Consider the following 128,197-nt stretch of genomic DNA (forward strand, 5'->3'; position numbering starts at 1 on the left):
CACACGTTCACGATCAAACGCACGCAAAACGCGTGAAGAGCAACTCGGCGTTTTCTCTCCTTTGCGCAGGTGAGCAGATGGTACTCAGCGCACATTATGCATCAAAAGCAAAGCTTGCGTCCTAGCATAAGGTCCTATAAAATCAAAGCAGATAGAGATTCGTTGCAGTTTATAATAGGTTTCGGGTATGTCTGTTCTTGCTAAACAATTTCTTGTACACAACGGGCACTGCGCTAATATCGGTAAACGATTTCCGCTTCGGTGCAAGATAGCCTCGATAACACTCAATTTTGCAAACATCTCATAGACTTCATGAAGTTGCACGTACTCATATTTTCGTTGTATTATCATCAAATCGAGTCTGGTATATTCAAAGAGAACGATTTTCAAGATGTCACTATACAAGGGTATTTAAGTTCTCTTGGAACTTGAACGCTACTGAAACAATTTTATCTACTACCAATATAATGAGATCCTCGATCACAGATGCTATACCTTCATGGAAAATAGAATCAACTGATATTCCATAGAAGAACACTGACTGTACTATATTATGCCATCCACGTGCATGTGTCTTGCCTCTGTCAAACCTAAACATCGCCACTAGGTGGCCACGTGCACATGTAAAAAGACGTGTTCGTCTTTAATGGGCGGTGTCACCAAGTGGAGAGGCATAATGCGGGATGGGCTTCTGGGCAATTCGTAAAACTTCTCGTTCTACAATAAATAACTAACCCTGTTGCGGTCACACCTAGTCTACCACGTAGAAACGACAGAAGCCTTTAAGCTATTATATCCATATCTTCTGACTGATTATAACAGGTTATTTGATTGAGCTCCGCGTCGATTGTCAATGCTTTATTGTGTACACAGAATGGCCAGCTCGCATATCCTCTGCACCGAGCGATAAAAACAGGTCTTGAAAACAACTGATTTTGCTTTTTTTTTAGCCTCAGTTGCAGCACTTAATCCGTTAGTGCGGCTGACAAATTTATGTTTTCGTTGAGCAAATACGATTGGTAACGAGAATACGTTTCTGAAGTACGGTTTTTTATCAGATACGATCAAAAGCAAAGCTTGGACTCCATCATGAAATCCTGCAAAATGAAAACAGCTAGAAATCTATTGTAGTTTATAATATATACGTATATATACCGCTAGGAACTCATTAGATAAAACTGCCAAATACGGAGTACTGGTTAGTTTTCGACTATATATATATACATATATATATATATATTAATGAAATAATTCGATCCGCAAACATTTTTGCTGTAAAATTTCCACACTGTGGACAAAGCAAGATCAGTGGGGTTGGGGGTTTTGCATAGAAGGTTTGTGGCATCGCATTTATACGCCTGGATGTGTCTGCTATAGCTGAGCGCGTATACTATTAAGAACATGGTTCGCGTTTCCCAAATTTACAGTGAAATTAAACAGCAGGAAAAGAGTGACCGAAACTGCCCCTGCCTATTTATTTACGGATTCTACCCTAATATTAAACATGTTTTATGAGATACTAGCTATTATTCAATAACGATTTTTTTTAGCAGCGCCATTCCGGCATTTTTTGTTGTGATTTTTTGTGTTGATGTGGAATAGACTTTATAGGAATAAATCTACAGATCAACATATCATAGTCAGATGCTCTACCGTATGTGAGTTTACGTTATTTCAAATAATCGAAGCATTGCCTATTATCAGGCCTTCACGTTTTGTAACCGTTCTCTTATTTATCGTGAGATTCATTCCTGACCCGTGATTGGCGCAATTACGCATCAGGTTTCTACTCATATAAATAGAGACGTTAGACCAGTGTCAGTATTGACATACGACTGTTTCGTTTATATATGGTTATCTCACTCTGTTGAACTGTTACAGGGTCCGAGCGCAGGTCAATGTTGATGCCTATCGGATTAAAACTTTGTTATGATTTGAATTCATTCAAAAATAGCCGCGGCTGTTCGATTGTTGTCTGCGTACACACGCTGTGCATGCGCCCCCACTTAAGACGTAATATCTGTTCGCTTATAGCCACTAAAACGATGCTCCCGTCTTTCATGGCCGCGAAGGTTCAAGCTCGCAGTATTTATCGATCGTACGAATGTGTATTCCATTTGATAGCAATTCAAGTGAATTCGCAGCTTTTTTACTGCAGAGAATCGTTTCCGACACACAAAATAAGTCAATCATTGTTCCCAGCCAGTGAGTGCACTTCCGTCGGTGATCTTACCAAAATAAGCAGATTTGTTAATTTGAACTAAACGTAAAAGTAGAATGAAATCGAATTTATAAGTTGAAAAATAGAATAACTAAACGAATGTTTATTAGGCGATTTTATAGCACATACACTGCTCGTCTTTCGACGTATACAACGCGAGGTGAAACAGAAGTTTGATTGGTAAATCTGAAACGTTTTACATACGGAAATAATAGGAGCTGCTACCAATCATGAAACGGTTCCAAATTAGACGTTGATATTAGAATGTTGCATTGACTTTTGCCGCTTTTCGACTGATCTTCTTGCAAACCATACGGCTCGCTATTAAATGAAACTTGAAAGCCTAACCGTCTCTCAATGATATGCAAGTATATACGACGTTGTTTTCTACTATAAGAGTTCTGAAGAAGGTCATCGGAAAAGCAAGTTACTGAGGCGTGTGATTTTACACGACTTGAAGTAAGAATAAGTACCTTTTAATTTATCAATTGCTTTCGAATTTTGGCGGTAAAACTTTGAGCGTGCGTCCGATGAATTGGGAAGCGTTCCGATGGTACATTAAAAGGGACTATCCAGTTAGCAGGATACGTGCGCGTACTACGAACGTCACAAACGAAGAATACTGTGACGGCTACGAGTAGCCGACAGGGGGTCGGTTGTTTGTATGACGGTTTCAGAAACGCGCACAAGGAACTATTTTTCGCTCGTTCTAGCCAATACCTATTATAACACAATAGTATGATTTATAGTAAATTTAGCGATAAGAGAGTTCGGCTAAAAATTAGCCCGCTAATAATATGGTTACGAATACGTTCTAACAACCAATGGATAATAATAACAACAACAACTTTTGCCAAATCGAAAAGTAGTTTATTAATCAAAAAAATTTGACTCTACCACGGCGTTGTTTCCGAGGGCAAATAGTTTTGACCATATATATCCCTATATTTCGTTGTTCAAAAATTACAAATCACTAAAGAAAACCAACGACTATTAATGTAACTCGACTATATCAGTACAGCTTTTCTGTAGACAGATATGTACCAGTGATAATTTTATAGAACAAGTTAGTCTATTTCTACTTATGGTATCTGCAATACAGGTCAGTATCGGGTCCATAATCCGTATGATTACGATGAGATTATTTAGCCTCATTCATTGGAGGTAGTTGATAAAGAAAATACATCGTTTTGTGCATATCCATAGAATTTCTCTTGGTTTTATTTGGGTGTCGTGTCACGTAGCATGACGCAGTTCCAACATAGGCGATCCCGTTACAGGTGCTATTACTGGTTGTACACCTTTGATTTACGTAAACAATATGTTGCTGTCCGACCGGGGTCTCCATTCTGTATCTATTAAATCCATTCGGTTCAACTAAAATTACATTTAACCGTATTCATAATAGCAAATTTCACCATAGAGAAAAGGTGAAATTGGATGGAAAAAAAACTTAAGTAACGTTTTTCGGCTATATTCGTCAAGCATTAGTTACAATCTATTCTCGATTGATTCCAGTATACTGTGGTGATGTAACCGCGCTTGCCTTTAGCCAAAGTGCTTCCTCTTATGAACAAAATATATTGAAAATCAGTACTTTTGCCTACGTATTCCATATACACCATCAAGGTAAGCAAACACGCAAGAACTGCCATTGTTAAGCAAAAGTGAGCATTTTGTCCGTTGTATGGATGATGAAGGTAACATAAAAATGAATTTATGTTCTCCATTACGAATCTTTTTTATATGCTATCGAAAAAATGATGTTGAGACAAATAGCCGAGCTAAACAGTTTGTCAAGATTATTGAAACAGACGTTTTACGTCTTAAAGCTAGCTCTACCTAGCCAATATGTTATTACTGGAGAGCAGTTTTGATCAATAGGTGACCAAAACGCGAACTGGTTCATAGTAATTATTAATTTATAAGTATTTTCCTGGCGAGGATGTTTTGAAGGACAATGCTCCCTCATATTATATTGGTCGATAACTTTAAGAATGTAGAAAGGCAAAAGTCCTAATCCATCTATGGACGACACACACATATATATTAATTTTAAAACTGTTTTGCAGTTTGAATATATCACAGATCAGATGGTTTTATTATTTCTAATGAATAACACCAAATGGCATTTCAGTACTAGCAAATATCCACTTTATAATAGCTGAACGCTTTCCATAACAGACAATATTATTATGTTTCAAACAGTCATTCGGTGTGTCCCAAATACAAAGAGGACAAATGAAAAATGGGTTACGAAGACCATGTCCCACTTTCCTCTATATCTATTCCCCTTTATGAAGAGAAGACCCCTAAACAACTTCCCATGTACAGCTGGAAAGCTAATCAATTTCGCCGCAGTATACTATCATGCTAATAGCGCAGACAGAACTGTTTCGTCCTTAGCAGCATAATTGTCTGGTCGTCTAGCGGTAGGCTTCACCAAACGCACACAGCGTGCACAGTTTTCGAGAGCAATAACATACATATACAGAACAACTGTAGAACGACAGCGAATATCAAGAACTAGAACCGCTGAAGTAAGATTAGATCTACTCGATTTTAATTTTTCAACTAATGAACGAGGCCTTTTTTTTCCATTTGAAAGGTGCCCATGTCCATTTTGTAACTCATTACAAGTCACTGAAGTGTACTAACTTTAGAGATTGGACGTCCACGAATGTTGACAGCGACAGAAATCCTTCACCTCTAATACAGGATATAGCTGGAATGATATTAGAGCACATGTATCAGCTTCTGTACCTATGTAATCATACCAGTCTATTATTATTTTTAATGTTGTTGTATCGTTTTGAATTGCAACAATGGCACCTAGGTGGCGCCAAGTAATTTAGGCCGTGTACGGAGGGTTTTTCTTCCAATGCACGGGGCCGCTGTTATGAGAACAGAAATAAAAAAACATGAGCCATTGTGCGTAGTCGCTGAGTGCAGGCTGAGAGTTTACTAGTTTTACAAAGAATTGTTGTTCAACGCAATTCTATTCAGAAAAAGAGAGATTTTACACAGCCTGGGGTTGGATGAAAGAACTGCGAATCGGGTCGGGCCCAAAGCCCGCCTATTAGACCCAGAAGACGGCACGACAACGCCGGCAGCGCTGGCGAGACGAAACCACTTAGTCTCCACGTAGCTGCATCGGCGTCAACAACGCTATAATATCGGTAACGCAAAGAATGACAAGATGGCTGCGACTAGATGCTTTGGTAGCACACGTTCAGGCGTTATCGTTCTAGACAATCATGCTGAAAGTTCATTAGCCAGGTCCTGCTGCTCCTACTATAACCGACAGCCACGCGCATGTCTTAGCTAAAACAAATCTACGAAAACGCATACTTCATTTGTTTACTTGCTGCCTTCGCCTGCTTCCTTCCTTCTGCAAAAACTTTCCGAATTGCGCAGCAAGGTTTTTGGTTTATGTTTATGCTCGGTGAACTGTAGTGCATGAAAGAGAGCGAAAAATGGCAAGACTATTGTGATTCTCTTAAATTGCGGCTGACTACTACGATTTGAAACAAGCAGCGAAATTGCGTCATGCATATGCACACTTTCGGGCTTTGTGGAACACACAGAAAAGCGCTAAGGAGAGTTTTTGTATACATCTGACCTTTCTAACCTCAATACAACTCCAGTCTACGCCTATATCTGTGGGCCTAGCCTCCCTCTCCAGAGAGTAGGGGCACCTTCGTAGTCTTTGCAGCTGGAATGCTTCTAAAGACCGGTGGAATACTCGATCGAATCCACGGGAAAAGCACGCACGGATGAAACAAACGGAACAAAACCGTCACGTTTACGTTTTGCAGAATACGCATATGAAGAAACGTGTATAATTGATACACGTGATACTTACTATAACTTATTTGAGAATTTTTGCTTCTCAAATACCCACAGAAAAAGCGGAAGTGATAAACACTCTTTTGTAATTATTACCCCAACTATTCTGGCTTATTGAGGTCACAAGAGAGATCAATACTACACGAGGTTATGTTGCAACAGTTTACCCAGGGGTTAGGAAGCTGTACCTATTTCTATAAAGGGAATTTGTGAGCAGGTCTACATAGACAAAAATGCATGATAATTAGTAACACCTGCACAATTAAGGTGTATACCTGTTGGCTACTTTATTGTCAGGATAGAAGGTAGTAAAATGTTCAGCTAATAGAGAATTATCTATCTAGGACGCCTAAAAAGCGTCTGCTTCTGTTTGGGGGTTGCTCCACTCGAAAGGTCAACGTTTGTCGCCCTTTCCCGACCTGGTGTAAGATTCGCAGTGTATGTGTGCTGTTATAGCACGCAGAGAGTGTGCCTGTCGTACGGTATGATCTGTCGTAATCCGGCTGAATGTTGACTGCCCACTGCAGAGACAGGACTCAGGGTCACGCGCAGCTGACCCTGCACTCAGGCTCCTTTACGAGCACGTTCATGCACACACATGCCGACCACCGCCTGAATTGTTGCTAGAGTCAGCTGATACGGTTAGCGTGAGAGGATAAAGGGAGGGAAGTTTAAGCAATGGCTGGCTGTTGTACAGACGAATCAGAATGTTTGCTGATACAGCACGAAAAACTTCCAAAATGCAAGACTGGGATGGCACATGTACGCATGTATCAAATGGGTCGGATAACCTTCAACGATGGCACCACACCTACACTAAATGTTAAAGGCAAGGCCGTAAAATGGCTACAGGTTTCATATTTTTAATGTCTGCTCACACTTGCTTTATAACAATAGTTTAGTCATGTACACATCCTATCGCACAAAAGGTTTCTTTTTTATGGAGGAGCGAGCGGATTTATTACGGCATAGATCAGTATCGAAATAAAGAGATGCAAATGAACGTTAGTTAAAAAAAAATAACTAATTGAATAACTTAAAAATAATTTGAGTGCGAAATACTCCAAATTTACTACATGATCTAAAAAAGGTCTAAATCTAAAAAGGTTACGGTGCTAATAAAAAAATAGCTTCACTCATAAGATGTTACTGCAATGTAATACATATTTGACAAAGCATCCGCATATAGCCTAGTCGATCAGAGAAAAAAAATGCTGTAGCAGCTCTATACACACAACAACGGTACGTTGTTGTGTGTATAAAGAAATATCACAATGTCAATGGGTTTTATTAACGAATGCCCTTACGGAAGTATTTTTTTCTAAATCATAACACGCTTTACTATGGCTGCATTAACGATGGTCCCATCGTTCACGCAATAGAATAATCTGAATGACCGTAAAGATTTTTCGAGTTCATTGAACACCTAAAAGTTTTTATCCTTGCATCAATAATAGACATTTCGTTTTTAACTTGGTCATATGCTATAGAATTATACTGTATTCTAGTGTGCAATGCAATGAATTTCAATAAGTTACGTAAAGTAACTTATTACAATCCGTTGCACAGTACATAAAGGTGTGCACCTATTGATCGAACCACCTGAATGCAACAACTGCCCTTCATTGAGGATAATGTTGTAGATTAATTAGTTACAAATATAGTTTTAAGCGAGCTTTTTCTAACACTTTTATATATACACATGTATAGATACATATATGTAAGGCCGATAAGTATATTATTTGGTCGTTCTGGATGTTTTTTTTTGGGTACCTTGACCTAGGCTCTGTAGGGCATCCATGCAAGATCTGTCGTCAGAATTTTTAAGCTATTAGAGCCATATGGAGCCAAATATTATCATGTGGCAAGACCAATCTGCAGAGTGCTCCTGTAGAACTTTTTATGTTTTCATTGTGTTGAGGTCAGTCTGATGACTTCAATGAGGTTGCAGTCTTCGTGGTCTATCTCTCTCATTTTCAGAGCTGTATTGTAGAGCAGTTTTGATCAGATTGCGCCATGTCCTCCAAGGTGCCAACATGGGGGTTGTTTATCTTGGCTAACGAGTGCCATAAAGCATAACGTTCCCACCAAAATTGTCGATTTCGTACAAAAAGAAGTTTCTTTCTGACGCTCAATTAATGATATACGTAAGTTGACGATATATACGATCACTTCTATTCTTATATAGCCCATTTGCCTGCCTTCGAGATCTTACTTAGTATGTGCATGTAGTTCAGAACGGTATTAAATTGTTATTGTGTAGAAAATGTTTAGAGATAGTGGGCCGAATTACCACGCAGTAAAGCTAACAGTCGATAGCCATATAGCCCATGAGGTCATCCGTATCGTGCTCCTCTGACGCAGACAGTTAGCTTTAGAGCCCCGGAACCAGTTTCGTATCGTGGCATAAAAGTTACTCGATACACAATTAGCCGCTGTTGTTTATGTTTGACGTTAACCAAAGTAACGAAGAGAGCAGCATCACATATACGGTTTTTCGATGTTATAATTCTTTCGCTCAGGACCTAGGATAGGATAGACCTATACGAATGGCGACCAGCTGCAGCGATAACGGAGCAGCTAAAAAGAGACGCCTATTAAATTTCAAAGTAAATGGGTAAATTAAATGTGCAGGTGGTAAAGGTTACCGAACTTCCGTCTTTTTTTTTTCTTGCAGGCCAAATCTTATTTGCCGTTCCTACAATTACTACCGTCATCTCCATCATGAGGACAACATCTCTTGTAGGTTGCCAGCGGCGTTAAAGCGCCTTTTGCTTCTGTGGGGACGCGAGTCACCTTTCTAGTGGCACGCTGGCCAGCCGCCGAGAAAGTCGCACGCTTCTCACCAACACCAAATGCACAACAAGAACAGCAAGTTCAACACTACCGCCATCATTAGATCGTCACGTGACGCTTTCATCATCTTTTGTTTCTGCTGCTGCTGCTGCTGCTGCCACCACCGCCGCCGCTGACAACGCCACCGCCGTGAATGTAGTGACAGCATCAACAAAAGAAACGATAGCAGTGACAACAGCGGTCGTAACTGCCACAGAAAGTATTACAACGATTAAACCGGCATCATCGGACAGAGCAACAATCGAATGGTACAACGATAAGAACAGCAACAACAGTCGTGGTCACAGCTTGTCAACGGTTACTGCGAGCCCCACAACAACAACAACAATCGTATCGGCGACACTAGGAAACACCGTGAACGCAACAAAAACAACGGACCATATCGCAACGCTAGCAGGGGGAGCTACGGAAGGATCAAGTGCGGCAGCGTCAGCGACCGTCACATTCACATCGATTAGATCAAAATACTTTAACGACAACAAACATTCATCCCACAGTTACCAGAGCTCACACACGTCGGTGCTCAAGAACACGAACATCGGTGGCTATCAGTGCCGACAGCATCACTATCAGCCAAGTTATCGACGGCGGCTCTTTTTGTCAACTCCTCTTCTGCCTCGTTCTTTAGCTTTGTCATCACCAAATAATGCACGTGTCGCTACGACAACGATAGCAACGACCTCGAAATTAAACGGAGCTAGTAGTCCAAGCGTAGCAGCAGCAGCAGCAGAGACAACGGTAGTAACGACCGCAGCTTCAGCGTGTTCCTCGCCAGCAGCAAGCACTTCGCTAAGTCGCGTTAGCAGTTCTGCGCCGCCAACGCCCTCGCCGCTCCGACGCACTCGACGCCAGTCAACACTGTACAGCAACCCGTTAAGCGGCACTGGCACTCCGGCGCAATCACCGGCGCGGACGCCTCGCGCCGGCCGCCGTGCTAGTCCGTCGCATCGCGGTCGTGTGTCACCATCGTCCGCTGGCGGCCTACCCTATCGAACTCATCTTCTACTGACAATGGATGGAGCTCGACCCGTCTACAACTATTACCATCCCTCACATGGCTCCTCATCAGCGATGTCCAATGCAACCGCTGGTGCAAGCGGCGTCGGCGGGGGCGCTGCTGCATCTGCGCGTGGTATTGGTGGTAGTAGTGCAGGCTGCGGTAATGGCCATAGAAGGCCTTCAGCGGCCGCTCGTCGCTCGACGATACGTTCACAAGCGTCGGCGCGATCACGGAGACGCGCTTCTTCGGCACGCTCAAGCCGACAGGGTGGCTCGAACCTTATGGATCGACAATGTGCCTTAATTCTTATGTATGGAATTTACTTTTTTTACGTGCTTGCGTGCTTCGGTGCGATCTCGACCTTCGCCGGCCTTATGCTGCGAATATCGAGTAAGCAGCCCGACGCACACGACAAAGGCAAAATCATCTCAGGAGTCGGTAAGTGTCGTAGACGATTAAATTCGACACACATCATGTTGCCATATTATAATAAACGTAACGGCAGAAAGTTGGGCTAATGATGGTAGTACTACATTGCTCTAACGACTTTTTACTTAACGACAGTTTTACGCCGTTTATTTTAATACCGAGAGTGCTTCGGATCGGTGCCCTCCGGCATAAAACGAATTTTGCGTTACAATTTCCGTCTGCGGTATGTCCGCAAGATTCTTGGACAGACACATCTTCATTCAAACGACTACGGAAGTTGTAGCAATGGTCTTATTATTAACAATGTATTTGATCGTTACATGTCATCGGCTTTCAAGACAAACATCATTAGATGAAGTTTTACGTTATACCTTGCGCCGCTGGCCCTAGCTATTACGGCTTTACTAACAACTGGTTTTTATACTACCAGAAACATATATTGACGGCGTGCTTACAAAACAATGCGGGAAAATAATTTACCCTGGCCACGTCAGATCGACGCTTTAGTGAGGGTACGTTTGTCGGACCTTAAACTGTGCTTCATCAAGCATGCGTTATATTAACCTTACCATGAATGATGCTGAGCAAAGCAAGACAAATAGCGATTCCTCTTCATATTTTGCGTTCACGTAGCCATAGTTCAGCCGATAGATATAGTGACCTGTGCGAGATTCGAATCAGGCAGTATTTGCCCTAGAGCACGCGGGCCAACCGAAATATTCATTCGCCACCGGAAAATTAGGCGAAATAAATAAAAACTAAAATATATAAACGATTCTTCGCGTTGAGCAATATTAGTAGCTTTCTGGCATTAAAAACCACAGATTCTTTTGCTGTTGGCAAGAGCCTTTGCACCTCTTAGACCGAATACTTATCTACAGGAGCTATACCTTAAAGGCAGCGGCTTCAATATAACGTTACGCGTAAGTAACTCATAACGAAGAACTGTGCTCTAGTTTATTCGCTGGTTATGAACATTTGAACACTATAAATTTGCTGCTAAATAGGAAATCAGAGTCAAGTTATCATTTGGCAATACCTAGTATAAGTTACCATCAACAAATTCCTAAATCGAAGGTTATCATTTTGCCAGTAGGTTATTCCGTTCCATAGAAGGACGCACGCGCAAACATGAACACGATGGTGTGGAACTGACTACAAAAAAAGCAGCAGTGTTAGTGTTAGTGAAAGTTTTTTTTTTAATTACATAATACATCCCTATTAAAAGTATACAAAGAGGAAAGGCGCATACGATATGAAGAGTTGTAATGAAATAAATATCGCAGTGTATCATTACGCAGCCCATATGCGCCAAAGCCTTCCGGATTACTTCCAGTCGCCTAATCTCTGCTTACAGAGAAAAGGTCGTCAACGATTTTCGCTTACTAGCCAATAAGAACGCTACTGGCACATTTAATCAATTACGACTCTTCATATCAGCAGTGTCCATAAGAGTGATTCAAGCATTACTTATATACCACTAGTGACATAGCTTCCAGCCAGGCCAAGAAGCTGCTGTTAAAGATGCTAGGCATGGACCTAATACTTGATTCAATAATGGTGTTGCAAGAACGCTGCGGCCTGAATTGGTCGGACGTTTGTGATTGGGCTTCGAACGACGTGAAATTCGTGTGATATTGTATTGTATGGTGCATATAATTGAATTTTATAATAAGACAAAGGATGAGGAGTTGCTACGTCCAACTATTCCGATGGAATAACCGTTGTTCATCTGCATGGATAGATGTCCAGAAGCAGAGGAAGGATTACACGTGATCATCAGCGAGTCATAATAATGGATATAGTTTACATTGAGTGGTCGAAGCACTGGTCGAGATTGATACGTCTCCGTAATAAGTCACTAGCAAATAACAATCACTCGTTTTGAGCCCATGCTGATGGTGGTGATCGTGACGGGCATTGTTGACCAACTGGTGTCATTTTGCGTGGCACGATGAAAAGCCTTCTTTTTACTTTGTTGGATCAATCTAAGTGCTTTACGTTCAACAGGACCAGACAACACGGGACCCCAACAGGGCCATTCGATCAGACAGCACGAAACGTGCCCGCTTTTGAACCTAGGCCATCACGTGTGCTTAGTGGGTAAGGTGCAAACACACTAAACTCTTATGGGGACTTACTAAATCGGCCTGGCAACACACGTTTGATTTTATTCAGGATATAGATAGCAATTAATAAAGTACGGTGAAATATAGTTGATGGCAAAGGGCAAACCCAAACAAATTTCTCTATTTTCATAGGAACAGGACAACGGTGCTTCGATCATGGTGCGGCCAAATTGGCTTGTGGATAATGTCATTGATCCATTGTATACTGGGACCAAGAAAAGTACGTTCGAGGCAGGGACGGGCTTTGAGTTTAGGCACGAATAGCGATAGTTGCTGTTCTATCTATTTGCTTTAACAAATGATTATTTTTATGATTTCAAATTCAGGAAATTAACATGCCGCAGGACAGTTCGGCCATTTTTGTCTTTGCGGTGGTCTAATCTGGAAGTTGACGTCCATCGTATACAAACACTAACGACGATGCCGTTTCATTCGACAAGGATTCAATAGGCTAAAAGCTTTATTATTAGTATTATAGTGTGGATGTTGGTGCTGGTTTCAGAGCTTATATCGCCGAGTATGTTCAGCCAGTCAGAAAATGACCTATTCAATAGATAGGTAGAAAGGAGAAAATTCCTATAGGATTGGAAATAGCCTATTAAAGAAACAGGTTAGCGTGCTCGGGTCTTGCTAAAGTCACATTCTACATAGAATTGCTACAGTGAACCCTAAAGAACAGTCTTGCAATAAGTCAGTTAACCATGGCTTTTCGAAACAGGCTTGGCAAGAAATCCGGATAAGCTGGCTAGGTGTTCGAACAGATTAAACCGGTGAAGATTTCGTGATTTACTATTAAAGAAGATTAGTTGAGCTTCGGCTAGCAATGAATTCGACTAATATAATTCCTGGTGTACATACTCCATAGCGTATTACAAAGCGTATCATTCTGAAAGAAAGCGCAATATTTAATTAAAACTCCCTTCAAACTAATGCGAGTGAGAGCTAATGAGATATATCCAAGGTTCGCCAAAAGCAATCAACTCTGTCCTACACAGACCTTTTTACTCATAACACTCCGGATTGAAATCACCTAGTTTAAGGCTTTAAAAGGTGTCATAAAACTGGATCGCAGCATTAGCATCTATTGTATTAACGGTAAACACCTTCAAAATGGTATTGAACTAAAAAAAGGTCCCATCTCCGAGTACGACAACTCTACGACATGCTAAGTAGAAATCATGTTGGAAAACAGATGCGGTGGGCTTTACGATAATAATTGTTCAGTTGGTTTGTGCGCAGGAACCGGGTCGTTTTTTCTTTTTGAACGTTTATTGTTAAGTAAACAACTGCTATACACAACACATGGCCCGTAAGGACATTAGCGGCCCACTTTTTCTTTTTTCGTTTATACAAATCTTCATCGGAACATCTCGAAGCGCATCGCTTTTCTCAGATTTAGTTAGTCTATAATTGGATTAAGCTGATTCACTTGGGTCGGAAACATCGAATAACGCCGATAATAAGAGAACGTTTCAATTTTGAAATAATAGATCACTATGGTTGTAACGAGGCCGAGATATGGTTAATCTTTTAGTTTTCATTTTTAACGAAAAAAGCCACCAATTTTATCTTACGTCCCACATTATAGCGGCTGGGAGTATTCCTAGAAATACTTAGATTGTTTCGGGAAAATCGACCGCTAAGAAAGTTCGTGGAAACGGCTTTCCGCTAGTAGAACTAAAGCAGCATTATGGGCGTGGAACAGCTAGCCGAGCTATGTGTAGCAATACGCCATCGTCCATTTAGTTCCGGTTGTTCATGCTCAGATTAATGCAGCTTAACACTATCTTGTTATGTAAGCTAATTCATTACGGGGCATATTTTCTAAACCTATCAACTCATTGCCATTCCGAAGACGCAGTAAAGGTAATGATAGTCAGCATTAGTTTATTAGTAGGGAACACTAAACCCAAAAAACAGTATAGCAATATACACGTTACTGCGATATCGTATCTCGGCACAATCTATGTTCGGGACCCTGTGACGTGTGTAAAAAATACTCTAGATAAATATAAGCGAAAATGCTGCTGAACGGTGATAACTGTGACGTTCAAAGGAAACGGGACACGACAGCTTCACTAGGTGGCGGTTTACAACGCACCGTGGCTTTGAGCATGCCCAGTTCTTTTCAAATCGCCTAAATACATAGTAATTGTTGATTATTCCACAAGAACGTTGTTCGAGGATCAGAAGCTGCTTGCATGCTTCTCGAATCAGTCCGTGTCTTTCTGCTTTGAAAGGCTGAACGTTACTCTTTGGTGGATACGTATTCTGGTGAAGACGGTCTTTGCAAGTAATTCGTAACTCAAAACCTTGCATCGCCAAAAGGTCCACGATCGTATGCCTTCCGTAGCCATCTGCCGGTCACATGATTAATGGTAATTCTACTAAGCTTAGGAATGAATTTTTCAGTAGCACATAACGGAATTCGCCACCGAAACAGCTATTGTTATTTTCCGCCTTTTCGTACGACAATTTGTGTCGTGGTAATTATCTGAATCACCGAAAAGAAGGTTATAATTAAAAATACTGGAAGTGACTGAAGATGTTTATTATAGCGCATGCTAGATAAAAATGACTAGGGATTTCCGGTGGGATTGTTTCATCTGTACTATGTATGTGCCTGTATTTTCCTTTGATCCACATTTTCTGACGTCCATTGCCCATTGCAGGTCACGGGCGGTCGCATGCTAGAAACCGCTACGATGTGGGCGCACAACGCTAGGATTCCCATATAACAATCAGCATTAACAACAATAGTGAGAGAAAAACATTTTGAATATTCAGATTGGGGAGCGCTTCGTAAGCATGGTCCGTGTGCGACAGTTCAGCTGTTGCGGCGCTAACGTAACTTAAGAAATTGGGCTCGGTGACAGTGCAGCCCACTCTGCCCGTGTCGCGTGAATCTTCCGCCCACTTGCGTAGAAGAGGGAGCTGCTGGTGGCAAGAAAGACATCGAGCGGAGCGGAACGTGGCATACATGAAACCGTAGTAAATTGCGTACGGCTGTTGTTGGGTGTTACTAGTGGGCGGTCAGTCACTCGCACCAGACGGATGGTATGAGGCAAATGTTGTTACCAATCTTTCTCCGAAAAGCCGTTACGACCCTTACGTGTGCCGCTGCTGCCATCGTCCACATTGAGGGCAGGCTACAGTCGCTGTCGCCACATGTCGTAAAACGGGAAGAGGCTTCCGTGGAACAGAAAGCGCTGGGTCGGAAACGCAAGAAAGAGCTAAGGCGCGACGACGATGATGATAACAACGACAGATGGGTCGAACAAGTGCGAGTCAGCATCAGTAGTTGTCATCCCAGTAAATGAACGCCCAGTTCGTTATTGTTAAAGTGTTGTGGTGCGGTGTGGCTATGGTGAAACGCTGGTTCGACGAGGCACATTTCGGCCTTCTAAGGCCATTCCGATTGCGCGTCATACCTTATAACTCCGGAGTTTTATGCGTAGTGGCTGTTCGGCATCGAACGAATTGAAGTCGGTTATTAGTAAGGTCAAATAGGTAGATGTGTTTGTGTAGCATTGGATTAGGTTCTTCGATTTGTGCTATACCGAAGGTACGCACTTAGGTCGAACGGAGACATATAGCGCTTATTGATAAACAAATCTCGTAATAATACTTTGTCTGGCTTGCTTCCGTTGAACTGTTTGGGCATGGGGACTCCAGGCGCTCATTCCGTTTGCCTGCTGCAGTGTTTAAAGGCAGATATTGGACCAACTCGACCTTCGGTCTAGCCCAGATCACTACGCAGCTTGTCGCCCGGCTAAACGACGGCCACCGAACTGCGACCAGATAGAGCACTAGATAACTAAAAAAGTGTTCTGGTTTGTTAGGTAATCAGCTTATGACGTTATCCGAACGTATAACGATAGCAGGGCAATTTCACTTTTTCGTACGAACTGTGCAGCCTCAGCTGCGCTGTACAATAGTCAGCACATCTAAGATTAGAAGTAGGTTGACCATTTAACGCGGTTTTGAATAACAAGAAGTGACTGGTTTGTTCCAACTACTTTTATGTTTCATTATGGTCTGAGAACGACATTATTCACTGCTTAAAAATCCGTATTTCTCCAAATATCTTATCTGAGGCCCATAGGCGCCGGTGTATACTTATTGTTGATCACAAATATAGAAAAAAAAATTAAATGACCCAGTCGACTGAAATCGGCAGCCCGTTGGCCTTAATACAGTCTCAGCTATCAATTAGCAGGAATCGCGTATTTTTACGCGATTACCAGTATTCCATGTTATGCATATCGGCGTCACTGTGTTCGAAATGAGAAGACCCATTTCTTTTCGCCTTTTCTGTCAATAATCAATTCAGTCTCAGCCGAGTTGTATTTATGAGTGAGTAAACTGGCTTCGGCCGAAGTCGTACCATGATGGAGTAAAAGGAATGAGCGAAACGTACAGATGCCAGTACTATTTAGTTAAAGGCGGAGAGCAAAAAATAATAACAGGAGTTGATGCCGGCGATCGTTTGTGTTGGAAGTTGGCTTGTAGAAACGACGCTCGTTATCGTAAGTATTAGACAAGCGTTGAAAAAGTACAATGGCAGGGCGTAAAGTTATAGTGGCGTTGGCATTAAACGCCATATTTGATGTTTAACGAAGCTTTGAGTTGGGGCTATGTCACGCGGGAAATCCACATAAGTCCATTTTATTTCTATGTATGGCTATGAAGTGCGTTTGCTAAGACTTTATTATATGGGCGAAATCTCTCAAATGAAGGCTCATTTGTATCTGCAGGCCAGATCCAAAACCAAAGTAACCCAGTGATCTCTTTGCCCCACCTTACGTTTAGTTTGTAATGAATACAAAAGAAGTATGGAATTGAAGACATGTTAAATATAACATTATAGCCTATCCTACTCAATCTATGGTTGACTACTGCAAAGTGCTCTTATTACCTGGAAGACCGGAACTTTAAGTTACGCGTGCAGATTACACCGTATTGTACTGTACTGCCTTTTATTTATAGCTTGTGCTCGGTGAGAGAAGGATGCAATAGTTGGCTTAACAGAGGGAAAAGGTTGAGAAAGATGTCTTTCTTGGCAACTGACTCATACCGATATGACAGCTGGGTTGATAGCTCTATTACACCCAATATCTAGAGCTGTGTGAGTTTTCGTTTGTGTTTGACGTTCTAGCTAGAGCTCCAGGGCATATTTTTCTTACCTTTAGCCGCGTTAATAGATCAGCTAAGCTAGGTCTGCTGTTTCACTGTAAGGATGTATTAAAGCGTTAAGAGTAGAGATTAGACGAACCTGTCGGTGGACTAGACGAGTCGCGGTCTAGCAGGTGAAACGCTTCAAAGAAAAATTTCCACGGGATGAAATGTCGCTACTGTGCTTTAATCATAATGCATTGTAAAAGACCATCTATTTTTCACAGGTTTGATCTGCGTTTATATTGAGTGCTATGAGAAATACGAGTATATATTCTAAGCACCGCCAGTACTTGGCGTAGAATATTTCGCTTGCAACCAGGAGAAGTAAGCTAGCTGCCCGTCGAGACCGCTATCACTCTCTTCGATAAAATTTCTCTATTTTTCTAGGCACTTCTGGTCCTCTAATGGTTCAACTGTAAGTCAGAATCATTGCAGTCACCGAGTTGTTTACGCGTGACGACAGCATTTGTTGTACATGCATAACGTGTCCAATTGTAATGGTTTCTGTATGCTAGTTTTAGTGAGTTGCAGCTGTTCTGTTTGCTCGCACGTGCTCTACAGCAAACGCACAATTATGCAGTACGATGTCACAACTTCTACAATGTGTACGGTTTCTAGGCCGAACTAAAAACGAGGCTTCAAATGAAGTATTGCAACTTGCTCCTGCCCTTTCATGCTGTTAACCGAAAAATTCCAATAATAGTGGTTCATAACTCTCTAACTATTTATAACTGCCATGTCCATAGAATAGATGAGTATGTCTGCCGGTAGTACGATATACTCATAGTAGAACGTGCCGACGCTCGAATCTTTAAAGAGTTGATTATATACACTGGTTATTGCAGCGGCTTCCTCGCTAGACACCAACGTCACCTTCGTGCTCACGGGCCCGTGGACGTGAACAACCAAAAATGTTAACGAACTTCTCTTGTACCAGCTGGTCCTTTATGCCTCCTCCCGTATCTATGACATCCTGAAGTTTGCGTCACAGGGACCTTGTTCCGCTCGCAAGTAACAACAAAGGGCAGACGACAACCTTCCAGATATACCCCATAGCTGACCGTAGTGTCCTAACAAAAGCAACTATAATCAACAAACACTTTCACAGCGAGGGTAAAAAGCAGTATGGAGGTTTTTACTTTTTACACATTCTGAACTCTATAACAGTACTACTTTGTACTCCCATTTAAATCTTCACACATCCTTGTATCCATGACTAGCGGGTAGCCTTAGCGGACAAATATTGCCCTAAAGTCTGAAGGGCCTATTGGATCTAGATCTGATTTCACGTTTACATAGAATAAGTTCCAAATAATGAGAAACAGGCATTTTTTCCTGATACGGGAGGAAGTGGACAACGTGTCAAATATTTTACAACCGCGTATTTCTTTGCTACTGTAAAATGTACGTAGGCATAACAAAAGCCATGAGTGAAAATAGGCTGGTTCGGGAATAGTTTGGCTCGCTTGCTATTCTACCAGCCTTTTCCTGGGTTGCCTTCCATGCTATCGGTAGTCATTCAATGATAGTAACATGTCCTGAATGCCTAGATATCGTCTCGATGAGGCTGTCCTCGGGACTAAGCATATCGTCCTCGTGGTTAGTCGAGTTAGTTGGGTTACCCTTTTTTTGCTTTCGATTGCCGTCGAGGATCGAGAAGAACATCAATCAAAGCTGCTGAAACGGTATAGGCAGCGAATCGTCAACGAAAGAATCTCTCGATCGATAAACAGTTTGCCCTAACAGTAAATATCAATCGGTAACTAGTTGGTCAGTTAAGGTATGTTGCCTAACAGGCCAAGACAATTCTGGCTAAGCAGCTCTTGCCCAACTTCGCTTTGTCTAGCCTCTCCTCTACACAGATTACTGTATCTCTCTACGCCATTACAGGCAGGGATAACTGAAAAGAACGAAACACAAAAGGTCTTTACGGAAGACGTCTCTGCAAAGGTGGTCATCCGATACAGGCGTTCGATGCTTCGCTGTTATAACCAGTCCCATGCCATCTGTAAATTACGTACACAATGTGTGACTTCGCTTAGCGAAACGGAGGTAGCCTTCAGCGACTTGATATATCTCCAACACATTATGACTAACAGGAAGTGTGATAAAATAAACAAAGGTTATAAGGATACCAGGTTCAAGACTAGCACAACCTTGACACTGACTAATATGCTTTCTATTCCCTGTGTGTGAGACAGGAACATTGTGTGAATCCAAGGCAGCTTACCATCTATGTACGGCCGTACGGAATAACGATTCACGAGGCTATAGGTTTATGAATACAGTTAAACATACAACAAATAAAGGAACAAAGTTGTGTCGATTCAATTAATAGCGTACGTGCGATCACCATAGGATGAAACTGTACAAAAACATGACAATAAGATTATAGTAACTATATATATATATATATAGTCAGGACTTTACATGTTTTTTCGAAAAAGTTAAAAGACCACAGGGTTTATATCATCAAATGGCAATAACACTAACTAAACACTAAAAAGAAAATGTCGGTAATATTGATTCCACGGGGCTTAGTCGCCCCCATACGTTTCCTCATATTGGCAGATTTGACCGCATTAGTCCTGAAGTAAACCCAAGGGAGCATTAAAGTTAATTAAATGTAACTTCGTATAATTCGTCAAACCGCAAATGCAATCAATGATATGGAGGAGAGGGAGTTCCTTGTGAATATTGGGCAACGTTATTACATTATGATGGGCCCACCGGCCGACGTGCCCGTATAATACGGCTTAGTAAAAAGACATACTAACAATATAATATAACGCGCCGAACGTCACATCAGGACGCCAAAGATTTACATAACGATTCCCTCAGTGGCCATATAGACGATTTAATACGGCGCAATTTTGTATCGGTATGTGCTACTTAAAGACAGTCACCAAACTTCGATGACAAATATGCTAATATAGTGCTCACTTTAAACACAAAAAACTAAGAATTTCTATGTACAGTTGAGCCGCCTATTCCGAATTGATCATTAACCTGTTCATAAGAAGAGTATGAGCGAAATATCAATAGAAAATATTTTTCTTCTTTGTTTCGCTTATTTCCTAGGTTTTTAGTTTTTTTTTGATACTGTTTCCTCTTCACATCTGGCTTAGTTTATAACGGACGACTTGATTATACGCCGAAGGAAAGATGTGCAGTGAAATCAACTTACTGTTGTTGATTACTCAGAACTTTGTTTCTATCATGCGTTTCTTATTAGGACAATTCTTATCAGTGCCAGTATAGTCACACATTGTTGTCTCCTAATTTTTGTCAGTGGGTACCTGGGTCCATCCTATTGATATGCAAAACCAGACAAGGCAGAGAAAGCTCTTCGAATACATTATGCATTACATATGATTTACTGCCTGTTTTCTGCATTGTTCATTGCTATGCTTCTAAACTCGTCAGTATAAACGTGTCTAAATTTGCCTATTTGTTATTCATTAAAACGCACCTTTGCCCTTGTCCGTAGTTCAATATGCTCTACACAAATGTCCGTGTGTCTAGGTAAGAAAGAGCCCGAGTGAGGCGATTACATCCTACATGCAAGGAATACTTATACGAATTATAGTCCTTCTCATAGCTCAGGGTATTTTTCTTTCAGCGTACATCACTACGTTTACCTAACGTTTCTGGTTTTACTTGATACGAGTTTTGAAGATCACGGTGCATATGAGATCATTGCGTAGATGTCATTGGTCGCAACCTTTTATGCTCCGCAGCAGCGGTCATCGGCGAGTCGTCGACTACAGGAGGGTAGGGCTCACTTTGGTGGTGCTAGGCACTAGATTGAAGTTTTCGTACGTAGCGGCATGCATTCTACGTGTGAGTCTGATGTAACGGCTGCTGCAGGTCTGCGACGTTAGTCGACCTTAAAATACCGAGGGGTTTTCGAGGTCGCTTTGTTTGCTAGCCGGTGTCTGCTGGTACGTGCAACGTGGAAGAAGAGATGATAACATAGGCGGGTCGAAAAGCGGTGCACCTTTACGCAAAGAATCTCGGGACTGTCGCTTCTCATTAATAAAACCCTAATACAACGTTGTGCGACTACAGCCAGTGAAGAGATTATCAAACACTGAAAGTGGCTGAGGCATCAAGAGCGGCCCGACGAGGATCGTTTGCCCATTGATGGTAATCGTCAAGTCGTAGTCGAGGCAAAACTTCACCCATGAAAGCATTGCAAAGCCGAACTCTATGCTTCTATGCTATAATGGCAGGGCTTATGATCATTTGTAAATCTACAGTAAAACTAGCGACGAGGCGATCCAAAGAGTTTACATTTTGACTAACCCGTCAGTCGTAACCAGGACAATAAGGGCAGCATTAGCAATGCCAGCATCAAAGCTTAACACGCCTTCATTGGGCACAGATTTTATGATTACCAGGAAACGCCCAGAACGGTACCCAATTGATTTCCGTTCTCGCTTTTGACCTTGCTAAAATATTTTTTTTATTTTATATAAACGTATCATGTGAATGATGTGTCTGCCTTCATTTGTATGCACTACGTTCTATATTAGTTGGTTTATTTGTCTTATATTCGTTAACTGTAACATTGCATAAACGATCTCTAAACGTTGTATCGCAAGCAGGTCAATAGCTTAGCTAGATGGTGGTGAGCATGGTTTCTTCGTCCCTCATTGGCCGGCCGTTTTCTTCTCTGGGCCTATTGGGAAACATAGAAATGCGGATAAACAACGCCATGTTGGTCATCAGACGGCGGTAGACGATAATCGAAGGCAACTCGTGAAACAGTTGTAGTGGTTTCTGTCGTTGCCCAGCAAACGGAGAACCAAAAAGGATTGAGAGAACTATTCCCAGCCGACGAAACATAGAGATTTATGGGGGCACCACCACAAATGCCACCTGCGATTCGTTCCTTTCTTGCCGTTGTTAATACCTTGGTCACACAAAGACAGTTCGTTTCCGTATGGCAATCGTTATTCCTATCGAGTAACATCCTCCAACACAGTGCAACAGACTATTGCAATATTTGACAATGTAACAGGGAAATATTTATGGCACGACGCTCCGTGAGACCGCCAGAAACGAGACAAAAAAACTGAGATAAAGGTTTTTCGTGCGGCCTTATGCTTTTTCATTTAGTGACCTTCTCGACGCATGCGTAAAATTCGTTTGCAAAAAGGGTTCACAGAAGGACATTGCAGTAGTTTTCCGTAAGCGATGGTGCTATGACGGACATTTCTTCGCACATCGCTATTTGTTTATCCTTTTGGCTTGATGACCATCGCTTTTGGCATAACTGTACACATACGTGATGCTTTGGATTTAGACATCATGTACAAAGTGGCGCCTAATTTTTTTGGCGCTAAAGCGGTTCTAACATCTATATAGGGTGAGAAAGTTTGCATACATGGGTAGGAACAATGTTTTTATTGAAAGTTTTATCATGCAATTATTTCCGACAAATTTTGCGGTTATTGAATCCTAGAAGCTGTACAGGCTAGTAGTAAGAAAATATTCGATAAATATACCCAGTTCCACAATATAGTAATTATTTAGCAAAGAGATGTTTATTATGATTCGCTAGAGCTACATTGAATCGTACCGTACAAATGCTAGCGATATGGGCCTGAGAGCGGTCATTGTCTACTATGACTTTTGATTAATTGAAAAGAACAAGCTTATTCAAATATGTTCCCGTAAAATATGGCGCAATGGGTAAGTTTATTCGTTTTTCCCTGTGTTGCTTCGCTGGTCCGGCTTCTCATGAAAAGAAGTAGAGAGCAAACGATAAAACCAATATGGAAGTCCCATAGGGGCTTTTTCTCTTCTCAGCCACATTGATGAAAGCTGGCAGCGAGGGACCAAGTTACCGTTGCTGGTTGATCTCCTATGACCTCGTGATTCTACAGTATCGAAGGAGAAACCCTACTAGTCTATACGTTATTGCACTACTCAATTTCATAAAGAAGAAGCTGGAAAATATTCAGTTGACCAAACTGGACGAATAAAGAAGTTTTCCCCTGGAAAAAAAGATAAGCTTAATAAGAGAACTATACGCTTTCCGCTACAGCACAAACGTAGTAAACAGTTGCAGAAAGTTTTCATTCGACTGAGTGGGCGGTCTAGTCGTCTTTTTCGGTCCTGCCTTTCAAGGTCAGATTGCGCCTCGATAAATGCGGGATCAGGCGAATAGGCCTAGCCGCTACAGCTTGCCTTGTGTTTTCTCTAGGTTAGTTGAAACCGGCAAATCAACGAGCCCTGTCCACCTTTTTCTTTTCGTCTTCTGCCTAATCGCATTAAAACATTTTGGACTCTCTTAGCTTGGAATTTGGCCTGTGAGCATATCGAAGGACAGAAGTTCAGTTCAGGTTATAGTAACGGTCAAGCCTTGCATCCTGTCCTTATCAAAGTGTGGGCATGGAATAAAGCCATGCTAGGCATCAATTTAGATATTTAGTAAATGAATAGATATGGTCCACGTAGATTAGATGGAGTAGGCTCTGAACACTTAGAATCTACTCGTAAGCTAGACGAAGTATTTGCGTTACCGCATTTAATAATAAAAAAAACTTTGATGCGCCGTAGCTATGGATGAGACAAGTGAAGATAAAATAATAGGTCGGTGTGAAATTCATACACAAAGTAACCTATAATTTCTTCAGTGTCATTCATAAAACATCAAGCCTCATTTCGTTTTTGGCATTGCTTCAGATAGCAAATATGATCTGTGTTTATCGCATAAGTTGTTGTCAGTCCAATAATATTGTATATTAAGCGGCGTAACGAATTAGGGAAACAGTAAATAATATAGTTAATCAGCTTTTCAGGTGGAGCCTTCGCGTCACGTCTCCAGGCCGAAATGCTGAACTGACCATAAAATGAGTTATGTAATGTTTTATTAATTGTTGCTGATTTAATTGTCAAGGGAGGCTGTGTGAGAAATGTAAATTCCTGTTAAAAGCAGAATGTAGCATTACCAAGCATGGTCTCCTGATTATCTAGACCCTAGATGATGAAAACACTCGACGCTGAAGTATCTCAGAGGTAAACTGATACGATTATGCAGCATTGTCAGCTTACTCGGCTTTTGAGATAAGCTCGATTCTAGCTACCTGCTTTATATATATCTATGTATATAATGTATACTACTTTAATGATCGCTCAACTCTTCGTAGCTCCCTAAAAGCTCCCGAGGTATAAAAAAACGCTTTCTTCGATGCAGCATCGAGATTGCAGTCCATCTGTATTTCCGCCACCAATGCATCGATAGTGGATATCTGCTTTGTGGAAACGAGGCGTCCAGACCTGGCTCTGCCTATCCGTCCTCCCAGCCGCGCGGCGCGTTTTCCTTAAAAAGTGAAGTCAAAGGAACGTGTGTGCGTTTCTCCGCTAAATTTGGTTGGCCAAGGATGGCAGTTCAAGATATAGCAACAGTACAGGATCTGAGCTCATCTTATGACGCTGTGTCCTTGCTGGCACTGCCATCTTGTTCAGCTGCTGCTTGACAAGGCCTGCTTGGAGAGCAGAAGACATACTTATGAGTATCAGACATATATATGGTCGACATCAAACGCGCCACCATTCCTCGCAGTGCTATATGAAAGAGTTTAAGCAACATCTTTGTTTAGACCACCTCGGTACAAATAACAGCATCAGCGAAATGAACTCTAGATCCCTGATGCAAGACGGGGTAGAATCCCTTAGTTTCGCTTATCTACCGAAAGACGTTCCAGACTTTCGGCAACCGTAGCTATAATCAAGCTGTAACGGCACTGGCAACAGCGTCATCTGTCCTCTGTACGTGGAGGCCTACCCCCCAGCGTAGCTCGCTTTCTCATGGTAGCAGTCTCAATCCTCCTCCCCGACGACCCTCATCATTTAGCTGGTCCGTTGCATAATCCATTTTTGGATTCACCAGCACTGCTCTACGTGCCCCTTCGACAGGGCTCTGCCCTCTGCTCAGGCAAAGCCGACTGGCTGGATAGGTACAGGCGGTGCCCAGAGGCAACAGCCAAGAGCCTAGCATAGGGTCAACATCATAGCGCGATTAATATACGATATATAGTTTGAGAAACGAGCAGCTTTCACCCACACGCGGTACCTAGGCTAGTCGTCCTGCCAGATTAGATACGGTTGAAGTGATTAGCCGGAATCTTAAAAAATACCGGACAGAGAGAACAAACTGAAGTATTTCATATGTGAAATGCGTATTTTTACGATAATTTTGTAGGAATTGCGTGGAAGCAGGTGTATGGCAGCCATCGGCTGTATGCGAGAGCTACATTTTTCACGAATTTAAGAAGCATGGAAAAATACCCCGCAATAGTGGAATAGATAGATCAACGCCACATAGATGCTTGTAAGGTTGTATATAGTTTACTATTAAAATCTTACAAAATAAACCTTTCGACGGATAGTCCTTTGCTATGTGTACATATATAATCACTTTAGTTAGGTTAGTCACTACCTATTTCTAGGAATCTAGAATTCTAGGTGACCTTGATTCGTGATCGTTTTCTTGGTACTGTAAAACTGGTTGGGCTTTTTTTTACACTGAAGCCAGTATTCAGGGGCACACTACGCAATTGAGATTGTACCAGAATTTTCAAAATATAGCGTTGGTCGCAAAGATTTATCTAGATAGTTTACTTATTCCCTAAACGGATGTTCAACCTGCTTTAGATACAATGAATTATCATCGTCTCAAGTCATCAGTCCAAAGGCAGCTTTCAACCTCTACACGTTTTCCTATGCTTGAAATATAAATTAATCTATCATCGACATTTCCTGTGTTTCTCGAACCTCGAAACAAATTGACATAAGTACTATCCGTTTTTTTTTTTTTTTTTTTTTTTAATTCTTGTAATCTAAGCAGGGACTATTTATTATAGAACAAGTTAACACCAAACTTTAATATTGTTAAAAATCTGGGTGAACAGAAAACAAACGTAGACATGTTAAAGCCGTTGGATCAGGCCTGTGTCACTGATCTTTTATACTTTGCAGAACTTTCAGCCAGCCATATTAGTTGGCAGTCGTCCAAACAAGTTTGTATATGGGGTACTGTTAAGACGTTTCTCATTTGTTTTGTAATTTTCATTATGTTTACTATTGAATGAGCTTGTCGCCATCCTTTGCCGATTTTAGGACACTCTGTTATGGTCGTCATGTTAGATTGTATAACTTAACTCGACGGAGAATTAGCGTGTATATCGGTTTCAGTATAGAACCAACTATGATAGCACTATGAAGTCTCTTCGAGCTTTGAAGAACATAAACAATTTAGCCCAGTATTTGAACAATATGCCCTAGACATGTAGTTACCTTCACAATGGCATATCTGAATTTGTCACAGAAACTAGTTTCAACTATTTTTAGCATTGAGATGTTTTTATTTCTTGTTATGAAAAGGTAGCATTACGTCTGATATAAACGTCGAAAATATCGCCTGTGTAGGTGTATTTGCAACATGGTAAGCGGCATTTTGACCACTGAAGTATTCTAGATTTGCATTTGTACTATTCAGACTATACAGAATGTTCCATTCGTCTAAGTAAGCACTTGGTAAGCGAGGCGTTTTTCCTAATAGATTTTAACTTACTTCCATAGAATTGTTTGTGTGTGTGTGTGTTAACCTTCAGTCAAGTGAAAACGTAACACTTTGTCCCAGAAGACGCAGCTTCATAACGGCAGGAGCTTCACGAAAGATAATACATTTATGTGGATTATTTGGTAACACAAAACTTCATTTTGAAGGTCTTTACTCCGCTTATTTTCAGACAGAACCGAAGTCCTAGCGAAAAAAAGTTGGCCACACAAAGCCGGAACACGCAGGCTCCTATTACCACTATGGTTAAATCAGAATTGTGTTTTATAAGCGTTCCATGCGTACACTCAATGATTATTTTGAAATGACAAAACGTGTAATCTTTCCGATACAAATATATGCATGCACTGATAGTAGCCGCTACGGTAGTCTTTAGTAGTTGTAGCTACGCTCAGAAAAACTTTTGCTGCCTGTCTCTGTTGACACTGTTAATGACATGGAAGGTTTATCAGGGACTGTCTTGTGCATTGAAGGTTTATCACGCGCTATTCGGACAGCCCCTTAATTGCTTCATTAAAAAGTGTTACACTTTTATGCAAAAAGAAGCCAATAGTCCGTCTGTGCCGGGAGTTGGTTGCGTGCACGGTTCAAGCCTGTGCCTAAAGTAGTAACGTAAAATAAATACAACAAGCCGAACAATAGATACCTGAAGGCCAAATAGGCAAGTATACGGCAGGGCTGAACATTTTTGCAGTTAGCTATTTAATTGTTTTAAGATTTTATTTATATTTCAGAAGACTCTACCCGGACTAAAAGCTCCTACGCAAGGACATGTAGGTATTATTGGCTCTAGACGACTTCCTAACCTGCAAATTTGCTTTTGCTCCATCGCAGGCATTGGGATCTGTTGCACGTGTTTCTTGATTGCGTTCTACTGCCGCTCAGTAAAGCTGGACGATAAAATATTCGAAAGCATTAAAGAGACGGCTCCCATAGTCGAGATTGACGACCTTATTCTGCAGCGCGTCGGATCAGCCTACTACTACAACCCACAGCCCCCGGTGGAGCGAAGACCCACCATCGCCTCCTCCGCTCATAGGGTACGTCCTGTCGAGCACGAATGTTCTGGGCATGAGAACGCCATCGAGGAAAGCAAGCTATAAGGCGCCACATGTACGCGCCTGTATTCATTGCAAATACTGCTCTCTCGAGAACGATATCGTGCCTTGCCAGCTGAGGCGAAGCTCATTTCGTAAAAATCACTTGTTTACACCAACGTTTAGAATGAGTTACAGCAAATAGCTAATGCTCTGAGTAGAAATATAAACAACGTAACAGCTCATAACATTTGGAAACTTCGTAAGCAATTTGTTGGAAGAATCCATAAAGCTACACTTAGCTGTATTTCGAACAAGGGCCCGCTCCTAACTCGTCTTGCGTTCAGTATAAAAATCTTCTTTTAGCACTATCTATTCATCACACGCAGTGTTGTTTTACAGAAAGTAAATTTCTCGAGTAGAAGATATCTCTCGTGTACATTGTTTGTTCTACCTTGAAGTAGCTTGCATCCATCGTGTTTGTCTGTCTCTATATTTAGACGAATAGCTTCGCGTTTCGTTAAATAGCTTTAGTACATTCAGCGCTGACTTGACAACATAGCAAAGGATACACATTTACGAACCCCTTAATAGAGTTGGTCACAGCATCGCCTTAATTGTCACAGGAACACAATTGCCAGTTGTGAGAATATACAGAGTGTAGAACATAGAATATGTCGGAAATTCCTACCCTAATCTTAGGATTTCGCTAGATATACCTAAAATAGCTTGCATGCGATTATGCGTCTGCTAACAAGGCCTAGAAAGTATCCACGTAACATATCGTCGTAGCAAGCCTAGTTCTGGACGCACCGCAGAGATACGGAAGTTCGCTACGTAGTTGGAACCAAAAACGCTTCAACCTACCAGAAAAATTTCTCATTTGAGCCCGTTGACGTGAGAATAGGCAGCTCACAATCCGAGCACACAGGCAAACTTCCCCTAAGTTCGCCTAGCTATAGAGTCCTTTGGCACTGTTCTTTAGTGTAGAGAGGACATCGCAAAAGCAGTAGTGTTTTTATACCTTTGGACAACCAACAGAAAAACGAGCGCATCACCGTTGCCGGTGAGTTTCTCTGACAGAATGCAGTATAAACAATACGCAAATGTTTTAGGTCTTATTACCCTGAAAAAACGCCTCCTGCTAACATGGAGTTACTATGTCAGTCCTTAATAAAAGCGCTAATTTGAGGATTTCTTGATGTACCAAAACTAAGTAAAACACGTGAAAAATATAATCTCGAATCGAATTAACTTCGTAACAAGGAAATACATTGCCCGCAACTGAAGTGCTGCTAGTGCTATCGTGTCTACGGTAGCGTTTATGTTTAGACCATGCACAGAAATCCTGCCAGACCTAGGTAAAATGTTTTGCGAACGCTTTATGCCCCTTTCATAAAATGTCTAAAAAAATCATTTGGGCTTGGAAAATGTCGCACCGTTAAATAGCGTATTTCGCAAATCTAGCCTGAGCTGTGCAGCGACCGTTTTTTTCCTAAAAGACCATCCAAACATCGGCAGAACAACTCAGCCTATACCTATATTTATATATATACTATTATATAGTCATATAATAGCTTATATGTGGATTTATTTTGCACTGAGATTGAAGGTGTTGATGGGCAAGCCGGTTTCCATTGTGTACCTAATGTGATTTCGAAGTTTCCTTTAAGACATTGCATTGTGGGATTGATATCTCTATTCGACTTCCATCACACCAAGAGACAATGCGGTCAATTGTTATTGGGTTTTTCAAGGTATCTATCTCCGTATAGACTAAGTTATATTTATTATTATAATAACTTTATTACTTATAATAATAAGTATATCGTTGATCGTTAACGTCTATTTACTGCAAGTGCTCTGTTAGATTTTACGCTCAAATACGCCTTATATGTGACCTCGGAGGCACTGATGGCTCAGTCAAGAGAAAGTTGTTAATTCGACCATGAAGATCCAGCATATGGGGCTCAATTGGCATCATAGACACTAGAAGGTCGTTACAAAGGATACTAAGAAAATACTAAGTAACGTCAACAATTATCTTTTTCATTATGAGATCAGTGTACGCAGCTCTGAGCAGCATATCTGGCTTTCTAGTAAAGAACGCAAGCCATTCTACCAAAGCTGTTACAACTGGTTCTCAGGAAGTGAAAAAAACTGATCCATTTTTAAGCCAATAGAAAAGGTTACTTTCTTTTTCCAATCAATTTTTGGCCGTCGATCTGCTTGGAGCCCGTCTATGGAATAATGTTGATAAAATAAAAACAACCAAAAATTAGTCTTACTTTTATAAACTTCTCCCAGTATTTAAATCTAAAATGGCAAAAGACAACGATTTGCTGACTTAGCTCTTGTTAGATCCACTCAGTCTAACAGACGCTGCCCTGTCCCATATTACACCTCAAACGAACAGTTCATCAGTTTTTTAGTGATGAAATTGAACTTCTAACGAAATATGGAGTCATACGTAGGACACTGCCTCTGGCCGATATCTCATCGACCGATATCTTCAAGTTTTCATACGCTGTACTATCGCTTAACACTTTCAATGACAATATTATTGAACTATGAAAGGTAATATCCGGTTAGGTTAAGTCTTAAGTATCTAAGTTGAAAGGGATCTAATCCAAGAAAAGAAAATTATGTATCTAGGATGCTTCATTTAATAACAGTATCGACTTTGGAAAAAACGGATCCGCCTTGTGAAAAGGTTAGCGGTAGGGAGATGTTACCTTTCTGCTAAAATCGCTTTCTTAAAGGCAATGCCTTTAAAGGATATCTTAAACCTCTACTTGTCGCTACTGAGGTGTATATCCAACACACAGATGTAAATCCTTTTCGTTAGTGGTCAGCTGCTTACCTTGTGAGGTAGCGGCTCAACAACAATGCGCTATTACCCTGCTCACGATAGCAAAGAGCCCACAATAGAGACATCTTAGACAAACAACCACGGCTTCGCAGTCAAAAAGCAGTTCAAACGATGTCTTGTCCAGACTTTTGTTACTTCGTTCCAGACAGTATTTGCGCTAGCCATCTATGACCCTTGGCTATCAGAGAGCTTAAAACAAAAAATTCTACCAATACGCCAAAAATACTGGACGGATGCACCCCCGTGAGTCATGGTTCCTGTAACAGTGTCGTAAAAATCTTCTACCGCTTCTACCGGTCACATGATGAATGCATGCTGATCTGCCACTAACCGCTGATCACGAACAAAATACTGAAACAGTGGATACCTGGGACAGCGTCAATGACATAGTCAATAAGAAGCGTATTTTGCTTAGTGATCGTATAGAACACCATTGTTTCATCCTTTTTTCGGGAACATCGGCAAAGGCTAACAGGATGGCCGATCGTTCAGTGGTGCCGTTGCGCAACACAGCTTAAATTTTGTTATCTAAAGTCTGCGTTTCCATTGCGTAAATTGTTTGCAATCATGCATAGGACAAAATCGATATCACGTACTAATTAGCTGCGAGATGACCGCATTGCTTTCCCGCCCAGCTTAAGGGAGCCAGCAAAGTCAGGAGAAAATTATTCTATTCGTTATCGGCGGTAATAACTTCACAAATCTTGTAAATTCACAAGTACTTCCTGACATAAGCCGTGTAAGCCCGAAGTTACGACGCTGTACAAAAAAGCACACGCGCCTTCTCGAGATAAGCTTATGAACTCGTCAAGCTGAACGATAATACTTGGGGGTCTTGTATGAGCCGTCATGTACATAGCTGCCTTCGTTATAAAATGTATCCCCCAAAGACTTCACATGGCAATTACAAAAAACGGATTTTCTTGATAAATCGAAATCTCCTTAATAATATGGCTTGCTCGGGATTCAGTTATTGAGCTTGTCGACTATAAGAAACTAGACTTAGACGACTAGAAGTTCGATTATTTCAAAACCGCCAGCGGACATCATGCAGGTATACTGGCTTGGGAGATCTTGAACAAGCAAAACTTATTTATTAGAAGGGGGGATCGCTTTCACGTCCGTCTTAGTGTTGCGAACACCTTCCCGCAGGAAAGTACGAGTGGGACATTGGCGATCACATTTATACAACTAATGTTCAGACGGGCTGAAGGTCTCGAGAACCATATCCAAATATGTCTTTGCTCTCCGCAATTCGCAGGCCCGCAAAACCAGTCATTTCCACCAACTCGCTTCGCCTGCATTCGGGAGTTTGATACCCCGAGATCGTGGTGTACGCGAACAAACCATGCGAGCGTTTGGAAATTGGCAGACCCAACCTGATTTGATAAACCCAAGAGTGAGGTTTATCAAATTGTCGTTACGGCATGTTTCTTAGGAAAATCCGTGAAAAAATTTTTAGCCTTGTACTAGCATAGTGCTCCGTTGGATAGAATGACGCTTTTTGAAAAGGTAAACCTTAAATTCTCACATGGATGAAGCTGCTACGGTTTAATGCGGTCCAGATTGTCTCAAAGGTGACTTTCGTATCTCAATATATAATATTCATATAATTATTAATGTCAACATGATAAATAGTCTGCCTGCTCCAATCTCTGTGTGTAGTATTATTTCATAAAATAGTTCATTTGTTATAGATTTAAGTTGTTGTCTATACGCGGTTTTCGTCTAGTTAACCAATGATTTGCATTGGTTCCTGTCGTGGTATTTGTACTGGCTATTCTAAGGTTTAGCGCTTCTGTTTATTTGATAGCGCAACACAATAGGTCTTCACCATTTATAGGAGACAGGCTAGATAGGCAGACAGACGCTTTTCGTTCCCTAAGCATCCCGTAAAGTCGCACGTAGAATGCGAAGAAACGCAAAATCATTAAGAAATCAGTCGTAATGGCTGCAAACAGATGTCTCGACCTGCACTGTATTTACCGGGAACGATATTTTATCCGATACTAATCTAAACTGCGTTAGAAACACAACCCACATGTGGATTTTTTCGTCGTATTTGGTCTACAACAGATTATCGAGATTACGTCGTAGAAACAAACGGTCAAGGCCCCATTATTACTGTCAGATAGCTACAGTAGTTCGCATAGAGCAATTATAACGACCGCCTGATGGAGACGGCTTCAGATGGGGCAACGATATCCAATCCTGCAGTCTCTAGCAGGACAGGGTTACGCCTCGTTCCGCATTGCTACCATCACTGTAGGCCATCTGGTGGCAAGCAAAGTGACTAAATCGGTTGCGGGTAAAACTGCCAATATTGTTATATACATATGTGTTCAAGCAACTTTCCCGACCTCCTTATAACGTTAATGAAGGATCGTTCCTAGTATGGCACGACTCCCTGAGCCGTAAGGTTTAACGATATGAATGGCTCCATCACATAGTGGCTACCATGACGAAACGCCAGTCGTCATTTACGAGTTAGCTAACTATTTGTTGTCCAGCTTACCGACCATGTACGTATTGATAAATGGTTATTCGTACACTGATTTCTTTAAGATCTAACTTATTCCCAGTTGCTCACATAAAGCGTACTGCATACTGGGTGTACTACAACGACTGTGAATGGTAAGGTACGCATGAAAGTAACCGTATGACTTTTTTTAATTCGCTGCTTTTTCTTTTCCTGTTCCACTCGCCATTTTAGCCGGGAAAAATCGTCTGTCTAAAAAATTAGTTTGTTCACCATAAGGTTCGGCATTGATCAGCGACGTACTCTGCTACTTTTTTTTCTCTAGGCAAGTTGGTGGCAGATGCGTCACGGAGACGCCGACGAAATTTCGATCTACTCCGGAGGAGTGGGTACACGGCCCGGTTCGGCCGCCTCCTCAATAATTGGCCAGGGGTCACACGCATTTCATCCGCACATCATTATCCCAAGGGGCTTCCAGCATGCCGAATACATCCCAGGTACGAACTCCAAGCCGTAATCTACAGGGCCCTTCGCACCACGAAAGCCACGTTCTTGTGTTAACGAACGATGTCGTTTATTTAGATTCTATGATTTAGTTGTCATGAGAAGCAAGCACCCATAATCTCACAGAATAATCGATATATAGGGCAGTATTCTCTAATGGAATCATCGACATTTATTAGACGGATCACAAATTGTTATAGCGTACAATTTACACAAGTGTAGGAAAATTACGCTGTAAAAGTTCATTCCTTTTTATTTTACTTGGATGTAGAATAATTGTTTACATATGGCTAGTTAGTTTCGATGCACGAAACAAAATCTGAATGTTATTCTGTACTATGAAAAATCCAGCTAGCGTGCATGCAACTACTTCATGTCGAGTCGAAAGGTGACGACGTCAGTACCCGGATTAGTTATTTTCCATATTTTTCAAGCTTTTTCGTAGACAAATCATTACAAAATGTCAGTGAAGTAATATTAGCCTCATCCGATTCATCGTCAATATGCTGCATATGGCTTCATGAGCGCTACCGTTACTAACGAGATGATCATTTTTGCCATCGGTTTTAACTTTTAGCTCTGTTATTTGCGCTCTACCGTAAACTGCCATGTTCCTTATTTTGTCGTATCTGTATTGGCTCGTGTGTTGACCTTCTGTTTGACTTCCTTGCTAGACAGCCTTTATTAATAGTTACCCGATAGTAATTGATGCTAAGGTGCATATAGTATCAGAGGATGACCGAACCAACAAGCGGGAAGCGAAAGGCGAGGGAAGATGGTCTCCATTCATACCTCTTCGCACAGAGGTCTGGGGTGCTCTCGAATTCTACATCTATATGTAGCACATGGAATTAACATTGAGTGGTTTGTAACTCCATCCGACAGCGGCGCAGACGAACGCTTGGCTAGGCAACATCGACTTGAAGAAAGGGTGTTTGTAGACTCGTCGCTGGCTTCACTTTTGCTTTTGCAGTAGCAGCGGACGCTACTGGTCCCTGTCCTCGACGCTGCCGATCGCTTGCCCACTACCGAACATTTTCCACGTTTTTCTCACACATTGACGGCATCGGATCATGCCCAGATTTGCCCACGCTGTCTTGATTTGTGCATAATGCATTAGCAGTTTAGCAACATGGGGCCGGAAGCCGTTCCTAGGCGTCAAACCCCCGAGATCGTCCCAAGCTGAGCTCCGAGCGACAATTGCGTTCAATGACGCGGTCGACAGAAGGTAGCGAACTAGTTCTCCATGCACAAGATAGACAAGCCATTGTTGGCACCGATATGATCGAGTGAGTGTGAATCCACTGCGGAAAAACGGAGATGCGCAGTGAGCAGAAGAAAGTTGTACATCCGGATTTACGCCGATAAGAGTTATTCTCTTCGGTGATCCCTAAGGACAATTAGTAGTAGAAAGAAAGAACGACTAAGTGAGCTATTTAAAGAGGCACCGGTTACAAAATTCATATATACAAAAGATAAAGATACTACTTCATTAGAAAAGCTGCTCTAAAGATTACAAGTATAGTGCTCCAACGCCTTCATTTACTTGCTTTTGGCTGGAGCAGACAGCATGTTACAAATCGGCGAAGGTCGACAGAGCAGTTGTTCCAAGAACAGGTTATCAAAGATTGCTGATCGACGGCGAAATCGCGGCGGACATACGTACAATAAAGTTCCAGATGCATCCGGAACCATTTTTCCGATCTAAATTCTTGAGTCTGAGCCGTACCATGCTTATATATATACATATATACTTTCTAAGCTCCCGTCCTCTTATCATCTATCGACGAATATATATGGGAAGAACGTTCGCTGCTTGATATCAAAGCCGTCGCTCTCAAACCTTGCACGGCATCTCACAACTACGATTGGAAAAAGTTTTCACAATAGAACATTGGCTTACCGAAGTCAAATGAAGCGCTATAGAGCTTCTCCCTTGAGTTCCCTCAAGCGTATTTTAGTTGCCGTTATTGCCACCGTAGTCATACGCATACATACTCAGGTAGAAATAGGATGTTTTCGTGTCAATTTAAACATAGATTTTGTATATACTCTCAGACATTACAGTATACATAAATTGAGCTTTATACGTGGGGATTCTATCGACCGATTCAATATAGATACTTAGGGGACGTGAGCGCCACAAGTATTTGCAACAGTAATGTCAACTGACGAATACAAATGGTTGGCTCCTAACGATAATAGGGCAAAACAGGAATTGAACAGGGGTGCACAATCTGTAGAATGCTAATGGTAGTAACCTATTACTGAATGTATTGAAATTGATCTAGGCTAGCACTAACGTCTACGCAGAGTTGTATGAATGATGTTGGAAAGAGATGAGGCTGAAATGCATGGCTTTATTCATAGTGACCCTTTTCTTTTTCCTGCCCTATTGAAAATACACCCGAACCCTCCGAATGATTGACAACCGCTGTCATCACAAATCTAATTTGTTCCTAACACTTTGCCAGTTCTTATTATCTGTGGTTAATCGGCATAAACGTGTGATGATATAATTCGTTCTGCTTGTTTTGTTGTATCGTGCTATCAATTAGACGATATCGTTTCGTAATCAATGGCTATAAACTAACTGTACTAAAGAAGATAGACTCTCCCCATGTGTTACATTGTAATGACTGGTGTTACTTGCTTAATGTGCAGAAGCTAATTTTCGATTTGAAATTAGAAATTCTAAAAAAGAGTGGATTCTGTTACTGCTATTGGTATAGATTGCCCTTCGATAATCTATTTGGCCCCGTTCGCTAAGGGTATCAACCCTATAAGATATGGCTCTAAAATCGAGCGGTGAATTTTACAGCGTCCGAGGTATGTTCGTCGGTTCACTCGAGCCCTCTTCATGGCTCGTCGCCGGGACCTCAGACACCGTTATCGTTTATGTCGATAGACATCCCCGAGGAGGCTGAACCCGATCTCGAGCGGCCCTCCACAAGCCGGGTGTCCATCGGTTAGAAAACCGACTGTGTAATTCCAAAAAGGAATCTGGCACCATCTAGTCATGAGATCTCATCACGTTCGGCTGAGAAGTGTGGCAGGAAAAATGTCCGTCCCACCAGTGACAGCCCAGGTCGAGGGATGAACCCCACTGCTAACTCTGCAACGTCACCTGAAGGCCATATGAGTGAGGGCTCAGACAGACGGTGGTACCGCGTTCCGGCGTTAGTTACTCTCGATAACGAGAAATAGTGGTGTATATTAAATGTAGTAAATATACGAACAGGATAAAAAGAAACAAGGAAAAGAAAATGATAATTATGAGAAACAAGGCATCTGTTGTGTACGTTAGGTTTCGTTGGAGTAAGCAAGGTTGGCTTCGTTTATTGGGTATCGTGAAGTTCAAACAATAAACGGAGCATAGGCAAGGTCCTTTATCCGAAGCGCACTGAACTTCGCGTTTTCTTGTTCCCGATAAACCTACTTCCATACGAACGGTCATTATCATCTTGGACAGTCTTATACGTACGAGGTACAAACGATCTGATTTTTTACTCGTGACATTAAATTGAATTCGTTGTCAGTACACGAAGCCTGTTACTTTTTCCCAAATGTTCGATGTTCGCGCGTACATGTACAATCCAAAAAGACTCAAGTGAAACAGCGATATATATAGAGATGGTTTGTTAATTACATTTATAATAATAAAGTTCTGCCCATCACGATCTGTCGTTTGTTAATCGCTCGGGTAAAAGCCATCTCTGCGTCGCCGCCTGGGAAGGCTTGCCAGGTTGTAGGGTAGTCGATCCGTGTGTACAAAGATCGCTGCAGGTCACTGCCACTCGCCGTCATTCAGTCAATTTATTGTTGAAACGTTGAATTGGTCCATCGACAACCCAACAACAACGGAAGTCCGCAAACAATAAACACAGACAATAAACTGGCTTGCACAAACAACAGACAGTCAAGCTGAGAAATGCTATCAGCGTGCATATACAGAGCAAAATACGTAACAACGACGATAACGTGCGCCCGATACGAATACGACAGACTAACCGAAAGCGATGATTGCCGAGGCGAAATACGAACGTTACCACAGCTGTCTGTTATACGCTGTCGACTGGACGTATTTTGTGCAGGATGAAAACCCCCCGCGACACGCGATAGTTGGAAGCGACGACTGGCGATATACTGAGCCCCATTGTAATAGGTTACCACCCATATGCATGTAGTGACTATATGCTGATGCAGAGTTACGTCACACAATAGAAGCCAATAGTGAGTCTCTTATAAGTCAGAGAAGAATTACTACAGATGCTAGGAAAGGCGACGCCCCGAATTGGCGGGACTGTGTAGGTACGTCATCTGTTTCGTACGAGAGTAAAGGGATCAAATCATACACAAAGCGGCGTCCCTACCTCAAAAAAGCCACCACGCGTACAACTATTGTCAACTATCAAACATAGTAATGCTGCATAATAGTAGAAAAAATAATATAATAGTATTATTGTTTATAGCGTTAGTACAACAAAGTTATGCACATGGTTGCAATGGTAAAGGAAGCAGATATAAAAGCGGGACGTCGAGACGGCGGGAGGCTAGCGAAATACGAGGTTTATACGCAAAGAAATTGGGGGAAGCGAGATAAAGCGGGAAGAAATCTCTGAAAGCGTGCCTATTAATAGTATGATGAACACAGAATGCACGGGCACATTCGTACCCGCATGAAAAGTATCGGATAAACGTAATGCAGATATAGTACAATAACGAATACAACCATTGCAACCGACTCACCTCACTGTTTTTATACGATCCGGACATAGAACGACGCAACAAATACCAATAACGATCTTCGGCGGCAGGCATTTTTATTCGGACGCTGGCGAGCGACCACTAACTTTACTCAGACGATCCATCCGACCATGTGCCATCATCGATTGGTACCACACCAAACACGTATATAGTTATGGACAATTATATACGTATAGGTAAACACAACTGTGTTTTAGTATATATATACATGCGTATTCGAAAATCGCCATTATGAAACGTTGTTATTATTAGTATTATAAATAAGCATTATAACTAGGCTGTGTGTTTGTCCAATGTCTGCATGGGTGCCTACAAGACGTAAGCGGCGGTCGCCGCCTATCCGATAGAAGTTGCCTCGTTTGGGCTGGCTAGTCGACAAGTATATATATATATATATATATATATATATATATATATATATGCAATTCTAACACGCTGAAATATACAACAATAATTTTCTCCTTCCATCAGCTAGGTCAGCTAGTCGTAAGGCCGAATGGAGAACTTAATCAGGTTCTTAAGTTGCGTATACTACGACTGGTATCCTCATACGTATGTAGTTTTGTAAAGTGTACCTAAATGATCCGATCAAGGAAAACCGCTTAGCCTAAATAATATGATATGCTAGAACTGTATAAGAATCAACACAACGCTAGCCCATAATTAGAAGGTCATTTTCAACGTGTTCTATATCAGCTACTAGCACTTTCTCGATACGCATTCAGGAGCTAATTTTATTGGTGATAATAAGTTCAGAAGGTGAAGCTCTCGCTTTAATGCTCGCTTCCCCGTCTAATCGATCTTCAGTGCGACAATATTATGCGATACGATCTGTGTGCACTAGACCAAGCTACCGTTTGTGATCTGGAGAGTTGTGATGTACATAAGCTTCTGGTAACAACAAATAATTATATATAGTAATGATCGTAGTCATAATATGGCGACAAAAATGATAATATTAGAGAGACATTGGAAGTCCATTACAATAGATGGTGATACGTGCACTCACTATTGCCCATTGCCGTCGTCGGGTAGACACCGACCGCAGCATGTAAAACAAAGTATAGTACTACATACACGCACACAACTAGAAGGCTAACATACATTTTTAGCTAATAGTGACAGAGAACAGTATCGTATATCCAGCAAGAACCATAACCGACGTAAAATACCGTGTCGTCAGCTCTAGATGGGTCGCAAGTCGATCAGGATACAAACGCATACTAAAACGTAGATAAAACAAAATAATAAGGCCGAAAAACGTGCGTAAATTAGGTTACGAATCGAGCGCTAAAAAACGTAGATATCACACAAGGCGGACCTTCGATTTGGTTGTCGGATGGTTTTGTTGCAAGGCGTAAGGCGAATGCTGCGCGTATAATAAGTGGCGAGTCCAACTGAACTTGTATTTCTTATTGCAAAACGAGGCCGGGAAATCATATCAGGCTCGACCACTCTAAAAATTCTTCAAAAAGACATGCGTGTAAAACTTGCGTGATAACAGTAATAGGAACAATACGAAAATAGGACACGAACAGGTTGCCCGACATCCGAGCTAGGTATTGTGGAAAGAAGCGTCTAGGCATTATTGAAAATGAAGAAGAGTTGACTGGTCCTGCCATTTGCAAACAACATTATTATTACCTGAGCATTAGCAATTTCCGCGAACCACTAGTCCTACTGGTTGCGTGCACCACGACATTTGCCGCGTGCAGTTTCCTGCGGTTCCTGTCGTTAATAACATGAGCAATTTAAATTGCCTATGTACATGCGGTAGGAACTTGCAACACACACATATATAATCTGCGTTTTGCTAGGAAGAGAGGTTTTTTTTGTAACTTTTATAGTAGATAAAGCTTACTATGGAATTAGTCCTTGTGTAAACAGTCTTCTCAGGAACTGCGGTCTCCGATATTTGAAAAGTTTAAAATTTATTTAGCATTTTTTAAATATTTGGCTTTTTTTTCGTAATTATCATCGAGCCAGAGCACGAAGATATGGGCTATCTATCTTCATTTGAAGCAAAAATAATAAGTGACACTTATATGGATAATTATCCGTTATGACGGCCAACATCTGTTATAAGCAATATAAATTTGTGTACATTTTCCGGCAGCTAAAACATATTGGTAGTAGTTTTACTATTAGTCTTCTTTGATTAATATGGCCAATGGTGCATGCTTTATGAAGAAACGCCATTCGAATATCATCTCGAAGAAGCTATTCAAACATTAAATTCTGTGAAAGCATTTCGGATGAACGATTGGTAAAGTGTTGCACGCTTCAGAGTAGAAGAACTTAAAATAACTCTACTATTACGTATTACTGAAGATAGATAGCTAACCATTAGCTAGATTTTACACTAGAAAACAATAAATATGACTCCACCAATAACAGCGATAAAAATAGCTTATAGGAAATTATAAAACGTCATTCGGAAGATCCGAAGGCAACGAAACTAAAGCTTAGATATACTCCGCTATCTCTAGCGCATATTTATAGATAAACAAGCGTATGTCGCTGCTGGCCATAGCTGGATAACAACGACCAGAAACCGAAGCCATAGATTTGTAATCAAGAAACGTAAATATCCTCGCTCATATTGTTTTGCTGCTTGTCAACTATCATATGAAGTACGCTTAATAAACCATCATACCCTATTTGAGGTGAGGAAGATCGAGAATAGGTAACAATTATATTACTAGGTAACAGAACATTTGTCCAGCTCAAGAGTAAGGCATTGCTATAACATCTGCAGTGGCATTCATAAATCGTGTCTTTGTTTATTATCAGACAACACACACACACGGTGGGCTCGTTTCGAATGTCGGGCTGTTTATATTGGTCGACATAATACGAAGAGAGAGAAGCCCCCCGTTACGAGTCATTGGATTATCGTCGCCAATTATAGTCACGCACCCATAGCCCAACGAAGGAGCTTGTTGATGTTGTTGTAGGTCGTAAACGGCTATTTGTAAGCTACTAGTCACTCTATATTGGGATTCTGCATAAACTGACTTGATGAGGTTTCGTCGCCGACTTTTCGAGGATTTTCTGGACACGGTTGATGTTCGTCAGATTTGCGGGATCGCCGACTGAGTAGCCGTGTCTCGCCCAGTGGCATCTAGTAATGCACCGACCAGCTAAACCGTGTACGGAAGTGGCTCAGTTCATAGGCAATAATAGGGTAGTAATCTGACAGCTGATGGCCTCTACCACCCTTAATAGAGAAGACAGCGGAGTAAAACACAGTCAAAGCGAAGGAGTCAGGCTGCATATTATCTATTCAGAAACACACAAAGAACTAGTATACATAGAACGATAAACGGAAACGTTATGCAGTCCGATATCGCGCAACGCCATCGGCGACCGTCTTAAGTTACTGGCTGGCTCAGTGTGGCATCTAAGTTGCAGCAGTGCGATGCGAAAACGTGAGCTTATAATAAGATGCTATAGGCAACGCCAAGCCGCATTCAGCGAAGCTGTATCTATTCAGTTCAATGTCTCATTTTACTGTTCTATTTGTATCGGCTATTCGCTAGTTTTATTGTCTGGTAAAGTATATGTGAGGTGAAGTTAACTTTACAATACGATCGACTACTATGTTCTCATGTCGCATTCAGTTAGGCGTGCTTATTGGTAAACAGAACCTAGTGTGTCGTTTTGTAACTTTAACAAACTTTCGTTCCTCATGTTCCTCAATTCCGTCGTTCCAAACGATTCCTCAATGTTTGTTGGTTAGAAGACGTTGTGATAAACACATAGTCAGCATTAAAGTAGCTGGATGTGGCGCCATGTTTGTTAGAGCCGACTGAAGCGCCACCTTAATCGCAAAGGTTGCGATACGTTTTGTATGGGTCGATGGGTAAAGTATACGTAATGAGTATAAGTAATGAATTATACATAGCAGTAGCGCGTGTTAGCGAAAGGAAAGAACAGGAATCAACAGATCAACGCAGGACGACAAAATCATTGTAGTTGTAACAGACAGTAGCGCTATATATAATGCGTTGGTGTATATAGAACGATGGAAAATGTAAATAAAGAAGATGATCCCCACCCCGCAAAAAAATACCGCACCATATAGCCTCGTCGAATTATAATAGATGTAGCTAAATTTATTCGATAGGTACCTGCTCTGCGCGAGTATAACTCGCTGACGGTATGGCATTTATTAGCAAGGTCCAGCGACACTTGAAGGAAGCTAGGCGACTTCATATATAGATATACAAATAACGCATCTATCAATGTAGACTACAGTTACCCATTGCTAGGTCGATAATGTTTCTCAATCGAATGTAGATTGGCCGTGAGGAAAATAGAATTTTCAAATATAAGTATATACTGAAAAATAAGAAACACGATGCTTATAGACACGCGTTCCGTTACATAAACATTGTGAATGTACTGGAAAACGGCAGCTTTTCAATGCATTCACTATATATTTCAATCTATGTCCCTCTAGCTATTCTTAGAAAAGGCGAACGTTGAAGAACGTCAGGTGCCAGTTACTTTCTATTATGGACAATCACTAAATTCAATTGGACAACTTAATTATTACTATTATGATGATTTCTATTATATGGCTGGGAAGGGCTAAGTTTCGTTTGATGTTAACTACAACACGAGGACACGTGACTTAGCGCGTGTACCAAGTAGTTATTTAGAATACGAAGTTCAGCAGCAGTTTTCGAAGTTATGAAGATTGTCATCATTATGGCTACGTTCTAACACTGTATTCGTTTCCAGTCGTCATTGTTCGAGATCAGTTTGCCCGAGACTCGAGATTAATTTATATTCAAACGCCAGCGTTCGGTCATACCAAGTAAGCATGGATCGATATATAGCGTTAACGGTTTTATATGCATCATTATTAAGCGAGGCGAGCTAAGATTAATTTGAAGTTTTTCCTACGAAAAGTCTAGCCATTTTAAAGCACACAAACTATTATAGTGTTTTGTGTTAGGATATCATTCGACTGTTGCACTGACAAATTCAAGCGGTTCGTAAATACCTGAATAAAGGAGAGGTGCAAAGCTGTGCTTACGGCAGGAAATTTGTTTCTAGGGATCGGAGTTTGTAGAGTCAATTTAAAGCAAGCCAACTTCTTCTACGAAGCGGGTTCGAAGAAGCCCAGTTCCTCGAAGTTTAGCTCAGGATAAATCAATCCTCGTCAACGTATCCAGCGCTATCGATCACATTGTGCGGAGTCATTTTCTACTAAACGGTCTGTTAAAAAAATCCTTTTGACTTGAGAATGGGGTCGCGTTACCAAGCTTTCGTCCGTTATATTACATATAAAATAAGCAATCTATCAATGAATACTTCGATTTTAGCTTGGGCAATTTAGAAGCCGAAGTTGAATCGATAGTATCTGACTCGCAAGCGCCCCGTTTATGCAATGTCCTCGTGGAAACTACAAGTTTACCTGCAGGTATACTAGTGAATATCCGTTACCCGCTACTATAATACAATGAAGCTGTTGTAAATGCAACATCGAATTCTCTTACTTTATACAAGGTAGGATTCGAGTGTCACCTCAGATAAAAGTGAAGAACCTCAGCAAACGAGCAGAGATTCGGTCTTCTCTTAGATATCCTACAGCTACATCGGATCACCTGATAGATATCAGATAGCCTGAGCGAATTTCATACCAATATTCAACATTACACTGTGTATGTGTATGTAATAGTAGGCGACAATTTTTTTTAGCCAATAAAAATACTTCGTTTGATATGGGTTTCATTGATTTTTGTTTTGACGTAGTCTCATGCGTGGCTTATATTAAATTATATTACATTTACTTCGTAAGCTATAAATAATACACCTACATATTACATTCACATGTTAATATCAAGTATTCATTGATCAAATCGTTAAGTATCAACGGTTGAATTGTAGCGCGTTTACCTATAGCATTTTGATAGCAGCGTTCCATTGACGAAATTATAAATTATTCCGTTCCCTCGTATTGCTGTATTAAGTATACGATGGAATAATAACTAAACATTGACTTTCCACTCATAATACTAGCGCGCGCTTTTTCTATTCACAGTGTGTCTTTCATCCACGACACAGAACATCGTAATGATCTACGTCCGTACGTATACTTTTTCGCTAGCGTATTTATAAGCGCATTTGCATAGTTTAGATTTATTGCACTGGTTTATTATCTGATGGCTACCGTAACCGTTGGCTAGAAAAACTCGATATCGTTTCGCGATACTAATTGAATACCTTTGATTTAGCATAAGCTCACGGTCGTGACGTAGTAAAAATGTACGTACACATTTAAGAAAATACCCCTTTGTCTTCTTGTAGTAGTAATCAACCTGGCGTCAAATATTCACTCGACTCTTTTTGTTCTCGTTATTTGCCCCCGACACCGTGAAGGTAGATAGTATTAGTTTAATGAAACACACATACCGCTTAGCCTGAACTTGCAACATCCTAACATTATAGCCTATATGCTAACAATTAGAATAGATACGATGGTAATTGGTGCCGCCGTGGATTGGATGGTGCCGCTTGTGAAAAATTGCCTGTACGGCAATTTTGCTGTAGCTACCGAACTTGCAACGGGCTTCACGTAGATTCGGACCGTCTGTAGTATAAATGGCAACATAACAGATTGCAAAATCTGTCTTTATTCTGTAACATGCATTGCATGTTATTGTGACAGAAAGGGCAATAGTCAATCAAGTTATTAAGGGATTAAAGTTAAAAACAGTTTAGTTAGGTATGGGCAGAGATTCAGAACAAATCTGTCGCCAGCATTGCCTCCTTTTATCCCATTTCATATTATATTCAACTGGCAACCCAACAAAGTATTCGGAGCCGTCTCCTTATCGATACTGTTTTAGTTACAGTACAAAATTGACGCGGAACGCGTACACGTATATCTATGTTTGTCTAACTAACTTCCAATGATTAGCAGCCACTATCTAAGGCAGGCAAAAACAAACGTGTAGGACATCGTGTTAGATGCCGCGCAGTTTTGTCCCTTCATAGATTCATTTGCTTCATATTTAAAGATTAAGCTTTCCAGTTAGCAGGCCGTTCGTAGAAAGTTTGTAGCCGTAGCAAACAGGTAGCTCATTATCTAATAGTGTATTTTTTATTAAATATTCGTCTTTTCCAGTCGTCCGAGTCAGATTTGGGCCATCCATGTTCGATGTTGTCTATTACACTTGGTGTCCTGCTGAATATTTATATTCGGTATTACTAGCTGCCCCTCTATGCCCACCTGTCTGAATGCAACGGCAGCTGAATGGTTGCGTAACTGACTGAATCTCTCTTTCTAAGCAGACGCCACACAAACAGGCATCTTTATCGAGATGAATGTAGAGGAAGATAATGGGCGAGAGTCAGTGAAAAGTCCGCATGTTATTACAACTATGATTTGTGGAGATGTCGTATTCTGGCGTGGCGTCAAGGCTTTAGTTTGGACGGCTACGTAATTCAATGTTGTTTTACGTTATTCCATGTATCAGTACAGTTCAAGCCATTAGACTAGTTTTTCCTGCTCGACTGATTGCCTAGTGATTGATTTATTTTGAGGGAGAAGCTCCGTGAGCGATGTGTTGCGTTGTGGGCGTCTTCGGGAGTTCGGCAATCGGCGTTAAACAGGGCGATTCTTTCTTGGGGCTCGCAAATTGAACTCCTCCAGTTGGGTCGGCAGCAGAAGCCTGATTGCTGCCGCTGGGCGCAGTGCTGTCACGCCTTTGACTTCCCTGTAAGGTTAAAGATTAACAAAAAAAAAAAAAGTTAGAAAAGCAAAGAACAATACAATTTATCGGACTAAACGAGCTTATTCCTGAAATAGTGCTTTTTCATAAGTATATCCGATTTGCGAAGCATATACCACACGAGGTAATTGTACGAAATAACGGTTTGTATTTGTTATATACAGTACTGAATGTTATCGCTAAGTAACAATGCAGCATGACCAGAAAAGAAGAGCACGGACGCATGCCTAGATATAGCCTAGATAAGGCAATACGTTAACTATAGAAGGTTTGCCGGCGGCACAAAACCTTAATAGTGCTTTCTCGGGTTTTTATACACATTTGGCCTCGGATTTAGGTTTTTAATGTATTCAGCCTATCTTTAGAAAGGAGTAAAAATTTTCATTCTACCTTGTATTAATACGTTTCTGAAATAGGTGTATCTGTTGTTTTACAAGAACTACATATTTAAAAGGATTATGTGAGCGAGGGGTTTACATACAACAAGTGTCAAACACAGCCCTGTTGAAAACCATAAGCTTCAGTACATTTTCAGTAATTTACCGGTACTTCCGTATTTTTTTACGAATACGTCAAGTTCTAGGGCTTGCCCTCTTTACTTGTGGTAATCATCTCGACATTTCTATACTAAAAATTCCAAAAATATAACGCAATTTTCAGATTTTATACGATCATACATCGCAGTACTTTCAATCCGTTGTAGCATTTACCGGATGCAGAACTATGCTCTTACGAACCTTCAATTCATTATTGTTTATAATTTGTGGAAATGCTCTAACGGCTCGGATCTCTTCATGCATAGCTATACGTCGAATGCCATCGTTAAATATCCCATTATATTCTACAATTTGCTAGACTTTCTCCAAGGTCATCCATTCTGATGTTTGAAGGATCCGACATAAATAATCTCATAAGCGTCCTGATCCCCATCCAGCGAGAGCCAAACAGCAAACGAAACACTTGCGGTTGCTTGGAAATGTTTGAATCTTGCTAACACCTGCCCGCGTAACTCTCATAGTCGTGTCTTTATCTTAATCCTAATTAAAATGTTGTCCTCTATTCTGTTTTCTAACTGGTTTCTCAGTCTCTAATTCTCAGAGAACGATTCGCCATATTTATTATTCTTCTAGGCCTACTTCCGTAAATCGATTGACACAGCAAAACGGTGCAACAGTTTCACGTGGTAACTGTCATTATTCTGTGATCATCTTAGTCGGCACTTCATTGAAATTTGTGACACCTTTGAGGTACTGGGTTTAGGATACAATTCCGTACCGTGACATAAAAATGGTGAAGAATTAGATAAGGTTTCGGTAGGGCTGCATAAAGTGGCACCCTTTCAGTGTGCCCTGTGGCATTTCAATTATTTAGCTAGGTTCTATGCTTCAAATTAATACGCACAGTCAGGCATATCGTGCAATATAGATCGTGTTATTCTGTGGCGATCTTTTTCAATAGAGTCAATTTAGTTTTCGATACTGGCAACCTATTGGTCCACGAGTTAAAGTCGACTAATTCACATCTCCGCTCTATCTGTTGCCGCGCGATTCAGTGAGCCTTCGTGGGTGGACTCTTCTACCTGTAATCAGTCAACCCGTACGGTCTTCCTCGCGGACGTGACCTCCGACATGATGGGCCGGCTACTATAGCTGTCCACAAAAGCGAGACTGTTAACTCTAACACCTGCAATGGCCATCGGGCTTTCTGCCCCTTCCCGGCAGCTGCGACAGCTTTGCCCACCTGCTGCTTTAGCCGCTCCTGCTACTATCAGACGAGCAGTGTTCGTTCGATTCGTGCATTTATCAGTCTTCTCATCTGTCCATTCTCGTTCTTCCTTCGTCTGATCTTTTACATTACTGCCATGAGCTGTATGCCTGTTCTGCAGCCTTCAACGTCGATTCTGGTCGTAGTAGGATTCTGTAGTGCGCCGAGATGTATCTATGGTAGACAGAAAAGAGGGCAATTACTTTGACGGAGAAACCTCAACAACAGTAACAGCGGAAGCCTTTTTTCATTCCCAATCTCATTCTGCTTGCTCGTTCGCTGCCTAAGTCGCTCGTTGCAACTACCTATGCTTGCCGTTCTTCCTGGCTGCCTGTCGTCCTGATAGCTGTCCTATCATTTGGCTCGTCGTAATAAAACCATCAAGGTTATTCAAATGCAGGTGATCGATGGCACTGAATAGAACATCACTGACTGGTCCGCAACGCAAGCAGGACAAGGAGCGCCCACTGCTGATACTCCTCACTTACCCTCGCCTTCTAAAGACACTCGGCATGCCCCCCGCGGGCCTGCCGTGCTGCCCCGGAAGGCCGTGGCGCGTAGAATTCTACTACACAAACCATAAGATGCCACCGTTTTCGACCTTCTGCGCCGAATAGTACTGTTAGTGATATAGTGGTGGGCACAGAGAGCGTTCCTGTAGGTCGCTAGGATACTACACCCGTTCAGAGTCACGCACATGCTTGTCGATGTACGCGCACGTGTACATGTATTTAGACAACCACAAAACAAAGTGAAGCGGAGTGAGTATTTGCATGCGTAGGAAGCGACGACCCAATCAAGAGGCCCACTGTAGTACAGCCAAAGTACGTACAAATTACGCGAAAATAGCCACGTGGCTGAATCTAGCAAGTTTATCGCACAGCGTTTTTGAAACATCATCTAGTAGAACCTCAGCTGATATACCTTGATAAACGTCTCTCATTAAACACGCATGCACGAGATACATTTAATATCTATAAACAAGGAATGGGGAGATATTCTTTTCTACCCTACACTCTCATTTGCCATTGTTTGAAAAAATACATCGCTATTTTTATCGTAAAAAAAGGACAGAGAACCATTTCTAGACATTCTAAATACAGCGCCGAGGTAATCTTGTTGCTAAAACTGTGCCATTTTAGTTCAAGGTGCTGTCACATTAGTTATGATATTTCTGCACCAAGAAAGTGGGAAAACTTTGAAAACCCGGTCAGGATATCTCAAAAATCTGTATAAACTAACAGACGAATAAAAACACCAATAGTAGTAAAGAATATTATTATAATTGCTAGCAGTCTACTATGCATCTTGTTTGTAAGGTGTGTATATGTATATTTTTACTCTATTCCTCTATAGCCGACGCGTTCTGCACAGCCATGTCACTTCCGCCTTCACTACTTTTGCAGAAGCCGATAATTGCTTCTCGTTACCATCCTTCTGCAATGGCCGCATCAATACGTCGTTGTAGAGAGCGTGCAAATAATGTATGCTACGGGTAGAAATCACATAATTACTGGCCTGGCGCTGGCACGGAAACGTCGCCAGGACATTGTCCAGCCAATCTGTGATCAAGATATACAAAAGCGGGAAAAGTATAAACGATAATAAAATAGATAATAACGGTAGAACCGTCGTTGCCTTGGCTGAGGCTGGATGCTCCGATTTTGTATGGGTCAAGAAGCAGTATGTTGTTTTATGAAACGAATAGCCCTGTTGTCAGGACAGTATTTAGGACTTCGTTTGCGCTGCTGTAGACACGTATGATAGCCTTGTATAAAGAATGCTGATCCGGGAAACAATAGCCACCAAACTCTATCGGACGTGTCCAGGTAGCTGCAACAACTGAAGCCAGAGCAGCGGTGCAAAGCAAATGTAGCTTTTATTAGTGATTGTCGCTGGCTTTAGGCCTTACATCCAAATGGCAGACGTAGCATGAGCTATTGTTTTTGCAGTGAAAGCTAGACCTCGCTGATCTGAAGTTTCATCTTGTTGCACCCACACATATGTCTGTACGACACTACGATAGGCTTGTAGCTACTCGGCCACTTAGAGGTTTGATGGTACTGGTATACTGCTAGAAATTACGCTGCATAGAGATTTCTAAATAATAAATGGGAAGCTTGATCAGGTTTAAGTGGTAGTTACTTTACGGCGTACGTTAATGCCCGCACAGTAACTCTTCCCTATGGTCTATATGCTTCAGGTCCAAAGCTTCGAATTTGGGCTGGCAGCCGGTAGCCGTACGCCGGCTACATTACACCTGGGTCATACTCATGTCGAATTTGACCGTAGCCACACAAATGCTAAACTGTGATTGCGTACACGGTCGAATTTTGACTTCAATAGACTATCGACTTGTTTCCTCATAAAGAAAAACAAACAAACAAACGACTCTGTTAGGCTCACATGGTTAAACTTCACGGGTAGTAATAACTAGATAGGCAGCAACCCCACATTTGAGGTGAGAGAATCCTTCATTTGGCTGCAACGCAGAACTCGAATTTACCTAAAAATTGAATATCGTAAATTCCCATTCTGACAGGCACGAACACAAAGTATCAATTGAACAGTCAAATAGAAAAGCTGTTGTCTCAGTAAAAAGAATCGCGACATCTTTTTCGGAGCTGATTATATAATTCAGTTAAAAAACCATTGAGCAATCGTCTTTGCGTTGGTACGTCGCTGTGACATGGGCATATTACTAAGTCTATGTCTGTAAATGCTCTGGCGCCGCGTCAGGCGTATAGGCCTGTGGCTGTGTACTGCTGCGACTAACTAGATCATTCATTGTGTGTGACCTACGACAATGGTCGATAATGGACTGAGTCAAGAAGATCTCTGAACTCGTTCGATTCATTGTGTTAACTCAACTTACTATAATGTCTCATTATATAGTATTATTGAATAGCAGTTACGTCAACATGTGCGAGCTAACTGAAAGCGGCCTACTGAAGCTCGTGACTTTTAACGATTAAATTGACTGTAACCACTCTTCTTCCAGTTGCCGGACTTTATTTATAATTAACATGCCAAATCGACGTTTCAGCGTCCGGCATCAATATCGTTATCGATAAGTATGGCAACATGTTACCATCGACATTTCCGCTCAACCTTAGTACTGGAATATTCACTTGAAAAAGTCTGATATAACAAATTATGGCTACCATTCTTCGATACAACTAATTTCTATGTTTGTTTTTAAAACTGCAACTTAATCATGGCGATTAACTTATCTAGTAAACAGCAATAGTTCTTGCCCATGAGTATTTTTCACATCGGAACACCATTAGGACGCACGTTGATGACCCAAATACATACGACACTGTCCTGGCACCTGTTTGCAGACCGCAAAGACGACACCTAGATGAACCTTAGAATCAAGATACCCGCAACAAGTAGGCGACTTCGAATTTTTTTGACAAATCGTAGAAAAAACGAAATTCAAACATTGGATAGACAAAATATTTGGCAAAATTGTGAACCAACGAACTGGGTCGTAATGAGCAATACGGCCCCCGTAAAGCGCTTGAGGCCTCGCGGAGCTCGAACGACGTGTGTTGATATGCTTTTCGCAGTTGGGAACTCAGAAGGCACAAATAATCTTGGTAGGTTCAGTTCTCAATCACCTCATTCCGTGGTTGGCCTATCGGGCGAATGGGATGTTATCGATGAGATTCCCTTTAGTAGAAGAAATCCGAAGGGTTTTGACGTCTCCGTCTTCACGAACTCGCCAACGTCTATGTATATCAAAGCTTTCCTCGATGGCCAAGCACTGGCAAAAGGCGCGGAAAGTGGCGTACGGAGATTCGTTGCTGAAATGAGGAAATATCAGGGCACGATACCGCCTCAGGAAGCAGCAGAATTTTGTGATTTATTTAACCGCTTTATCAATGCCGTCTTAATCAGGGTTGTGACGCCGCATGTCAGCGTGCAGGTTCGCTTCTCGAATGGGTACTGCCTCAATCTCGTCTCAGAAAGGATAACGAGGATGCACGTCGACTGCAGAATTGGCGTTCCAACCGAAGCAATCGTAACCCTCCGTAGGCCGAATCAGCCGGTAGAAACTCAGAAAATCGATTTGAAGCGGCAAGTTTCCATGAACGCTTTGACAACAGCGGACGGATGGCAACGGATCACTGTGTCAGATAAAAAAGATGCACCCCTTATATACATCGATGTTCAATGGTGTGGACCTCGCAAGGTAGCCAAGGAGAATGGAACAGACCCAAAAACGCACCGGTTAACAGACCCACGAGCAGCCCGTAATGATAAATCGGACGAAAAAACTGACTCAGATAGAGTCAGCTCGTGCGAAGACGGTCCTTCGCCAAAACAGCCACCGAAAGCACCTTCAAAGAACGGTCGGCCCTATAAAAAGCAATCTAAAGATGTAACAAGGGGTGGACTGCGATTGAAACGAGGGATAAACAAAAATAATATAAACCAGATTTAGGAGCAGACTACTGAGAGAATCGTGTCGAATAAGGATCAAGTAGAGGAGAGTGACTGGTAATGAGCACGGTAAAAAGTCGTAAATACAAGCAAAATTTAAAACAACATAGTTATGAACTTCATATAGTCCGTGCGTAAACTTATAATAAATAGATCTAGGGAGTCAATGTCTGCTCTAGCATAGGCGCTCTTACCAAACACAAAAATGCAGATCACCAACTATGCTACATAGCACTGCGGCATTTTCGAAATGGTCTTTTTTGCTTGAATTATGTTTGTCGCGTAGTCGAGTTTAACGCACGATCTAACGCAGGCCAAAGTCAGGCAAACTTATTCGTAGCCAGTTTCGATCGTGAGTTCTTAAGGGGATCGGGACTTCGGCAGGAGGTTACGAATTTCTATTCTGATAGATCTCTTAACCGGTTTTATTCAAAAATATCTCTCGGATTTAATCATGGCTAAAAAAAAGGCCGAGTAAATCGGCCAAAATGAATGCGATGAAGCCTGCACACAGCATTTCTCTAGCGTAGCCTGTTCTAGACCTATTTATAATAAAAAGACAAAAGTAACACCGTGCTTGTTGTTGTTCAATCGATAAAACAGTCAGACGTAATATTTCCTGAACGACTAGATAATTCGGTAAATTTTTTCAAACCTTATGGCCAAGCCGGCTCACGGCTGGTCATTTGTTTTCTATTGACGATCTTATCATGCCATGGAGGACGTGCAGCCAAACGTGCATAGGATCACAGTAACTGAAATTTGCTGAACGATTTACTAGTACAAAGTATTGTCCGCAAAATGCCGCTGCTCTAAAATCCGTGCCTCGCTAGTTTGCTTTACAAAAGCCACGAAACAAAGATTGAAGAGGTGTTGCGTGTACGATAAGCAGTTCACATCCGACGACACTACTTGCCGATGCCTGTACGTTTCCTCTGAGTAAGTCACTTTCCCGATGTGTCTTCATTGTCTTCTTTGCGTGATCTTTCACCTACCTGAACGCTATGCTGGCGAACTTTGTCAATAACGATGTCCATGTTGGGAATGGAACATCGAGGAATTGTCGCGATAGAAGATCGTCTCCTTTGATAGTGTGGGAACAACGGAGGGCCATCTAGTGCTTCCTCTTGGGCCATCTGAATAATTGTTGGCTCTTCCTCGACCTTACCTAAAAAATAAAAAAACTATTAGAGTGCACTCTTCCACCTTATTATTATCAAGATTATTATTATTAAGGTTATTAGACCAGCATCCTTAGTTCTCACAGAAAAAAGGGCATGTCTTTTGTCTGCTATGTAACCTTTATGGCTCATATTGTCTTTCAACAGAAATTATCTCCTCGGCCTTAATTCATTCCATAGTTCCATAAACCAAGGCATTATATATATAAGCGAGTAAGCCGGTTACGTTAAGAGCTGGACAAGAAGTGCCTGCAATTAAAGATATGGATCCATAAAATATTTTTAACCAAAAGCGGTCACACTGGATAATGAACTATGTCCTAATCACTTCTATCAGACGGGATAAACTTATACGGTAACCTTATATATAGTTTTTTATTAACATCGATTATATACGATCAAAAACTAGCTACACGAAGCTCCTTCCGGGAAATATCACACGTATCACTATATTCGATTTAGCTCGTAAACGTTTTCTATAGATCTAAATATAATAGGTAGGCTTGAGAATAGGACGAGATAGGTACACGTGAAAATCAGACTCTGCAGGCCGGTGATATTGTTGCTATGGCCTAACTATTTTTGTGCTCGTAGACGGATGTGAAAAGTCGCCGGCCTTGACAAAGATAGCCATAACTCCGCCCACAGCAGTTCACTGAGATAGTCAAGGATAGGACACGAATTAGGTACTATTCATTGTCTTGTGCATTTACGTTGCTATCGATCAAACGTTGCCACAATTTGCTGCTACATGGAGAAATGTTTGCTGCTTCTGCTCATACTGTACGGACACGGAAGCTGACCCTATGGTTTTGTCCGGCCACCATACGCGTAGACATCCATTTACACACTACATCGTAAGGTCTAGTGTCCGAAAGACAAACTAACTCCCTATCTTACTTAAGACTATTTAGTTTATTTCTTATATGTATCGTGGTGGGGCCCTCCGTCAAAAAAACCATGTTATCACGAATGATATCATTAAATTGTGTTGGACATTTGTATTTTGAACTATGTCTGTTTTTCCTCCCAACACGTACTCGTATACATGAAACACTGACAAATTCAATCAAATTATCAATCAGCCGATCGATTAAGCAATGCACGCAACTTTGATGGATGCTTCGCTACCCTCTGGTCGCACCGAGGTGTTATGTCTGACGTTACATGAATAGGTGACTCTCGGAATCAGCGCACTGTCAGTCATTATCTCAAAATAACGTTAGTCGATCGAAAACAACTATAATGTCCTGCCATATAGATTTTCATTTATCCGAGACCAATTTCAAATCGGATCCCTAACGGCGGCTCAGGATCCAAGTCATGCTTTACTCTCCACTTACTTACATTGCCCTAACCCTAACGCTCTAAATTTTAGCTAAATTTCTGGCTGTCAAGTCGGTCAACGTATAGTTGGCTAGCAGTTAACAATTTTTATTTATTTTTGGCCATAGTCAATGATTTACATACAAGACGGAATATCAAATTGGGGTGTAAACACCGACCGTTGAAAATCATATTGCATTATTGCCTAGGAAAAAACTGAGGAACGTGGACGTTCAAACATCCCTAACTCGCTAATTTAACAAAAAATAATAATGCGTTATTAAAAACAGATGTATGATCTTGTTTTTAACCTTAAATTATTTTTAAAAGTAGATACGGCCAATGGTACTATCGTCTTGGCGTAACTTGTTTTATTTCTATAACGCACTAGTCAGTGTGGCAAAAGCCAACACGGAATAGTAAAAAACAAACTGTTCCATAGATTTTTTCTTTATATTTAAAGCTGGGCTGAAATTAACAGCAACCACCCTACTTTATTTTCAGCTTTCAGTCTAAAGAGCATTTAACATATACCTATGACTACTGGACAGTATGCCAATTATATCAGTCAATGAGTTGAATAAAAGTAACGTAGAGGTTTAGAAAAACCAACTTACCTTGCAACGTACATCTTCGTACAATCATGACGAAAAGCAGAGAAAAAAACACCGCTAGCGTAGCTACAACGCCCATGATGGCTGGCTGGTAACCGTAAAGCAAACTGCCCATGGTGCAAGCCATTATTGAAAGTGTGGACAATGCAATGAGAGCTACGATCCACATCATATTGTCATCTGCCCATTTGCGTATCTTCAGCTTCGTGTTCTTTTCGAACTTGGTTTCAGTCATTGTGTTGCCAGCTGAAAGAGTAGGTACCGCTCAATCACTCTGTGTATGAACGTTTGTTTAGATCTTTGGAGTACTACACTATGGGCATAGACATCGTTTAGCATTATATCTTTACTTTTAACCGATGCCATAAATATTGCTAACAAATTGTCGTTCCGGCGAAGATCCTAATCGGTATAACGCACCAGTTTCAGAGTGTTCAGTATCAATCATTCTCAGAACACAAATCATCCAACACCATATTATATACTGTTACCGATCAGGTAGAACTGATTCCGAGCCATCATTTGGAAATTAGTTTTCAATATGACTATCAGAAAGTTTACGTGAGAATTCTACTGACACCGCTGCTGTAAGATCGTGTACCTCGATATGTTACCTTGTATATGTTTAAAATCAAGAATCATCCATCTTATTTATCGATTGTTATTGATTGATAACAAATACGAATTTGATTGAAGGATTGTCTTGCGCAAATTATGCAAAAAGAAACGCTATTTAATTTCTAGAGTGTAGTATTCTGCCCGGGAGCCTTTTAAACACCGCGATGCTGACGGACTAGGCCCTTATTAATTTCAGATCATAAACACAAAAGTCTGTATATATATATATATATATATAGACAAAGTATATAGAAAGACTATATAGATAGATATTTTTTTGCAAAGAAGATCAGTAACCTTCCCGCTTGATCAGAACATCAAACTCTCATTCGTCATTGAGCTTCTAAGTTGACTGATTCCAACTAATTCGTTGATGGACGACGTACTTAGAACAACAACAAAAAAAAAAAGAACTTTCTCGGATAAATTATTTTGAGGATGAGGCTATTGTAGTCGGTGAGACGATCAGTAAATGACGATTAGGGGGTAAGAGGAAACATTTTTCGAGTCGAACAGGCGGATCCGTTTAGATCCGGCCAAGGAGTATCGTTAACCTTGTCGAGTGGTAACGGCTTCGCGTTTCTTTTCTGCGCTTTGCTTCACCTTAGTTTCCTCGGCGCAAGTAGATGGCGCGCTATTTGAGTAATAGGTTTACCTCCTTTCATAAGCCTTATACGTTCCACCACTAATTACCATACTACCACTCTTAGAGCTCTCTATTTGTTACTCTTCCACGCGATTGATTCGAATCTGGCTGGAGTAATAGCGTAAAAAAAGATATAGGTTCAAACATTTAAACGGTTACCTGTCTTTCTCTTTTTTAGACACCAGTTGAAAATTACCTGGCATGGTATGACACGACTATTGTTCATCGCGGCAACACACGTCTTCACTAGGACAGAAAAAGTCGTGACATAGCAAGCTCGATCCCGTAAAGAAAGCACGCAAAACAAAATTACTTCAATCACGCGTCAATTATCATGACGCACGAAACACGTCAGCGGTTTGTTAATACGAAACGCCCACGAACATCTGTTATGTCAATAATGTTTCAACCTGTTTGCTGCTATTGTGTGTTTGTTGCGTAAACGTTACATAATCAGCAGGCGACCAGTTTTATGAAGTTCGCATTGCGGGCTTTGTTATCGTCTGCCATGTGTTACATGGCCGCTAGACGAATACATAGCATGAGCCAGCCTGGTACGACAACGAGAACTGAATAAGACCGGGAGATGACCACCTAAGGTTCTAACACGTCGGTGGTTTGAACAAGATTGGGTCGGTCCTAATAATACGGGCACGTACACCTCGTCACAAGACGAAACGCTTCAAAATCGTATTGCTTGAATAGCGCGCTAAAATAGCAATTGTATGTAAGATCAGTCGCCTTTAATAGATATTCCTTCAACATGAGAATGCGCAGGAAAGGAATCATGGTGGAGCACATGAGCTCACTAGCATTAAAACAACGCATCCCGATTTGGAACCTTGTTCCAGATGAGGTTATTTTCTGGATGAACAATAGAAAATCTTAGTCTAACAAATACCGATTATTATTACAAGCAAGCATGTGCATACCATCCGGGGGAGCAGCTCGAAGCACATATGTACTATACATGATGTGGCATCCGTTAGTGACACAAATATGGCCTTGTAGCACATTCACTGGCAAAATCAAACAACTAATAGTTGTGCGACTAAAATTCAACCAACTCTTGCAATGTTGAAACGACATAAATAGCATTGTCAGACATGCCATTGAATCTCTGTACAACACAAGCATAGGCATGCCTTTATCGAACTGTGTAATTTTAGAATGATTACGTAGCTAGCTCGGAGCTAGCAAACGTAAAGTGCTGCTAACGTGGACACGATGCCCCCGATAAACAAACATAGCTTTAGTTTTGCCGCTTCGTCCGAAAGCCAACATAGTGACAAGCCAACGCTGGTCAGCAGCTGTAAGATTGGTCTCTCCATATAGTCACGGCAGAGCTTGACACTGTTTCACAAAGATTCACAAAGACATAGCGCTTCCATTTATTGTGACAACCGCAAACAAACTTTCACGAGACGTGACATACGTGAGGGCATTTTACAACGATACTATGCACGGACAATCGTTATTAACGGCTCCGGGCGTATCCACCGAGTACTCAACAATTAATATCTAAATAGAGGTAATGATGCATTGTAAAACTTTCGTGAGTGGGTTTTTTTCTAAATGCACTATTCCGTTTTCCTAACTTTTACTTCGATCTCTCTAGGGTCTGTTACTGCAACAAAATTTTTTCATTAATTGGGTCACATCCTTCTCCCAGGATGGCACATACCTCAATCAGTTATTATCACAACTGATTTTACATCAGTGAGTAATTATGGGGAGTAACACACAGTTTCTGTAAAAACCATACACTGACTTCTGGGTTTCCCTTATAACTATTCGCGTAACAGACCTAGCACTATCTTTTCATAAAACTTGAATTGCGTTAAAATGAAAAGACGAGGGTTCAATGTGGGGCCTTTATCAGCGATTGCTGACTGAACGACGGGTCTGCAGACATAATGCTTCCTCTACGTGCAACTACTTTGATTGTTCGCTTACTAGTAGGTCGCAATAGAACAACATTTAATCAAGCGCGTTACACACGAGATCGACAGTTGGGTGAGTTTTTTTAGGACAGGCCGTAATGCTGGCAAGAAAATGCACTAGCAGCACCGTTAATTCTACTCCGCAAGCAGTAAGACACACAACAGAAGCCGAGATCAACATATCGACCATCTGAAGAGGGACTCCGACAGAACAGGCGTCATATGATGTTCAGCATTGGCTAGTATTGTCCTCTATTCAGTGTTCGATGTATATGCCCATAGCGTCCGCACAGGGTAGCAGCCACGTAAAGCGGCAGCCAGCATTCCAGCATCCTAAGCAGCCAGCATATCCACTATTGAACACAAGGTTCAATAGGATCTGAACTGTGGAACCTTCGGAAGGTCTACAGGGCTCGCGCAGGCCAAACAGCTGTCGCTCATCCGGTATAGCTAATTCAAGTAACCCTGTTCTCATTACGGTATCGAGTCGATACAATGTAGCCCGACGTTCTTGTAGCTTAGGATCGTTCGACCTAGGTGTGAAGATCCGGGTGACGTGTATCCACGCACGAACCGAGTGGAGATTATTACATGGACTACTTTCATGGATTATGCATTAGAAGGTTTTAGATATCATTTTGTCTAAGGAAAAGTACATTTAAATACACGTTTTGCGTAGAGGATTATGTTCGTCTTACATATTCAACGTGCGAAAACCATAAATATTCTGTCTTTTACATTTGAAGCCACTATTGCATTAAAAAAAAGAAAAGAATATACCCTATCCAGCCAACCTCAGTCAGAACGTTTTGAGCAACGAATGGAGAAGTAGAGCTGTTTCAACATAGTGCCATAAGTCGTTCTTGTGTTTAGTATATATGTTTACACAAGAAAAAAATTAATTGGCACCTGGTAAGTTCAACTAAGCCAGCAATTAAAATGTTCCCTATTCGGTTTCTTTTAAAATAGGCAGTTCTGAACGGTTTCGCTAGACGACCCATCATTAACGATCCGCCATCGTACACTAACACTTTTTATATGATACTTGTTTTCGCTTCTGTTAAAAAAATAAGTATTTGATGTATATTACAGCTCTCGTTTTTGGGGTCTGACTCATCCAGGGAGTGCTAGTCCTCTGTGGTGCTTCGTATTCCCCCTTTCACTCTCGTGTGCGTTTTGCCAAGCACATAAATATCATACACGGCGTTCTCTAACAATATAAAATCCATTCATATGAAAAATTTGAGATATCGTTCAGGCTCATGTGATCTTTTAGTAATTTCCACACCCTGGTTGCGATATTCCTCTTTTTCGTAGTTATGTTTGTTTCTGGCACTATTTCTAGAAACAGTTATTTCGTCTAGTTTTTGATATGTCAAATTTTACAGAAAAATTCACTACATTAAAAGCAGCGTCGGGCTCAGTAATATCGTCAGAGTGACCAAACGCCTTTTCGATGGTGGCAGTCTGACGAATGTTATTGTTTTCGTCAAGCGTCCGGTACCGTCCCTAAGCGTTGTTTCTAACTTGAAGCGATCCTACTGGCCGCGTTGCTATCTTGATGGTGACAGGAAGGCAGTAGTCAAACACCTACTAGTTTGACATACGCACGTAATCATTTACGCGTATTTCTTGTATTATCTGTTGAAAGTACTGATAGAAAGCGTCATCTGATGTAGCGAAACAACGGAAAAAATGGTCAGCCCGGCATCCTATTGAATGATGTATGTATGTATGTATTTTTTGGTGGATAACAAATAAGTCTACAGGAACCTCAAGCTATATCCAAAACAACTAAAATCAGTGATTAATAATGATCAATCTATTGGTACCAAGGTTTTTTTAACTTATACAAATCTTCGTTATATTTATCTCGGCTAACTGTCATTCATGGAAGGCAACTGCTTTATAATTACACATGTTGCGTAGTAGATGTTTAGACAATTTCCAAGTTACTCAAGTTAGAGGTCAAGCCTATGCCTCTAAATGTTCCCTGGCTTCTGATGTCAGCAGGTCTCCCCCATACAACAGTTTGGACGCAGCTGTGTTATAGATGCCAACAAAAAAGCCAGAAGGTTTCTCGGTAATAAACCCTTGACTATGCCATTGAAACTTTGCCTATGTAGTACATTCACTGTGTTATGAGCAACGACGTTTTGAAATCTGTCCTCCTTTTTCCTGTATCTTGTACAGGAGCAAACGGCGCGTGAAGTCTATGAAATTAAATAGACCTTGAACAGGGGTCGTCCAACAGGGAATTATAGTCGCGTTGCAGATGGCATCGATGCAGTAACGTGACTATAAAAACAAAACCGCTGAAAGATATCAAATCGACGTCAACGATCATAATCTTGCTTACTGCCGCTATGTTTACGTGTCCAAAACGTGCCGCCCTTTCGTCACTGATGATGATGTGGCTTTTGTTTGGCTTCGCCGTTCTCTTTCTTGCATCGTTACTATCGGTAAGCACCTAGCAAACACTTGCTTATCGTCCTGCAGACAGAAAAAACCAGGATCAATTTGCCACTATATCGCAGAGGTCGGCGCTTCTATTGTAGAAGGCGAAAGGCCACTGTGTGTATGGACACAAAGGTCAAAACACATTCTGTCGGCCTCGTTGGTCCGAGGCTGGTTTGTGGCATTGTTCGAGCCAGTAGAAATAATATGCTATCCGTTTCGTACTAGTAGTCGATGGTTGCGGCTTGCACTTGTATGTTTGCGTGAATATAGCAGTATAATAAGGCTTTTTTTGTTGAATAACTGCGGGCAGATTGACAAACAGTTGTGGAGAACCCGGCACGGTGTTTAAAAAGTAGTATGCCTTGATAGACATACACATTATAGCTTGCTTTCGCGCCATTGATATTCTATATAATAGTGCCGAATCTCTGAGCTGGCAAACGCTGCTGATGTATGCATTGTGTGCTTTTTTTTTGCTGCCTGCTCGTACCTAAATCTTATTAAAAAGATGCGCGGTAATGCCAATCTAGTTCCACCTTACACTCATCTCTACGAAACTCAGACATACAATTGGACATGATCAATTGATGGGCTTAACTAGTATCACGACAATTCAAGAAGCTTCAGCATTCAGATGCCGAATTAAACTGCAGGTTAAAATAAAATGCATGGACGGGACGCTACACTATAGTGAAAAGTACTTCGTATGATCAAATTTTCTGCAATAGAAGGCTCTACACGGTTTTTGTATACAGTTTATTAGAAGGGGAGTAAATCTTATTAGAAGTTTCGTTTTTCTATAGATCCAGAAAAAAAAACTACTACTATATAATAAGAACTAATAGATACTACTATAGAATAAGAACTAGTTTTAGCAGATTACATAAGCAGTACGGCTAACGTATGGCGATCGAATGATGCTTAAGGGTGATGTTTCTGCTACTCTTTGCATGCTCATTTTTGGTGCTATATATGGATTTTTTTTTCAATCCAATCAAATGTATATTTTCGCTTGAGAAATAGATAAATTAATGCACTTTCAATTAATTTAGCTTTTTTTTTTAATTTGAATTAACATTTGTAGGTCCATGTCATTTCTATCCTTAAACGTAAAATACGAGTTCTTAGTTATGGCCTTTCTATCTAGGCTAAAATGTCTGCTGGATAGAGTTGGAAAAGTTTTGATCTTACCATTTAGCACAAATGTGTATTCTGGGTTATTAATGATTGAAATAACGACAAATACTGCAACGTGTATATGGCCACTTTGACAAGTACAATTGCGAAAAATTCATAAGTAATAACTCAAATTAATTATACCATAAAGTACACATTATATCTACTTTTCAGGTATCTTTCAATATCTGATAATTCAGGCTAGACTGAATTGAAATAACGACTGACTTCGGTAAAGCTTCGTAGCAAACGTTCCAGCACAATTTAGATACTCTTTTGACAAATCGTAACAACGAGACAGGAAAAGTAATCAACATTGAGTTTCTTATGTGACACTTTCCCATTGGGGTACATGTCCTATTATGTTACTGTGATCTTAATTAAAAAAAAATTGATTTAGTTGCAGTGCCGAAGTGCAGGCCTCAAGACTCCGGGAGTGGGTTAACAATTTGCACAATTCATATTATACATCAAGAAACTATTGCAAAACAGTCATTCTGTCTCTGAAACAACCTAAGCATCTTTATACAAGGTATAAAACATATACAAGGTATGGGTCTTTATAGTTTATTCTTGAACACCGACTCATTTCTAACCGAAACTGCTTCATCGACATGAGGCAATCATGCAACTATTACTTAATGTATTTTTAAAACTATACATAGCACGTTCCTACAGTTCAACTTCCCACAGCTAGCGTACTCACATGAGTCCATTGTCAAGTTTGTTGTATGCTATATTGCTAATTAGACCTTTTCTCAGGCAGTTCTTATTATTGTGCACTAGACACAAGCGAGTCTATCTGACAGATTTGTCACAGCAACGTATAGACAAGGCCCGGCAGCTCTTCATAAATCTAGTCCGTTTTTTGTACAGCGTTTACACTCAAAGCCTTTCACCTCAATCTTGGCGCCGATTATCTAGTCAAGTCTAGTTTCGCAGGGGCGTTAGTTCAGCTAGACATTGTGCGCCGGAAATTTTTGACAGTCTATGCTCACCAACTTGTCGTTTCGTCCAAGGAGACCCCACTTGTGGATGGGCCAATATTTTACTGCTCGAACTCGTGCCATTCGCATGAGATTACCGGGACGGCCGGTTAGGCTTGTTAAGCAGAGCTAAGTGAAGCAAAGTAAAATGCGGAAAAGAAAAGCATGCCCCAGATGGTCGTTCTTTCTTTCTTCGGCTTTATGCCGTACGTTCTTTCTAATAATTTCGCCGCGACGGATAATCTTAACGATCATAAAAATCACGGCCGTAGAAGATATTCAGCCCGCGAAACTATGAATACTCAGCTCCGCTACTATGGCAGTACCGTTGAAAGAAAGAAGGATGGCGATTGCCTCGGCGAATAGTTTGTTTGTTTGTCATAGATGGCCCTCTCTGCCTCAACCCTACCTTGCAATATACCGTCTATAAACTTTGGAACCGACCACCAGGATGATCGCAAGTTACTGTTCGAATCTTCGACCATGGTAAATAGTATCAGCTGAAAATACCCATGTAACACCCTAGCACAACTCGCAGTTGTGAAACAGTATTCGTATCTGTAATATCCTGAAAGATGACGGTAAGGCAAGGCTGACGACTAGTGTAAACATTGAATTTCTGCGGGAAAAAACATTTTCAAGCCGACGTTGCAAACCATCGAGTTGATACGTTCTACGATCCGGCAGTACGTCTAACAGTACGCTCGATTGTTGGTGACCTATTACAAGTGATTAAGGGAAGACAATATAATGAAATGTAACTATACTCTGCGTATACTTTAGTAGATGTGGATAGACGTTTTACAAGCATGTTCACTATTACAAATTCAGTACACTCCATCACACTCAGTCGTTTAGTCGCTAATTGCAACCCAGCTGTTCCAGACTTCTCTTTTGTAATGCATGTAAAGGATGATGGAGTAGTAATAACATGTGTTGCTTTCTAAATGATTTAGAACGACGTGCGGAATCGGAACGTAATCGTCTGGGTTTGAAATCGGGCCTAGACATACGCCATTTTGTGTTGAGAGCTAACTATCTCCTACCAATGCATTCATCGCAATACCAAAACTGAGAATATTTTGATTTAAGAAAGAAACAAGTCGTGCGGGTACCGTGTGGTAGTTGAAGGCCGCTCCCTATAAATTAGGAAAAGAAAGTTAGCGAACAGCTTGAACCTGACGTGTGAAAAGCATATTATATATGAATGCTTTTTTTTTTGGGATTATATATCTATAAGCTTGAACATTTCCTAATTAAGTGACCGCATATTAATAGTCCTATATAAGGACAGAACGCAATCTTATACGGAGCACTAAAAAACACTGCTTCGCTACATCAGAAAATGTACATACTGTTCAGGCATAGTTTGTAATTGTGGTTGTGTTTGCTTTCAAAAATGATAAGAATAATAATGGCGTGCACTCGTATAGAATTAAGGGCTATCTAAGATATTAGAAACGATCCTGTTTGCCAAAATGATAAAACATTGAGTCGAGGTGTTTGCAATTCATTTCTTGATATATCTTTTGCAGATGTTGGCGGGCCTCCTGAATTCATATCTACGTCGATTCGAACAAATCAAAGAAAGGTCAAATTTTAAAAATCTGCTTTTCCTAACACAAGATTTATTAGTGTAACGTTCTGTAAGGCATCGTGTATGAAGCATTGCATTGGTCACCTAGGACCAAATATTTGCTTCGTGGAAATAAAGGTATTACTCTTCATTCATCATTTGCGTGAATTTTCCGAAAGACAATCGTAGTCCTCTCAGAAGACATTTCAATACGTAAGCGCTTTCGGGATAAGATCTGAATGCTGTTCGATGAGACTACTAATATTTAACGGATCCTTTTAGTGCACAAGCAGAGCTTTCAGAAACCAGCAGTGTTCCGTCACAGACTAAATGTCGAGATCAAAAGTACGTCTTTCCAAATACGAAACAAACCGTGCTCCATACATGATTTTACGTGAACGGTAGTGTGTAAAGCTGCATACATAGATACGTTTGAAGAGTTGGAAATAGGCCGCTATTGAGCAAAATGCTCTTGCTAGAATGTACAAATTATTCCAGAACAATTGATTTAAAAAAGAGAACATTAGGAGGAAAGACTTCATCAAGGAAGTAAGGACAGCATGATGTAGCTTGCGCACTCGTTGATAATATAAACTTTTAATTCGAAAAAGTTCTGAGATCTTAGAGATCTTGAGATGAAAACCAAAATTTTAACAAAGTGATAGATTTTTCTGGTTGACAGTTTTTGTGCGCCTTGTTATTGACTAGACTTTTGTCGTTCAAGTTTGCTATCTAGGGGGGCGAATGTGTGTCCACATGGTTCATTGCCATGTGGGCGTTACCATTAGCTAAGAAACTTATTGTATCTACAAAATAATGTTAGATATACTGTCGCTTAACCATCGAGTAAACACCATAACCCCCAAGCTACAACCCATTACGTGTCTGATTCTGCTATTGTAGTTATTGCTTCTCCGAAGCCGTTTACCCCGCAACGGAACGTTGTTCTGTAAGTTCCCGTTAAGAATGTGTACGCCGGAGTGAAAAGCCTTTCGAATGCTGTTAAAGTGCAAGCTTTAATTCTGATCTGGCTATCTATTTTCTTCCAGTTTTACATTTTCGTAAAAATATTTTTCAATCTTTTGAATCTCGTGCGCAAGATATAAATTTATGATCATCGGTCACTATTGGCACCACAAATTCGTAATTGCGTGTGTCGTTGGAGTTAGCCTTCGCATGCTTCAGTCGATGACCAGAGTTTTCGACATGCTACTAATAGCGGCCTATTCACTATTAGACGGACGGAGGACGGGATTCAACGGCTTTTTCTTGTGTGCTTGATGATATGTTCCCAGCCATTCCACAGTGTGTAGAATAGATTTCGAATAGCGACGAGAGTTTTTTTTTTTGTTTCTGTTCTGTAGACAAATTATGAATTCCATGGCAAAAAAAGAAAGCGACCAGCTAATAATAATTCAGCCCCGTCGCTATTTCGATATCGTTATTCGAGTCGGAAGCGCATCTCGTTATCAAACCCAGCAACGTGCGAGCCGTTACGCGCATGGAAGCCCCGTCGATCGCAAGTGAGACGCGCGCGGTCACGCGACAAGTCCAACAGCTTAAACGACGATTCTGTTCCTGCTAGCATCGATCCTACGGGACACCGCATACTCACTAACGTAAAATATGACAGCAAGACAGCGGTTATTAATGACATCAGGCTCAAAGGGATAATAAAAAACTGAAAGCTCCACCATTACCTTGTGAGATCAAGTACGTAACTGAGGTACTATGAGATATCAAAAGACTCACCAGTAAGGTCATCGCCTCTTTTCAAATTAATATCGCCGTTGGGCATTACCGTTAATGAAACCCGTTGCCCACCAATCGACCCGGCTTCCGCCCCTGGAATGGCGGATGACTGTACTGAAGCGCCGATAAGACTTGCATTTCTACCTGCACTGCCACAGCTGCTACTGGCGCTGCTAGTGGCGCTACCGCTTCCATTGCTGCTGCTGCTGGCCCCCACGGCCCCAGAGGCGGATGGATTCTCTGCTGTGATCTGGCCTCCCACGCTGCCGCCGCCCCCGCCAGCAAGTCCAACTGCGGCGGATCCTGGTCTCTTAGACACAACATGGACATTTACCGCCCCATCGGTACTTTGCTTTACACGAACACCGCCAATCACCCACACTATAGTACCGACATTCGTTGTGTAGTTACGCGATAGCGAAATCAGCGACTCACACTCGGCGAAATCTAGCGAAACAGCCGAACCACGTAGATAACAGCTCTGTTAGTTAGCACCGGTTGGCCATGTGGATAATATTCAAGCTAGCAGACATTCCTCGATGTTCATTACTATAACGACAGGCAAAAATGCTCTGCGCCATTCAATGCGCCATTGCCGCGAAACGGAGCTTTAGGTCACATACAATGATTTCAGGACTAACCGGCTTGCAGAAAAAATCACCCGGGCCTGTTGATAAGCTTTTCCTATGATTCGCCAACTCGTCTTTCATTTTTTTGATAATCTGCTGATAGTTAGTTAGTTAATGTGTGTTTTTTGTAACGTTAAAGAACGTACAGCTTCCTACTTCGTTATAGACTAGATTTTTTATAAAAAAATTGATAGAGTCCTATAACCAGCTTTGATCACACCCACCGAAACAGTTAGCTGATTGTAAACTGAAAATGTAAGCCTATAACACGTAAAACTCGCTGTGCCAGCTCCTATTCCAGGAGGAAAATGACGATTTAAATCTTAAAAGTACTAGTGGGCATATGAAATCCGCTCTTACCTTCATCGGATGGCGTGTAGTTGGCCCCGCTATAGAAATATCGTTTAGTTGTCTCATTGTTAAGTATAACAAACGACTCTGTCGTTGACTTCACGCCAGAGCTGTCAACTAGGTAAACGAGCCCGTGATTTATTGTCGTAAATAAACAACTGAAAAGAAAGCAGAGAGATTTTATTTGCCATATACGAAACAGATGTATGACGACATGTGATGATACATATTTTCGCAGACAGAGGCCACTGGAAGTCGCCAACAATTCAATCAAACATTACAAATTTGCACTATACGTAAATTCGTATTGGTTCGCCAAAATGTAGGATGATGGCGCTGGTATAGGTAAACACATACCCTCTCTTAGTGATTTTTGCAAATACATCGGCGCGCATGACCTGTTCAAGAGCTAGAGAGACCACATCAGTACAGTATTCCATTTTGGCAACGCAAGGATGTTCAGCGTATAAAGCATTGTTGGCTGCGGATGAAGCTATGCCCGCAGTTGCTCCACTGCGGCGATGTACCACACGAACGGCGCCAGAGGGGTGCAGCTGTACCATTATGTCGTGTTGAAGGAATAAAGATACGACGCCGTCCGAACCAATCACCGGCGAAAATAGCGATGGATGATCAAGGGGTACGGCCTCTATCGGCACGATACCGGGACTCCTAAAATTTCAGAATCAATCATAATAGTAGCGCTGCTAAACTTCTAGATTGCGGCATAACATAATAAATGGCCGTCGAACTATGCTACCATTTTGTTTTCGGACTCTTGATCGAAGGCTTAACTAAAAATCGTCATGATGTGATTTGACCACGTGTCCCAATTGTTTTCTTAGGTGGCATAGGTTCGACGAAGAAGAAATATAGCAAACATTGATTATATACGGCATAGCACCGACACCTCGAGTTTGTTCACTGGCCTGGTTCAGGCATCTTCGTACCGAAAGAAATTTTGATAAAGCTTTCGTATTTGTAGCAGTTTAGAAACTACAAATGTCTCACGTATATTATTGATTAATATATATACGTTCGTCAAACGGTTTGAGCGTGCAATAAACAACAGATGTAGTATACGGGCGCTGAATCTTTGGTATGATTGCCGTTCACCGTTAGATAGCCGCTCCTTTGACGATTTGAAAGAATAGTGTTTAGTGCATTTGGTCTTTGTTGCCGGGGTACATGCGTGACGTGCGTGTCTGGCTCGATGATAGATCTGTTGCGTTAGAAGCAACTGCGGCGCTCACGTTGACGATGATGTGCATCCAAAGTATTATTGTCTAAAGGGTCCAATCATCATATCGCTATTGGTATTGATTAAACGAACCTAAGATCTACAGTAGAGACGCACTGGTCATTCTGGATTGTATCAGGCCAATGACTACATCAAATATAATAACGGTAATATTGTCTTCGACATACCTAAATTCATGACGGTGATTATCTCCGCCTGCCATTAGGCCATACAGATCGTTCTGTCTCCTGCGCTGGTTCTTCTCCGAATGATGATGTTTATCCAATAAAGGGTTTTTTTCAACATCCCGATCATGCTTCCGACGACTGCAGTGTGCCATGGCTAATCTGACTAGGTGTTATACTTAGGTTCGCGGTGTCCCGTGGATTGTCCCTTCTGCTTCGTTGATTCAAGTAGGTTTTGAAGGTCTTTGTTTCAGGTCGACCGGCGACCTTTTGACGAATCGATACAATTTGACGCACCTGATGCCACCGCAGCTGATGTGGAGCACAGGCAATTGCTAATAGCTTCGTTTTCCACAATGGACTATACATTAGGGAGAAGGCATTCGTTCGACCAGAAACCGGAATCAAAACATCATTAAGATAATAACAGTACAACCACTAACTTTAGACGGACAGACGCGGAGGGCAACGCGTCCGTTCCGCGAGTCGAGTCCAACGAATGTAATGGTGGTCAAATAGCGATTGGAAAATTCCGGTATGGACCCGTTTGAACAGTTCGTTCTAATTATGTAAAGCACTGCTATGTTGTGACCGGACTTCTAGGGCCGATGCAATAGATAAACGTATTATTATCACGTATACTCATGATGACGATGTTTAGCTCATTGCTGATCTTCAGGTGCAATGGGGAACATAAGTTAGTCAACGTTTTACATTAAAATTTCTAGTTTAAGTTTTCTTAATCATCATTGCTAATAAATAAACTTGTTACCTTGTCTTTAAGAGGTTGGGGTCACACAAAATGCATTGTGTGGGCCAGATTTCACAACTGAGGTATTCGTCTGGTATTAAAACCTGAATCTCGTGCTCTTCAGCCTTCATTCGGCTTCGTAGTTTGTTTAATATAAGTTCGAAATACCGTTCGTTTACATTAGCTTGTTCGAACCACGTAAGACGCCATTGACCGAGGTAGTTGGTGATGACATTGCAGTTATCTTTTTTGTATTCAATAAAATGTTTGTGGTACCAAGCTGCACCATTAGATAGGATTCAGAAATATACTATTATTTGTTATCACTCAAGCTTTTAAGCCATTGCGACAGTCTAAATCCAAATAAAGGAGAGCAATTAAAATATATCTTTATGTGTAAACCAGAAGTTAATCGAATATGACAGATCTAGCAAGTTTAAAAGTTCGCCTTTAACAGTCCTTGTTGATTTTCTGAAATCGAAAATAGAGACATGAAAACAAACAAAGCTTCAAGGTAAACTTGTTAGTAGATGGACTCATCAATACACTCGTTCACCTTTGATATAACGTAGGTTTTACCGTTGAGAGCGTAATGGATCTTAAATTTCGCGGGCTTGCTCCCTTATCCATCCTGCAATAGCCGCACCGCGTACAAGAGGCTTATCCTTCGCTGCTGTTGTTTTGGGAGGTTAGAAGGATGGAAATAGAAAAAGCTGTTATTCGATGCTGCGTCATTGATTACTTTGCCCGAGAAAAACAGGAACTTACAGCTACGGGACCCGCGGCGTGCGGAAGCGTACGTCAAAGTAGTTTATGCAATTGAGTGGTAGAGGTCTTGATTCCAGTAATGAGTGATGTTACCGATAGTTATTTCTACCTTTCCTGACCAAAAATACAGTCCAATCAATGGGATCTCTAGCGTCGCGTCGGCGTATTCGGAAAGGCACAGAAAGAACGAGGAGTGATGATAACAATAATTGCGATAATCCCAAATGCGAGACTGAGTCGTTAAGCCATAGACAGGCATTCAGCGTGAGGCTAAAAAGAGCCACTTAGGATCAGCAGAAAATGCTGTGCATTGGTAGGAATCTAAACAAGGTCTTCTACTGTAGCTGCTTAAATCTGGCGAAACTGTCACTGCAACCTTTTCGGCGAGTAAAAAAAACCGCGCGTTGATCTGGCGAAAAGCAGTGCGAAACGCGACGGCTTGCGACCTCACGTGATGAACGTGACCAGGAATACAATGCACAACATAGATTGATAAATTCTGTAACTCCCGGCTGCTTATGGTCCAGATGTGTCAGTTGCGCCCGTCCATACCCATACACTACTCTTGGTATGTAAGCAGTTGAAAACGAAAACAAAAGGCCAAGGGCTGGTTAATGGTTGAATAGCCTTCAAAAATGATGACCTTTTTTTACAGCAAAATCCATATATTTACCAAACGATGGGCCAAAATCATGGAAAACGTAGGCTGCTATTTGCATCGACTTTCGGTTTTTCTTACGGTAATTGCTGCGTAATAGAATGAGCTGAAAAAACTGGGTTATCAATCGGCTCATATTATATGAATACGCTTTATAAGATGTCTGAGAAACTACAACTTGGAATTACATCATTAGGTACGCTAAAGGAATTGTCTTTCCTTTCAGTACGTAAGAACCCCTCCCTGGTCAATCGCACAAAGAATTGACGACGTCAATACGTAAGCAAGTACATTAGATGTATGAAAAAAAAAGATCGGGGAAGCAGATATAAAGCAGCACCGGATCTACATGAATCTCTAGTGGTGACTTTTTGAGAAGATTACTGACTTATTTGATGTGAACTTGATATCATGGAAAAGGTACGCGACCATCGCGACAGACGGATAGATGAGGACTGACAAAGAACAAGCAAAAAAATGGCAACGGGAAAAGATCGCGTCAGACGTCGAGGGTTGGAAAAGGAGAATAGAAGCAGGGGAAGCGGCAGCGGCAAATCGGCTTTGCATACCTACGTCCTGTTACCTCCCTCCATCCTCTCTCTCCTTCGCTCGCTCTCTTTCTCTCACTCGCTATACCCCCACCTTCTATTCGGCAGCGTTGTCAACGACTGGCTCACGTAGACTGGTTGGAGGGCTGGCCAACCTCTCGCCGTTGCCGGAGCGGTTGCAGCCGAGGCAGGGCAATGTCTACGAGACATCACTATTATAGCCTCTCTTGCATAAAACAGGTATGTCTACTGAGTTGGCGTGCGACACAGCAGACATTATTGAATCTTCTTTTGCAGTTAAAAATACGTCTCTCCAACAGGGCGTTAAACGAAACGAATAAGAGATTCAAAAGCGCAGCCAAAACTTCCCGAAGCAAACAACGAATGACGATGCTGATGCTAGTGTATACGATGCATAGGATAGTATATAGCATACGCGTTTATAACATGCAGGCGAAACGAAAAAAATGCCTGAAGTGAGGATATACATAGGTATTATGTTCTTCGCACAGGTTGAATGCTTGAGTATGTTTTGCATTCTGTTCGTAGGCCGCTTTAAAAAAACTATATCCAGCTGTACGACGACAGTACGGGTCAGAATTGAAAATGGCTAAAATAGAGAATCTCAGCCGCTAGCTCATATAAACAAATCTCTATACCGAACGTCTCGAGGGAATTTCTATCACATCACGCGGAAGATAGATAAATATTTAATAATATGTATTTGTTTCCCCTAGCGAATTTCAGCATGAAGCTGGAATGTTTTGCTTCGTCTTGCAGCCGCTATAACCAACTTCTAGGTGGTCTAAGTTCGAAATTTGGCATAAGTGCACGCTACTCCGTGCTAAGAACCGTCCAGCTGAAGCTGTCGAACGGCACTAGTGGAGTCAAAATTCAAAACATTTACTCAGAATTTTCCCCCTAAAGAACCTATAGAGTATTGGAATTGACGTAGTCACGTAAATTTAACGTCTACTTCCTGAAGACGAATGTTACTGGGCTCGTATACAGGACTCTCGATGTTAAGGTTAATATAAATATATTAGAATTCAAAGGAAACTATTCATGTCGTCAAAGTGATCGTCATGTAGCACAGAAAACGTTTGCCTTAGGATAGCTAAAATCATTCCACGGAAATCTGTACATGTTGTTCAGTTTGATTTAAAGTTATGTTTATTGCTTTTAAATAACTTTGAACTGATCGTACTTTACTAATTTGTCCTTGCAGTTCTGCTAATGGTTAGCAAAGTGACCAATACAGGGTTGCTGCATCATATCATGAGGTGTATCCTCTAGCCATTTTACCATGAGGATTGCGCGGTTCTAGCTACATCTGATTAGTTAATAAGTTCGTATGGGCGAGGTCATTTTTTGCTTCACAGTGTTCAACTTACCTCTATCATTTGTCATACGCGGGACGGCTTTAAGGACGAAATGATTCGCGCAGTGGGGTACGCGTTCCGCAAATGGTGAATTCTACTTTTTGCTGCTTTGGTTGGAAAGCAGCGGTATTTCTTTTACCGAGGGCCAAATCGTTCAGCTGCGATGACGCGCGGGACTGCGAGCGATATCCACCCAAACCTTGGGCATGACTTTTTACTCTTTTTCCTTGGCTCTCCTTTCGAGCCGGCTCCTTTTAAGTAGAAGTCTTCCGTCCCCAAAATCCTTCACGCTAATGGACTCTCGAGAAGAAATTGACTTGCGGAACTGGGACGCAATCGGCAGAAAAGTTGAGAACATTTTCTACTGCTCGCTTCTTCTTCTTCCTCTTTTGGCAAAAAAGTCAAATCTCGACCTGAATTTCTTCGAGTAGTTGAGAGAAATGGTTTCGCAGATAGATAGTCGTCAGTGTGAACATCATCGACGACAGAAGGAAGCGAGTGGTAAGGGAGGCAAGACTCGCTCCTGAATGTCGGTCGCACTTGGGACTAGCAAAAAGAGCATATCGACGCCAATCTCATTTAATAGCTTGGCTTTTGGTGCACGGCTGTTGTGTAGCTATGTAGAACCGTGTACGGTTGGTCCTCCGGCGCTGAGGAACCCCAGAAAGATTCCGTGAACACAGAAGGTGAGCATGAGGGGCAGACACTGAGAGAGTGACAACGGCTGCGGGATGAAGAAAAAAGTAGACATGAAAAACCTAACCTTAAAGAAGATGTAGTTCAATGGGGAGCCTCTGATGAGAAATTCATGATGGGAAGAGGTGATGATTGTTGAGGTAGCAGGGGTTCACTTCAGTACGCGTAAACTAGAGTTGTTTCACATCTGCCAACGCTATAAAGGGAGAAGGGTTATATTAGCCCATTTGTCGACCAAATTTGATTGCTCCGACGAAGTTTTGGTCGACTATCATATTCTCGTAATCAGGTTAATTTTTGAGATGTTCTGGGCCACGGTTAGTGGAGGAGCACCTCTCTAACAAGTCTAGGAACCGAATCGTTGCGGGGCAAAGCGCTTTTGCAGGAACGAAAGCAGTCCTTCAATAATAATTTTTTTTTTTGTTGAAGCTTGTACCGGGCGAACTGCTACAAGATTTCTTTGGATAGTTTATTTCTAACGCCTGCTCAAATTAAACTATTATGTGTAGCGGCATACTATCTATTGAGGCTATTCGTATCGCGTAATTTAATGATTGTTTTGCTTCGAAGCTGGAGTGAGCTCGTTAATTATAATGTTTCCATTGTGTAATGTAACCTTTAGACACATAATAAACATTTTATGCCCCAACGTTAATTTGCATCTGCCCATATCGTGACTCTGTCCATAGTCGTCTAGAATCGTTTCATGCATTATTTTTTTTCTACGCTAAGACTAAATACTCTCTATTTTCGCCTACATGCCTCTTCATCCACTTTTCTCCACCAAAAGTATAAACGTCGAAATATAGATTACTTACAACGCCGTTAGCGTGATGTTTTTACAGGCTTTGTTGCCAGTAGTGTCAGTTGTGATCGTTTAAGGCAAAACACGATGGTCGATGGTGAACGATTAATTCGTGTGATCCGTACGGCGTCGGTCTTCATTTTTTGTAGTAGTAGTGCCCAGTTGCTTCCAGCCGATGCTTCTCCCGTCATTGTAATTGGCATAGCCAGCTATGCCATGATCTAGCCTATAGCCTGCGTGGCCTTTTTCGTAACCAGAATCGTACCCGTAACCTCCGTAACCAAGTTTTCCACTAGAATTCGTGCCCACTAAAACGGAATCCTCTATAGCCGCTATATAATCCATTGTCCCCATGGCCGCCGTGAGATAAATACTAGCTATAGAATCCGTAGTGGAGGTAACTGTAGAATTATTTGTGATAGTAAACGAGATACCTATAAAGCGGGTAATAATAACTGGCCAAGTACTTTTTGTAGTCGAAGCTATGGTATCCACTACCCTGATGGAGCCCGCGCTTTTTATATGCGTGGCCATAACCGAACCCGTAGAAACTGGCTGTAACTGCGTCGACCGAAAGCGTAACAAAGAGTGAGGCCGTAACAACGTCTCGATATACCGACACGGTGATTATCCTAAAGAAACGATTGATCCATAGCTCTGAAATACATAACAAATATCATAATTGAACAAATTATGACTTGTAGCTATTAATGGTACATATTTATCCTAGAAATGTTGTTTAGGTACATTATGATCTAAGCTAAAAATCAGACTGCTATATTATAATGGGTGCTTTTGTAAATTGTGGTCTCGCCTATAACACTCGGGGGATATGATTTACTTAGGCCACTTGCTTCTGCTTAAGTAGCAAACATTACAAGCGCGATGAACGGAGTCCTGGACATGTTGCACGTAGCATGTGTAGTGTAGTAACGTATACTTTCGACTGCTTGGTTAAACCATATCGCGGCCTTTATGATGGCGCTCTGCGAGATGAAAATGAAAACATTACCGTTGCCTGCACTACTCTCACGCAGGTTACTTGATTTGCCTATCGCCTCTGTCCCGTTATCATCTGACGCATCCGTATCTCTGAATGAGCGACAGATCGACGCTGGGGCAACACATGCTAAAATAACAATGCTCGAGTCCTGCTGAACAATGCTGCACGGTTAACGCGCAGGAGATGTTCTCGCGCCAATGCTCAGGTTATGAACTCTTCTCACGTATTTGATTCGTAATACGGATCGGGGTGGGGTAGATGTTATCGGCAGGATGGCATCACGATCATCAATGCTTTACTAGTACCAGGTGCCTCTAACAGACAATGTTAGGCACACCGTTATTAGAAAGAAAAGTTTATTGTCGACCTCGCCTTCACCGTTCTGTCGCCGGTCGCTAAGAGCAATGCTTAAGTCTTTCTACGAGTGTTTAATGCTTATTTAAAGCAGGGTAAACGGGGGGATGGGACAACAAAGGATTCGGATCATATATTTCTGGCTCTATTTAGAGCTCGAATGACTAATATTGAGTTAAGCAGGACTACGTGTATACCGGCTGGGCAGGTAAGGCGTAGCGAGGTCGAACAAAGATCGGACTGTTGTTTCTATATGCGATCACACAATAAAAATAAGTTAAGTACGTTTCATTTAACTGTCATTTTTCGTTACTATGATTTAACATAAACGTTTTGATTGGGATATTCAGTCGTGTAATTATCTGTAATAAAACCAAAATATACTCGCCCCTGTCCTAGTATTTTGAAGGACTAGAAATTGGTCTAATTTCTTCTCTAAATTCTTATTATATTTCGACTGGGTGGTCAAGCGTTTTTACTGCTTGCGACTTTATTGGGGGCTGATCTGTTATATATGCCCCAAAACAATGTATACACAGTTAAGTTATTGTGACTATTTTAGTTGGGAAAATAATTTACGTTAGATTTTTTTCTGCTCAATACAACGGGATGTTGATTCATGAGCTTAAACAAACGTTTTGTTTACGTCATACATTCCTGTTCAACTGCGGCTTTCAGAGCTGTCGATTTGCTGGCATAGTCTTCACCTTTAGGTATTATCACGGGGAAAAGTCTATTGGCGTCAGGTCTAGGGAGCGTCCAGAACATTTCACAGGGCCTTTTAGTCCAACCTATTCGTCCAGAAAAGTCTCATGAAGATAGGCTCTTATATCGTAATGATGGTATGCAGGTCCTGTTTTAAATAGAATCCACTATACCCACAGAAGGCCTCCCGTCGAATGTTTAGCGAAGCAGATTCTTGCAGTAAATCTAAGTGATCTCTGTACTGTCTGTTGGAAAGATAACGATTTCATTCTTGATTTTTTTTCTAAAAAACTATGGTAACATAAGCTCCCACGTATGATATGGTCTTATAGTTGTCCAATTAACTTGTGTAATAGTGTCGATTGGTTGTGCCGACAGATTCAGATGAAGCTATATCGCTCCGAAAAATATTTCCTAAAAACTTGTCATCCTATTCACAATTTTCCCAGTAGCATTTGCGAGATGGTTTTCTTCCGTCCGGATCAGCGTTACTGACAGCATAAGTACCGTTAGTCTCATTTTTTTTTTTAATTTGCAATGTCTTCAAATGCAATGGATACTTGATTTGAATCTACTTTGTACAATATTGTATTTGCTTTTTCTTTAAATTTATTTTTTAAATTTAAAAATTTTTGATTATTTTAATTTAAAGAAGAATTTCAGTTTTCTTTGTGAAAAGAAATTGATCTATTTTGTTTTTATTTTCAATTCAAAAAGAAAAAGCATTCGGAAGGTTAAACACCTTTGGGCACCTTTTATATCGATATATTTTATGTCATCCTTCAGAAAATCTGTTTGCATTTGATGATAAGATCAGAAATTACTCGAGGAGAGCGTTTATGTTGGTTTTTTGTCGGATCTTTGAACGGCACAAAAATAGATATTTCGGTCGCAGCCTTCATAGCAGCAAGCATATTCTTCAGAAAGGTGACCTACCGTTGAGTACTACCACCCTATAGGGAAACAAAGTGTGCTTGCGAAAAATCCTATTATTTATATTTGAAAAAGCATTTCAGAGAGCCACAATCCAATTTGTGCATCGTTGCAACCCAAAAAAGTTGAATTTTATCATTATATACGTTTCTTTGCAAGACTCAATATACTTTTTGCACTGTTCAGGACACCTGGTCAAGAGCCATTAAGTATTTAGCCGCGAACGCCCCAGGGCGGTTCTAGCGGTATCCAATATACAAAATTTCACTGCAAAACGCGAACATATATTGTCATTGGGAAGAAGCTGATTGCTTCAGTCTTCACGAGTTTTTATCATTTATGTTTATAGTTTGAGCAAATTCGATCTCTATTCGATAATATTTGATAAGTTTTAGCCTAAAGTTTCGCCGATATAGTCCAAAATTAGATCGAACAATTACTTGCTATATCACACAGATCGTGTAATCGCTGGCTGGATTGGGAGCAGCAACCTCTGGACATGTTACATGTACTTCCATATTTTTTTACAGCGTAATCACAATCTCGCAAGCTTCATCAAGTTAGCTTTTGCAAAGTATCATAGAGCTTTTTAGAGAATATCCCTAAGTTGGAAATGAACGTAAATCTTATTTTGAATGAGGTGCCTGCGGAATTGCATTGAAATCGTTCAATTACATCTTGGTCAAACGTTCCATTAAAATAGCTTCCAAGCGCAAAAAACTAGAAGTTCGGCCAGGGTGCCATTTGGCAACTATGTCCAGTGCTGTTCAAAGGAGCATATTCTACCATTTACCAGCAGGTCAAAAATACATGAAGATTATATCGGGAGTAAATTTTAGGCTAATGTCTATGATTTCATAGATATAAAAAACAATTATTTCCCAAAGATACTATATAACGGCAGGAAACAACGATCAACGTAAGATCGTCGCGGGAATCTACGACATATGGCATCGTTTGTATGGAACAAAAATATATTTGCGCTTGGCGATCCTATGGATCCGGTCCCAAGGAATAGATTGCTTTTGTACCATATACAAATACTAGTAGCGTTTAAGAAGGTAATATTATCGCATAGGCGCAAATTTTTCACTGAACAATAATCACTTCATCAAACGACCGAAATGTTTGGCACCGGTTAGCGTTGTGTGAGGCTACATGGATAGGATACATTTTCATCAGTCTCACTAAAAAACATTGCTCATTCCCTCAGCGATTGTGTACTAATTGCAGACCGGACAGGGGGGTTTATTTACCACGAGGAGAAACTGCTCGTCACACTAAGCCAATCAAAAATTCAAAGAAAAAAGAATTAAAGAACATTTTTAATTTTCGATGCAGTGACTCATGTGTATCTACTGTATACGTTGCCATATGTAATATAGCCATGCTGATCGAATAGCCTATAACTCAAAACATTACTTGTAGACGAGAGTTTTAAGGATTCTGTATTTTCTCTATTATATAATTATTCGTGCTTACAAATGGTTCGGTATTACTGATACCTGGCTAAATGTACCCAGCACCTATTTCTCCCATTACCTAAATCAGCCTTAGACGCCAATATCTTTGCATAGCTAAGCATTTTTTAGCATCATAGCGTTATTGTATCGTTGCAAATAGAACTTCTGTCAGCAATAACTATTTTAAAGATGATTTTTTTTTACAAAACATTGTTTAATTATCTGGGTGTGGGTAGCAATATAATAACAGGACAATAGGATCAACAGCATCGGCCCTCGCAATTTTTCGTCAGAATCTGAGTATTCTTAGCCTTCTAAGATAGTGCCGCCTTGATAATTATCTAGAAATCAACACTTGCGAAGAACTCCTGACATGCTCGGCTGTCACTTTTGCTCGATAATCTGCATTTAATACAAATTCTTCTGGATGGGCACGCCGTTCTTTTCCTGCGACCTAAACGCAAACAGAAGTGTCCAAATCGCACTTGACCGTCTATTCTACGACTTAATTACGGACTTGGGGCAAGCGGAGGCAAACGACGTCTGCAGTCGTTGTCGGGGCAATTAAATGCAACAGTAGGTAAAAAAGCATGCAGAGGGCGAAAGCCAGTCGCTATCCAAGCGCATCTTATGCGTTCGGTAATGATTGTTGCTAGCACAGAAATAACTAGTTGACCAGATGACGCCAGATATTCTGTGCATATAGGCCACATCAGGTCAAGCAAAGGCGGAAAAAGCAGTCGCCGTAATGTAGAAGGCAATTAATAAAAGCTGACGTCGGCTGGGGCCGAAATGGGCTTTTTTTTTTCTAGATACCCGAAATAGTGGATGGCAAGTGCGTTACGTCGAACATAAGGGGATCTGAATGCGTCCGCGCTGACCCTCTTAAGTCTAAGTTTATAGTTTCAACGCAGACATTATTTAGCCGAACCTATAATACCGTTAGGCGCTCCGAAGCTGTTCAACTGTTAAATGAAATCTGCCAGCGCTACCATTAGTCTCGCATTGTTATAGAAAAACATTTTATCGGGCATTTTTTTGAGGAAGTTTCACAGTCAATAGATAGGAATTGTAGGTCTTTGCAATCGGGCTACAGATGCCACGAAGTGCTTATGTAAAGAAGGATATAATGTATCTTTAGATAAATTGGCCTGTTATCTCCCATAACACGACCCTTTGTTCGAAATGGATGAATAATGTTGAGCCAGATATCGAAGTATTGTATAAGATGTCGTTCATTCAAATCTCCCGCGTAAGCAGACGGTATCAACAGAAGTCAAAGAGCTAACCGAAAGATACGTTATTCTCAAAGTATTATTAGTAGCTAGGATATTTTATTACCCTGAATCATACAGTTGTTCGTTGCTAACACACAACATTAACGTTAGTAAAGTATGTTTACCGCCACCGCAGGGCAAACGTTATACCTATGTACCCCCTAAGAACGGGCTTACTAATATTTAATTCTTTAATATTGTAAATGTATTAACATGAGAGGCGTATACTTGTTATTATTACAGTGGGTGGATATTCAATTTGAATTGCCACACAGATGAGCTATTTAAACGTGTTACATCCTTAAAACAAATAGAGTCAATATTTGTGAGTTTACCTGACATTAAACTATATAAATAATACATATTATCAAGAAATATAAACATTTAGACGGGGTGAAAGGATGAGCAGCGTTCGCAGCACAAAAACTAACCACGTTATAAGCGTACCTTCTGTTTTTCTGAGATCGTTTCCTCTGTTCTAGGGGTGGCAACTGTAATGCGCATCGATCCTGGATCAGTAACTGCGATTGCGTTTCAATCAGCGGATAGAAGAAGCTATACATATCCACATCTACGTGTCGACTTTACGTTTCGAAACCGTACATCAAGAGGCTTGTTGACCTGTCAGGCGTCACTCGTACCTTTCTATTCCTGTCTCCTTATACTAACGAAATCCAGGTTAAATAATATTCTCATTAACTGAAGGAGTTTGTCGTCTTGCAAACACGAATATCGCTGGGTTGTCATTGCCCAGACGCTCACAGCCCACCTCGCCCGAATTCACAGCCCATTCGATACGAAATCGCGAACAGGATTGCTTTTGTGCAGGCGTCTCGTTCAATCGTATCAATGCGTGGTTTCTGTAAGTACTATACCATTTTTGTTTTTTCCTATTTGTTTAGTTGAGCTGTGTCCAGGCGCAGTGGGGCAGTAGGGGGTGCCAACGACAGTTTCCGAGATACAAACAATTGCCCCTACAGTAAACACAGCAAAATCAGCTAACTTTGATGCCCATCCAGTTGTTTCACAGGCAGAATTAGCTGGGATAAAATGGATCGTATTGGCTTAACATATATGTTCACACCCCGTACACGTACAATACCTACACGTATCATTAATGCATTGTTGTCTGACTTTTAGATATTCCTTCGAATGTTTTTGGGCTCAAAGTGCTCGGGAGAAGTATCACGAAATTTATAATATCTAACGCTATTTGTTGCCGGAAGGTTTAGGTGTAGTTCTCTGAAACATGATCTCTGATCAAGAGTTCTCTGAAAAAAAACATCTGTTGGCGTTGGTTTATTCCAACAAGAATAGCTCCTCCATCTTCAAGGATCGGTCCAAGTTTCCATTTTCCGCTGCTTTTTGATAGAAATTGAGAAACGAAGAAGATTGATAGAAATGAACGATTTGTATATTAGACAATTCCTCGGAAAATTTATTTAGTAAGAAGCATCAATGGATAAAGTTCAGACTGAAATAACACTGTTATAATGTTATTTTGTTTGCATATTACGCAGAGAGATTCACTGAACAACAGCGAAAAGTGTTGTTATTAGTTTGTCTTGGCAATGCGTCCTCGCTTAGAAAACTTCCAGCACCCAATATATCCAACAAGCGTTCCGTTAATTGGCTCTGTCCATGGAAAATTTTAAAGGCTTATAGTTCCATCTACAAAGTCAATGGCAAATGACCTTCAACACCTGCATACCGATTCAACTGTTCGCTGAATTTTGCATTAGTGGTCTGAATGTCAGAGAAAGGAAGCCGTTCCGCGCTTGGATTTCGGGCATTAAACGAAGGCTGAGATATGCTTTTTGGGCAGCTTTTCTGAGCCGGCTGAAAGGTAGACGATCTTTTATGACCAATCTGTGACGGGCTTGATGAGCCTGAATTACGTTCCCGTCTAGTAAATCATGGAACCCATTGCTTTTTCTGTCACATAAGAAAAATTGTCGTGAAAGTGTTATTTACATGGGTAAATCAACGAGTTCTCCTAATAGGTCGGTGTAAGGCGGAGGCTGGTGAGGGTCGGGCCGCTCATCTCAACATGTTCTAACACTACACAGGCCACGGCCAATGAAACGGCCGGAACACAGTATCAACAGATGAGATACAATTATACGGAGTTGTAGATAGACAATACAAGAAGAGATATTATCGTTACTCAGCTGATTGGCAGGATATACAGTAATCCAGCTGGTAGATGAAAAGAAAATTCGATGGAACTGCACGTTGGCGGTCGACTTTGTCGTACATGCAAGGTAACTTAAGGTGAACGATAGACGTGGCTATAGTATTTACCATAAACCTATTTCTTTTCTTTAGCTAATAACGTTGCTTAGACACGAACCTAGGTAGCAGAAAAATCACAGGTCATATCATCGAACTTATCCAGTGCCTGAAATCAATGAAAGCGTTTAAAAATCGTCCGTGTCAACTCACTGCTTTTTTGGATCTCTTAATTAACCCAACTACACTTCATTACCTTCTCCTTGCAAGATCTTGTAAATGCGACGAGCTATTTATCTTCTATAAGGCCTACAAACAAAATAAGTTGCACACGACCATATATAGTAGTTGTAAAAATCATTACAAATACTTCGCATAGCCATATCTGGCTATCTGCTATACGGATTCTTTTAATTTAGCTAATCAGCCAACAATCCAGACAAGTTATGATTTAAACTTAAGCGTCGCTAAATGCGGCGCTCGAATAAGTTACGTCTAAAGGCACTACAATTAGAAAATTGCTTTGATTGATCAATAATAGTGACCTACAAATCGTAATTTTTTCGATTGGACGCTCGTCATGCTAACATCAATTAGTGAAAAGAAAACTTTTACTAAAGTTAGCCCGGACATGTCCTGACATTTGCCACCGTTCAATGATTTTCTATAACGAATAATTAAGCTAGATTCGATAAAATTGGGAATTTTACATTAAATACTGCTTATACGATTGGTGTTTATTTTATGATACGAAAGGTATTTATTTTTAGCCAAATAGAGAGCTCGGCCTTGAAGCTACAAACTAATGGCCTAAAGAACAAAAGGTTTCTTTGTCTCCAATGGATTCTATCGATATGAATAAAACATTTAAGCCGCTTGTAGCCGAGGCGCACGAAATCTAGAAACGAACCCGCTTTTGCCTAAAGCAAAATCAATTCTAAATACTAGCGTCGTCCGTTAGAAACTGATCTCATAATATCTTTGGCTATTTTCGTATCGAAATTTCGTTCTTGCCATGCTAGAGCCTCTTTCAATATGACCTAAATTTGATCAAACCAAACCTAGGACCTTTTACGGATTATTTTTCGCTCATATTTTTCTAATCATGCGTCTTTTTTTTTTTTTTTTTCTTATATCATGCTTAATTTTGGTTCGCCTATCGCAGGGCGATCTACCTGTGCCGAAGCAGGCCATCGATCACTGACAAGCTATGAACAGTTCGAATGTACGTGTAGACGCCATTTGTCTGCCTGTGTATCCGTCCGTTTTTTCGTCTGTACGACGGACTGACTAATCGAGGCGGTCGAATAGACCTTCGCGGAGACCCGCGCGTTCGCTTTGTTTATTCGTCAGACTTCTGGCCGGGTACCCAATTCAAAGGGTAATATCTTCTCGGATTACCCCCTTGGGGTAGTACCGTTAGTGGGGTAAGGCGAGAATTCGCTAAAAAGATGCATGTTGACGAGCAGAAAGCTCAGATGTACATTTTGCGTAACAGCGTTAGATAGAACTCAACACACGATGAGAGCAATATGCTGAAGGTGTGGAATATGAAATATGATTGAGGCTATGAGAACTGCTATAGTATTACGTAGAAGCCAGCTGGGATACCGGCTGCGATCTATAATGCTTTTACAGAGGAAGTGGAGACGGCCTTATCGTTGCAATATGTTGTATTGTTACGGTGCGATATGATAATGTCGCGTAAAATGTGCTTCACTGTGTGGTTAATAAAATTTTTCTTAAGGTTCTACACGTTGATATTTACATGTAGATCCTTTTTTCTTGTACAGAAACTATATAACAGAAGAAGAAACTGAGGCATCATTGATGTACAGATGATTAGAATTATTACATACGCTTCTGGTGGACGCCGACGACGAGACATTATGTATATTTTTCCCTTGCATCGCGATTATTTCTAATTTTGAGGCAGTAGAGTCTTTAGATGATCTATAAGATGTGCAGCTATATTTTACAACTATATATTCTATCTTACGTCCTTTAAAACCTTATTGCACAACCGTAACGACATGTTGCCTTTGATTACTGACTGGCCAGAAAGGAAGAAGGTCAGTGATCTAAGAAGAATACATTGGAAAGTTTGTTGGCCTACCTGAAGAGTCGCGAAAAGCCCGTTGTACTTGTTTGTTTTTTGCGACTGTCCATACATGTTAAAAAAACACGAATTAACGATCGCGCTTATATAGCCGCGGGCCCGTATTTGATCATGAATTCAAACCAATATAATAAACAAAATATGATATTTGATAGATTACTACTCGGCCACATTCATCCCGTGGCCGGGATTCTCTAGCGCTTAATGGGTTTAACTTCCTGCTCCTGTCCTCGTACACGTGTTGAACGGGGTTCCACTGATTTTAAAGCCGACTAAGAGGCCGTGCATGTTCTCAGGGTGCCTTGCACGATTTCGCAAGAACGAACCCACACGACGAGCCTCTTACCGACCTGTCGTATATCTTGTTGTCGCGGTGGTACCTTTCTAGCAATATTTATGTTCACTTTTTTCCAGCCGCGTGTTCGTAGATCCGTTATCGATGGAGTAAAAAGAAATGTACTTCCATGGGTTAGGGCAGGCCTTTCTTTCGCGAGCCGGTACCAACTCGGCCTGCCCTAACCCAAGTTTTTCTGTTCAAAACGTGTTATGTGATCAAACATCTAAGTTTTCTGTGCACTTCAATGACCCTAACGATGAGAGTAAAAAATACCAAGGCTTCTAGTGGCCGCAGAACTACAAATCGCAATCTCCTCCACCCTGAACGGTAAAATATGCCTTGCTCGAGGTTACGTAACACAGCGATCGCTACTATCCACCGATGGCTCGCCAGTTGATGCTCTTCGAACTCGGCATCATTATAAAGATTAGAGGAGATCGAGCTGCTGAACTGGCTTGAGGTTTGACATGAACTTCCGTCATCGAGCTCACGTAACGCGGGACTAGCAGTTCGCTAGGGCCGCCCCCATCAGTGAGCGACAGACTCCTCCGGCATGAACTCTCGAACTACGCAGACTAACTCAAAATATGAAATCATCTTCACCACGATGAGAAAGCAAGCATATGGTATTTCTTTTGTCATTCTTCGAATGTTGCCCAAGCAAATTCTAAACTTGTGCTTTATATCCAAATACCCTAGCAAAATCTGCTTGGCGCTCACGAACTGGCTGAACGTTTCGTTGGCCTCCTTGTAGCGCCAATAAAGCCTTTCCGACGAACCTGCCTTCTCCGGAGATAAGCGTACGTAGAACCTTACCTTGCAACTTTCTCACGTCTGCTCTACACCGATCTTGAAATCAAACCGAGGCTAGACCGCCCCTTATATGTGTTTATGCGCCCGCCTCTAGGCCTGGTCCGGTAGTCATTTCCGTTCCGCTACGAGCCGCTCGTGTTCCTGAGTCCGTAACTTAGCCTTCCCACCATCGGGGGGGGGGGCATAGAAAGACTTCCAGTTAGCAACGCGTTCAAGCAACTCTCCCGCTATTTCCGCCATATCCCGCCCTTGACCGTGTTTATGTTCTTACATGTCATATCTCCGTGTAGCCGTGTTAGAGAGATCCATATGCTTCTCGTAGCAGCTCTGAACAATTATTTCGCCACACACTATGTAGGGCCATCGTTTAGGGTACGACTGATAAAAGCTGTTGATCCAAGAGTTCAACACGCTTGCTTTGCCAAACGGCGGACGGTTATCCGTTTCACTTAAGCCCACGTTGAAGCTATTCGCGCGCAAAACGTAATTTCTCTTAATGAAATGCCGACAATTAAATCTTAGAGAGGATTCTGCGCCGACTTCGGCTCTCATCGATTTGTGTCACAAGCGACAATTCTCTATTGAGTAAAACAGAAAGGGTAAGGCTCAGTTTAAGGCTAGATAGGTGGGCGGAAAATAAAGAGCAGCACATTTGAAAAAACTATTACGTTGCTAATGATGAAACACATTATATTTAATTATCTATAATCAAGTCGAAGACATCTTTGCTGACAGAGGAACGCTTCATGCACGTTAGCATTTCATATGAACAATATTTATTCGAGTATTTGTGTCGTTGTTGATCGAGGTATATAGAAGCAAACATGTCGTCTTATAAATGATTTCTTATGACGCGCAGAAATTACTAATGAAACGAGGAACACTAGCTTTTCACGTCTCAAACGGATTTGAATTTTATAATTTTTGGGGTATACGGAACCTTATTAGGTATGATTTTTAGATGAACCCCAGTAGATATTTAGGAATGTAAATATGAGCTATAACTGCCCATTAGATTTACCATGGTCAACCAATGGTTCTGAAATTTCGTAGATAATTGTTGCTGACCGAATCGCTGCTAGATCGAATGGGGCTACACGCAAGGGGCTCGAGATATTCGCTGTACCTGGAACTGATATGCCTCATTTATTTCGCGTTCTTCTTTATTACACGTCGCTTATTTACGTATGTACATATTTGAATGATAGATTGTTTTTCGGTAGAAGGACAACAAGTCGTTACCTGCCACGCTGTCACCATGACGCTGAGCAGCTTTAAGCGTTGTAGCAATAGCGTGGCACGCAGAGATATCTAGCTGGTATGATGCTGGGTATCTATCAGCCGACTATAGCTACCGGTGGATACTTTAATCATTACGTACAGCGAATTGACGGACGGGCATTGTCACCTAAAAGGAACAGGAACAATTTCAGCTGACCTTTTTGCCTATTACCTCCTTTGAGTCGGCGTGCGGACAAGACGCGATTGACGCTTTTATAACAATATGTCGGTGCACTGATGTACGCTAATCGCATATGATGGATGTTGGATTTTGCCAGCTCTTCAATAGAAGAATCGTTCGAAGAATCACACTGTGATAGAATGCTGCAGAGATCGATACCCGAACAATTTATGACGTAAGAAAACGCAAGTAACTATGAAATTAGTTGTACAGAGCTCGCTAAGTTATTTGACGTAATAGCATGTCTGTGCATCGATCGGCAGGTGTTGTTTCATTTCTGTTATAAAGTAAATAGTAATGAGAAGTCTGTGTGTTAACTGTTGACTCGAAGCAGCTAAACCAGCAAACGACGGGTCTTAAACAACCTGTTTTTCTGTTAGTAGGCAACACACCGTCACACTGGCCTGTTTTTGCTATTATTCCTTTATGCTTTAGCCTTCTTCTGGGCAATTCCATCCCTCCGTGATTTTTACCATTCCAGCCAGAAAATTATCATCTGAGTCTAAATGGAAACAACAAAGTTAGAGTAAAACGTTCTCTCTTAACTCTCAAACTGTAAAAAGAAGAACGGATCATAACTATTCCCGCTGCTCGTACCGAACCGAGCAATTATATTTGATTTAATTGCAGGTGGTTACGGCAAAAGCCTTCGTGAGCAAAAAGCTGTACATAGAAACCGCAGAATATCTTATCTATTATTGTTAACGTTTCGTTCAGAGTCAGAATCGTGGACGTGTGTTGCCGTCGCCTTACGTCGAAAAATGCCGGTGACGCCTTACGCTTACGTTATGTTTCGATTTCTGTAATAGTTTAGATAAATACGTCCGTATAATTTCTGTGATAGCTTATTACAGGGTTATTTAAGTAATGTTTGTTTCCAATAGACACACAAACCCTAACGCTTTATTGACAAGCAGCTTGTATTTACTTCGATAAACAGATGATCTTGAGCCTTTGGTCATTATAAGTCGTCCTAAAAATCTTAGTATATAACACCCCTTTAGCAGAAAACGTCATTCATTACAGATAGTCGTATTTACTTCGGGACGCTTGGTAGCTAGATGAGCAAAAGTGCCGACGTTATTACAGAGTCGGTAAATACTTCAGTGCTCTTCGAATGTTCACCATCTCATACGAAGAGCCCTATAACAAAATGAGGTGGACGTATTTCTGCTAATCAAACTTTGACTTATTTTTAACCGAATGTTTGCCTGTGCTAAATTATATAGCGTACGCGTATTACTAAATGCCAAGTTTCTTGCCAGTCTATATTATGGCACAATTTCAAGCTATAATCTGCATTTACGAATGTAGAAAATTACCATATTTGTTCTTTACTAGTGATAATTTATTATTGTTCTCAAACTGTATCATAGATCGTATATTACTGTTTGATGTTTCTTTTGTCTCGTTCTACTTCGTTACGTCGTTACCGGTCGAATACGCTTTCGTCCGAACCTAGGTGCATATGTAGTACCGGTAAAGCTCGTCAACGAACCTGCAGTATCGTATCGCGTTCGCCCGCTAAGACTGTCTCCTATATCAAGAAACCTGTCGTGACCTACTATAAAATCAAAATCGTTTCCTCGCATTGGGAAATGGGCTAAGAGCAACCTGCACGGAGAAGACCTATTGCCCTGTGCCAGTGCTTGAATTCGTTTGAAACATTTGAGCTCTGTAGTCCGTGTCGCTGAGTGGCCGTGTTATGGATAGGGGCTTTCGAATTAGAGGATAACCTGATGTGAAAGAACTCTGTGTACTGCACATAAAGACCATGCTTTAGCAGTGTAAGGCATCAATTAGTCGATTTAATTAATTAATTAAGTGATCTAACTGAATGTATATTTTTTTTTTTATTATAGAATACGAGGACCTGCATACGTTTCGGGGATGTAAGTAGTTATTTGTACTACCGTAGCACGGTTCGTTATAGTTTAGCTGCCATTATAACAATAAACCATCTGTCTTCATCATTTCTGTGTTAATGGATATAGCTTATTTTGGAGCTAATGGAAGTCAGCAGGCAACTATATAGGATGGATCAAAAGTCAAAAGCACGAGCTGAATTTAAAGAAGACAAGCGAAAAGCTTGACTTCGTGGATTACCGCAAACTGAGCAATAACTAAAAAAAAATATTTAGATCAAAATAGTGTGAATGAAAATTTCGCAAGAAAACCATCGTCTAACTTTGGCTTTATTAGAAGAGGACAATCCATTTTAGTTAACAATTTAGCATCTAAATAGGCGGGCAAAAGAATCAAGCGTGACCATCCTTTCGACCAGTCGGCTGAATTATCTTTTATCTCGTGAAAGGCAACCCATAATTGTACTCCGGCTCATATGGAACAGCAGTTAAAGACCCGCCTTCCGCGTCGCACGCAGTTGGCAAGAGAATTGTTTAGAAAGAAGAAGCAACGCTAACTGATAAGTGAGGGCGGATAGGAGCGAAGATAAACGACACAGACTAATGTTGGCAACAGGCTAGAGCGTAAGTCGGATGCTCCGCCCGCTATAAACCCTTATTACTCACTTCCCATGCGTTTGTTATTATTCGGTGGGGGGGGGTCTGACTGAGCCGGGGGCTTATTGAAAGCCATCATTATAGCCCTGCAAAGTGGCAGTGCTCTTCGAACTACTGCGTACTGTGGCCGTGCTGTAGTCTAACTGACCCTACCGTAAACGTTGTGTTGGGAGCGGTGTAATGCTGGCGCTGCGCTGTGGCGGCCCCTTGCTGTCGTACGTTCCCCGAACGTCCATAATGGCCGCTAGCCCCCACCCTGGCTTCAATAGCCTGTTCTCGAGCTATTCTGAGAGAGTTTTCGAGCGGACACTGCATCGAACGACCGACCGACGGGCGAAGTGAACAGTCAGCAAGCTAGTGAACGCGTGCGGTTCGCTAGCTACCCTGAAGGGCGACAGGGGGTGGTCGCACGGTAATATTCATTTGAATATTAAAATGAGATCAGTCGCCTACGACTAGCGAACGACCAAGTCTAACGGGGGTCCAGCAATGCACGCGCGCAAGAGGAAAGAGAGTAGGAAAAGGGACCAGGAATAGGAGAGAAACGATACCCCATAACCGAAGTTCCTCGGCGAGCCCCTAAAGACAGCACCACCAATCGCGACCAGCTCCATACTCATGAGGACGTAAGGCGTCACGCACACTACTACGCGGAGCGTCTGCGTGGATCATCACGCGCTACAGAAGGACCCGCAGCTGACCAGAAGTGACTGGGAGGAGCCATGCATACCCATGGTTAGGAGCTGGCTGTCCAGGAGCTACCGTACTCCATTGCTGCATCCGGTCCGGCGGATCTTGACAAGAATTAGTCTAACGGTCTAACTCGCTTCTTCCTCCCTCCGCCCCATGATCAGTCGTGTCACTCCAACAGAGCAACCTAAAAGCTAAGTTTAGGAACTTTTCAGTATCTCGAGCGACAAAGCTGAAGTCTTCTTGTAAGTGGAGCTGCTTGTTGTTGTCGTTGTTATAGTGACCAGTCATTCTCTAAACGGCTGGTCGAATAATATCGACAGATTTGGATGCCCCTGTGCGTTCACATAGCTGCTTGCACGCACTGACAGAATCGTTCAGTTTATCTAGAATATTTTGTTTATAATGCTTCCCTTATTTATACTGAGCGAACTTGGAGGAATTTACGGAACTTACGAACTTGGAGGATAGTATGATGCAGCGCTTGCAATTATCATAAAGTGTCGCATAAAGATCCCGTTTCCTAATAGCATTATTCTCACCAGACGTATCCTTATGATGATATGAAGTCCTTACCTTAAATTTGCATTTTGTAAAAATGTTATCGGCCATATGCGTTGGCAAAAAATGATGTGCTGTTACTATTCTATGGTAGTTATAATAATGGTTAAGGAAGGAGCGGAAATGCAACGAAGTAGACAGCTTTGGGTTTCTTTGGCTATTCAACGTACGCAAACAACGGAAGTGACACTCACTATGTTCTTATCTGTAGATAGCTTCTACTTGAAGGCGCCGGCTTCTATTCAGATGATGTAGCACTTCAGAGCATATACACATATCTATTACAGTTGCTGCTTGAACGGCTACCCTTCTAATAGTCAATAGGCCAATGAGCTTTTTATCATTCAGATAGTTAATAATAACAAACGTCTAGAAACTTCATCCTTAAATTAAAAGGAGGATGCAGTTTTACATATGTACTATGTAAAAAAAAGGCTCTTTTTGTATGGACGAGCATAGAAAGGGTTTGCTTGTTATAATTTGATAACACTCTAGACTTATAGTTCTAAACACTTAGTTGCTTGTACAATAACAGGTTTAAAACCGTCTATATAAGCCATAAATGTTTACGCGTCAGGGTTCTACAATGTGGACAGTCTAAGAAAGGTTCGACAATTAATAGAACAAGTTATCAAACCAATCAAAAAACTACGGTATATTAACATCAATTGTTGTGCTAGAGTTTTATTTACAATATAATAATGGGCGACACGATCTAAGAGATTAAAGCCATGAAACAGGTAGTAAATTTAACTTTGCCGTTGCCGACAGCAGCTGCATTCAGTATCTAATAGGTAGGTGATATCGCAAAGCCTTTGACGGCCCTGTCCTACGTCTGTAAACAGAAAATGGGAAATATGTCTGCAAACGAAACAGTGTATTTGAAACGTTCAAAGTTTCTCCGTTTCAACTATACTTATGATATTATTCTTTTTACCACGCGAAGGACACAGAAAGCCTTTGCGGCGGCGCAATAGAGGTTATCAAAATACACTTTTTTCTATAAAAGCCGCTTCTACCTTGTGAGTCATCTTGAGTTGACATCAGCATAGCACATACTGAAGGAGTGGAGATCATTCGATAAACTGAAGGGAATATATGTACAACTCAAATTTAAACTATCCTAATCCAGTCTATTGTATAACGTTACCTTCAGTTAGAATTGATAACTTTTTAAATGGAGCTGGTCTGCTCGTCGTCCTCTAACCTTTTACATGCCCTGCCGCGAGTCGGAAACATAGTTCTCGGAATAAGGAGATCACTGCTTCCAAGAAGCGTTCGTGCTTTTTCCTGAAGGGCAGTTATTCCATCTTTTACCAGGGCCCTTCGCACCGTACTGATGTGAATAGTCTGAAGAATAAAGAAATTCTTCATCCTATTGACGTTCTATTTATTTGATGGGAGCTAACAGTGCGAATAGGCACGTTAGCTCATGTGGCCTTTTTCTTTTTGGTTCGAGGGCACCCTGAGGGACGGTGCCTCGCCGCAGACATTGCAGTTGAATCAGCTTACGGTAGTTCTCGCGGGCAGAGGCTCGTCTGACCGATCGCCTACTAACACCCGAAAGTGGAGCGGTGCTTGTTGGGGGATGGAGGTCTCCGATGCTTAGTGAACCAACTCCCACAAAACCAGTTTTTCTCTCCCCGTCCTGCGACCCCGCACCCGTATGCGTGTCCGTCATGTATGTAGGTCCTTCTCTAGAAGGGGAGATAGAAGGGGCCGGCAACGATCCTTCTCGGCCGGTTCAACTCTAACGAAAAGAAACGAGTTATGCTCATTTGTGAACTGCGACGTCGACTACTCCTACCATTACGACCACCACTACTACAGGCTGTGAGTGCACATCCAACAAGGGGGAGGTGTGGTATTCTCTCCCTCATAATATTCTCCCTTATAATACCTGAGTAAAGCACGACTTGGGCCGGGGCCGAATTTTTTTCGAGTACTCTGCGACACAGGAAGGAGAATAACGGGAGCTTGCCGAACTAGTATAAGAACTCTGATAGGGGGGAAACGGTACGGATTGTGGGGTGTATTCTTTCGCCCCAGGGGGTAAGTTTGCCCGATTGGCTAGCAGCAGCAGCACATTGAAAGAAGATCACAGCCAGCAAAGATTTCGAGGAAGCTTTTAGACTACAACATATCTCTCTCTATAACGATCGCCCGTCCTTCTTCTCCCTCCCCTAGCCGCGGTTTCGACTGGTGATGAGCCCGCATCGTCCCGATGTGCGACCGCAGAGGGGGATCTCGACAGAGTCTACTCTTCAAAGGGATCTCATTGATATGGGCCGCAAATGGGATTGAAACTAAATTGGTTGGAATGGATATTAGACGTTGACCGGCTCTGTAGGGAAAAGCGTGCTAATAGGAAGGACTAGCACTAGCTGAAGGAGAACCACTGGTTCGAGAGAGATTACCAGAAGTTATCCATACTAGACTAAATGTATCAGGAGAAAGCCTAAGCGAAAAAGTTCAGAGTGTTCCCATAAAACTGAAATTTATGAATACGACACATCCGATTTGTTTTACTTGGGCTCTCATCTGATGTACTTTTTCGGGCGGGTTAAATTCCTCAAGAACATGTTTTGTTTTCGGGATAGATCTAAAAGTAGTCCCATTTCCAAACCATATTACCCAGAAGCAGAGACTGATTCATCTTTCCTCTACGAAACTGTTTAAGCCACATCTGTAGATTTTAGGAGGTTCATCTTCTGCAAATCGATTGTTGTACCCAGATCTAATCAAATTTCATTGGAAAGACTTTCATGAAATAATAAATCAGAACGGCAAACAGGACAGAACAGATATGTATTTTTTTTTTGTGCACTCCTATACCCACTGTAGCTCATAGAGTGAACTCTGAGTAACTTTAAATTGAACCTAATGATTTGACCCAAATGAAATACCTTTTTCTTATGCGTTCCTAAAAGTGTCAGCGGCCCCGTGTGCGAAAACCGTATACAGTAGAAACACATTATAGTAAAACATGTATGTTTTGTTATTAATTATCCACGAATAAATTGCTTAGTAATTATTGCTTGTGTTAAAGGAATCATTTAGATAAGCTTGATATCAATTGGGTGTCACTTGTCAGCAATTTTTATCATTAATTAAAACCAAACTGTGTACACAACCTGTGTATTTATCATTCGTATTATTCCAGCTAGCTTTTTATCAATTACGTGTACTTGATCGCGTGCCGCCGTCATCGTGTCTTGTACAGCCTAAGCACATTATACGCCTTCTGCCGGTTTACACAATGACCCTATAGACCACCCGCTGAAGCCCGTCATTTACCGATTCAACCACTACGGAACCATTACAGATTTGCAAGTTAGTCGGTCGGATAACATGATCATTGCCAAAGAGGGCCAATCTTCTTAGTTAACTGATTTACCTTTTCCACCTTGTAATTCGGCCAATGAGGTTTTGCCTATCGCCTAGTCTTGTAGGTCATATGTCTACTTCCCCTCCTGCTCCTACGACTACGCGGAAACGTTGAAAGATGTTTGTAGGCTCTTGGCTAACAGGCAGAATCGCGAGGTAGTCTCCTATGACCTTCTGTCGTCGTCTGGTTCCCAGCGTTACGATCGAGTCAAGCCTATATAGAATAAACGAGAAATGACGAAGAAGAAGAGGCCATCTAGCGGATCGCCATTGCTGGGGCCATCAACAGGAGCAATAGAAGCATGCGGTGAGTCAACCAGCAGGCATGTCCTTTGAACTCCGCTGCAACGACTTTTTAGGACTACTTCGCATTCGAGCACTGGGTTTTAGCCCTCCGTTGCAGTTTACCGCCACTCCGCGTTCCCAACTCGCGTAATATAGGTCGCAGTAACGCAAACTTGCCCTCCTTTAACAGGCTGCAACCAAAGTAGACGATGCTCAGACAGACATATACGAAGCTCACACAACACGGCCATTGGCGTCCGCCCACTGCTCTGTTCAAGACTCGAAATGCAATTCGTCTGAGTCTATCACGCACACGATGAATGTGTTTATCCGACTGGTTCCACAACGAACGTCATGTCTGCGTGACTTCTTTCAATACCTGTTTATTCCAAAGCCAGAGACTGTAATAGTGTAGAACCACTAGCTCTGTATTGCGGTCAGGAACAGCCGATAAATTTAGCGCAGGACCTCAGATGTTGTCCACCGCAGCGCTAATATTTTGCCCCAATCCGCGTCTGTCTGTCACCGGTCTTCGTTCCGCAGGGGACACGATGTTTTATCTAATACTGTCTGAACAAGTCTTACAATTTTCATTGTTTGTCAGCTTCACATTAGCCCTCGCTTGCAACAGTTGGCAGACAGCAGAAAGCCAAACGTTAATCCTCATAGTCTACAGTAAAATTTAGGGTAATATATAGTAACTCCAGATCCTGTAACCGAAATAGCTCAACTAAATCAATTGACTCGTTGGGGATTTACTGTGAATAATGCCGTCTTCGACGCAAATCGATATCAACGGAACGTGATGGCTTGTGCTCGACTCTACGACACGGTATACACACATAAAAGACCATATGTCCCATCTAGCACGACACACGATAGTCTGAACATGGACTAATGAGAGCCAGAGACGGATATTCTATGCGGATTATTGTATATATTATTTATAATAAATAGATCTATATAACGTTGTGCAATCTAACAAACATGCCTCTTTTCCCCGTTGTGAGTCCTGATTCTTCCTGACTGCTTGTTATTGTTTTGTAACAGAAATCTTCCACTGGCAATATTTAATATAGTAGAATAATTTCCTTAATACAGCGTGCACCAGGGACATAGGTACTCGTGAACGCGAACTACGCTGATCATATGACATGCATCCAAATTAGATAGTTAGTCACAGGTAAGTCTTCGCATAAAATCTTAATTACTTAACAGCAAAGCTTTGAAGAAAGAAAAGTACCTTTTCACGCCATTTTTTTTTGCTTTTATCTTCTTCTGGCATCACTCAGCTGATATTGTTCAAAAGCAGTTGTAGTGAAGTAAATATTTATATGGAGTTCTAAAAATATCACTTTGGGTACCGTAACCTGTTTACCCTTCAGGTGAAAATAAATATTCACCTCTGGGTGATAGCTCAGTATATACTACACTTTACTAATAGCTGATTTTGCCAGCTTCTGTAAGGAACATTTCCCTCGCTCATAAGAAGTTTCAGTACGAAGAGCCTTAGGCAGTGCAGGACGAAAGATCCGATAAAACAGAGAAGTCACTTCCTGATTATTTGGAAGTGAATCGACAACTTTTTCCGAATAAAGTGGGCGCTATGAGAAGCAAGTATAACAAGCACGAATGTAAGTTTGGCGCGCTAGGGCACCTTATTAGCCACATCAAGTTAGTTTTTCGTGTAAAATTGTTGTTGGCGAGGGGCAAATGATTCCTCTGTTTTGATCCCCAAGTGCGATGCACTACGGTTGAACCAGCCAAACGCTGTACAAGGTAAGACATTCAAAGAAAAAGAAAGAAACTATTCGTATACGTGCTACGATATAAAACAAGTGTTATACTTTTAGTTTTTACAGTCCCATGAAACGAGCAATGGGTACGCCTCGGAATGATTTTACTGTATGGCAACATTAATAGATATGAAAAAACCATCTTCTTGTCGTATCTGAAAGATTTTCCGCGACGCAGCTTGCTCAGCAAATTTTTTTCTTTCAAAGCATCACATATTTAAGCTGGCGAAACATGTCGGTGGAACAGATCTTTGGCAAGCTTTACATTCAAATAGCCCAAAATTCTACCGAAAATGTATTCATGAACTGCCTAATGAATGACAGAGAGTTATAGATCATAACAGCATTAGTTAAATAAAAATTATATGCAAAACAAACTGTTTCCTTAACTAGGTAACTTATCTTAACTATCTAACTTATGTAATCTTAACCAGTTAAAGTAGATGTAAAGTTCAACATATCACATATTACGGGGTTGCAAGGGCGCATATTGCGTTAAGAATGACGTCCTGTAATACCTTTGTTGGCTTGGTACGTTTCCTTTTGCGAGAATTCAGAAATTCTGATTAATCAGTCGATGGCCGCTTGGTGGCAATTTATTAATAGCTCTCCAAGTGATTAACATAGCATCATTTTTTGTAGCGTCGCCCGACCCAGCTCCAATTACCCCAATTCTTTGCATTAGAGCTTCCAGACCACTGACTGTTGTAGTCGCTTTTCATTCTGCTGTTTTGTTATCAGTTTTTATCGGTTAGTATGCATCTAACTGACAAAATAAATAAGGTAAGTAAGTACTCGGCCCCGCTACTCTTTTTTCTTGGCTATCGGTCCATTGTTTTACAAAGTTTCCCCACAGTACTCCCTTCGTTGATTTTTCTGCTTGCTTGCTCTTTGTTCAGGAGCGTGCTAGCTTCCTAACTTTCGCAGGCGTTGGGTAACCGCAGGTCCATCAATTTGATAACATCACGATCAGCAACATCATCTTTATCGTCATCGTATTCCTCTTTAGGCAGCCTCTTCCCTCATTGCTTCGAAATATCTGCCGATAGAACACCAGTGTGTGCTTGATGTTCAACCGCACCTCAATTCAACCCCCAACAACCAGCACCTCACCTGCGTTTCCTTCACCTCTAAGCCAGACGGCAGGGTAGCCATCGAAACTACTAGCATGAATACTGAGTCGTCCCTGACGGTAAGCAGCCAGTGAACGAGTATTCATTGAAGAATCACCATCGACCCTGGACCGTGAGTCAGCTAGTCCCAAGAATCAGGAACTAGAGAATCGGGATAGACTTGATTAGGGAGACCCGATCTCGGTTCGGCCACAGCGACAGCGATGAAGAACTCTTATTAGTAATAGTGGATAAGCAGTCAGCATCAGAACAGTTTGATGAGTTTGGCAACAAATTCTTGAGTTCGCAGAGAAGATGAGGACTGGAGGCAGGAGAACGAAGAGTGTATGGAAGTGACACTGGAGGTCACACCCACTTCACCAAGCGGGTAGGCAAAACGGCCCAAACAGAGCCGATTGGTAGAAATGATGGTAGCGCCATCTGCTGGTCTAGCGAAGCTGCCGAGTTCAGTATCAGAGAAGGCGTGCAAGAATGATAAGATTTGGTATTTGGTGGTGATAAGCGATAAGCGTCTTTCATGGGTCTGGGCTCGGTCCGGTGGCCAACTAGATCGTGCTGCTAGGGTAGTCCCGCGATCATCTTTAACTGCACTGTGCTAGAATCCATCAGCCCCCTTCGAGGCTGCCACTTACGATCAGTGCTTACTAACTCTATAACGTTATGTAATACTACGAGTGCATCATACGAGTGTTCTCTCTGACCTAGTATTCTTGTACCTAGGTAGAGGTCCACAGCCTTCGACCGTTCTAATGGCATGCAAAACGAGCCAGGAAAGACAAGCAAAAGCCGAAGAAGATGGGTGGCCTAATCATTCGAGTTTTGGGTTGGGTTGGGTTTCATCGAGCAGGTGGCACGTGGAGCACTATAGCGTGCTCCGTTTGAGTGATCGCTATGAATGGAGATCCAGAGATCCGAAGTAGTCGAAGGTTGAGAGCAACATTGAAGCGGGAAAAGGTAGCTTTGTTTCGTGGTACTGGAAAGGGGGTTAGGATAGTGCCTTTTGTCGCGGTAAATATGACAAACGGAACCATTTTGATGATGGCGCTGCAACGACGCGCGGCTTGTTGCAGATAAAGTAGAAATGGCAAACGAAAGTGGATATACATTCACATTCAACGTGTATGAACAGGTGAGAAAGAACCGTATGGAAGAAGATACCTGGTCCTTGGATCGCTCGATGATGATGACGCCCGCTTGCAATAGATGGCAAATCCGATTGGCAAGCGAAAAAGCTCCGCTTAGAGGGAGAAAAGCGGTAGGGAATGAAAACGAAGAAGCATATTTATGAGTGCAAATGCACTTGCAGAACAAAAATGGGTCGCTTATGCTATCTTGTCGTTTCTATCAGACAGAACTAAATAACCCTTCCGAGCTGGATAAAGTGGGAAGCGCTTGTCACAGATTCCTAGTATTTGATCAGATGCAAGATTCATTGAAATATAGTACTTTGAAAATTGGGCATGTATGTTTTTTATGGCAGAACAAAATGTCATCTGCGACCCTTGTGGCATATTTTCAAGACAGAACAAATATGCATTATTATTACAAACGTTTTGAATCGTAAGACAAAATGCCCATCAAGCTATAGGCGAGTCCATTAAATATACGAAAGCCATATAACTTATGCGTTTTTTTTTACCTAGTCACATACGTAGTTATTAGATATGGTGAGAATCAAGGCTGTTGTTACCATGGTGGAACCTTTGTATAAATCCGCATTACGTGATTGTATCTACAAACATCGTTGTTTTTTTTCAGGCGATTATATCTTTGTACGTAAGCGATTTTGAAGTGCACCCCCACAACGAGTTTCTTAATCAATCCATAAATCGTACGGAGCTTCAGGAAATGGATGTATGTCGTATGCTATATTTCTCCAGATTCTGAAGCAGAATGAAAGAGATGGCTGCCATCTTTATGTTTGCGTGACTGATTGATCCGCCAGGAACTAAAGCTAATATATTTATTCAATCACTCCAAGTTATTGATTGATATTTGGCCAACACCGAACAACTGTAAATGCCTCACAGCTGGTTCGGCGCCTAGATAAATCCGAGAGAAACATCTTTCTTTTTATGCAGAAAACTACGGTTTAACTCAGGAGAATCTAAGGGCCTATAGGCAGTAGAGATCCTGGAAGCCGACCGATTACGACGAGGTCCACTACTTACCGACCCCTGAACCTACGTCGGGCTTAAAATCGCAGCTTGTTCGCCGCACCATGGGACCGTGCGACGGCAACGAGCGAGTAAAATATTTTAGCAGGATACTCAATAGATTTTTACTCTACGTAAAGTTTGCAGTCAACGAGCCAGTAGCACGGCAACGAGCACTATAGACAATCATTGCGACCATAGTCGTACGCCTATGGATCAATCCGTTGGGTTATCTATCCTAACAGTTCTCTAAAGTGACATTACGACCGAGAAAAATAACTTAGAAAAGACATATAAATCTTATGCCGGCATCGGGTAAAGCCCGTTTCATCTTTCTTACCGCATTATTCAATGTATGCATGATTCAGCAAGCCATCTTATCAAACACAAGCTCAACAGAAAAACACAATCTTGTTAACAAATGGCAAAAATACACAAAATATATTTCTTCAAATGCCCATCGATCTCTGATTTTAGTCGCTGCCACAGAGAAGCAATATAAGCTGAGTTTCAGTAATTTTATGGTTCTTAAGTAAGACTAGACATTCTAAAATCTCTAAACGTTTAGATATATCTATATTTTTAAATACTCTTTCATAACTTTCCTTGCTTAGACGTTGTTGACTGTCATCTCACTATGTCATGATATGGACATGCTTCTAGCATGTGGCGGTGATCAAATATTAACGGCCAATAAATCGTCCATTGTCAGACACTCATTCAGCAGTTCCTGTTCAGCTAGTTCGAGCTACGTCCTATGCGACGTCCCCATCGAGGTATGACTATATAAGCCTGTCTGCACAGGTATGTATGTATGCTGAGATGGCGTGCAAAGCGGCCAGGAAGCGCTGGACAGTTAGGCGACGACGATGCTGGTGGGGTTTGTATGTTTCTGCTTTCGTTCGCTCACTGCTACTTCTTTCTCCTAATGCGAAGAGAGAAGTCGTTCTCTAAATGACTGCCGTGAAAATTGGCTCGATTATACGTGCGCTTGCCAGGCCGGCAGTCGTACGATGGATCGAAGTCGTTGTCGACAACAACGACGACAATGATGATTGTCGTCGTTTTAAGGGCCGCGCTACCCGACGGTCCGGGAAGGTCTTCCGATCGGCGGTGTTCCAACGGGCTAGCAAATAAACGGACAGTTGATTCTACCCTATACGGCGGTGATTCAAGTGACTCTTCTAGTTTTCTTTCTTTTTTTACTTTTATTCGATTGTTCAATGTTTCTTTAACTTCCTGCTCTCTTAGCGTCTGACTAACAATATCGCGCAACGCTTAAGCCAGGCGAAATATTGTAGACAGACCACGCTTCCTTAAACCGGCAGGTTGACGAACCAAATGATAACCTGAAGATAATAATAACGATGATGATTACGTAGACAAGGTAGCTACGTCACGCAGAAGGCAGATAGCCTTCGTATTTGATTTAGTAGATCTGTGTATGTCAGCGAGCTTTACCGCCTTCACAGTGCCTCCTCGTAGACTCCTTTCTGGCGAACACCGCGGCCGTTGCCAGCTGCAGTGGTCAAATCGTCCTAGGACTGTACGATAGCGGGGTGTCCGATGTCCCTTGAAAGCTCTCTACCAACGATCGACATGTCTATCTATCCGGCTACCCCATATGTGTGTGTGTGTACGAGCGTTTTTCGAACATGGCGAGAAAGCGAAAAACGATACGCTGAGCGATCTAAACGACGATAAAGTACTACTACGTGCGTCTCCTTAATAACTCCGCCCAGCTCTTAACGAGCTGCGATTAGTTGTCTGCCAGGTGGAGGGTTCTGCTAAGAACCGGCGAATTCTGCCAACGCTCGCCCGCTTTTTATCGTGACTTCTTAGCTTTGCTTTCTTTTTATCATTCATCCTAGCTCTTTTTCCCTGCTTTTCTCTGGTCCGCCGGGAGTTCCTGGACATGGCTAAGGAGGAGAAGGACCCGGAGACGAGGAGCCTGCCTCGTAGACTGCAACGCAAAATGGAATTAAGAAGCAGAAAGATCTGCTGCTGCCCAGGTTTCTTTATAGCTTTGGCAACACCGTCGAGAACAGAGGTTGAATTGGTGTGGCGGCTAAACGTCCCTCGCGACAACGGCGAAGGCCAACGAGAACAACGCCAATGTTACAATGGTGGCGCTATCACTATTGCTGTTCTCTTTGACGGGAAGCTTATATTCCTCCAAAAGTGGGGCAGCAACTGGGGCGCAAGTTAATGGGTTCGTGACCGAGCACGCCACGTCATTTTGTCATTTGACTGCCATACGACCACTCGATGGCATGTCTGTCGTCCCATCATCTAGTAGGAAAAGTATATAAGAAAGGAGAGCAAAAACTGGGTGAGCTCATCGTCCACGCCTGATGAAGGCACGATACACACACACGCACACACTCATATGCGCATGTACATACGCATTCGAATGCGTATACTGACAAGACGGCCGCTTAAAGGCCTAAAATACCTCACAGAACTTGGAGGTTTCAAGGACTGCAGTGAGCCCTGCGTAGGCTAATCTTGCGCCTTCTCGCCTCGTTTCTGTCGCTAAGTGCTTCTTGCCACTAAGAGTCCCTGTTATAGAATATTTGTAGCTTACCTACAGTGTTAATGCTGCTCGAAAAATACATATGTGCTTTACATATGAGCGGTCATCCGTTAGAAGTTTTCACGACTTTGAGTGCGTCGCCTTACAATGAGCTCAAAACATATTCTAAAGAATTGAAATTTATTTAGCGAAAATACATGCAGAAGAAATCACTTTAATTGATCACTATATACGATACATCTGTTTCTAATAACAAGCTTTGGTTTCTATGGCAAGAAAAAACATATACAAACAAGATACTGAATGTTATGAAACAGCTTTGATTAATTCAGATACAGTTGTGAAAAGTGGGTATCTTAGTGTTTTTATGATACGATTATACTGATAATGAATATCTAGAAAATACTGCTAAACATTATCTCGTACATTTGCTGTCCGGTGACAGTCCTACTGCATCGAAAAAATATAATGGTTTCTTTACATGATTTTTCGCTGACTTTACTCCCTAGAATGTTATTAAAATGTCTATAGGTTTCAACAGGCAATTCCTATTCTTCAGTTTCCTATTCAAAGTTTCTTGTTTAATTGAATCGCTCGAAGAAGTTAGAACAGTTAAATTCAGCACAGACAAAGTGTCTATTGGCTACTGATGATTTAATACGTTAAGTAGCATTGAGGTTATCAACAAAGTTCTATTACTGTAGTTATCTTACTTATGCATATAAGGGAAGGAACTTGATAAGGATAAACTGAAATTGCATGCTTGTTTTTTGTGTACATGTCGCCAAACTGCTTGTTTCTATCAATGTATATTTATAAATAAATTCAGTTAATTTTATATACTATGAACATGAACATAGAGAAGATAGAGGCATGAAGATAGAGGCAAACACACGTTTACCTCATTGAAAACATCAAAACAAATTTTTTAGGCCAAGGATGGTTATCAGCAATCCGTTGACATTTGCGTTATCTTTACTATCAGCTTTTATCATTAAGTTCATTAAAATAATACCTCCCATTTTTACCGTAAAATGCCGAGACTTAGACGATATGCCGCAGCTATAATGCTCATCAAGACCCTCCCATCGTTATCAGGCTGGCCCATACATCACCAAGTGGCTTCACTGACACACACGTAAGATTCATCAATAGACAAAACATTTTGCTAGTAGAAACTTATCACACAGGTTCAGGAGCGGACAAATCAAAAAACGGGAGTATATTTGGGCTAAATGTTTTTTCATATATGATGTCAGTGTCTTCTCTTTTGATATCCGCCAGTAACAAAGGTAGGGTGATACGATTAGAGTCAGCCACAAAAGCGCTCGTGCTGGGTGTTTCATGACAATTTAATTCTGTTTTGCCTGATAGGTCACAGGCCTCGAATATATGATGAGCCATCGGTCCTTCCGCCACTGTCGTAGAATTGCTGTTGTCGTCCAGGGTGGAGTTCATTAGTGCACTTGAAAGTTTTACGGTCACCTATTGCTCGCTCATTCAGCCACATCTGAGTTCAGCGTATGGCGGTGGGGAGGGAGTGGGGGATCGATGACCCTCTTCTCTTCTCAACCGACAGCTGATCGCTGTTTTGCGGTCGTTCGTCGTTCTTCACAGAACGATACTTTTTTTACGACTCAATAAGTGGAACTTTTGTTTAACATAACGAAGGTTAACTGTCGTGCCACCACTCGACGATCTTTCCAGTTACCACCCTACCCATATACAGTTTTCAAGCTGAGAAGTATCTAAATAGGTACGACAAACTGTGTGAACCAGGATATAAAACTTTTTCCAGGACAACGAAACCATGGCAGGCAGCTAGGCAAAATGACATCATGCTTGTAAAAATATTTAATGTAACTATTTGTCAATTCTACGCATTTACATGGGGTATTTCAGGGTTCCATTGTTACATGCACACCTTATATACCACGGACGTTATAAATCAATACGTCCTTATACGGATCACACGTCGTACGGATATATGATTTTGTAAAATGCACTTTCTTGTGTGGACGTATCTGAAACATTTAGATTTGCATTGATTGTCTACTGTGTATTTCCTTCATCGTTGTTAGCATATTCACCCAACAATGGTATACGTATCTTAAGCCATTATTAAATCTAATTTTCCTTCTGTTTGTCAATGTCAACTGTCAGACGCTAGGCCAAAGCTGAGTTTCACCCCTTAAGCCTACCACATAAACTTTATGTGGTAGCCTTAAGAGAGACTTTTTCATCACACTACGAGACACCTTATATAAAATTTGAAAGCGATCGACAAAACGCAATGGGTATAAAAACAAATTGACAATCCTGATATCGATATGGAATACGAGCAGTTCCTGTTATATGTTATTGAACTTAGCTGTCACACCTTCCAGTTCCAGGTTCGATTTCAACCGCTAGCCACAAAGTCGTAGGCGGCGGATCAAAATGGCGGGTTGCTTCGCACCACTCACGAACCATGTGTAATAATAATAATAATCATTCATGTAACAACTGTGATTGATCGGGGTGTTGACGTTTGCGTAATAGTATAAATGAATATAATTCCATCTAGTAACTGCGATGTTTGTTTGTCACGGAAAGCTGTTAGTCCGTTGATCGTTGACGCTCACTCAGACTACAAGCCTACTGTTTCAAAAATCTCCTGCTTTCCTTCCCTAATATAATAGGCTTGAATTTATTTTGAAGCCACTCATTTACAAGATGTCGACAAGGCAAGATCAGCTGTATTTGTGTATGTAATTTAGTTCAGAATGTATACGCGGCATCCTGTGGTGGCATTCATAAATCTCGTCATTGTTACTGTTGCCATGGATTGTCTCGCCATCCCCGTCAGCTATTCACAGTTAATCCGCGTATGATAGTAGAGAGCCAACCACTCAGGATAACACTGGCGGTTCTTGTTGTCTTGCGCCTCTAAGGAGTCTCGAGTCCTAATAGGCTTATTCTTAGCGACGGAACGTTCTCTTCGCACTCGTTGTCGTTTTCGGTTTCGATCTCTTCAGTACAGCAGCCATCAGAGGCGAGGGCGACAACCATCGACATAGGCGAGGCAGCAAGCTAAAGAAAGCAAAGGCATAACGAGTAAGCAGGAACAGGGCGTCGGGAGAAACACAAACTACGACAACCCCCGGCTAGGTAACGGAATCGGATTGCGGTTTCACCCCCTTGTCTCCCAGCCCCCCGTCCTTCGCGGCAAGTCGACACCTCTAGCAGCTTTTACTTGCCATGAAGATTCAACTAATGTACACTGAGTGAAGAGTTGACCGTAACTGAATTTGGCAGCTAGCACTTATCAGAGGCTATGAGAGGATGATGCAAATTTAAGTTTGTTCGACAGCATCCCGATGAACTTCCGCTGTCGCACACTGCACCCGCGTCTAACATAAAACTTAGCGACGGACGCAATTAACTAAACGTATTTGCTTCAAGTTTTTTTTCAGCCTCTAATAACGGCACCTTACTCTAAAGGTGCCGTTATTAGAGGCTAAAAAATGCCGCTGCAACGTTTGTACAGCGTCGCTTTGCTGAAGCCACTCTTAATTTCTATCCGGTCCCCCGTTTCTCTGTGTTATGTGCAGCGTTGTATTTCTAGGCGCAGTTCTAGGCTGCAAAATCGAGGAGGAAGAGGTAGAGATAAACTAGAAGGGAAAGTGCGAATTGAGGAACAACCCCTCGCGAGCAAGGCAGTGCTCCAAAACAACTTGGCGAGAAACGTAGTTAGAATGTTTCAGTAACGCAGTGCAGGCTACTGCTGCGATGCGTTACAGTAGCAGGTAACAGCAAGGCAAGCGTATGAAACTCTAAGTATATGGTCCTGGGCCAACGCGACGTTGAGGCGGAATGCGCGCCAAGAAAGCCCTTTGCATCAGCCTATCACAATAAGATTCCCGCTCTTAGGGCAGCTCGTCGTACGTGTGTTTGCGTGTGTGAAGCAGCGTGTCGTCAGAGACGGCTCTCTGTCTTTTGTTTTCCTCTGCTCGGTCTGGTTCATGTGCCCCCATTAGAATTGCCTTGGTATTCGAAAAGGGGGCGACACTAGGGATCCGCACAAAGAGGCTAAGTAAAAGGGGAGAAAACCCTAAATGTGTTGGGGTAGCCTGACACAGGATGAAGGCGATGAGAGCAACAAAAACGGAACATAGACCAAAGGAGGCAAAACAGGGTTGGCCTCTCAGTATGGGGGTAAGCTAACACACACGACCGACCACTAAAGCAGCGGCAAGAGCAGCCGCATGTAGTACTACGTTTACTAACGGGAGTTCTCACTTGCACATTGCAACAATTCGGTGGGCTCCTTTCTGGGCGCTCGCGCTATCGGGAAGCTGCTTTGAGGCGGGCGGGTAGAATGCAGGGCAGCGGCACATGGGGTTGGGCATTCCATTATTACCATTTGTCTTTGTAGTGGGCCTTGCTTCGAAGGCCTGCCTTGGGCGTCGTTGCTGCTTGAGGATGTTCACTGTCCTATTTCTCCTATAGGCCGAAGGCCGAGATGTTCAGCTACCGACAAATCCAGCCACAAAGAGGACACAAGGAGCAAAAAGGGGGCGGAGTAACGACATTTTCCCTAAAGAGCCGGTGTGGCAGCAGAACTACTAGGCTGTTCAGGCCGGAGTGCTGAATGCTGCAAGTGCGAATGGCCAAACGAAAGTAAAGGGCACTCCAGTAAAGGTATGTTAGACCGGCAAGGAATCTGTGGCGAGATCATGCTAAACCGTAGTAGCTTTGTGGGCCGATAGCCGTTAGGAGTATTTGGGATGGCGCCGATGGTACCGCGGAGTGACTGAAACAGAGTGGACAGCGCTCATTCGCTATCTGAAGTGTCGCTTTGCTTCACCATAATTAGCTATTATATACGTTTCTGGTTATTTATTCGCAGTGGTTTAGATTATGCTCTTCACTTTTAAAAGCTTAACGCTTTTTAAAAACAGGTCGTATTGCCAACGTGTTGTGACCCAGTTGACACTGACACAAGTACTTTCGTCAGATTAGTATTAAAATTCATTTTTTTACCATTAAAAATTGATACTTTCAGCTGAAATCCCTTGGAAATTCGTTTGCGTTTGATGAGTATAACTTTAAGTTAATCTATAGTCTCATTTCAACATATAGCCGCTTATATATATATATATAAAACGGAATTATCTTGTCGGAAAGTTATCGTCGGGATTATTGAAATAAGTGCTAACTGCAATCATGGAGCAGCAAATTGACGTCAATGTATAATATGGTGGATACTTAATTCATAAAAAACCTGAAGTAGAAATAATTGTCGTTTAATAGTTACACGGGAGCCTTTTTAGCTGCTCTCGTTCAAAATATTGATCAAACTCTATGGTTTTTGCGAATAATTTGGCTTGACGTAACAGTGTTTTGGCTTTATTCCAATAAACTCGATTGACCTGACAGGGACTAAAGGCTTGTGGGTTGATGTTGTAATATAGGTTTCCTTGCAGGTTAGGTTCTCAGGAATGATTCTCTCTAAATATATCTGATTACGTAGAAGTATTTATAGTAGGCCATACAAGCGCCATTGACGCCTGGCTCCGTTAATCTCAAACTATTTTCACCGAACGGTTTAGGCTGAAAATTAGATACACAATCTATGTACTATTATGGTGTCAAAATGGCGGAAAAGTTATGTTAGCGAACTTCGGTCCCTATAATAACTTCAAAACTTACATTTTTAAAGTATCCTAACATGAATGCTGCATTTCTCATTAGCATGTTTAGAACACTATAGTCTTGAATTTACTGGAATATGTCAAGTCGATCAGAAAGTCATTATATAGCCTTTTATATAGTTTTATAGTTTATATAGTTTCTTTTTTTTTTTTTTTTTTCACTTTTAGGACTTGAATATTTTATTCAGCCTAAGTGTGTACCTTTCCATTCAACCAAATCGTGCGATCGGACGGCTGCATACAGGATACGGCCCTTCTCACTGAGAGGTACGCACCTGAGATAGCGCGATTTTGTAGAAAGTTGATGACTAGCGCGCGGTAGCGTTTTTTGACACTGATCTTAGCTATTTGAGACTAAAAATCTTTATCTCAACCAAAAACCACGGATGGCAGCATAAAGCGGATAGTGATAGGCTGCTGGCCCTGTTACGTAGGAAGTTTGCCATAATATGTTTAATAAATCTCTACAGAAAAAAAAAGAGTTAAATGCTAGTTTTGATTTATTTAGAATATAAGCGATTCAGAACAAGGGACATACAAATACTTTTACTAATGTATTGTTTAAACCAAGACGTTCGTGTATAGCTCAAACGGTGCAGGAAAGCCGTCGAAACCATATACATATTTTTACACACGCGGCTATGGTCTTTTTTTTTAGCAGAAAGCACGATTTAGTGAGGGGAAAAAACATGATTTCTCACAGACTGTCTTGATAGTTCTGAAATCAGTTAAAAACAAGCCATGCTTAACAAGATACATTTGGGTTTCGGAAGATGATAAAAATGGTCGGAAGCAAAATTTCTGAAACCGAATGATAGAAAAAGATACTGTTGCTCTCCCTCTGTAACCATTTATTACTGGAAGTAATAAATGGTTACAGAGAAAGTTCCAAAAATGTCTCATCTTCTATCTATAAATCGCTCTTTTCAAACTTTTTTCATTTTCGATCAACCTTCTACAAGCGGATCTTACTCGGTTTTTGCTATCGTAAATAATAATTACCCCTAAATGAGCTCTTATCTGTTCAACTCGCGGTTTTCGAATCTAGCAATGTTTCCAAATATGAAATATCGAGCCCATTTCTTGAAGAGTGTTATGTCGAGTCTGGAACTCCAACCCAATATTCCTTGTTCAGACAAATCGCTGGCAACATACTCAGAGAGCAGAAACGCACTGATCAAAATACAGGTCATCTACAATGCGAAAGCGAGGCCGGCGTATTTTGTACGAAATGGATCAACCTATAGTCCAACCGCAACAATCTATAAAACCTCCTGGTATTCAGTGATGTGAACCAAATATATATCTTATGACAACTTAAATTATGATGTTATGAGTATATGGACTAGCTTGGTAGTCTTTGTTTAGGCAGCATTCACCACTGTTTGAATAACATCTGTTTGTCACGATAGTCATAGGGATCGAAATGGAAGATCTGACCGAGACTCAAACGAGATTCGACCCCTATTATACGTAGCAGCGCGACTTGCATACAACATGGCGTAACTGGCTCGTCAATACTACAATTGCAAATGGGATAATAGCGGGGATAGACTGACTGATACGTAGCCGCCGAGGGCCGGTAGCTGTACAACGATGGGTAGGTACATCAACAACGGCCAAAGCAGTTTCTGACTAACAAACCGGGCAGCGAATGGTACTGTTTTGGCAGATACAAGAATCACTGAGGAGCTGCTGGAGTGGTCTCCCGTCGCTCCCCGTGAGGGGTGGGGAGGTAAAACGACAACACCATCGGTACCGCGAGTGAGCCGGGGGCTACGATGGTGGAAGAGCTATACGAAGAGGAGAAAAAGGCAAATGGGAAATCGAACGGTCTCGATGGGCCGCGGGACACGAGCCAAGGGATGGCGCAGGCGACGCCGATAGAAAAGACTAGCCAGCCAGTAAGCAGCGAACAAGCAAAAGACGATGCGGCGTAACACAGTAGCAGCTCGGGCAATAACATAGATGGCAAATTGATAAAAATGACCAACAAATGTTCGCACCGCCGTCGGTCGGTCGCCTTGAGAACCGACCGAGGGGCCAACGGAGAAACAACACGATGATGGGCCTTTGGCTGCTGGAGGCGGGGACAGGGGCGGGTAGACGGTAGCTGTATTAGCCATTCCGAACAAAGGAGTTGTTCGCATTGGTTGTGCGGTTGAGAGGGGCCAAGGGTGGAAGCGGACGGATCTTGGCGCGATCACCCTCCCAGTGTGAAACCTGCACTACCGAGTGAGCAGGGGATCCGCTGCATCACATTTCCTGAATCTACTTTGTTCCGCCATTTTGGGTTGTTGATCTGGGCGGTGATGGCGGCGGTGGCAGTTGGTGATAGTCGCAGTGTGGTCTTCCTCAACGACATAAAAGCTGCTAGCACGCAGTAAGCAGTTGGTCGCTACCGTTGTATCCTTACAACTGTATCCTCACGGTGGTGAATGTCTCCCTACCAGTTTACCGGTGCGTGCAGGGAAGAGGAAGATGCGGTAGTCCTTGTAAATTAACTAGATCACTACCGGGTTGAAAATGCTCAGCGCAAACGAACCTAGCTGCAATATGTATTCCGCGAGCATTGGAATTATTTAGAATGATTTTACTGATGAATGGGTGATATTTTCGGCTTTTGCCCACGACATGTCACGTTATTCGTGATACGCGTAAAAATCCAGTTAATGCATAGCGATGGTTAAGTTCTATTTTGAATCTAAGTGGATAGTTACTCACCTTTTTTTTTTTATTTTTCATTTATCTATAAACTTTATAAATCCTAAGCACATTCTAATCGTACTGTTAATCTATGATAAACATATTTCCATTTTTTAGCAATTCATTGGTACCTATACTTCGGTAAGCGATCTATTGGAAAATACGACCTCTGATACAGATACCCAAACACACCATGCTGAGGAGATGCAACCGTATTTACGTTTTACAAATAAAGGACTATTATAAGTTGGTGTGAAGTCAATGGATAGAACTGACAAATTTCCAAAAACCAAACTTAGCTTAGCGCCTTAATATATTCTACGATATATAGAAAGCACACCCTTTGTTTAACTTCTTTAGTTCGGAGACTACCAAAACTGTGCTCAGTCCTCAAAATTACGTATCTTTACTCGCCTGATATTGTCTCCGTAATAGCTGATCTTAAGTGCACGTTATGGTCTAAGTTCGCATCCGGGCATACATGGATTTCGTTTCGTAATGCCGTAATGCTTAACTGGCAAACGTAAAAAAAGAAAAAAAATAGGTACCTGTACAATGTGTTTACAGGTTTATCATATTTGATTGGTGTTTCTCGCTCTAGAATATATTTGTGTAGTGTCCAACTAAAATTATAGATCTACCACGTCGACATGGGCTCCAAAAAGAGGAAGTTTCGTGGTTTTTATCAATTATGACAATTACTATCGTAAAACTTATAATATAAATAATCGCGAAAGGCCAAACGTGTGCAAATGGCAAATAAAAAAACCCAACACAATTTGTTCTATGTTAGAGTAAGTACTATTTTCTGGACAAGATTCTTGCCTGGCTGATTCTAAAGTTTAGGTATGGAGGTATATGCTGCTACCATACGATGCACACGTACCATACGGTTCGTGTTACCCAATGCGAGCGTGGTTCACAAGTGGTGGCCTACGAGATTGTTTGTGAATGGATTCTAAGTATTACAACGGCAATTCTATTAACTTTTCCTAAAGATCCGTTTTTGCGCCCCTTAGAAGTCGTTCTGTTGTCGGAAACGAAGTGTTATTGAATGGAGTTTTCAAGAAACGCGTAGTTCACAGCGATGACTGAATCTATGATGTTTATTGATGTACACCTAAAGGCGATTGGGGACGTTTTGCGGGCGAGCAGCATAGATAATCGCAATCGCTTACCACCGGAGACCCGTGACGCACTAGCAGGGCTATGGCTCGACGCCCACAAGAAAACCAACGATATGAACAACGCCGCACGTAGATTAATTACAAAAGACCCGAACAGTGCCCTTCAAGTCTCTGATGAGGCCTGGTATATATACGGTAAGTTACGACTTTCAATAGAACGTCAGAAGGACGCTTTTGTGTTACTTCACAAAATACTGCATTCGCTTGATAACAACTTCTATGGAAAAGATGCACGCTTTGAGGAAGACACTTTGGCGGAACAAAGCCCTTCCCAACGAGGTGATTTTGAAGGTGGAGCAGCAGCAGCAGCAGCAGCAGCAGCACACATGCGATCTGCCCATATCTCATCGCCCGAACCACAATTGCAAGCGTACTTTTCGCCCCCACACAGAGCCGCCGGGTTTTTCCCTAAAGTCACAAACACGAGCTTCCAAATGTCAGAAAAATCCGTGCCAGTGATGCACATTGGAGCCGAGGGACCGTCAAACATACTGCAGTTCAATCAAGGTCAATGACCAATGAGAGCAAGCGCAGAATTTCCAATGCCCACAGGGCAATTTACAGCTCATGCATTTGTAGCTCGCGCCGGAGATAGTAGTACGGATAAAGCTGTTCCGTTTGGAGGAATGAACGGCAGGTTAGAAGGAGGATTCCGGGGGACGTTGTCGCCGGAAATCTCCGAGATCGAGCCCCCTGTCGTTTCTAACGACAACTGCTACTCGCATAATTTATAAGAAAGACAATTTTTTTTAGACAAAGAGAATTGCTATTTAGTTGCTCAGAATGGTGCTAACACCCTAAATAAATATGGTTCCGCTAAACGTCGACTGCTTTTTATTAGGTGACTCGGATATGACATTGGCTTCTTCCATCGTGTAACTTACTGAAGACTGCCAAATTACCTATCGATAGTCCATGAACTGAGCACAAGTTTGAGTTATACAACTATGAGTATATGAATATGACCGCCAAATATCGGTGTTATACATACTAAGGGTCTCATGGATGCAGAGCTCTGCATGCAGAGCGGAACTTACATATACGCATACAAGGCGCTCAAGCGTAATCAACTTGTGACTTTGTAAGTTTTGCAAGTTCGTTTGCGGTATTTTCACAAATGCCTACCAGGAGTTGACTCCCTAAGGGTACATGTACAACTAACATTCTACGTACTGGCTGAATTTAAGTAATAACCTATCACCGCACGTTTCTTCGTAACTGAAAATACTATACGAGCTTTAAGTCAAGTTTATTTACTTCGTTATCCTTAACGTTTACTATTTATGCGTAAATAGTTTAAGGGACTAATATTATTACATCTGGTTACCAATTGCCTAATGGTTTATAAACGGGCTAACAGTTTTATAAAGTAGCCTTAAATAATTACGTAATTTCATTAAAAATCGCTAAGTGTTAGGCTACATTTGGAAGGAGTCAAGCCTACATCGCTATGATAAATTTTAACGATATGGAAATAAAGAACTGACGTTATCTCTGATCAAATCAGTCAGGTGTGTAACAAATCGTAATGCAAATTCCGACGGACTCTTCGTAATTACGAAAGTTCTATTTGCCCTCTGTCTGCCCCCCTCCCCGAGCAAACCTCTGTTTTATTATAAGCAACTCCGTTCTGCAGGGTATGCCAACATGATCTAGCGCAACTGAATTTACCTTCTAGGCCCTAAAATCACTTTAGATAGCATCAAGCGCGGTGTGCAATTAGGTCGTCTGGGTATTCGCTTTTATCTATACGAGTAAATTTTATTATTATGTGCCCTTCTTTATTCCGCACTATATGTGTATCTTTAAGGCACTGGCAGAATAATTTAGGGTACAAATTACATGTTTAACCATGGAAGTGATTTCACAATAAAACAGCACGCTAATCGCAAGTATGCTTCACCCCTCTACGCTTTTGTGCGCATCGGTCTCGTTCTAGATCTTTGATGCTTCATCATAACGGCTTTTTTGAGCGAACCAGCGACGAAACAAGATCTTTTTTTCAAGTTGGTAAAAGCATTGCGTACCTTGGTGGCACGCGGCTGCAGTGAAGAACGTCTGACGACAGGCAACCCCACTGCGGATAGCCATTGAGGGTTCGGGAGATGGGGGGGGGGGGAAGACAGTATTTCGGAGGCATTTTGAAGTGGAAGCATTTTTCGAATCGAGGCAAAAGAACCATTTTTCGAATTCGGGCGTCGCTTCCGTTGCGTACCTCGCTCAGTACCGTGTGTCCTCCTTGTTTTTATACATTCGTCGGTCTCGCTGCGAAGTTGACGGCTGGTGAATCTCGGCTCGATTCGCGCGCGTGTACGGGGTGATGTAACAGCGGAAACAAATCCGAATGAAAAGGCGGCTGCACGGAAGAAGCCTAGCGAAGAAAGTGTGCAAATTTAAAAAGCAGAAGGGGAAGAAAACGCAGAAGATACCGAGCAGGTTGCAACTGGAATCAGTCGCGGCGGGTGTCAAAACAAGCAGTCAGGTCGCACGCACTTCATTGCACCGCTAACTTTACTTCTTCTATTTGCTCGTGAAAATGCTGGACGAAAAATCTGAGATATGTTGGCAAGCCGATGGCTTATTAGAGGAAGTTGAAAGCAAACGGGTAAATAGATGCCAAAGATTGGAGCCCAAACTTTATCACCGCCACCGCTGCTGCCGGTATCACCGGCGTCGAAAAAAAACTAAGTCAAGATATTCGAACGAAGTCTTCCGAGACGAAAAAGGGTGACATAGGTCGCGTCGCTAGCAGCGCCGCTATGCGCGCGCTGGGTCGGCCCTAAAGTTCCCCGTACCGCTAGCTTAAAACGATTCAAGGTGCACTGTAGAGACAGCCACTGCCGTAATAACGGCGCGAACAGATATTCTAGAGTGACTCTGATTTTTACACAGACAGTACGAAGAAAGGGAGGAGCAGACAGGGAAAAGTGACACGAATCCAACGAGCCAAGGAAATGTTCGTTTTGCACGAGGACACAACGCGGGAAACGTAAAACGAGCAGATGTGGTTGATAAGTGCAAGGTAAGGTGTATGTGTGTGTGTGGGGGGGGGGGGTGATATCTTACAATCCTCCTCCCCATGGTGATTATTGGCGGAGGTGAAACGGAGTACTTGCCGAGTTCTCGTTTACCGTTGCCTAGTTGGTGGCATCAAACACATAATTCAAGTAGTCCGATACGAATCGCGTGCTCGAGCGCACCACCAGAAGCTATGCCAGTTGCCGACGATTTGCAAAATGTATGTCATAACGGGCTGGTGAAGGGGGTGTGAGGAACGCAAGTACACGAGCTGGCGCCGCCATACGCGTCGGTGACAACAGGTAACATCAAAGTGTTCCTCATATGAACTTGTGATGTGGTGACTTCAATAACTCGAAGGACAAGCTTACCCGTTACCTCACCAAAAGCAGGAAATGTAGCTCCAGTGCAGTGACGCTGCAATGTCGAAAATGGCGTTGGCATTTGCAGAATACATCTGAAACGAGCCCACATACTCTACCAAGGAAATAAAGGTAGCAGCTGTGTCTTACGTTGCATGGACATATAGCATTTATGACCATCGCAGAAGCACTGAATAGTCAATTCTCTACCGAGCAGTCTTTCTTAAGAAATCAGGGGACTACTCGAATTGTATAATTAAGATTGATGATAGTCGACTGTCTCAGACCACTTGAAATACCTTCAGGTAATCTGTACAATGAATAGGAACGCATTTGGCCTTCCTCAGTATCCAGCAACATAGCATGTTTTGTAAATATGCAGTCCGGGCTTATCCGAATATGACGCTTAACACGCTTCCTATCGGTCTCCCGTTCCACTAAATCGACTACTGGTAAAATCCTCAGCAAAGCGCTCATGGCTTCTCTAACTACAGCACTCATACGTCAGTCATTTAAAGGCACCACTTTCGTCACAGGAGACTTCATTTGCGCACAACTCCCAAAGGCCATTCCTGTCTCTTCCATCTTTAACGAACATTTACCACCTATCGCTCAGTAGTCTAATTTAGAATAATAGATGCTGGACATACAAAATGGGTCGCCAGGAGTTATGAAGTCTACTGCGGCCGCCTCCGTTTCCAATCATTGCAAATGATCCCTATTTTGCTATCGCATCGACTGTACATTACTGTTTACTCAAGCTATGAATTAAAAGCGACAGTATATGACGAATATTTTCAAAATGTCCAGCATCCTGTTAACACTAACTAGAGACAAAAACAATGCGTCTGTTGCATAATTGTGGGGTTCTGGGAAACATTTTAACCTCTTTATTTTTCTTCTATCCTCAACATTTCTGTCAAGGACTTTAAAGTTTTATTACAGACCATGTCAGGATACCTGATGTCCTGTTAGCAGACCTGTGCTTGACGTTATGATCAGTAAGGCACCCGCATCCAACGACCGCTGTCTTCAAGCTATTCTCGTAAGGGCATTATTACGCATACATAATGGCGTACTTGTAGCTCTTTCCTATCGTTTGCCTCTTATGTTTGGGTCGCTTAGATCTTTTAGATTCTTCCACGTCACCGAAATAATCGTTTTCCGTTATTGTGTAACCATGCGTAAGTAAAAAATAAATCGACGATTTAGGCTACAGTCATTCGCTATCCCCCTCTGAACGTCGTTTGAAGGGACGCTATTTACCCGATGATGCAATAAGGCCATACGAAAGCGCCAACTGTTACAACGATACGCTCATTGCTTTTTGAGTATTACTGCACTCTACTTACTACTGGTAGCATTGCACAAACGTAATTTCGTTGCTAACGAAAACCAGGCTGGAGACTTTATAAGTTTTCGAAAAAAAAAAAACTATATCTCTTAGTTATTCATCGACGATACGACACCTATACAATGGATGCTCATCCGGTCCCCAGTAATAGATCTAGTGCACATCGCGAAGCCATAAAGTTATTATTATTAGGAGATTTCGTTGTTTCAGTCTTGGTACTACATCTGGATATCATATAATTATCATTAAATGGAATTTTGATTTTTCTTCAGTTGAAGGCAATAACTGTCTTTCGTGCCGTTCGTAGCGGGACGATTGTTGGTTAATTTGTCACTAAAACGAATTCTGCAGTCTATCCCAGTTAAAGATCAATTGTTTTCCCGCTGTTCTAGCGACCGATACATCGGCAGCTAATCGAAACCGTATAACGCAAACAACTGCCTTACGCGTAACTTATTCTGTAGAAAATCCTACACCCGAGACTGAGGCAAGCTGAATGTCCGGCACATATCAGTGTTAGGGGGGGGGGGGGACAGAGAGAAGTAAAACGGCCAAGACATCGAGATCGAGTGAAACGATATGTTTAAACGTCTGTTTCTTTTTATTGGGAGCGACACTCCTAACCGTGAGTTCTATTACTACAAATGATCGGCCACTTAAAAACGAAAGATGGCGCTATTTAAATGAAGCTTTCCCACCCCACTGCCAATCTCCCACCTATAGGAGCATCTCGGCCTGATTTGACGCTAGGTCTTGCACTAAGTCGCTGCGACGCCCAACGATACCCAAGTACCGATTTACCACTATATACGTTGCCCAGCGAGCAGGTTCAGAATTCTCTGACGACCGAACTAGCGGAGCACCTGTGCCCCTCGAGCACAGAAATCATGCTCGGGATTATCAGCGAGTTTTAAGAAGTGCGCTCACGTGCCCAGCTCGGATGAAATGCCTTCATTTTCTATAAGACACATAGCGGGCGCTTTATCGCCTCTAGATTACAAGATTTACTTGTTAATGCATCCTCATTAGTTGAACGATTGAAAATAGCAGATAAAATTGGGTTTGTAAAGCTTTTTCTAACTATTACGACGACGGCGGCGGCGGCTCTAGTTATTTTCATTCAATGTTTAAGTATGGTACGATTGATCTGCTAATTTTCTACTTTTAGAATCACGGATCATCTGATTTGAGATAGAAACTCTAATAGTAATTAGGTGAGTGCTCATTAAAATTACGCGCACCTAAGGATTATCGATATGCTTTCTCGAGTGGTATCTTGCGCTTTTGAAAAGTCTAAATGTCTTATACCAGATATCGGATCGTTTCAAAAGATTCTAAATAACAGTGATAATTTTACTAAGATCAGTTCTAATATATTAGTAAATTAGTCAGTAATAGGAACTTTTGTCCTGCAAATCAACTAAAGGTACGATTTTATAAATCGCTAAACTAGTTGACAAGCGCACCAACTTAAATGAAAAAAAGGCGAAGTTATACACGTACAAGTATACGTCAAAATACTAGAGGGAAAAAAAGCTCAATTTTTCCTATTATGAATATGAAATACTAAGCTGTAGTCCATTAAGTCCTATCTTTTCCTTGTTCAAACCTATCCTCATTTGAAAACATGTTAACCCAGTCCCTTAGAAATCCCATTAGGCACCAAGAGAAAATCCTAATCCCAGTAAGCATTGTTCTTTCAGATCGCATCCTGCGCTTAAAAACGTGTGTTGAGCATATGATACTAAATCGCGAGCCTGAGTATTATTATGTCCGTGATTTATAGACGCATCGTATAGCATGTCAAATTATCAATAGGCAGGATATAGTTATTTTTTTTTATCAAACGCACTTATAAATCGTAATTTTTATCTGCTTTTTGCTTTACGAGCGCGTCCACTTGAATAAGCAGGAGAACCGAAAGGCCAGCTATGTTCTACTCCTGTGAATCCTTTAGGTCTATAGCATAACGGAGATCACGGCTCATGTGTCGCGATTTCTGCACATCATTACATTACGTAGTTGTCTAGGATATTCAATATAGGTCTGTTTGCATACGGGTCACAATGTCAATTGCTCTTTTAGGATTTGTTCGTGTAAACTGTTACAGTGCTAGGATAAACTGTGGCAGAGTTCAAATCTGATACGCTTCGTGAGCCATCTTGAATTGCCCGTTAGTATCTACATAAGTCCACGCCCCCATCTGCACCCGCCCATTTATGGCGTATGGGGTCGCCTATTTCGGTTACTCATCAGTTCGTTTTTATTTGCGTATCCAACTCAACTAGCAAGTGGCATAAGCCAGCCAGTCAGCCACCGAACGAGCGGTGCGGCACGTAGACATGCCAAGCTCCGCCATGAGCACTACCTGGTCCTGGAAGCAGTGCTTTTTGTGCGCAGACTGACAAAGTCGGCTACGACCTATTCTCAAGCGCAATTCTATTCATGTCTTTCAACAAGTAGCGTGACCCTAGTCACTGCGTCTCTTCAGCGTCGACTTGCAACCATTGCTTCACGTTGTTGCCTCGCTACCCAGAGTCACCTTGCCACAGAATATATGTAGTTACTGGTCTATTTCTCCATCCCTTCTGCCTTACTCTACTGGTCTTGGTTGTTTGGCGTTTGCTCATTGCCAAAACGACTTCTCCTAGCTGGCCTTCCAAACTATAACGTCGTGCTGCTGTCCTCTGTTCTTCGTCCACGCGCGCGTTCATACTTGCCTGCGACTGGTCCTGACTAGGGCCCAAGCAGGAAGGCAGGCAGGCAACCAAAGCAGTTACATCTTTGTTGACTTTATGTCAGTTTCTACCCCGGCCCCCCGCAGATAGCTTCGTTCTTTTACCCTGGACGACTCTCCCTCTCTCGCCGTGCTCCTGCCTATTAAATGTTTTGGGCCATTACCACGATGCGTCGTAGCATAGTACTTTTACTCTACCGTCGCTGTACTGAAATTGGTGCTACTAGTAGTCGTAGCAGTAAGTAGTCTCTCATGAACGAGCTGGGCTCCGGTGAGTTGTCTGTTTAGTGCACTCGTGTGTGTGGCGGGGGCTCAGACGAAAAAGGTGAACTGTGAACGTATGTGTGTGTGTCCAGAGGGCGGTGGGGGGTGGAGGCAGCAAAGCATAGCATGCCTTGCCATCAGATAGTTGGACACCAGCATCGAGAGCAGAAGCAATAGCAACAGCAGCCCTTTGAATTTATGGGCACACATTTACCCCCTTTCCCACCTTCTCCCCCGCGTGCTCCTCACAAGGAGCGCTCAGTCGCTCTCGGCACTTTCCTCAACTGAGAAGTCTGCCTCCGCCCTGAAGCTTCTATCTGTCCGCTACACTGCCTTCTAATCTGACCCCAGTCGCTTATTCCCCTATACTCTAAGCTGTATCGTTATACCTCAGGATTGCATAACTCCGACGGCGGCGGTAGTCCACCAACTGATGCAGGAGCATCCCCAGACATAGCAGAGGTTCAGGAAACAGACAGAGTGGAACTCCTTGTGGCCGCTGCCGAAAGAGCAAGTCCTTATGCTTCTTAGTTTGAAGAAGCATACGAGAAGTAGCTATGAAGGGGTTAGTTGCAAAGGGCCAAGATATGCGGGGTTTAGCTTAGCTAGCTTTCCTTACCTAGCATCGTTGATACCTAACGAAGGAGCCCGTTTTCGTTAATTACAACTGGATGCCAGTAAAATATGTATGTTGAATCGGGTACAAAAATGCCTGCCACAGTAATATGTGTTAGGCTATAAAAAGGAGATTAGAGAAACGAAGGGGATTAAAAATAGTCGGCAGGAACTATGGTAAAAAAGAAAAGGGATATTGACGTATATATATATATATAGAATATGCACGGTTAGCAAGCTCAAAAGCCGCGTTTAAGTTTAATGTTTTGTTATGGTTTTCTATGCTATTTTCGGTATCTCCATGTTTCGAGTCTTACGTCCGTTAGGCTTGGTTCCATCAGACGGCTGGCTCCCAGCCATCACGAGACATCTACGCCCGCGTTCGAATCTACCGCAAGGACACTGTGTGATATTTTCAGTGCTTTCTGATACAAGGTAACACAAATTTACCTTATTTACAATGGAAACCGGTTCAGCCATGAGTTCTATTCACGCAAATATCATACATACGGCTTAATCTTTACCTGTAACACTGCACGAATCGTAGGATGAAGATCCGTTCACTGCAAAAGCTGATCCTATGAATGAGCGCAATAAGAAAATTCGAGTTGCCTTTGTTTTTAGTAAAATACAAATTCTTCACATCTTAGAGTTGTTCTATTCTGGTAATAAATATACAAAAAAAAAAAAAGAAAAAAAAAAACAACTTCCAGCGAAATTTGCTGTTGGCGTTGACGAGCGTAACGGGGCAGACGTAAACGGATGGCACAGTTTCCGACACAACAACTTGAAGGCCCTAGGACAACTGTTGTTTTCTTTGGCAGCAGGCGACGCTGGAAACACTAAAGTAGTCGCTTAAAGTTATTGTTAGCGAAGAGTCGATATTCCTGAATTGGGACGCGTGTGTTGTTATTTGCGGCTTTAACGTCGTTGTTCAATTTATCATCTCAAGTCAAAAAATTGGATAGACCCAAGCTCCTACATGTGTCATGTTCTTCTTTGTCGTCATCGAGCGAAACTACACCGGGATCCTAGCTGGCTGTACGGCAGTAGTACTCGATCGGACCTTACGTGGAGCAGCCAACGAGAGCTAAACAGGTGCTGGCCTTCGAGTCTTGAGGGACTTGCTTTCGACTGATGGGAGCAAGCAATGACGGATATTTAGCTGTAACTAGAGGTATGGGACAGGAGCGTTTACTATGAGCACAGGCTTTTTTGTCTGAGGAACGTAATTAGGAGTTCGTTTAGACTTCAGCAAACAAAAATCAAACAGTACTTTCTCCTTTAGGGGCATCTTTGCGTCCAATAATTATCCGAAGTAATAGCTTTTATTGGATTATGAAAGAAAAAGTGTGTGTGGAAAATTAAAGAGCAGCTAGGCAAAAATATTACTACTACTACTTCTTTCAGCGTTGATGGGATAACAAAAGCATGAATAACGTACTTCACCGACACCTCAATCACCGCGGCTGTTTTACATATATCTTCGCGCATATGACAGCCTATGGTATTATAAATGGCGCTGCAGCTGTTACTCGCGCAACACATAAAACTCCGTTGTTTGTTAATTTGAACTTTACAATAATAATGAATTTAGTCCTAACCTTATTTCTGCAAATAACAAACAAATTTCACAAAAAGGTTATTGTAAAGGACTCAATGAAGACGCGATCCGGAACAACGGTTTTAGCTAACGTCCATTTGGGAAACGAGTGAGTTCACGATATGAAGCGGTGGTAATCGTTAATTTGCAAGAAAAGAAAAGAAAGATCAATCAGCGTCGACGATATCAGCCAGTGAATAGATCTGCTTACACGATAAGCGAGAACAACATCTCTAGCGGTGTAAAGATGCAGAGATCCTCGCGTACAGAAGGTCCCTATTTTATTTCTATCAAACGCTTACTTTAATAGAGAAATCGTTTCACCCTGTTTCTGTTGCCGATTCAAATCTCAATATTGTTTGGTCAGCATGTTATCGTCGGCTGAGCCTAGGCAATTTTTGTTAGACTTGTTAGATAGATTTGCTTTCTCGGGACACTGAGAATCAAAGGAAGGTCAGTCGAACAGCTGTACAATGTACTAGCTTGGTTGAAGCATCTAATATGAATTTTCCTATTGGAAAAACGTACTGGCAAGCTTTGCCCTCGTTTAGCAGTCATCTTACAGCTTTAAGCAATGTCAGATATGTTTTTGCTTCTCTGTAGAAATAACAGAATTGGACGAACGCCATAGCGCAAGGATCTTTGCCCGCAATGGACGATCCATATCGTGGCGGGTATGAGTATTAGATGAATTTGAACACCTCCGCGCTGTGCTTGTACGAGTGTCCAGTGAAAATAGAGGTTGTCATCATAGGACCTTTTACATATAGTCTATGCTAATCGTCCTAATAATAGATCGATGGTATAAGCCGTGATCTACACCCGCACTGTATATAGGCAATGCAAACGCTCAAATTCAATTACATTCTAGGCTGGAACTAGACCCTACATACTAAAAGTTCGTTGCATATAATTTTTATTTTCAATGCAGTTTGTCTTGGAAAGCGGCCAACTTCAGAAAAAAAAAAGCATCAAATTTAACTTACGATTTTTTAATCATTCGGCCCGAAACAAGATCGCATCGATTAAACTAGCTTAGAATTTAAATGCAATTGTACGACCTTTAATCCGCTATTAATAGTACACTGTAGTGACGAGCAGCATCTCGATGGTTTACTTCAGCCGCCAGGCACGCTGGCTATTAAGCCTATGTTTTCTTGCCAGGCCTGATTAAGGGCGAACCTTCATAACTTCAATCGTTCTTGTCGAATCCTGTGGCTACTTTAATCCACCGCAGCTCCCGTTAAAGGAAGCCCGCCATTCCACGGTCATACAGACGGAGGCGTACAGTGAATGTGACGGGGGTAAGAGGGACCACTAGTTGCTGAAATAGGTGTAGTGGCCGTTCCGGCGCTGTGAAAATGGGGCAAACATAGACAGAATGCAGGCCGACAGATATAGAGTGCGAACTGAAGTAAAGGGAGTGAAGCCGTTTGATGGAGACGAAGGGTGGCCCCCCATTCCTTTCGTCCTTTTCGTTGTAGTTGTCATAGTCTCTCTCTCTGTCCGTTTTTATGGAGGGGACACGGAGGGTTGCGGGGTGATCGACCGGCTGGAGGCTTTGGAGCAGCAGAGAGAATGTTGCTGCTGCCGCTTCTTGCATTATGCTTCCTTGAGGCACACCAACAGCAGCTACGGAACTTCAAGGAAAGCGTATGATGGAGGGCTGCTGGACTGTTCGGGAAAAGGCAAAATGGGCGCGGATGAAGATGCGGGTATTGGTCGAGTGAAGGGGCATGCCAAGCTGGGCTACTGGGGCGAACAGTTTGTCATTGCATATACACAACTCGACTATATCGCTTTGTGTTGCTGTTGCGCCGCTTGTCGTGCTCGCTGTGACATTGCTTCTCTTTACAGCAGACACATAGAGCGGCAATTCCCGACCAAGCAGCAAACACGATTGCCATATTACGGATGGAAAAAGTGGACGAAGGTAAAGAAGAAGAACGAAGAAAACGTTACGGCTACTACTACTGCTGCTGGCAATGGCGCGACGGAACAAGCTCTAGACAGAGCTATTCAGCAGCGGATGCAGCGTGTTGCAATGCAGCAGTAACTGTGTGTATCGGTCTGCGTGGGTGTGTACGTGTCAGCGTTCAGCCACTACCATTGTTGCTTTGGCAACTCCTGCCATTTTTTAGTTGCTTGTACTCTATAACCTGATCTTTCTGCCTATGTTAGCTTGGAACCGCGATGGCGTTGGAGTTCAGCTAGCGACAACGCTACCACCGTTGCTATCAGCATCCGAACGCTGCACCTCGAAGGAATACAGGGATGATCGGGCCTAGCGGCAAAGGCCTAGGTCTTCTCAGCAGCAGTTGCACATAAATGCAAAGCTCAAAAAGGAACCTGCAGCTGCCGCCGCCAGCGAAAAATCCGAATAGGACAACCCTCTGGCCCAACTACACCATCGCTGCCGTCGTGGGTCGGCCCGAACTGGGTTGCATACGACCTTTGATGAGATACTAACACCGAGCAGTGCCATGCTATTTGTATCGTGCTGCATCGTTGCACAGTTTCTCTCAGCAACAGCAGTCGTCCTTTGGTCCGTTCATTTTCTTCCGGAGACCCCTGGCTCTACGAAATGCTTTAAACGTAAAGTTAGACGACGGGCACGTAGAGACGCATATATATATATATATATATATAGCTGAATATACGCAGATACATAACAAGAGAGACAAATGTGCAACTGCCAGGATAGTGTACATACATGCACACTCAACTCAGCAGACGAGTAAGATATTTGGTTTCTGCTATCTAGTATTATACGAACTATTCGCATGTTAACATTTACTAAGAAGATTTCAGTACAACGGCTAAAAAAAATAATAATATATTCAATAGACCGAGTAGGGATAATAGGTATTCAGATAATAGATATAATTATTAATGCATAGAACAGCATAATCGCGCCCATCGATTAAAAGATTGTACGAAGACATGTCAAAATGTTGTTATTGTTATGGACGTATAGGTGCTTGTTTTAAAGTGACAAGAGATAAATCTAAATATACAGCGTCGGCAATTTGAATGAATTGAAAAAACATAAGTTATCTACGGACCGAATGGTCTGCTTGGCACCGCTTAAATGCGCTAACTTTTTGTTTACATGATTACAATATATATGTATCTAATATGTAATAAACGGTAATTAGGGTATATATGGCACAAGGCTCCATATTCCCCATGCACATGAACAATCCGTTCGGATACCTAGCTTCGTAACTGCCAATTCCTGAACAATTTTCTGAACCCATTAAAATAATGGCACCAGCTCAGAAAGAACAACAAAAAAGGTAAACTTTTGTTTATATGTTCAAGTGTACATAATTGGATAATATGGATAATTTTATGCCACGTATTTTTTAATTCACCATAGATCGACTACATGATTTTCTTAGTTGATCATCACTGATGCACTCAACTATGAAGTTCCACCTATTTTTCAACAACACTGCACCTTTGTTATTTACCACGTGCTGACCTGTATAATTACTTCTCGAGCAATTACTTCTTTTCCGTGTCTTCATATAGCATAATATAATAGCTATGTGCCAATAAGTGCAGTGTGCATAAAATGATCAAGAGGCCTTTTTCGGCAGCAGGTTCCCTTCGTCTTTACGAATCTCCATGTACAGAGGTAAGTGCCCTCTTTTTAACTAGTCGATCTCATCGAGCAAGCGGCAATTGTCCTACGAACACTTCACCGAGCGGTGACGAGCTATCCGTTACTGCTATTAAAGTCAGACGCTGCTGACAGATTCTACGGTGCGATCGCCGTGGTCTCCATTCTCGACCTGGCACAACCCGGGAACAGCGGTCGGGTCAGCTGCGACCGCACCTATAACGTAGAGGTAACAGCATCAGCAGCAGCTGTAGTATCCGCTTTCCCCATCTGCCTCGCTTCTACTTTACCGTCTTCTCCTTCTACCACTGTCCGACACCATCGTTCCCACTCGTCTTTGTTCGTCTCGGTAGCCAGCGCCGTGCGAAATACTAATACCACTGCTCTGTCTATCCAATGCTATTATATTTCTGCCCATTAGGAGTAAGCGACCCATCGACCAGCCCGACCCAGCCAGCAGAGCCTGCCAACTAGGCCGCGGTGGCGGCGGCGGTCTCCAGACTCTCATCCGACGTTGACTGAGTTGATTCATTCGTTCGTCACTTCGTTGGTGGCTCGCCTCGAAATAGCTTCAGCAGCGGTACTACTCGTCGGGCCCGACAGACCTCTGCTTTCTGTTCTGCTGAGAGGCTGCTCCCGCTGCTCCTGCTGCTGCTAGTCCACGGCCCAGCCGCGCCCCTGAGTCCCTTAATCCGAAAGACTAGTTAACCTCATCAACGTTGTTCGCCTGGCCGGCGGGCCGAGAACAACCGAGTGCGAGTCAGGCCAAGCCAGAAAAAGCAGCTGAGCGCCAAACAAGAAACCAAACGAGCAGCGACGGACAAACTGAGCCGGACAGGCGAGCAATGAGAGAAGCCCTCCGCTCAAGCACCGCCCACCCGGCTCTGCCTTAATACAGCGATCTCCCTGTCAGCAACATGGCCACCATCATCATTGTAATCTACGCACTTCTACCAGCATGGCTGCCACAATCGGCGCCATGGCCGCCGCCGCCCCCGCCGCTGCCATCTACAATGTGCAGCTGCCCAATCCGATTCCAACCACTGTCTCGTTTATATGTCCATGCGTAGATATATTGATAGAATGGTGCGCAAAACAGTGAATATCGGAGTAAAATGGTTGGCTTGTAAGTCCGATAATCGATTTAGTCTCTCAACTTGAAACCTTGCCCGTCGACCTGTCGTCGGCTCGTTAATAGCATCTTTAACTAGGAATCGCACAGCCATGCGTGCATCTGAGTGACCTTTGTACGATATAGCTCTTGACAATTACCTGAACGTTCGAGGCGATTAGATATAGGCAGATGGATATGCGAAATGATTGACTAACTTGAAAGATGAAGCTGATATACAAACTTCTAGTTAAACTGGTAAAAACGTCGGTATGGCGGTGGTCGAGTTTGCTGTAAGGTCATTTGTCGTTTTTAACTAGGGACATTGTATTTGACTGTTACGTACATGACCCATTGGCAGTTCCAAGATAATTGTTGATGTTTTGCTTGTGACAATAAAGTAAGTAGGTAGTTAGGGACGACAGCAAAAAATTATCTTCGTGTACACTTTCTTTTATTGAAGTTAGTTTTTTTTCGATATTAAGTATATAAGTTAAATAGTAATAAATTTAGACGCTGTTATTTAACTACGCCTGCAGCTGACTGACCATCAATAAAACAATTTTTTCGGCATCCTTTTGATCAGCCCTCGAATAGAAATCGCACAGCCTTTACTACATAATTAGTTTATACAGCATTATGAAATTGCTATATAGCGGCAGAAATCCTAAGCAGGTTTTAGTGGTTATTGGCAAGAAAAAAAAGCGATTCAGGTTTCTCCTGTGTCTTACGGCTTTGTCACGACAAACGACACTTGTCATTTATGCTACCAGTAATTAGGGAGCGTACGTTTCATAAATTTCGTGCAAATTTTATTTGAGAGCTTATTAAAGTTTCCTTCTTACATATGGTAGAATATAAAGGGGTCAGCGTGTTTTCAGAACGAAGCATGTCGGAACGTGTGTCCGTATGTGTGTGGAGGAACGGAATCGATTTCGAGTCCAGGACACCGCTCTTGTATATTAAAATTGCTCGGTATATATG

General features: G+C 41.9%; 4 protein-coding genes and 1 long non-coding RNA gene across 11 annotated transcripts in view; 2 read left to right on the plus strand and 3 right to left on the minus strand.

The window, feature by feature from the left end:
• The window catches only part of LOC111254293 (uncharacterized), a 46,176-nt gene extending 45,583 nt beyond the window's left edge, over nucleotides 1-593 (minus strand). Inside the window, exons 1-2 of one of the 2 annotated variants that reach the window (XM_086975692.1) lie at nucleotides 496-593; nucleotides 24-134 (exon numbers count right to left, since the gene is read on the minus strand). The gene's annotated coding sequence lies outside the window, so the exon portion shown is untranslated. Of the gene's footprint in view, nucleotides 3-23; nucleotides 135-495 lie in introns of those variants that run through there. The other variant, XM_022814990.2, reaches the window with a different exon arrangement.
• Nucleotides 594-8,834: 8,241 nt separating this feature from the next.
• Nucleotides 8,835-42,992, plus strand: LOC111254334 (uncharacterized). The gene is made up of 4 exons (XM_086975682.1): nucleotides 8,835-10,364; nucleotides 28,089-28,294; nucleotides 33,968-34,139; nucleotides 36,968-42,992. The coding sequence occupies exons 1-4, from the start codon at nucleotides 9,938-9,940 to the stop codon at nucleotides 37,117-37,119; spliced, it is 957 nt and encodes a 318-aa protein (XP_086831808.1). The 5' UTR covers nucleotides 8,835-9,937; the 3' UTR covers nucleotides 37,120-42,992.
• Nucleotides 42,993-42,997: 5 nt separating this feature from the next.
• Nucleotides 42,998-63,992, minus strand: LOC111253985 (uncharacterized). Of its 5 annotated transcripts, none has more exons than XM_022814340.2 (4): nucleotides 63,840-63,992; nucleotides 56,002-56,244; nucleotides 53,873-54,045; nucleotides 42,998-46,646 (listed from the first exon to the last, which is right to left on the minus strand). In XM_022814340.2, exons 2-4 carry the CDS (start codon nucleotides 56,231-56,233, stop codon nucleotides 46,464-46,466), a joined length of 588 nt encoding a protein of 195 aa, XP_022670075.1. In that variant the 5' UTR covers nucleotides 56,234-56,244; nucleotides 63,840-63,992; the 3' UTR covers nucleotides 42,998-46,463. The 5 variants fall into 5 exon arrangements, with proteins under 5 accessions (XP_022670075.1, XP_022670072.1, XP_022670074.1 ...); XM_022814337.2 differs by having other exon boundaries at nucleotides 63,548-63,977; XM_022814339.2 differs by lacking the exon at nucleotides 63,840-63,992 and adding an exon at nucleotides 58,947-59,525.
• Nucleotides 63,993-66,381: 2,389 nt separating this feature from the next.
• Nucleotides 66,382-71,094, minus strand: fest (wurstfest). The gene is made up of 6 exons (XM_022815804.2): nucleotides 70,333-71,094; nucleotides 69,564-69,921; nucleotides 68,493-68,807; nucleotides 68,145-68,293; nucleotides 67,156-67,602; nucleotides 66,382-67,017 (listed from the first exon to the last, which is right to left on the minus strand). Exons 2-6 carry the CDS (start codon nucleotides 69,713-69,715, stop codon nucleotides 66,845-66,847), a joined length of 1,236 nt encoding a protein of 411 aa, XP_022671539.1. The 5' UTR covers nucleotides 69,716-69,921; nucleotides 70,333-71,094; the 3' UTR covers nucleotides 66,382-66,844.
• LOC147754613 (uncharacterized) lies at nucleotides 71,075-85,659 on the plus strand. 2 transcript variants are annotated; one of them, XR_015317704.1, is made up of 4 exons: nucleotides 71,075-71,647; nucleotides 71,964-72,525; nucleotides 81,386-81,765; nucleotides 84,301-85,659. It is a non-coding gene; the product is annotated as an uncharacterized LOC147754613 (long non-coding RNA). The 2 variants fall into 2 exon arrangements; XR_015317703.1 differs by having other exon boundaries at nucleotides 81,386-85,659.
• The last annotated feature ends 42,538 nt before the right edge of the window (nucleotides 85,660-128,197 follow it).

Source organism: Varroa destructor, unplaced genomic scaffold (genome assembly GCF_002443255.2).
Source record: "Varroa destructor unplaced genomic scaffold, Vdes_3.0 BEIS01000007.1, whole genome shotgun sequence".
Taxonomy (NCBI): domain Eukaryota; kingdom Metazoa; phylum Arthropoda; class Arachnida; order Mesostigmata; family Varroidae; genus Varroa; species Varroa destructor.

Excerpts from the sequence above, each read along its gene's own strand:
- LOC111254334 (XM_086975682.1), top strand. The coding sequence starts at position 9,938 with ATGGATGGAGCTCGACCCGTCTACAACTATTACCATCCCTCACATGGC. Across the intron at positions 10,365-28,088 it reads CAAAATCATCTCAGGAGTCG|GCATTGGGATCTGTTGCACG; the intron begins GTAAGTGTCGTA and ends GCTCCATCGCAG. Across the intron at positions 28,295-33,967 it reads TCGCCTCCTCCGCTCATAGG|GCAAGTTGGTGGCAGATGCG; the intron begins GTACGTCCTGTC and ends TTTTTTCTCTAG.
- LOC111253985 (XM_022814336.2), bottom strand. The coding sequence starts at position 58,405 with ATGCCTATGCTTGTGTTGTACAGAGATTCAATGGCATGTCTGACAATG. Across the intron at positions 56,245-58,194 it reads TCGAGCTGCTCCCCCGGATG|CTGGCAACACAATGACTGAA; the intron begins GTATGCACATGC and ends CTACTCTTTCAG. Across the intron at positions 54,046-56,001 it reads ACGAAGATGTACGTTGCAAG|GTAAGGTCGAGGAAGAGCCA; the intron begins GTAAGTTGGTTT and ends TTTATTTTTTAG.
- fest (XM_022815804.2), bottom strand. The coding sequence starts at position 69,715 with ATGGCACACTGCAGTCGTCGGAAGCATGATCGGGATGTTGAAAAAAAC. Across the intron at positions 68,294-68,492 it reads GCAAAAATCACTAAGAGAGG|TTGTTTATTTACGACAATAA; the intron begins GTATGTGTTTAC and ends CTTTCTTTTCAG. Across the intron at positions 67,018-67,155 it reads AAGAGGCGATGACCTTACTG|TGAGTATGCGGTGTCCCGTA; the intron begins GTGAGTCTTTTG and ends ATTTTACGTTAG.